Raw genomic sequence first — 144,179 nt, forward strand, 5'->3', positions numbered from 1 at the left:
CTCACTGGATTCAAATTCCACAGTGAATATCAACTCTAGGATGAATGTTCATCCTCTTGACAAGTCCCGAATAAGATGAAATGCATGTTCTAATTTCTTTCGCTAACCACATTCCATCTACAAAGAAGTGTAAATTATTTACTGACAGTAAGTAATGTAATGGCTTTTAAAATAACAGAAAGTACTGGACAGTTAGTTAAAACTAGTTTGGGATTTCTTATCAAATAAAACCATTTGTAGTATCGAACATAGGAACTTCAAGTTTCATGGACAGCACAGACTTCTTAGACTAAATTAACGAAATTCGGTGGTTTGTATCTTTAACATTAGTAAACTAGTGAGTAGTTTCGAGAAGTATTATCCTATTTCCTAGTGGGAAGTCATGAATTCTGAATTCACCAAATCTCAATAAGAGATTGTAGCTCATGGAAGATGTAAGTTAAGGTTAACACTATATAATGGATTCATTGAATTTGATAATATGAGCAGTTTGATGGCTTTACCCACGAATGTTCAGGAACCGTTGAGAAATCTTGTACATCGTGGAAACGACTGTTTAGTACACCTTAGCTTCCAAAATTTCTTAATGTAGTCAGTAAGTAAAGAAATCTATTTTGAAATTATTTGGCAGTTCCCTTAAAACTATCATCAAATTCAAGATATTAGAATCGAAAATCGGACTAGAAAACAATCCCCAAGAGTGGGTCACCCACTTGTCATCTTGCAACTAAATCCCAAGAAAATGACCTGTTTTCAAAAAGGAGAGGTAATAGGCCTGGTAAATCCAGAGATATTACATAATTTTGCACCAAAAGCCAAATGATGGATAAGCGCTATTGATCGATATTTGGCTCATTTATTTGAGGGACATATATTATGCACATAAGCGTGTCTGTTTATCTTTCAGAGTAGCAAGACAGCTTCTTATGTATTCTTGTTCCCTCCGCAATAGTAGCTGGTAAGCCTTATACTCAGGAAGCAGGAATGTCAGTATTCGAGTTGAAAGACTTCCCAAGTTAACTTAAATAGCCATTGTTTTAAATAAATTATTTAGATTTATGTAAATTTTGTCAACTTTTTAATATATTAAATTCTGTATGAATCAACCTTCTAAAAAGGTCGATATTAATTCATTCATGTTTTAAAACCTATTCAATGAAATCCTGTGTCAATAACAACTCGTTGTTTAATAGGAAATAAATTACTTACCATGGTAATTTACTGTTTCTAGCATTATGCAACATTAACTGACAAAAGTAAGTTAATTAGTATAATTAGTCAATTTCCATTTATTACTATTAATGATGTTTCAGTCATCATAGAAAAAAGAATTAAGTGTATCAATTAGAATTTCAGATTAGTTCACTAAGAGTTATTAGATTTTACTTAGTGCCTATACAAACTACAACTCTTCATAGTTTTATTACCGTAAAATTGGGCTTTTTTTCTCTCACAAGTTTTGATTTTCATTCATTAAATACTACATTCACCCTTGTTTTATTTCAGCTTGATATTATTTAGGTTTGCTTTACTGACAATCATGATTATATATTTATTGCTCTATATAAACTTACCTATAATTATGTAATCGATTGACAAAACTTTGCCATTACTTTTCTTATAATCATTCACTATGAGAGCATTTTAGTTAACATACTGATAATTTGTTATTTTAAGTACAATTACGTAATTATAAAATTGAAATTGTGCTTTAGTAGTTCTTGGCTTCATTGATTGGGCTAATCAGGTATGTGCAAGCTGTTATGTATGGTGTAATGTTTAAAAAAACTATTACTAACATTATTGTTTAGGAGATCAACCTTGTTAATTATTTATTGGTCTTATTTTTATCTCGGAATTCTCATTTACGTTAAACTCTTTTTAAAATATTATTTCAAACGAATGAATTTACTAAATTCATCTTGTATTGTTGGTTTGAATCCTTCTATTAATGTTTGGAATTGCATTTGATCAATCTCTTAATGACATGTGTGCATTTCGTTCGGATTGCCTCGATATTACCTTAAGTCACAAGCATGTATGTACATCCAACTGACGAGTTCCAAATGAAACGAAACGCGCGTCCTGGATTCCACTGCTAGCCATCATCCATTTGTGCTTATAATACATTTACTTCCTAAAAATTATAATTCAATCTTTTATTCTATCAAGAAGTTTGATTTTCACTTCGTAGAATAAGAACTTGTTTGGCCATCACACTGAAGTACTGTTCAGTATTATCGCAGTTATTAAAATAACAAAATACATTGATTAAGAATTTAATTACTGAAGCCGAGTTTTTTTCTCATTTTATGCATCAACAAAATGTGTCTGTAACCTGGATCAACTAAGTACTGTATGTGGAATCAACATATTCATTACTATTTTATTTGGAATATGTTTTACTTCATTTCGATCTGTACTTGGTGCTCATATATCAAATACTATAGAGCTAAAATATTAGTAACACAAGGTATATTTAGTTTAGTATCGACAGTGTGTGCAGTGTTTGAATAGGTAACAAAGATGGACTGGCTCACAATTTCAGCTCAACGTATAACTTACACTCACAAGACCGTGCATCAATAAAAGACTCATACTTAAACAGAATAGGTCAATTATCGACTTATAGAGTACATTAGTAAAGGTCAAAACATGAAGTCGTGAAATATACAAAAGATCGTCAATCTCTTCAGAAGATTAATCAAAATGATAGAGTTTTCATTTTATGTGTACGCAGAAGTAACTTTGAACGATATACTCTAAACGTATCAGCAAATTACTTACTTACTTACTTACGCCTGTTACTCCCAATGGAGTATAGGCCACCGACCAGCATCCTCCAACCCACTCCGTCCTGGGCCTTCTTTTCTAGTTCCATCCAATTCTTGTTCATTTTTTTCATGTCTATCTCCATTTCTCGGCGTAATGTGTTCTTTGGTCTTCCTCTTTTCCTTTGACCTTGAGGATTCCCTGTGAGGGCTTGTCTTGTGACGCAGTTGGGTGCTTTCCTCAATGTGTGTCCTATCCACTTCCAGCGCTTCTTCCTGATTTCTTCCTCCACTGGGATCTGGTTTGTTCTCTCCCACAGTACGTTGTTGCTAATAGTGTCCGGCCAATGGATCTGAAGTATTTTGCGTAGACAATTGTTAATAAACACCTGTATTTTCTGGATGATGGCTTTCGTGGTTCTCCAGGTTTCCGCCCCATACAGTAGAACTGTCTTGACATTTGTATTGAAAATCCTGACCTTGGTGTTGGTTGACAGTTGCTTTGAGCTCCAGATGTTCTTCAGTCGTAAATATGCTGCTCTTGCTTTGCCGATCCGCGCCTTCACATCTGCATCAGATCCACCCTGTTCATCAATGATGCTGCCCAAATACGTAAAGTTTTTTACATCTTCCAAATCTTCTCCGTCAATTGTGATTGGATTGGTGCATTCTGTGTTGTATCGGAGAATCCTGCTTTTCCCTTTGTGTATATTGAGACCTATTGCTGCTGAGGCTGCTGCCACACTGTTCGTCTTCTTGCGTCTGTTGTTGCGTTTGGGATAGAAGGGCCAGATCATCTGCGAAGTCTAGATCGTCCAACTGCATCTTAGATGTCCATTGTATCCTGCGCTTCCCTTCAGACGTTGACGTCTTCATGATCCAGTCGATCACCAGGAGAAAGAGAAAGGGTGAGAGTAAGCAACCTTGCCTAACACTGGTCTTCACTTCGAACGACTTTGTCAACTGTCCTCCATGCACAATTTTGCAGTGTAATCCATCATCTGAGCTCTGTATGATATTAACTATCTTTTGAGGCACGCCGTAGTGTCGAAGAAGTTTCCATAGTGTTGTTCTGTCCACGCTATCAAATGCCTTTTCGTAGTCAATGAAGTTGATGTAGAGTGATGAATTCCATTCAATTGACTGTTCCACAATGATCCGTAGAGTTGCGATTTGGTCTGTACACGATCTATCCTTACGGAATCCTGCCTGTTGGTCACGAAGTTGGGCATCTACGGAGTCCTTCATTCTGTTTAACAATACCCTGTTGAAGACTTTTCCCGGTATTGAGAGAAGAGTGATGTCCCTGTAGTTATCGCAGCTGCTGAGATCGCCTTTTTTTGGTATTTTGACCAGAAGTCCTTCTTTCCAGTCTGTTGGTACTTGTTCCTCATCCCAAATCTTATTGAAGAGAATGTGGAGTAACCTTGCAGTTGCCGCTACGTCTGCTTTTAGTGCCTCTGCTGGGATGGTATCAGCAAATACACTACAGAAATCTTCTGAGCACAATTACAACTTGGTTTATGAATAATTTGTAACCAATTTGTCATTCTACTTAAGTAAATTGTTTACACTGTAGTATATATGTTAAACGTTTTGGACTGTGTTATTCATTTATCGCACACAATCATATTTAATTTGAAAGGAAAGTTAGTTATTTGACAGATAAATTAGACAGTCCAAGATGTTTAACAAATATACTGCAGTGTAAACAATATACTTAATTAGAATAACAAATTGGTTACATATCAATTATAAATCTAGTCATTATTATGTTCAGAAAATATCTGTAGTGTGTTTGCTGAATGATGACACCATAATACTAACTGACTGAACTTGTAAATGTGGAAAAATGGATTCATATTTAGTGCCTTAATGAATTCATAACTAGGAGATATCTAAGTACTGTTTAGTTTGCACATGCTACTAAAAAGCTATGAAATCAGGTCGAAACAATTGTTCGACAGTTTTACTGTTAATTTCAGTTCATGATAAAGAGTACTTTCAAAATATGAATATTTACAGCAGGCGTGGTGTGTGCTACTTGTATCGACATAAATAGTATATGATGTTAGTCATGAACAGAATGTCTGGCAGCAAAGCGACAAGAGGATCGAGCAGTCCTGTAATTTTGTGTCAAGTACATTCGATTGTCCCCACCCGTGTTCTGTTCACTACACAAGAAGTCAATAGATTGTTAAAAGATAAAGCTTATTACATGCTGTGTTTCGATATCATTTGCAAAAATTATCTGACGTAAAATAATTAATTTTAATGAATTATCTAAATATAATTAGATTTGTTTAGACTAAATATCAGACACAATCAATTTAATTTTATTTGAATAGACCAACACTTTATCTCCATTTATTCAAGGGACGTAAGGTTTTCAATCTAATATAGATGTCAAAAAATAAGTTCTTTAACCTTTATTCTGTTTGTGTATCCTAATTAATATAAAAATATGTAAACGACTGACTAGTAGAAACAATTTTTCTCAAAAATTATGATAGATTTTTATATCTAGATATATTTTAATTTACAGGCTATTCTAACAAATGGGAAGAAGTTCATTACAAGTTTGAAAGATGAGAAATTTGCTTACATTCTACCAACTTTGAAAAGTAAGAGTAAATAAAATATGATTCTGGATCAACACATTTTATTTAATACATTTAAGAAATACAGGTCAATGTACTGTACTTTAGACGACAAGTACTTTGAGTGAGCGCTAGTGAAACTACTTATTTACCTATAATGATGTAAATAGAGCAGGGTTTGAACCTAAAATTTACTGATTGAAACAGGTATGTCTTGACTATTAAGCCCCAACTTCATTAAATTCATATAGTCAGGAGAAATCAACGTCGAATTTTGCTGTTTCAAACTAGAACTCACGAGTTAAAACATTTGAGGATTAGAGAAATTTATTATTCAACAAATTAAACTCACGAAATGTTTTGTACTTCACAAGTTTTTAAAACACCAATAGTGCTAGTAACAGCGTAAATAATCTATACTTTCGATAGTATAATGAACTCTAGAAAAATATTTTTCTACACAGAAAATTTAAATGTAATCAAATTAACTTTGTATCATAATTAACGCAGACTAAATTTTAAAAACTAAAAAATCATGCAGGACGTAGTAACATTTATGTTGTAGTTTGAATTACCATGATCTGAACCCGATGATGTAGTGGTTCAAAATTAATCTTTAAATTTGTACATTGTAACAGGTCTTTTTTTCAGTAACATTAAAAGAATACTAAAAACAATAAGCTCGAGAGATAGTATTTCATTAGGTTTTGAAATTTTTGTTTAAACAATATCATCTTCATTTTATATTGTTTGTTTGAATCTTGCCATTGATGTTTAGGACTGCAATTGATCAGTCTCTTAGTTATGTGGATAACTTGTTTGGATTTAAAACGGATGGTAATAGGTTTGAGTCTCGGATTGAACATCAACTTTGAGATTCAGGTACGTCTAGCTTACGAGTCCCAAATATGACGAAACATGCGTCCTGGATTCCACTACTAGCCACCATCCATCTTTACTTATAGTATAGTTTTCATTTCTCTTTTAGTGTTCATTTGTATTTTATCCGTCACAACAGATAAAATGCATTTATATCATATAGTACAAGTTATTCTCAAATTTGATATGAATTATTTTATTACATTCAGTTAAATAATCAATTGTCCTCATTTGCTAATGTTTTTAATTTAAATCACGATATAGTGTTTTCATAGACCAATCACATATTAGCAGTGATATCGGATATTTTTAAGTAGTTACTTCTGGTTTGATAGTACGTTCTTTTACAAGGCATGAAGAGTTCTTTATTTATCTCACTTAAAGGAAGCAATAGATATGGAGATTTTTGATAATTCAAGAAACTCTTCAAGCTGCTTATGTTTCAGGATCTATTGTTTTGTAGATTGATACTGAATGACTCAGTTGATGACTTTATTTCATCGTTTTCATTTTAACTGAATAAATTTGCTGAATTGATAGTTTCTATTATATAAAAACGCTCTTGTTCAAAGTATTATTCAGAGTGTATAATGCAAAAAATTTACTTCATTCAAATACTCTGCTTCTTATCAGTAAAGTCCTTAGACTTTTACTATAGTCCAACTCTTAAACTTGTGACATTGACTTAAAACAGAAATTTTCAATCAAAATAAACTTTATTCTCTCTTATTCTTTGCAATCCCATATTGCACATTCAATTATCACAAATTATAAGAGTAATAAGATACCAATATTATAGTGAAGAGGAAACTATTATAAGTTTAACACATTTATAACAAAAGTTTCATTATTCATGAATACTAGTTCCCCCTACTATAAAACTATAATATTTATAATTTAAGCTTCTTGAATACTGATAATAATTTTAAAAGCAAATAATTCTTCAAGCTTATGAAAGATTACATTTATATCTTTTTATTGAATTCCATTGTATCTATCATACATTCTATTTGTTGTAAAAGATTTCTTTTTTTCAGTTAGAAATTTGAAAGAATATTTCAAAATTTAACTTTTAAACAAAATTAATAACAATTTTAGTAACCGATTATTTTTTTTACTAACAGTAGGGTATAATAAAATCGATCATTTTTTTTATTTTTCTTTATCTTCCATTCAATTTTCTATTTTAATATAGAAATTTAGTGGGCATAACAACTATTAGGCACGTGGCATGGTAACTATATATCTAAGTATATTATGGTTAATATTAGTTAATAAAGTATAATTAATATTAATAATAACAAAATAATCATTAAACTAAATTTAAAACAACAACAACTGCGTTTCCATATGTTTTTATTTATTTTTTGGAAAATAAAATTTCTTTTAGAAAAAGGAAAACTACTAGTGTTTTGTATAACTTTAAATAAACAACGATTAATCATGTGTTCACACTTAAATGATAATATTTTCGAAACTTTAAAAAATTATTTCATAGATATATAAGTTAATCTATAATTTAGGAATTTGATAGTTGAATTCATGAGTATATTAAAGCTAGACCATCATGGACGGCCATCTTGTCCTAGTATGAGACCACTCAACAGTTCGTATCTACGATCCCACCCATGGGATTTAAATCCAAGATTTTAGTGGATTGGTTAGAGTTAGACAATAACTCCGCCTGGAGTCCCTACGGGGGCTACTGCCGGTCCCAATCTTGGATGAAGAAGGAGGGTTGAGCATGGGGTTAGTAACCTCATCCCGTAGAAAACTAACTCGCTAAAAAAACGCTAACCGGAAAAAAAATTATTCAGACATTACAAAATACAATACAAAAATGTGTTTCATATTTATCTACAATTTTAAATTATTCATTTGCTCTTATTCATCGTAATTTCTCCATAATAACTAAGTGGATAAAGCGATGGTATTTGACGTGAACGGTAATGGGCTCGAATTCCTAAGTGCACATCAACTCTGGGATGCAGGTACATCTAGCTGACGAGTCCAAAATATGACGAAACGCGCATCCTGTATTCCACCGCTAGCCATCATTATCTCAACTTATAATTGTGAAACGCTTTTAGAAAAATAACACAGTTCAGGTTTAAAATTCTAATCAACCAAATAATGTATAGTAGACGTAGTTTAACATATTAGGATAAGAATGAAAATCATATGTTCACTTTTAAATGTAAATAAATTTTAAGACGAACCTATTATCAGTTAACTCGGAATATAGAATTGACTTCAGCTGGATAGCTTGAATTGATTCCTTGCTTTCATTACCATGTATTTCGTACATTGATATTACTAGGTTTAGAAGATTTTAAATAGCTTTTATTACAATAAAATTTACTACAAATACATAAAATAGAAAGCATGAATATCTAATGATAAGTTTAACTGGGTTTTTTAGTTTATTTATTTACTATTTACCTGTCGAAACCGAATATAATTTTGTTCGTAAACCAAAAGTACATGTTACTTATTATTGAAGGAGTAACATTCTACATTTAATTAGATGATTGACTGTTAACGTTCTAAATAAATAGAAATTCATAACTTAACTATCAAATCTTGAATACCTTAAAAGATATTCACGTTAGTGAATCAGAGATTATTGGTCTAAGTAGTTGACAAAGCAGATCACTATTGGGTGTAGTAACCAATGAATATAAAGAACTAAAAAAGAGATATTTTTCGTCATCATAGGAGAATTTATTAAGATGTATGTATTAATTGAATATAATCCATAATTGTGAACCTATTAACAGTGTATTCCTAGTTCAAGAACGTCTTGCATATTCTAATTTCTAAATATACTTGCAGAAAGTGAGTGCCCTTTTTCTCCTATGATATGCTTTAATATGGATATAACCTTCGAATCGAACCGTATAGGAAATCAAAATAAATAATGAAAATATTTAAAAGTTGAATGGAGGAAAAGCACGTTTTTTTCATTAAACTTTGAATAATCTTCAGCATAGTCAAGAACAACAACTTATTCATAGATTTCAATCATAATTATTTGACTTAAATGATATAATCAGAGTATGATATAATTATCACTCAGTCAATGCGTTCAAATAACATTTTAACCATTAAAATGCTGATTTCATCATTAATTTTGTACATTCCAGTAAACAACTGCAGTGTAGATGTAAAAGTATTGATTCATTAACATTTATCTTTACTATGAATCAGAGTTATTCTTTACCAACGTCTTACTAGTATCTTGACTATTTGTTCACTAGGTTTATGAATCAACTTTATAAACCTTTTACATTAATTCTTTATTAAAACTTACAACTTCGAATTGATATTTTCTCAGGAAACAAAGAAGATTGATGATCAGAATGCCAGAAATACACAAAATGAAAATCAATTTCAATACAGGTGAAAAACGAAACTAACTTCTAGTTGAAAAAATAACTATCACCTTGATCGACTACGAAAAACATTTTCTCTTATACGCCAAAAAAATACACAAATTTATCGATTATTCTTGTAAAATATGTCTGTCCAAAGTATGCATATAATAATACGTCTGTGCATGTTTCTCCTTGTTCAAGCATCTAGTGGAATGGTTAAATGAATCATCTTATCATTTAATTTTCGTATTAAAATATTCCAAACTACTATGTTTACTTGATAGAAGAACTATTTCAAGTATGGGTGGTTATAGAAAGATAGGAAATATTTCGTAAGAATGAGTGAAAATATTTTTCAGAATCTATCAATTTGTTAGAATATTGACATTATAAACCTTGGTTTCTTGTTGGTTAACTGCCATTGTCAAAGCATGTATCTGAAAAATTAAAAGAATCGATACTGTGTTATACCGGTCAAAAGTTTGCATGATTTACTGGACTGGATGGTCACCCTTTTAAGGGGATATTATTGTTTTGGCTGATTGTTTACCGCTCAAAACGACTAAACTATTAACAATGCATTCCATAATGGAATATTAAAAGTCGGCATAAGTCATTAGCTTTTAGTAGTATTTATGCACTGCATTTCTAGTTTTGCATTTATGTCACCCTTATCATTCATAAATAAAAGACATAATTGTCTTATTTATTTATTTGAACACATAAATATTAGTACAAGAGATCGCCAATATATATGCGCCACACAAAACAATGAGAATTCGAGGAGAAAAAAAAGGTAAGGAGCGTAAAAAAAACAATAACGAAGAGGTTGGTGTAAGGTAGTAATAATAATAGTAATAATGAGGGAACGGAAAGGTACGATCAGAAGAAATCTTTCAGTTAAGGGAGACACAACCACTTTTTATGAAGAAAGTAAAAGAAGGTTACAGCAGGATCGCCACTGGCTTCTATTCTGAGCCATATCTGGTAAAGTCTCTAGCCACTGTGTAGCACCATCTCTCGGACCCCAACCAGAGTGTCGTGAAGGACCGACACAAGCCAGTCCTTTGCAGCTTTCTTTCATACCACGACACCATGTCATGCACTGACCACCTCTCCGCTTCTTCCAACCAGTCCCAGAGTCGGCAAATAATGCACGACGTGGAATTCTCTGGGACGACATTCGTAGAACATGTCCAAGCCACCGAAGTCGGTGTTTCAAGATGGTGACATCGATTGCATTATCATCTCTGTGCCCGAACACACGATGCCGAACCTCTGCATTACTGACATAGCGTTGCCACTGGATGTCAGCAATCCTTCGGAGACAGCGATGATCGAACACAGAGAGTCGTCTAACGTCCTCAACTCGGAGAGACCAGGTTACACAAGCGTAGAGCGACGCGTTGTAGATCCGACCTTTTACAGCCAGACTAACATCATGAAGGCGCCAAAGATGGCCCAGATTGGCATAAGCCTCTCTGGCTTTCACTATACGTGCATTGATCTCATCACTCACACCCCCACCAGCACTTATGCAGCTACCTAGATACACGAACTTCTCGACTACTTCTATTTGCTCACCATCCAGGGTGAGTACAGGATTGGAATCCTGCCAGTCTTGTAGAAGTACTTTGCACTTCGAAGGTGCAAAGCACATACCATACCTACGGACACTGATTGCCAACTGATTAAGTGTGGATTGCATGCCTTGGGCAATATCGCACATTAAGACAATATCATCCACATACTCAAGGTTGAGAACTCTTTCTCCAGTAAACAGATCCACATCACCATTACTTACATTCATCAGAGCTGTTTCCAGAATGTCATCGATGGCAAAGTTGAAGAGGAATGGTGAGATTGGGCAACCCTGCCTAACCCCACTACTCGAATGGAACAATGGAGAGAGGTGGTTGTATGCCCTCACTCTGCCTGAGGTGTTTTTATATAGGGCTTTTAGGATGTTAATAAACTTCTCAGGCACACCCTTCTTCAATAGACAATCCCAGAGAACAGTTCTGTCCAACGAATCGAAGGCAGCCCTGATGTCAAGAAACACCACGATTGTTGGCCTTTGAAAAGTATGGCGGTGTTCTAACATTCGGCGGAGGGTGTTGTTACAGGAACGAAGTGAACCCTTTTTAAAGATAAGGACAACTATCGACTCATTCCATGACGTTGGTACACTCTCTAGTTCCCAAACCTTTGTAAACAACGTCGTCAATTCCTTAGTCAAAAAGTCACCACCATCTTTAAAAAGAGCCGGAGGTAAGTCATCTGGGCCAGGTGATTTGTAACGCTTCAAGAGTTGGAGTTCCTTGCGGACTTCCGCCTCATTTGGTGGATCAGTCGTCACCGGTCATGGAGGGCAGGACAGTCTGACCGATGTTGCCGGAGCAGCAGACCCGTTGAACTGCCTTTCGAAAAGCTCTGCCTATCGTCCAAGACGTCGATGGATGTTAATGATTGGCATCCCATCATCCTCGCAGATTGTTTCACTCACACCAGACTTCTTGCTGCCAGTGGCTCGGATGAGTTGGATAAGCTTCCGGTAATCACCAGATGCAGCTGCTGCTTCCAACTCATTAGCACGCTCTGACCACCAGGCTTCTCGGTCCTTACGCAAGCTTTGCCCAATTTCCTTACGTAACATCCTTCGTCTTCGGTCAAACTCACAGTCACCCGGAGTAGACCGACGGGCTTCAATGAGTTGTAAGGAACCTGAAGAAACCCAGTGCTTATAAGCGGGACGTTTCGCGAACCCACAACTGACTGCTCCCGCCATTTTCATGGCGTCATGCAATTGCAACCAATGCTCATCTATGCTTTTCGGTGGAATGGTAGCTAGCCTAAAAACTAGCTTGGTTCGATACTTACTAGCAACAGACGTTGCAACCAGCTTGCTAACATCAATCCGTTGATGGCGGTCACTTCGTTGTCCACTGAAAAGTAAGGTAAGATCGGCGCAGACCAAAGCATGGTCAGAGTCCAGACAGGTACTCCAAAAGGAGCGGCAGTCTTGCACACAGCCACGCCAGTGGTAGCTGATCGCGATGTGATCAATCTGAGTCCACGCTTGGGATGCAGAGGGAGGACGCCAGGTGGCACATCGGCGATGACTGTGCCGAAAGTTAGTGCTAACCAGAAACAGGTTGTGGTCTGTGCACAGTTGCAGTAGACGGTCCTCGTTATCTGACCTGCGACCAACGAGTCCCCATCGGCCACTTAAACGACTCTCTTCTGTGCCTGGACGCCCGACCTGAGCATTCAAGTCTCCGGCTAGTACTACAATATCTGTCGAACGCACTTTCTGGAGAAGAACAGATAACTGGTGGTAAAACTCATCCTTGATTGCATCCGGGCTGCAATCTGTCGGGGCATAGGCGATGACGAAAAGACATCGTTTCTCACGCCGATTTCTTCTCACTTTGATGGAACGTGGTTTCAGAAAAACTGCTTCAGTACTCATATTCAGTGGAAACATACAATTTTCAACCGGACAGTGACTCGAGAACGTTTAGATACAATCTAATTTCCACCAAAGACGAGCCGCTGTATAAGTATAAAAGAGGGTGAATAATGTGGTAAATAATAATACTAATCACTTAATTGCTATTCGAAGCGAGAAAAGTAGTTTCCATAGATATAGGGAGTTCATCATTTGCGTGTGGGCTGTGATACTGCCCGGGTGCCCAGACCGAAGCAGATGGTTATTTTGAGGGGCCACACCCCGGGCCTTTGACCTAAAGGTCTAACCCACAAGGCAATGGAGCATCGTAAGGAGATGCAGTCCCATGGTAGCCGGTGACCAACGATTGGTTCATACGCCATTTGTTCCCTCAGGATACTGGTGCCCATGTGCACCATTGATTCGGGATCCGGTTAAAGCGCCGGACATTCGCTTTTCGTCCCCTCATTTTCGTAAACAACACCCCCGCCACGAGAAGGCAATGAGTAGGACTTCCCTGGCAGAGGCTGTATACGCGTGGCCGTGTGAGAGTATTTCGAGAGGGAGAGCGGACTCTCCCCACTCTCGGCCGTACCAGGGCATTTGGGGGTCATAATTGTCTATAGTGGAGAAGATTTGTAGCTCAGGTGAATGATTTTGATGGACGTCCACGACCAAACCATCCAGCTCAGAGAACAAAAATCCATCAAAATATTTGTCTATCCCTACCACTGAAATGTTTTTGGCGGTTTATCAATAGGTATTGTTTGGTAGATATTGCAGGGTATTTATTTTGGAAAAAAGCGTAGAATTTTGACTTTGTTCTTTACCATTAACATCTTTGGGTGAACTTAGAAACTCTTAAACGTACATAGACCTCTGTAAAACATTGTTTTAAATGTACTTAATATTCCGAGGAGTTGATAAATTCACGTTCTATGTTGTTTTTTACTTAAAAATTAAATTTGAGCTTATTTGAAGACCCTGTAACATTGACTTTCATCTTGTTAGTATTAATTTAAACTATATAGTGAGAGTTATACTGGTTAACCCGATACCTCTAAGTATACACTCGCAACTCATTATTTTCTAAGTTTTAACTAAAATAAGTGGCAGTTCAACTTTAACGTGCTTTCATATCATTTCACAGTCAACTACTGTTTGCATCATCGTTTGTCAATTAACAGCTTGGTTGAAGAAAAAGGAATAGTCGTTAATTACTGATTATTGGAATTGAAGCTGCTTCTCAACTCATTTCATTAAAGACACAAAACTACTGACTTAAACATAAACCTAATATCTTTCAATGTATTATTTTTTCAAAATACCTTCTCATCATTCAGTTTCTTTAACTCTCCATAATTTTATCACATTGTCTTGCATGTTACATATTTAAGCAATCATATTGGACAAGGTATTTACTTGTTTTTATTGAAGAATAGTCATTCATTTTTGTTGAATAGTTCAATTTACTCTAATTAATTCCGTAAATACCAATGGAATAAGGGAAATGTAAACAGCTCACATTCAGTAAATATTAGTATTCATTACATTATGATGAATCATTTACGAAATCATTACAAATATATTTTACCAATATATAGCTTTATCTATATTTTCCCCTACATCTACCACTGTAATTCAGTTTGCCTCTTTGAATAAATGAATGTCAAATATGTGAGTAAATTAGAAACCATTTGAAGTGTGTTTATTATTATCCAAATACTCCTGATCATAGTATTACACGACTTATCTATTAACATGAACACAATATTATAATAAGTTCAAACTATAGAGATAAATGATTTAGTTTGTAATCTTTATGCTCTTTTAACTGCTTTTAAAAAACTGGATACTCTTTTTCGGATTGTAACTGATTTTTGAATCATTAAAGAGGAATAATATATATTATTCCTCTTTAATGACTAACATTAACTCGGCGCCCAAATATTGTGAAACTATTCGTTCAAATTTAGACGAAAGTTCTTATTTATGATTTCTGAATGTTTGTTTTCCAGCATGTTTCAATAATTGATTGTGTTTTGTAACTGAAGGTCTCTAAAATATTAACCTCTAACCATGTGAATCAGTTTAAAGTGTCTAGTAGGTTCAATTAATTATTTCTTATTGGTTAATAATAAAAGTTTCTTGTTTGGTATTATCGTTTACCGACTACTAAATATTGATTAGTAGTATCCATTTACATCAATAAATGTTTTTATTTTCGTGTTGTGAATGATAGCACAAGAAAATCATATATTTGATCTGAGCACTGTAACTTCCAGAAGAAACTGAAATAATCTTATGTAACTGTAAGTTTCTCATTTTAAACAGGGTATATTTTCGTACGCTCGGCTTAAATGAAATGTCTCTTAGTATGTCGTAGGTCTGTTGCTATAAAATCCATACTCATGGAGAAATTGGACAACTGTTTAAATGACAAGATGGATTCAAACATTCCTATTGTTATGTAAAACCATAACCTATTAGATTATACAGTCGATGAGTATGATTCAAAGCTTTTACAAAATATGGTTTGGTGTACAGCTACCTAGATATATCCAATGCAGTGAATACTTAAAATGATTTATGACTGTCCAATATTTTATGGCCTGTTGTTCAAACAGTAAACTAGACCATTCTATTTACTAACCAAATTTATTCCCGTGTGATTTATTTCAGTCCTCAAAAAAAGAATCAATCTTGGTATGATGATTCGGATAAGATATGGAAGCTAAAAAATTCAAGATGATGAGATTGATAAAAGTTCTGAATTCTGAAGACTTCAAACGATGTTTCAAACAATGTAAAAGAATATGAAACAAGTATACTGGCGGATTATTTTAAAGGAAGTAGGGTTGATGTACCATAAATTTTGCAAAATAGGTTAATTTGTGTCAAACATTATAGCTTACCTGTTAATTGTTATCAAACGCGTTATTCTAATACATGCTTGTGAGCAACTTAAAGAATGATACAGACATCACTTATCGAAAAGAAACTGTACACTAATAATTAGATTACTTTTAATGTAAAATAGCACCAAACTGTTTAGGTTTGAAACGCTAAAAGTATTTAGTCTAAGCCTAAATGAATGATTGAATTTTATTGTTAAAATATGAGTATGTAACGGACAAAAGTTTAAAGGATGTGTGTTATTTATATTAAAACCTTCCTGTCAGTCATCTTTTTACATGAAATCAAACTGCGTAGGCATGTGTGCCTAAAAGTAAGATAAACGACATTTAGAAATACTGCATTTACATAACTTCATATTACCAATGTCGAGGTGGGTAGAATAAATGGAGGCGTGTAACATAAACTAGGAAATATTGATTTTCAGAACTATGCAGATGCTTATATATATATATATATATATATATATATATATATATATATATATATATGTTTATGTAACGCTATCAGTAGATGAATGTTGGTATTTATTGTTCGTTGAAAAATAAACGTACAGTAGACGGATCGTAGACATAAACATTGGTCGAGATTTTATTTTACCAATGGTCTAAGCTTCATCCCATTTAAGAAAATGAAATTTCCTATTAATATTCAACGTTAAGTTTTTATACAATCATCTTAATTCTTCATTTAATTTGTGATTGGTTTTTAAAAGTAGATATTTATATACAGTAAATAAATAGTTTTGGTTATTTTTTAGAGATGGACAATAAAGAGCAAATAAAAATGGTGTTATTATCCTGCATTAGTTACTAATTTACTGATATAGTATGACTTTGAAACGTCTTGGGTTTAGACATTACAACGTTTATATACTGTTTGTAGGAACAGTATTGTTCCTCTAGACGTGAATATACCCTGTTAAACAAATTTTGTTCGTATCACTTAGTTTATTTACACACATTGTGCCCTGATAACATTAAGGATGGATCATTTAGAATAAAAATGTACATACAAGATTTGTTTTAAAAATCCTTCACAATTAGCTTATCAAGAAGCTGATAAAAGCCATTACAAATGTTTATTGAAGCTTATATTTTATTTAATAACAACACTAAGATCAGGAATTTAATGGAATTATATAAAACTAATACAAACATTCATGTCAATCAGATATCTCTGTGTAGAATCAAGTGGTCTGAGTCATACAGTTAATTTTTGAGTTCATCCAAATAAGTTAGGCAAAGTAACCAGAAAGCTTTTTTATCCATTTTTGTATATTGTACGTAGAGGATACCGGCACCTCTTTCACTTATCTTTTAACATGAGTTATTTAGAATCAGATAAATGTTCGTTCAACTACAGGATTCACTGATATTCTAATGTGTTAATTTGGTACCCCATAAACGACACGTTTCGATAAAATATGTCCCTTTCTCCTATTATGCATCCAGTGTATTCATTGTCAACAACCAGCCTTGTGTGCGTCATAATGTGCATACGAACTCCGAAATGTCGTAATCTGTTAGAATAGTTCAGCTATTCAAAGATAGATTCATTATTAATTATAATATAGTACATTTTGTGATAAACTGATACCAACTGTGATCTATTGGAAACAAGGCAGCACGAAACAGTTCTTTATGTCAAAATAAACACAAGTGATTTTTCTGTATGGTTTTCTGTACACTTCTGAATAAGTTGCGTGTTATTTTCAGCATGTGTGAGGTCGCGAATGTAGATTGTTAGGAAGTCCCAAACGGAAATTGAGGATTAAGTCAGGGCTTTTTAGCTTTCCAAATTTCTATGGATGATTCCAGTCTGATGTGAAAATTACTCGAGAAGTTTGATACATTTTGACAAAACCAAATAGGTAAATATGTTCCATCTATTGAATCTAAAACTAAACGGAACCAGAATATGATATATCCCTATATTATGAAGGCTCAATCATTTGTCAAAAATTAAGTACTTTTTCATTTTACACTTATTATTATTATTGGCTTTATTCAATTCTATTTTTTGGTATAATATATAGTTCTCAGCACAGAGTATTTCAACAAGTTTTCTTTTCTTATTTCTTGATCGATCCTGATAATAAATATTGAGTGATCACCGATATGCTGTTATCAGTTCTGGCATCGACATCTGAATAATGTTCATTCTTTTCAGTGCATATTTCCAGCCATCACAAAGTCGCTGATTGTACTTTTTTGTAACTTGTACAGCGAAAGATCGTAAACTTTTCATAAACGCACCTGACTAGGTTATGCGATTAAAAGACATAATGATGTGTTAAAACAAACAAACGAAACAGATAACTTGTTGAAATATCTAGAGAGCAGAAACAAGTAGCGCAGATATTCAAGCAGGCCGCCATTCCATCAAAAAGGAGATTCATCACGTAACAATAACACTCTAAATCAATTAACTAATATTCATACGGTTGTATATATACATGTTAGTTTTATTCTTATTATTTAATTAAGATTAGACTTGTATACGAATTTTTTTATTCTTTCTAATTTATAGGTCACACTTGTTTTATGATTCACAATATTTCAACATTTTCATCTGTAGATATATTTATCCGTCAGTTCAATGACTCAATATCATAGTACTCATCTTGATATTTATCAAATCGATATTCAGAATATTGATACAACTTACTTAATAGATGAGTTTATGAGTCAATTGAAGCTACACCACGATGGAAAACCTGGAATCACTGGACGGGCGGGAACCGTGGATGCGCACTGCTGAGTAGTACTATACTAGGACAAAACAACTGTCCAGTGCTCCCAGGTTTTCCATGGTGGTCTAGCTTCAACTGACTCATGAATTCATCCATTAAATTACTACAATATCCACGAAATCCCTCTCTGATTACAATTTATTTCTTTAAATATAAAGTTTGTTACTTTGAGTTGTACTATAATTTAAAACTTGAGTTTTGTCTCAAACTTATCAATTCATTAGTAATTAAACAACAGTTACTCATGATACTCATCTTTTAAAAAGATCATACATTCTTCTTACTGCATTATTGTTTGGATATTTATAGAAATAACCATGATTGGAAGATAATTAAAAAAAATAAATACATTAAATCTACAGTAAATTAATTTCATTTAAATGACATATGCATAGTGTGAAGTTTACCTCATCATTATTGGTGAAATAGTAGTACTGTAAATAATTCAATCAGTTTTGAACTAATTTCAATTTGTCATTTATTGTTTTGTACATCACCTACTAGGTTAACCTTAAAATCTCTTACTAGAACATCAGACAATTTTCAGGGTTAAGAAATAAAACTCCCCAAAATGTTTACACATTACATTTAAGAACAGTACAGAACTAATAAATCAAAAATTGTTATTATATAATGTTATGACTTTAAGTTGTGGTCGATTTTTACCCTGTGCTAATTGTTGTGTCCTTGACTGGAAAATTAGAGAGCAGCGTACTTATCGATCGATTACAGTGACACGTAAACACGAACGGACGGCCTAGAGTCTCGATTGGTCTCGCTTCCCTGTCTAGCCCAGTCAGTTGAGTCCAGAACACAAGTCACAGCCTCGGAGATATGAATCATTATATTTCAAACATACTCTATTTATATACTAACCAAGCATACCACATCGTACCATAAAATAAAAAACAACATTTTGTACAATATTCAACAAGTGAACAGATATCGACCAATAGGAAATGTCCATTTAAAGTCCAAGGACACCATTGGACTTAACATGATAATTATTGGTCTATTCCTCCGCATCCACAACATATAACTACAAAGGTTAGGAGAAATTTTATTAGCAACCTGACAGCAGTTGAAAAGTCATCGAAAACTACTGAGTACTAGATAGTTGTTTTGTCCTAATTAGTCAAAAAAAAATACACAAATAAACAAACAAATGGCGACGCTTTGATCATAAAATATTTGACAAGTCTTTTTTTAAATGATCCACATGTTCTGTGACATTTAGTAACTGTTTTTTTTAATATTTAGTCTACCTTTTCTAAATGTCAAAAGTTGGCAATAACAATCATAATGAACAGAGGAGAAATTTGGAATTCATTATAAGTTATTTGTCCAACCACACTTTTCATCGGAAACCAATTGTATTATTATCATCCCATGTCACTTGTGATATTTTTTACAAAAAGTGAGACGAACAAATAAAGAAAATCCAGCTAGTATTAAGTTTGATATTGTATCCAGGACATATCACAGGGACAAATGTGATGGAAGATTAACTTAAATCAGTATACTGTATACGATGTGATTGGGAAATCATACTAAACTCATCTATTTACTTCCATATTCAATCCTGTAAAAGTGTTTTCTACTAAAATCAATAAATCATAATATAACTTAGTTGTAAGTAAAGTTAATTGTTTGAATATATTAACCACATTTTAAAAATAACTTACAGGGATATTGTTAAAAACGGATATGTGCTTTTATATTGTGATGAGACTGTAGTGGTTGGTCCTATGTCGAGCCCACATAGTTTATTCTGGTTTCTGGATGGGCCAATTTATCCATTCTTCTTGAGTTCATATTTTGACCTTGTTAATTATTCACATATCAACCTTGACTATTTTTATATGAGTGTCTGGGTGTACACTTCTTATCCTATTCATCACATGTCTGTAATTGATTTTTGTGTGGTTATTGATATCGATTAACTCTTGATTAAATGGAGTTGGCTCATTTTCCTTCTCCAGTGAACGTCATTTCGCTTGGCTCTCTTCTCCTCATTTTGTTCCTCTGATTGTCTGTCCAGATCAATGAGTGTACAAAATATATGTATTGAAACATCCATTCTCGTATTTGACTTATTTAATTATGTTATTCCCTAACGCGATTTAAGTCAATCATTCTATACGAGGATAGACGACATGAATATTTCAATAGCAATTAATCATACGATATAACTGGAGTTAGATATGGGGCCACTAAAAGATAGCAGGAATAAGTGAATAATCATTAGTCGTTCTATTAACTTTAGTTTCGTCTTTAATTATTAATTCATTAATTGACAAATAATTCAAAATCATACTATTTTGCCTTGACATCAACTTCTAGTAAAATGTTTATTAATGAAGTTGGATTGTGGCTGGTAATGTAATCCAAGAGGTATGTTTCAGCCCATTTGGGACCCATCAATCAGATGTACCTGAATTCCGATGACGATGTTTATGCTGAGACTCAAACCCAGTATTTATTACTCCTTCGTCAAACATAAGTATGGATTTGACTCCAACATGTGTATACTACTATTTACTTAAAAGTGCTCAACTTCTAAAACAAGTCTGGTTAATCATCCCACCCTAAGTGTAAAGCCGAAACATTCTATTCAATTATAAATGCTAAATTAGCTTTATCAATACTACTTAGCGAAATATAAGCGATTTTTTGGACAATGTAGTACTTCAAATGCTTTATTTACTCGTTTATTAGCTTTTTATCACATAAATTAAGGAAACATCGAAAGTAAGACTTCTGATTGAAATAAGTCAGTTTACAAAAACAAAATTAGGATGAAAAATATATGACATAAACAGTTAATAAACATAAGCTTCGACTAGTAAGTAATCATTTATTAATAGGCAATATTCTAAACTTTAGAAAGTATATAGTCAATTGTTATTGACTATGTTAACAATCGATACACATATGATGATTTTATATTTCTCTAAAACTTAGATATTATCATTATATGACTGTGAGAAAAGCACAATTTGTGACCTATTTGTGTCCGTGTATCCACGTGTTCTGTGTATATGTATCTTGTGTGTCTGTATAACTATGATTATTGTCAACTAATGTGTGCGTTCATCTTTAATGTGAAATAGGATTGTCTAAAACAATTCCGTATATTGATAATTTCGCAAGCACATATATTTGTGTAGGCAAAATAAATGCGTAGGTGGTAGTAATGATGCTTCTATAATTTGTTACTTATTAATATGGTGCTTGTCGTTATTATAAAATGCATCGCAACATCAAGGCTAGGGAAATAAGTGGAAGTAACAGCAGCAGTATTAGTGGTAATAGTAATGGATAGAAAACATGATAGGTTTAAAGCAAAAAAGGGATAGAAGATTCATCTGCCTTCTTATTATCAACTTGTATTTTATTTGATAGAATATTGTTACTAGCATCAGTCAAACAGAGAAATAGTGTTAATTAATAGTGGCATTAAAAAAATTCTATAATTACACTATACTTTCTAACTTACTGTGACTATCAGTTGGACAAATTCTGTTATTTTTTTAATCATTATTCAATCAATATAATTCATCTTACTATAGTTGGATCCATTTATTGTAATTTTCTTCGAAACTAATTAAAATAGTATATACACATATAAACAACAACAAAATCTTTTTTGACATATATTTCCTTTTATTAGTTACTCATTACTTTTCATATTTGTCAAATCTTCACCAGTATTACATCAGATTGTTTTTTATCCATAAATCTCACTAATATTGACTAATCATCTTATCTATTTATTGAAAATACCTTCATCATTGACTGAATAATGCCAACTGTTAAAACGGAAAATAACGTAAGTGTTAATATGAATAGTTTCTTTTTTATATAATGTGAAATTGTATTAAGGAGATATTAAAACTTTATCCATATTCACTCGCTGAATAAGTTTGAAATATGATTTATCAAATGATCAAAACAAAGTTTAAGTGAACGAACAGAGTTTACAGCTTGACAACCATTGTGGTTGAACATTATCAACGCTAACCATTAATACATTTTGTTGTTTAGACTAATAAAAAGTGAACACTAACTTGTTATTTGATTTCTTTTGACCAAAAAAAACCTTTGATACACAAAGTGCATCATAAAGTATAGATTTATGGACATTCTTAGTACTATTTACATATTTTGATGGAGTTTTGTTCTCTGAGCTGGATGGTTTGGTCGTGGAGCTTTCATCGTTCTTCTGAACGACATCATCAGCACAAACTTCTATCTGAAGTTTGTGCTGATGATGTCGTTCAGAAGAACGATGAAAGCTCCACGACCAAACCATCCAGCTCAGAGAACAAAACTCCATCAAAATCATCCACCTGAGCTACAAATCTTCTCCACCATCTCACTATTTACATATATTTCTGAGAGGTATTAAAGTTAGTTGCACCCTTTGAAATAATTCATATCACATAAGTTTAACATATATGTAGTGTCTAGATCATTATCTGTTCTATCAAAATTAGAAGATCGGTGTAGAAATGTTATGACTGATCTGTATTTTAGTATTACAGATTAATAAACATTGTTCCACAGATCCATTTGACAAATGCTTAGTTGTATATGACACAGAATGTACATAACAAACAGAACGTTTTCTATCTCTGTGACATATGAGCCATGATATCTGTATAATATTGTTTTGCTAAAGGATTCATTTATCTGCTTAGAGAGTAATTAATTTCTTCATTCGTTCAAAAAGTTTTTTGGAGACTTCATAATATCAAGAATTTTCATAAAAGTTTTAATCCATTATAATTTTCCTATAATTAAAAAAATATGGTGGGACCATAATTTATGGACGACCTTTAAGCGACACTAGACTGACCTTGAGAGTGTCTACTTAATAACTAAGACTAAATGAGGGTTATAGATTAGTGTAAGGAATTCGAATGATGAGTTACAGTTTATGGTTAAGGTTAGGAATTAGATTTAGGGTTTTTCCACGAACTAACATAGGTTATAATGCCAAGAGTCTATTTAGCCAAATGGATGAGTGAATTTCTCGTCAAATTTCGATACCTGTTGTCTTATATCTTATTGATTCGTCCATAAATTATAGTCTCGCCAAAAATATTTATCTGTTAGCTAAGGTTCATTAAATTTTCTGAAATTTACGCATTTTTCTCGACAGTTAGACCAGTGCTTTGATACAAATAATAGCCGTTGTAATGAAGAAAAATTTTATGGTGAAATTATTAGGAAGTTGTCTAGGTAACAATTTTTTGTCATTAGTTCAGTGTATAATCTATTTCTCATATGATTTAGTAAATGTGATTAGGAAAAAAATGTTTTGGCTTATGCAAAAGATCTTACTAGAACTTGTAGATCAGATTATTACTATGAGTAAGATAGTTGGATAGGTTAGCAGATTAGTTGACAGTTATAAATTTTCATATTTGTCATTTATTTCTTCAATAACATTTCTCCATCAGTCAATCTCATCTTTGAATTAAACTAATCAATTTTAAAATCACTGAGACTAAAATATCCGTAATGTCGAGTGCATAAAAACAAAGCTGCTGCCTGTTTAGATTTTATATGTGCTCATCATTAGGAATAAAGAAGTCTATTCTAGTACTATACATTTTGATTCCTAACATACAATTAGATCTATCAATTAACCATTCATTTTAAACTACCAAGCAATATAAAAGTGAATCCTATTTGATGTTATTTTATTCTGAAGCTTTCAACATGAAGTAGTTCACTGAACAGAATTATTAGAACTGTTGAAAGTGATCAGTTTTGTCTGCTATATTTTATAGCACGAGGTATTTTTTTGTAATTGACTACTACTACATTCTGCTTTAGTTTTGAGAAAATCTGTACTTCACTAGAACAAATTGTGTATTTTATATTCAACTATAGTAATCATTATTGTGAAACCAACTTGCTGTAAGTCACATGATCCTGATATACTTACATAACTTTAGTACTTTTAGACGTATTGACCATAATAAAGTGTACAGTTAGGAATGATTAACTGATTTTCTTTTTATCGGTTCTCTGTGAATCTATAGTTCTTATAATAATGATGTAACTTAGACCGTATCATTATTAAAAGTATTTCCTTTGTTCTCACTGTTAATATCTGTCGAGATTATTAACTTTGAATTTGCTTGAACAGTAGTAGGTCATAGTAACCATTGTTCATGGAAGAAGAATAAAGTATTCAGTTCAAATGCAATGCCTTCAGTATCTATATTTAGTATTTCTTGTTCGTATTTTTAGAAGGTTTTTGTTTCAGATTTTTTTCAAAACAAAATGAAGTATTCAGAAAATATCTCTCTATATGTACTCCACGATTTTATCACAAAAACGGATAAATTCAGTTTACACTATCCTGAAATTTAACTAAGATATCTTAAATAAAACAAGGTACTAAATGGGTTGTTGAGTAAAAATAAAACAATTCAAAGAAGAAAATTTTCTTTCAAAAGATACCATTCTCTAAAGCCCTATAAATATATTTATAGGTATAGTTGAAGGGTAAAGAGTAACGTGTAAAATAAAATAATATGCAGCAAAAAAATGTCCAAGTTACTGGTTTACTTAATGAATATAAGGAATAAGCAGACATATATCAAAACAATTTACAAAGCTACAAAATGAAATAGGGAATTAACACAATGATAAAATAAAGGATTAGATATATCACTTCCAAACACAGAGACCAGATTTGAATCGATGAATTACCGAAGCCTCCTCAATTCAGATATTTATGTCTAGTTTGCCTCGGAACCAGTTAGCATGATTTTATTAAACATTTTGAATAAAGATTTTATCGGAGACAGATGACTGGGTTTGACCGGTTATTTACTAATAAAATTGTTAACTTATTTGTAACCACCTTTAGATAGGTTTGTGCAAAGCTCAGATATACGCTTGGAAAGATCACTCCTTGTGCTGCCAATATAAATTATGGTAGCCCTGTTAATGACGTGGCAGATTTATATTTTATTGTAGACAACTGACTACGCAATAGGTATGATTATGAAGGTTTAGTAAACGATACCTTAGGATGGAAAATTTCTTTTCTTCAACTGTTTTTTTCTGTTTGAAATACTTATTACCATTTTGTTTGCATTTTTTCTGTCAGTTGACCAGGTACAGTTTTTTCATCTTAATTTGCTACATCTCATTTAATGTTGATCTTAAAAATGCCTTTTATTCTCTGATTATATACTGACTGATTAGTGGGTACATAAAATGGACTGATTCTGATACTGATGACTTTTCATAGAATAAAGTTTGTCCTTATGTGGCTACATATATATATCATGTGTTGACTAGATCAATAAAAATAAATCCTATTCAGAATAAAATATATGGAGTTTAGGCGTTTAGTTTTTTATTTAGGTACCCTATAGAATGGAATTTCTGAAATATTTCAAATAAAAATTGAAAAGAAAATTATAGTAGTTATACAATTATTCCATTACTATTTAGGTTCTCTCAGTAATAAATCTATAGCTGAATCTAATATTTAGCATTTTATTGATTAAAATGATTGTATACATTACAAATAATGTCGTTTTCTCATTGGAGGTAATGATCGTTGAAGAGGTCTGAGAATTTACTAGCTCTCATAGTTATTTTGTATGTTTTCACTGTTTATTTCATCTAAATCAATATTTTCAAATCTCCTAGTTTTGAGCACTTATAGAAAGTACTTAGGCTGTACTTTAAACTTATATCACTACTGAGTACATATGTCCTTAAACTACCATAACAATCAGATATATCACTTCATATGTTCGGCTTTTAAAGCCTATCAACTTTCATGAATAATAATTTCAATCATTAATGAATATGCCTTTTATTATTCTGTCAAACAATCTTGAGGTAATCAACACTTTCTGTCCCATAATTCCTTTGTGAAGTAATATTGATTGGTTATTACTATTTGTTTATTGATTTTAACTGTATAATTCTTACTATTATTTTGACTATATAAAAATGAGGGATTATTTAGGCGAATAGTTATACTTCATTAAAATATGAATACATTGAAATGCTCTGTAGTGGATAATATACCACTAAAATAAATGCTTCCAATTAGTACACATTACACAGAACAACATTGCAAAACAGGTAAAAGAGAGGAATTAAACAATGTGAATAATGATAACATTCCTATCACAGACATGCAGACTGAAGATAAGTCCACAAATATTAGCAAAACTGACAAATGTTCAGTTAGTTCAGAAATTCGAAACTCTCGAATGAATAATAGTTATCGAAATATACCTAGAGGTTCATCCTCTACAAGACAATTGCATAAATATTCTGCTCCTCATCCACTGATGTACTACAATATGGCAGGAAATACAACTGTTAAACAAGCAAATAAAAAAACTGTAAAAAGATCCAATTCGCTTGGATCATTGTCTAGCAGACCTCCATTTTATCCTCCTGGTCCGCAATCCTGGGATGATATAAACGCTCATTCGAATACACCACGTATACAAAGAATACGAATGGCTAGAGAATGGTATAAAAGATCAAATTCCCTAAGAGTTGTTGGTCGCGGGACAGAAACAGTTAAAAGAATGAGTATCCCAACAAATACTGAGAGCAGTGCAAAATATGTTTCACCCATACAAAACACAACTAACCAGAGACCAGTAAGCGTTGATCGGACAAACTTGAAACCTTCACTTCGCCCTTGGGAATCTTATAGACTCAGACCATGTTCAGTTAACTCATTATGGTCATTGAACTATGTAAATGAAGACCACAAAATAACACATCCTCCACACAATGGTGTGCATTCACCGTTTTGGTGTACTGACGATAAATGTTCATTTTGTCCTCATAGCCACTCAACCGACTCATTGAACGTTAAAGATTCAAAATGTATCAACCAGTACAATCTAAAGTCATCAGTTTCTCAGCGAAATAAGGACTTCCAAAGGATTGCAGATAAATATGATTTCATCAACGAAGATAGTATGAGAAGTCCATCAGAAGTATGCAATGAAGAGAAAAAACGAGGAAGCTACAATTTACATAAAAATTTATTCACTTATAAACCATATTTTCAATCTTTAAGAAAGCTAAATCTAATCGCACAACCAGCGCTTACGAGTCTTTGTAATACGACAAATCATCCCCATATAAAGCCTTCTTATTCAACATCTAACTTATTAAATTCCAAGCATCAACCCGTGAAAAATAATTCACTTCGTAACGAAACATTAAAGCCATTAATACTGGATAATATTAAGAAAAAGATAGATAAACCTCGTTATCGATCTATCGCATATAAATCAATTTGTCCGAATAATGAAAAGCATATTTCAAGTGTATTTCAATCTTATCCCAAACAGCTTATTATTCACAGTGAGAATTTCATTTCAAGATTTGGCCATAATGCTTTTGTCAAAACAACTGGCAATAAACAGGATATTAATTTGTTAAAAGGTCGCATCATACATGACTTAACATTTGTTCCAGTAGACAATGCAATACCATGGTGGACAAGGTCATCATTAAATCAATCAGTTAGTTATATTTAAAATTACACCCGTGATAAGTATATTACTATGTTTCCTGTTCATTTGTCTTTTTAATATTAGTGGCTTGATTCGTATTTAAAATGTGGTACTAGCGTTATTTTACTCATAGCAAACATCATAGTAATTTATTCATGAGAATGATTTAAACATATAGTGTACAAATCTAGTATCTATGCTTAAAATGCTTAGAATGAGAGAATGCTTTCGGTAATGAAAGCAAGGACAGAACATTAATTATCATCTTGAAATTAAGTTTATTTCAACACTAGTCATTTCAAGGAATAAAGTATGTGAGTAATTATAATGATATTGTCCCAGTTATTTGGGAACTCTTCACCACTTATTGTTCAGGCCAAGATATAATTATCACTGGCTATGATAATAGATACAATTAAATGGTTTAACAAGATTCAATCACTATAGAGTGATTAGAATTATTCAACTTAGATACTCTCACTATGAAGATGTTTAAGAGTTTGAAGTAGTTTACATACCAATCTATTTAATATGAGAATATCATGTTTGCTGAGAATTTTATTCGCGGTGATTTTCCAGAAGTTTTAATATCATCTCGTTTTTCATATGTATGTTGATAGCGTTTTACACTTCTGTTTCATAAATTCTAAATATTCTTAGTCGATTACTTACTCTATGGATTATTTATAATTGTATTAAACTCTGAAAACGTTGAATGTCGTATATTTATGGGGTAACATTCAGTTATTTGTAAGCTTACATGAAGAGGTAGACTTAAACAGACCCACTTGTGGTTTAGTTAACGAAAATTGTACTTAAACACAGAAACTATGTTGTGACTTTGTAATGTGAATCATTTGTTCGTCATGTAAATTATCTTGATTAAATCTTGATTTGAATCTGAGCAAGTACATGATAACAATCAACTTATCTGATCAAGGATTATGCAGTTTTTTAAAATATTATGGAAAATCGTCATGTTACTAAATGACGTGTAACAGGATGTTTTCTTAATGACTGTTATGCGGCCTTATCACAGAGAGATTAACTAATATGACCCTGGCTAGTTCTAGAGATTATGAGTTTATCTCTTTTCCTGTTATCTTGTGACAGGTCATCAGTACTCAGAGTGAGTGGTTCTTCTGTATGATGATAATCAGATATAGGTCTTCTAAACATAATAAACAGAAATATGGGAATATCTAATATAAATATAGCACTTTCAAATTAAAATAATCAGCTTAGAATGGCTTGCAGAAACATCTATTTCCAAAATAGAAATTGAAGTCATTAAGTATGCGAATATTTGATTTGTACTAATCAAACGTCAAGTGCATTTAGAACTACTTGACAATTACTAATACACATGTCATCCATTCCATGATAGGGATTTACAAATCTCAACTGAACTGCTAATATAATACTCAACTCCCGACTGTTCATCTATAGTTGAGAAATGGTTACTTTGAGCATAAAATATTCACTGCGACTAATTATATCTTGTAAAAATCCCCGTAACTTGTATTTATTATTTATAAAATCGGTCACTAACGTAAAGTGCTTTATTTCAAAAATATATGTGACCTTTAAAGGCGATCAGTAAACATACAGTCATTCTGAAGTGGAGATGTTAGGCGTATACAAGTGCATGGCATTTATTTTATGAGCTTTTTAGGGTGAATATTTATTGATTGGATATTAACTAGTGATTAGTAAGAGAGTTTTACCAATAAACATGTAAACCGAAAAGTCTTTTCTTCAAAAAAAGACAACCGAAATACATGTGACTGAATTATTACAAAAGATGAACTGTATCATACAGTAAATAAATAATATATTTGTAATATCCCAATGAGTAGAAAAATTAGATTTTCTGACGTTTCGTGACTTAGTGTAAGGCAGTTCTTCAGAGAATAAATAACCAAATTAAAATTAATCCAAGTTTAAATAGTGCAACGGAACAGCAATATTAATATGGGATCAATCTACTCATTGGGATATCACAGATATATTATTTATTTATAAGTCTACCCAATGCTCAATTTATTCGAAATTATCAAGTTAAACCTTAATAATGATACCTCCTGTATCATACAGTGTTGTTTACTGACTCAAAAGCATATCAGTATATTCAGTAGATTTCTCTGTGGATGAAATTAATTATCAAAAATTCATTGGATCTTTTTTATTTCTTTAAATGACCAACTTTATATGATACTATAATACTTCGGTCAATATCAACTCTTCTCAGGCGTCTCTAACTACAGTCAAGAGGTAGTCACGTCATTTCAATAATCTTCTAAATGACATTGGTTCATCATGAAAATCATTTTCAAATATATTTTATCTTGATAAAACTTCAAAAGAGTATCAGTTTATTACTTTGAACAACTTATATGACTGAAGCAATATCTAAGAAAAAAGGTGACCATTTTTTCAATTGCTGCTTATAATGTTATGTTCCGTAGTGTAATTTTTTCTACTTAGAACAATATATATATGTGCGCTCATTAAAACGTACATAAAAGCTTTTAAAAATTTTATAGATATCAGACAACATAGATTTCTGTAGAGCTAGAAACTGTTTATAGAAATGACAAAATAAAAGAACTCTGATCCGTTAGATTTTCTGTTTATCTCAAAATAACAATTTTCGAGTTGAAACATTGTTATTATCAATGTAGTTCATAATTTATTTGGAAATTGTGAAATTGACCACAGACTAATTTCCTATCATTGGCACTTTATGTGCTTTTACAGAATATATGATAATTAGTGAACTAATAGAATAAGGAATGTAGTTTTCTAATATTTTTGTTTTAATTTTTGTGAAAAACTAAGTAAACTAAGTAAATTTCATTTATGACAGCAACTTTAACTTCACAGCTTGTTATGATATGGCTTTTAATCATAATTTGTAATATTTGATGAGTTTTGTTTGCATTTTGTATTTATAATTGTATATCGGAATTAGATTATTCTCTGTAGACTGAGATATTCAAATACAAATTTTTATTGTTTTCATCTCAAACAGCTTTTATATATCATTCTTGTAATTTGACTAAACAAAACAATTTCTCTAGTTGAAATCATGAATCAATTGAAGCTAGATCACCAAGGAAAATCTGGAAGAACTGGACGGCCGTCCCGTCCTATTTTGGTACCCCTCAGGAGTGCGCATCCGCGATCCCTCACCTCGCGAGATTCGAACCCAGGACCTGTCAGTCTCACGCTCGAGCGCTTAACCATTAGACTACTGAGCCGGCATCCAATGGTGTTAATGCCTAACTTTAACCAATCCACGAAATCGCGCCACCGTATACCATTGTTTTCAGTGAGCTGATATCTGACAACAGACCTGGTTGAACTCCACTGGTAACGGCTTATCACTAGAACTCCAGGAGTGTCTCTTGGAGTCAGTCACTAGTGAGCAGATGATTATTATGAGAAGGGGTTTTGTGGAGGTTTTATTTCACTAGTCGAAAACAATTTCTGTAAACAACTGCATGAATACTTTTTTAAAAGGCACAAAAAGTAAGAAATTATCTTAAAATTCTGAGACTGACTATTCTTTCATAAATCTAGAAATTTCTTAGTTCTAGTCTAAATGATTTAAAACAGAGAAAAAAAATTAAAAAGGATGTTACTAACTCTAAATACTACTGAATAACATGTTAGTTAGAACTTACACTAAACAAGGAACATATTATCGTTTGAATTATCCTTGCAAATTACTTGATTTATTAACTTCATTTACCTAATGCATCATATTTTTCCCTGGAAGGATCTTGTTCATTCAAATGAATTATCATACATAATTATCATTTCTTCTAACTGAGAACAATCTCGAAAGTCAATATTCTTGTGATTAATCAGTGTTATTTATTCATTAGATATACAGAGACGATGAAATATGGGTTATTATTCATTAATATCCATTAACCTAGGAAAGATTAATGTGATAATGGAAGAGATTTGTAGCTGAGGTGACTCCATCAAAAAGATTTATGTATATACGTATTTATATACAGTCAAATATGTCTTGTTGTTTTGTTTCACCTTCAAATAGCGAATGCCAGTAATTCTAGACATAACTCATGTCTGAATCTCTGAATTAAATCAAAAAAGCTATTTATTAATTTATAAAGTAAGCAAAATACTTCAATAGGAACTACACATATTATCATTATACATGTTCCCAAAGCTCCCTTTTGTTTATGTGTCTTTTATTGTTTTGTGTAACTGGATTCATTATTCCGGTGGGAAAAGGAAAAGCTTTGTATTTGAAAACCATCTCTTGAAATAAAAATTGGAATCTTAACTCATTGGGATATGGATTTTACTACCAACTCGTAATGATTTACTAAGTTGTGATAGCAACAATCTAAACGGATAACATATTGAATGAAAAATGTAACCAGCTTTTTGTAATACGTCAATCACATTATTAATTATTTACTTGCCCCATATATAACAAATGTTGACCAGTTTAACGATAAGACATAGTCAAGTATATTTATATATACCGTACCACTGTACAGTTTCATTCAACCCAATAGAAATTAATCGTGAAGCACCAGTCAATATCTAAGTGCTTAATCAACTAAACTTTAGTCTTTAGTCACATAAATAACATAAGGGTAAAGTTTTATATGACACAAATAAAGTTCATGGTTTATTCTGGTTGATAAGACGAATACTTGTACAATGAAATGCTCGACTTTTTAACTAACTTATATCATTATTATTAAGGGTTGAAAGAAACCAATGGCTATCTGTGCTAAGTAGATAACGCGTTGAACATTTGAGGAGAAAGGTACTGCGTTCAAATTCCGGGGTAAACATCAACTCTGGGATGAAAGTGTATCCAGTTGACTAGTGAAGAATGGAACAAGCACATCTAAATTCCACTACTAGTCACAATCCATCTATTCTAAGTTTTAGCTAAATGTTTATAAACCCGAATGAGCTACCACAGATACAGTCGAAAAATAAACAGCAATTGCAAAAATAGTGCGAATTGTTCACATTTTGTCCACTACGTGATAAACAATCCATTACTCTTTGCATAACAAACTATCAAATGATGTTAGCTGAACAATTTTACTTCTCTAGTTTTAATTTTCAAATCTTGCTTGCTGGTGTTTGTCGACCGTTAATGTTTATCATAATGTAGTCTAATATTATTCTTTATATAGATTGAAATCGTACGTTTTGTGAGCTAGGTAAAATATGTCGACCGATCTTATCACAAACTTCCGGCATCCAGTAAACTGCGTCCCAGTTAATAACAATAAAGCATCGGATTACTCTATTGCCGAAATGTTATAGACTAGTTTTTTTTGTATAAAATTGTCTCGCTTAATGCTGGTTTACGGATGTGATTATCGCCCTGTCGTTTTTGAATTTTAACTTCTGAAAATTATTCATTCTAAACAAGTAACCAAATGAAATGTCCAATATTTATAAACTGAATTGAAAGGTTGTTGTTTACTTGAAATAATGCGTTATACCCAAGTTAAAGTTGACTATTTTTTAGATGAATATTAATTATGATTTGTTTATCTGAATTAATTCAGAGAAGGTATTTGATATAATAAGTCTTTGATAAAATCATATGTAGCTAAAATATTTTATAATATTATTACGAGAGCACTCAAAGTTCACTCCATGGAAGTCTAATTATATTTCAGTGATATGTTGGTTATCCATGGATCATATTTATAACTATTATTGATCACTGCAAGTGTAATCTACTTTGACAAGTCAGTTAAATACTTTGTAACTCAGTAGGATAATCATCAGTTATTGATCGTGATCATGTATTGAGTTATTTTATCGTTAATTTGATCAATCCGATGTGACTATTCATAACACTACTATTCATTTTATCGAAATACTCCGAGATAAGTAATACTAAGATATCATAGGCATGATACCTATATAATTTTCATGATAGTTATCTTTGTTAATAATGCGACTTACGCGCGAACACCTAACCTACTGGACCACTGAGGCGGCATCCAATGGTGTTAATGTCTAACCTCAACTAATGCGCGAAGTTGAGCCACCATCTCCCATTGTACTGAGGTAGACATCTGTTTCTACCCAACACGGATTAGCTCCACTGGTCACGGCTTCTCATCAGAACCCCAAGAATTTTCTCACGAAGCTAATCACTAGTGAGCACATATTAACTGTCAGTTTTTCAATGGTGGTCTTACATCGATTGGTTCATGATCTCAATGAATTGTAAGTGTTGTACAGTACTTCAGTATGTAGATGTAAATATAATTTAATTGCGTTCATTGTAAATTGCGTTTTACATATACAACAAATGAGATATGTTGTGAACTCACAGTTTTGATAAATAAAGCAAACTACTTTTAATTACAGACTGTTTAAGGACACAGATTAAAAAAAACTTAAACAAATTAGTAACTGAAATTGTTGAGAGTCAATAATACATCAGCGTTGTGCTCAAACTAACAGTTACATTGAAAATAATCTTTATGAACCGATGATGATGATGCATTCATTCAACTATATTCAAAATTCGCCAGTAACCCATGAAGTGTAAGTATTGTACTTTCATTTTTTTTAAAAACAGAATTAGAAATATTGAGCAAACTTTTATCTTTTTATTCATTTGTACTTACACACATTATAATCACTACATTATTTCTGTACTGAATAAAAACAAGTTTATTTTTTGTTGATGGGATAACTTTTGTGTTGGATTCCATTTTATAAATAATAAGAGGTAAATTTTATCAGAGATCGACGTTACTTTTTGTAGTCATTAAAAAATCAAAAGTATAGATGAATACAAAATTGTCATTACTATTGAGTAAAACCATATTCAAAATAATCGCATTCAACCGTCAACTATAAAATAACATTGATATTCCGATTTGTTTTATTTGGCTAAGGAGACATAATGCATAATTAAAAAACTAAAGGTTGACTAGTAGTTTGGATTAGAAGTCATGATATTTATTAGTTCATGTGATAGTTAAAGATCCTTAGTGTTCTTTTGGGTGGTTCATGTAAGTATACTATTAGATGATGTATTTTTGAGGTTACACAGTAGAAGAGTTTCCTAGAGTTTATATCTATTCCATTCCGTTGAGTTTCAATAACGGTACATGAACACAAACTTTAGATGAATTCCCCAACTTATTAGAGAAACTACAGCCTCGTTACAATAGCTATTACAGTTACTGATTTAATTTCGTTTAATTTTTTATGGATATATCTTTACTAAGAGCTGGTATTTTTAGTGAGTTTTTATTCATTCACGATACAAACGATATTGCAAAATACCCACTGCATTTCTTGTATCTAATGAAGGGCCCATTTCATATTATTTCCATACAAAGATTTGTAGATTGAGTACATTAGTGATAATTCTAAACATTCATCTTTATCTCAGCATTGTTCTTTATGAAAGTATAAAATTTATTGGATTAAACAATTCAAAAAAACTATTATATTTATTGTTTAGCAGAAAATTCTATTGAAGACTCAATTTGGTAATACATATTATTAGAATTATTATTTCTAATCGCTTATTTCCAATGATAGCATCAATACTAGGATGTGATTACATCAAGCTCAGGAGACTTACATAGAATGAAGCATGGATTGTAGATTTCATGACTAGCTGTTGACTAAATTAGAGTGTTCTTCGAATATGCTTCATTTTTAGTCATATAATCTATTATCATACTCAAAACCACATCAGATATACTCCTCATGTGTTGTAAATGGATCTAGATCTTGATGTTACATTATTAAAAAGATAAACTTACAGTTTTTAAATTAGAAGCTCTGTCAACTTGTACCGATTAGGACATTTAGGAAATAAACATCTATAAGAAACATTTGAGATAATGTTGGCTTCTGTACTCTTAAAACTTCTCTCCTGCAAATTCAATCATTGTAAGTCTACATTTTTTGTTCCGCGTATATTCATAGATCAGTTCGGTTATTAAGTCATATTACTAGCAGCTGTTGTGACCTAATGTTTACAGAGAACTCAGTTTTGGTATCATAACCAATGGAGAAATATTGAAGAAATCCAAAATAATCATGTCAATCAGTCTTACGAAGATACAACTATATGATTTTTTAAAGACGTTTCTTAGACAATAGACACCACCCAATGAACCTGGTAAGCACTGGACGGTTATTTTCTAAAATGGGGTTCTTCAGCAGCGTTCACCTATGAGTTCACCAGTGATCAAATCCCAAATGTTAAGGCATCGTGACGAGTGCTTGATTCTAAGGTCACCGAGTTGGACTTTGATGGTTTCTACGAATGGTCAAATATATGTTGATGTGTAATGAATATCACTTACAAATATCCAGTTTGTTTAACTTCATAAATTGAGAATATTACTTAAATATGTCAATATTGAACACTTACCGGTGAATTTACTCAAATTAAGAGTAAAATATTTGTCAAAAAATGACAGTGAATAACCAAAACTGGTTATTAACCACTCTACACTTAATGTTAATGCTTAATAAATAGTTAATTGAAAAGGTTAGAAAAGTTTACAGTTAAAAATTGTATTAAAATATAGTTTTCAATGCAATTTCACATCAGTTGAATAAAAACTGGGTTGATAACTTAGTTAAGAAAAGTTCTCAGACAAGATACTTAATACAGTAAACTAACTTTATAAAATCTTTGTTAAAATGGATAAAAATTGAACTTTAAATAGTACTATCATTTAAATTCAGTTGGTATTGTTTTTGCTTATATCTTCCCATCGAGGTTCAAAACTGCTTATAAAAGCTTGCGAATTAAGGCAATATCGAGGCATACGCACAGTATGCACATATTTCAATAAAAGACTGATCAACTTCAGTTTTAAACCTCAGTGGGAAGATACAAGCAAAAAAATGCCAAGTGAATTTAAATTCACTCCATTGCACAAGCAAGTGGCTATCAGGACTCAGTAGCTTGGTGGATAACGCGATGGCGTTTGAAGTGATTGGTACTGGGTTCGAGACCCAGAGTGAACATGAACTCTAAGATGCGGGCACATCAAGCTGACGAGTCCCAAATAGGACGAAACGCACGTCCTGGATTCCACTACTAGCCACTATTTATCTTTGCTTATAAAAGTACTATCATTTGTTATTTTTCATTTAGTAATATTTACAATTTAATTTATAAAAATAGAGATTTTTATAAGTATTTTTTTAAAGTTAATGTTTTACGCTTTAATCATTAATCACTGACCAACCGTATACTATTTGTTTGCATTTATACTTTTTATTAAAACGTAGGCAACTTCTCTTCATGATATGAAAAATAAAGGTAAGTAATCTAACAAGTCATGTGTATTGTTTCTTGAAAAGCCATTTTTATGATTGTTCTGCATGATTTTTTTTTTTCTCTCTCTCTCTTATGGTTATGTATCCATGTGATTGTGAACGCTTATTATGGTTATTTTAATTATCATAGGAGATAATTATTACCAAATGAGGATAACAACCATTTAATGTTTCACTGTTTTTTTTGCACTCTAGCAGTGATAGAAGGAAAACATATGAATAAAATGTTAGGAGGCAGAAATTGAAGTATTCTTGTGTTTCTCAATTTACTGAATAAGATAAATTGTAGTTATTGTGAATTAATTAACAGTTAGCACTATAGTATTGTGTTTACTAATGTAGGGCTATTAAATGTGATTAATAAAAATCGGTGTTTATCCGCAGAGTGTTCGTGTATCTTTTACCTTCTACACAACTATTCATTAACATTACAATGACATAATATACATCCTAAATGTTCGTATTAAAATCTGTGACTTGGTATTGTAAGAAATATGACATAAATAAAAGTATTATCCATAAGAAGCTCATGATTGATAAGTTTCATGGATATGGTAGAAAATTTTCAAAATCTAGATAATTTATAGGTTTCTAAATTGATAGGACAGTACCACTGGTTAAAAAGACCATTTTTTTAAAAATCCTAAGATAATTACATTTACAATACAGTTCATTGAAAATATCTGCAGAACATTGTATAGATTGGAATGTTATGTGAGAAAAGAGAGAAGAGGAATCAAAGTACTGGACAGACTTATTGCCATCGTTACCTTTATGATTAACATAATTTATCATCTTAGTTAACGAGGTCAAAGTATGTATCATACATTATTTCTGATAAGAATCATTATGGGAAACAGAAATTATAACATATAAATAATGAAATGTAAACTAATTGAATTGGTTAATGTAAACGTAATATATATATGAATATCACTTTTGTATAGTTACAATTACATGAATTAAACTACCTTAATGAGGTGAAGTAAAATGATAGAATTTAAATTATAAATGAATTATTGTTTGATTAAATGAACTTTAAGAATTGATTCTGTTCTACCCTCCAATGTGGGTTTCTAGCAGAATAAACGCTTTTATTTGGATAGCAATAAACCTGATCGAAAATGTAAGAGTTTAATATTATTTTTTCATATTAAAAACTTAGTTGAATCTAAGGGAAGAAAATGTAATACTTCTTAAATAATGTATAACAACTGATTAGTTTCGTAATTTTACATTTTCTTTTGATATTTGGAACAAACTAAATGAAGTACCAGGGTAACAGCTTTTCTGCACATGAGGTTCTTGAAAAAGTTAAAGCGTTTATAAGAAATAAATTCGCAACATAAGTGACTCATGATTATTGATTGTTTAACTTCACACTCAAGAGGATCCTGTTTAAGGATAGATTTGATGGGTTCCTATTATCAGTAATAAATTTTCATGACGTTCTAAAGATTTCAAATGGCCGAAACAGTGATTATGTCATTGTCTTGTGATATGATTTTCATATAGAACTAATAGACCCGAAAGTTGACAACAATGTGAACAAAGTTAATGGAATTCTATTTGTAAATACTAAAGGATATATTTCCCAGTTTAAAAAAAACATCGGTTCAAAAATGTATGTTATTTTGTAATCGGCTATTTAGAAAGCGCTGAATTTCAATTAAAATATGACGATACATAATTATACATTAAAGTACAATCAGAATATATATAACGATCAATTGAATTTCTTTATTATTTTTATTTTTGACTGGTCACTTTGTAATATCTTAATTGTAAATAACATAACCAACTGGAAATAATCTAGTAGAATGAAACCATTTTATTTTCGAATAAAATAGCATTACCTAATAGCTAAACATCATAATACTTCTTTGAAAGTGATTGCACGAGATAATGTAGAATGAATATCATAATAAGCTTTCAGTTATATCATTAATAATATAACAATATTGCATGATTGATGATTGCATTAGAAGTGGTTTATTTTATTCCTCATTCTCATACAACACTGGTAAAATGAAATCATATTTAATTAAATAATAATATGAAAATAAATGTTCGAATTAACATTAATTTTAGAAACTAGATTTTATGAAATGCCTTTACGTTTAGTAATTTCAAATAAGGCGAACAAATGTCGTTTAAAACAAATACGCGACAGTAATAAACGAGAAGTCAATTTAAATTATGAAGATAATGAACGTAAACTTCATTTAAAAAGTACACCTGATCTTCGTGATAATACCAACTATAATAACAATAAATCAAATAACATCAGCGGATTAAAAACTAATGTAAATTTGAAAAAACCTCATCGAATATTCACTTCAGCTGCTTCAAAAATTAACCTACAACGTCCCCGAACAAAATCTGATAAGAAACAACGAAGTCAATCTAATCCACGTCCGGTAATTAGTAGACCTATACCTGCAGAAAGTTCTCAGTTTAATAAACCTACACAAGATTTAACTTCATTACAATTTGCGAACAACATTGGGCCTCATAAAACGAATAGGCAAACACTGTCGCCACTGCTAACATCACAGGTACCACAAATCAAATTGAGTAACTTACGTCCAGTATCCATGACAGGTAATGAAGAGGTTGGAATATGGACTGAAAAGCCAATGGAATCTGTACAGCCTGGAAGCAAAACTGTAAGTCACTTTAAATTTCAGAAATGTAACTGATTTACAAAAAGTTATTGCTGAATTTTATTTAATGTTTAATACGATTCCCAAAACTCACTTTTATTGTAACAATGTCATAATATAAATATACCTAGTTACGGTAAAATTATTTACCTCATTCTCTTAGGAAGGAGATTTTCCACTTTGCCTAATTTAGAAAATAAGCCACATCTCAACAATTTCACTGATAGTGGGGATTTAAATAATCCAGTCATAACATTTGAATGACCTGACATACAAAATTATCTATTCACCGACTGACTTTATTCACCTACATGTTCTACAGTGCACAGTATCCCTACTACAAAAGGCCTTGAGAGGGTGGAAGAACACAGGCACTGATTATTTTACTGATTAGAAGCAAACATGAATATTTCGTAGCATACAAAATTGAATTTACTCCTGTTCATTGTTTTTTCATACTGCATTATATGAAACATAAATTTGACAAACGATTTGTAATTTATTTAATCACTTAACATTACGGTCTATTTTAATAGCGTCAACGTACAAATTTGGTTTAAGAAAAACGATTGCTAAAGTAAGCTCGAAAAAGTGAGATAATTCTAACTAAATTTTCCTATAGATGTAAGTGAAATTAAATATCCATGTTTTCGAGCATCCTCGAAAATGATGCCTTGAAATGAGTTTGTTGAGAACGTTAGTGTTCATTATTACTTTGCAAACTTTATGTCTATTTAAACTAGACATACACAAGATATCTCGAAATTACATGTTAAGAACGATTTATGTATTGAAGAGTCATTTCTTTCTTCTAAGTGGATCATCATCTGCACAGAGTCATCACCTATAGGTGATTATCTGGTCTGTCACTGCACCCCCAAGTATCCATGGTTTTCGGATTTTCTTAATGAATCCTGCTCCATAGACTTTTCTCTCTGTAAAATTAGATTAATAAGGCTTTGAAAGGGTCCTTGTGACTAAACAAGACCACAGACCACAACACTACCATTTTTGTTTACTGATCAAAATTTTCATCGTGTGAATTAAAACAAAACTTGTAAGTGAAAACATTGTTTTCGCATATTATAAAATAACATGCATACGCAGAATTGAAAAATAATCAGCCGATCAAGGCAATTTCTGAGTCGATGATAACAATGAAGAAGATTACACAACTAATCATGTTAAATTAAAAACACAAACCGATAGTAAGAAGACAAATGAGTAGTAAGTATTATGATTATATAGACTTTTTTACAATTATCAATGACTGTAAAATCACTGTGACTGATCTAATATTTTGCATATACGGAGATAAATACTATTGCATATCATAGTGGAGCCTGATGATCTATTTGATCTATCTCCATATGGAGAAATTCGAACGCTTTAATTCGATCTAAAGTTTGTGTTGATGATTTCGTTCAGAAAAACGATGAAAGCTTCACGACCAAACCATCCAGCTCAGAGAAGAAAACTCCATCAATATATATATATATATATATATATATATATATCATGTTTAAAATTTAATATTTGTTTATCTATTGTGATTAGAAATTTTCACTTCCTGTCTTTTTTTCTTTTAGATAATAAACCAACTAATGGAATGTGACTTAAATTCAATAGAAAATTGTTCGATTTGTCATAAAATAATGCCAGTAAATGAACGTTATGATTTAGTTGATCAAGTGATACATCGTAATTGTTTCAAATGTTCAATATGTAATGAAACATTAACGTAAGTTATTTCAATTTTAAACTATGAAAAAGTAATGTACATTTGTACAAACTATCTAATTTATTAGTATATTTTAAAATGGACTTCATCATCACTGTCTTCACTCAATGAAGTGTCATACATATACAATCAAATGTCCGAATTGACTGGATGATTAATTAAATTACTATAACTCGACTATTCATTCAAAGTTCTATAGTAAATTGTTGGCATAAAACGACACATCAAGGTAGAAACACCGTTTATCTTAACTCATCAAAATAGCCTGCATACATGAAAAATGATTGATTAGTATTCAGTGATCATCGAAGATCATTGATCATCTCAAACATGGTTCTATGATCATTTGTACGATAAAATTGAAAAATCATTTAGGTTCCAGTTACGCTATTGACGTTAATAAGATTATTATCTATTTGCTATTATTATCTTACGTCATTGCCCTTATTTAGTTCCATTTAATAAGCTATTAAACATTAACAAGCGTGGAACATCTTTCTTGTTCTGATATCAAACTAGATCGAGGCAATTTTTCAATGCTCTAATATTGGCTATTATTATTTGGTTATAAAAACTTGTTTTTCTTTTTATGGAAAATTTTTATAAAACTACTTAGATCATTAATCGTTACAATATCGATTATTGATTATTTTTTTAATTTCAATATTATTTTGTTTTAAAATTTCAGTGATAAAAGTGCAATATTTCAAAATGGTAACTGGTGTTGTGCACTACACTTTCGATATAATATGGATATTATCAATGTACAATAAAAATAATAATAATAACTGATATAATAATATCTTGATGGCATCAACAATCTCAGCAATAATAACAATGAAGGAATGAAAATTTATATCACATTTCTTGTTTTATTTCAATCAAACGAAATCTAATCCTTACAATACCCATTTCTATCTTCTAGTTGTGATTTCTTTAAATATGTGGTTGGTTTGTTGTTTGCAAATAGTCTATTTTTTTTCTTTCAAATTTACAGTAATTCTAAGATGAATGTTACTACTATAGCAAATGCTACTAATATTAGTACAAAATGTTATCATGCTTCATTATATAATTCTTACTGAATATTTCTTTCTTTTTTCCAAAGAAAAAATTCGTTACATGTTTAGTTAAATTGATTGTGGATATTTAACCATTTCCCTTTTAAAACTGATCAATGAATAAATGTCTAAGCACAGAAATGAAGATGATGATGATGAACAGATAGGGTTATTGTTAGAATTCCATTTTTCATTCACATTTTGGGTTGTTTCTTTTTTCTAATGATTGAATGTGAATGTGTTTTTTTTGTCTAATTTATACTGTACTTTATTATTGTCCGTTTTTTTTCTAAAATAATTTTATTCCTATCTTATTCACAGATCATTCATTGACATCAACAACAATCTTAGCACAAAAACAAGAGATTGGTATGTGTTATGATAAGAAACGAAAAAGAGGGAAATCTTTTTTTGTTGTTGATGTATTCATATATGTATATGTGCATGTGTTTGTTTATGGCAAGAGATGTTTAGACATAGTTAATGTTCGGTTAAATTTTTGTTTATTAAATTGGCATGTGATATGCAATGAACAAAAGTATGTGCATATGAGTATTACTTGAACGCTTACTTTTTTCCTCTTCACTGTGTAGGAAATAAGTAGGTAAAAGGATACAAGGTTACTAATCAATTTTATTATGACGGATATTTTAGAATTGATTTTAAAATATACATAATGGGAAAAATGTGACACAAAACATGTGATTAAATCCATAATTTTCACCACAAAACTATAATGTCGACAAATTTTTTTCTTTAAAATAATCTTCCTTACGGTCTGATGCTGGTTAGAAATTCTTTAGAAACCATGAAGCGATTATTTGAGTCTTAAAAGAAATGTTTACAAACGAGCTGATGCTCGATTTACATCATGACTTTCAGATTCTTTACCAAGGATTGTAAAGTTAATCAACTTAATCATCATTTAATAGCGCATATTGAAATTTCAATGAATTTGTGTTACCAGATACCAAGTGCAGTTCCAAATTTTCAGTGAAATTGATAACTAGTGAGGTTAAGACAGTACTCAATACCAAAACAATTAACATAGAAAATACAGACGACTACGTGGTGACTCAGTGATTTATCGGTATCGTTCTTGGTATAAGACTGTAAGTTCCTGCGTCCTTCCTAAAATTGGCTAATGGATGCACATTACCAGAGGGTCCTAAACAATTGAAAAACATTTCCTAAATACCTACTGGTTTTCAGTAGTGTATTAGTTTATTCGAATTTGTTTGAAGATCTGTCAGGAATTCAAACTGATTTCGATGAGCGATCAGATCAACAATAAATCATTTTTTCAAAAATAAGCTATTCAAAACTTTTTCATATGATGATTTTGAGAAATTTTTGTGAATTTAAACTGGCTGTGTTACTGAGAATTCTAAAGTATTTTGGAAATGTTGTTTAATATATGATGGCGATGGAATGTTTGACTCCAAAATAAATTTTTTAGTATGTTCTATTTAACTATCCTAGATTTTGATAACTAGAAAATATGTATCTCTCACCCAAGGTTACCTAAGATAGAAGGTCAAAATCAACATAAGGGAAGGTCATATATTTATGAAAAACTTATTGACTTTTATAGGTGTTTCTATTATTATTGTCATTATCATTATTAGCTTTATTCAATATTATATATTTGGTACAATGTAGAATTCTCAGTACAAAGTAATTCAAAAAGTTTCCGTTTCTTATTACTTTGTCGATCCTGACGATAAATATTGAGTAGTCGCCAGTTAGAAGTTAGCAGTCCAGTAAATCGACATCTAAATAATGTACATTCTTTTCGTTGCATATTGCCAACAACCACGAGATCTGTGATTAGACCTTTTGTAACTTATACAACGAAAGGTTGTACACTTTTCAGAAACGCACAGAAATAGATAACTTGTTGAAATATCTAGATAACAGGAACAGGTAGTTCAGATGTTCAAGCAGGCCGCCAAAGATGATGACCAAGAAGTGAGTTTTTTCTTCAAGTTCCGACAAAGATGAAAATGTTATTACCGTACATTCATGAGTGATCATAGATTTATTCTTTTATGATTAGCTGGGATTCAGTTTATCTTAGATATCAAGATTGGTAATCCTTCTAAAAAAAACTTGAGTTTCAAGTAAATCTATATGTATATATTCACTCAATCATCTTAAGAGGTATATTAGTATTTAAATTCCCATATAATTACGTAATTTTCTATAATTCACTCCTAATTTCTGTATTCTTATGTGGTGGTATATGTAAAAACTAGAACAAGGGTCAGTTTAAATAATATTTTAAAGAAAATAATTTTCAAGTACAATCTGGTTTAATAGGTTCTTCCCATTTTCTGATCAACTAAATATGATCAATGTTTAGAATGTGTTCTCATTATTAATTATAGTTTGATAACAAACTCATCAGTAGATCTATTTAATAAATTGTTACGCATCATTTTCTCAGTATTCAAAATGAAGAGGATTTTTTATGGTTGAAAGGAAACAATTACTAAGTTTGACTACCAGGAACGTCATATTTCAGTCCATGAATTGTTTCATATCGGAAAGGTGAAGAACTAGACGTAATTTATAATAGTCTGCAATGACTAATATATTTATGGTACATTAACCTCAGGATGTGACTAAATTTTATTATATATTTAATGGTGTTGATTATTTTTTTGAGGTCATTGAGAAAGAATATAAATTTCAAAGATAACAAAGTACTGCAGACTACAGTTCGCTTTTGTTAAAATGGCCTTTTGTAGGGATGAATTTGTTGTGAAAATGGATAAAAATGAAAATATCCAAATATGTCTAGCTAGTAAGTTGTCTTCAGGGTAAAAGCCTTGATACTATATTGTACACACGGACATAAAAGATAAAAAGATTCTTGTGATAACATTAAATTAAAGATTTTTCATTTCAAAATACTTGGTGTTAACCCATAGCTTAATTCCTCTTGACTAAAAATTGTTACTCACATATCGTGAGCAAATGATGTTACAGATTATTCACTATTTACTATATTCCAGCTACATTGAACAGACTAGGGACTAGAGGGATAATCTTTATTGATAAGCATCTAGCTACTCTCTCCACTTTTACAAAGAAACGACTAAAACTCTTGAAAACTCAGTCAAACCTTAAAAGTCAAATGTCATAATAATAAAAAAACTTTTTTAAAAACAAACTATAAAATTCTAATAGATCTTAACTGGAGATCATACCAAAACGGATCAAGTAAAACAGAAAAAGCACTTGTTTTCAATTTATTTAACATTATATTTCTACAATTTGAATTGATCCTCTTGAAAATATTCATTTCCATAATTTGTAATTATTATTATGTTTTAATGAATGGGATTTTTAGGAACTTTCAATGAATCATCTATTTTGTTTTAATTCATTACATGAATTGAATAAATCTATTCATGAATACATAACTATTTCTGCATGTGTATACTGTTAAGCCTATAAACCACTATGGTTTTTCTAACATTTAATCAATATAAATTATTATTATTATTATTGTTTGTTCTTTATTATAAATGATTAAAAATTATTTGTTTACAATATGAACTTGATTTCTTCAGTGTTTATTTACTCGTTTGTAGATTTCTTTTTAAGATAAGACAGTTTACATTGATTACTCACGGTGATATAAACAAATAAACATTTTAAATAGATTAGATTATATTCTTGATATGATAAATTTTCTATACGTTACAACATATAGTTTTAATGTTTTAAAATTATGACTTACGGTACTATCACTGAATGATTATGTATGTAAATGTATAACTATTGACATAACTAATTCTCTTATTCTTTCTTTCTTACTTTCTTTCAAAATTTCTAAGGTTGAATTAAAAATGGTGTATGAAATATGTTCATACAAGCATGTATATATGTGTGTAATCAATTGACATATGTAGATTCAACCTAATATATATATATATATATATATATATATATATATATATATACTTCAATATGATACAAAGTATTATAGTGATTAATTATATGGAAAATTCATAAAAATTTAACAAATAAAACTGGTTTTAAGAGGTATTTCCTGGAATTCTAATGAGAAGCAGTGTCCAATGGAGTTCAACTGGGTCTGCTTTGAGATAGTAACTAATTGAAGACAATGGTGGGTTTGTTGCTTAATTTCGTGGATTAGTTGAAGTTAGACATTAACACCGAAGATTGCCGGTTTAGTGGTCTAGAGGTTAAGCGTTCACGCGCAAGACCGATAAGTCCTGGGCTCGAGTCGCTCGAGGCGGGATCGTGGATACTCACAATAGGACGAAACGGTTATCTAGTGCTTCCAGGTTTTCCATGGTAATCTAGCTTCAATTGACTCATGATCTCAACTATTGAAATATTAATTTCACTGAAATATGATTGTATTTATATAGACATTTTACTAAATAAACTTATAATCTACTATATTGGTATAAGTAATATGTATTGAATTATCATAAATGGAGTTGAAAACCTGATATCTTTTTTAAATGCTTTCAGTAGTACATTTGAACTTATGTTTGTTAAAAGCGATCATTTGAACAGCTGTAACATAAGTCTTTATGTTTTATCTGCTTTGAACACTAGTGAAAGGTAGAAAACAGTGAATGAATTTTCAATAATCGTTTTAGTTTTAAAGAGATCACAATACTCATCTATCAGTAGTTCGGTAAAAACAAGTCTCATACTAGGGTAAATCGAATAAGAGAAGCAACCATTTAAAGTCCAATATGATTACCCGTCTGCTGTATTTCAAACATTTCCAAGAGTATAATAAGTTGAATTGATCACATGTGTTCGTAACTCACATACGTCATTTCGTCCATACAGTTATGCCTTAAAATATCAGTCAAATTTGGGGATTTCAACAAATTAATACAACCGCAAGTCCCCTTTAACTTAGAGTATTTTGTTAGTAGTTTATTCAATTAACATGAAGGTGAATATTACTGTTTTCTGAAACTTGAACCAAACAGCCATTGAATGCATATTTATTTGTAATAGGCACGTAGCATATTTCATGAGCACGTATTCACTTTCGCACGTTTAGCTTAACCAGCAAAACAAAAACTCATTACTTAATTATAAATAATATCCATTTTTAATGTCTTGTCGAAATGTAGATGAAAAAAGTGAAAATGGGAATAAAGATACTAAAAAATCTGACCTTGAACGACGAATATCAAACGCCAGTGGTGGACGAATGGGAAATATTAGAAATAAGTTTGAATCAGGTGAAGTGAATAGTGATAAAAGGAAGAACAAAAAGAAATCTGCACCAAAAATGAAATATGCCGGTGTGGAATCAGTTAAAACAAAATTTATCGAAGAAGCTACAAAGGCTACAATGAGTAAGGTAGAAGATGGGCCTAGGAAACCAAAGGAATTCACTCCACCACCGGATGGTGTTGCTGTTGGTATATTAGAAAGTAATCCAAAGCCAAGAGCACCAGATGTTGTTACATCGGACGATATGTTTGAACCAGTGGATTTAAAAGAGATTAGTGAAAAAACAAAAAATTTGAGGGCGAAATTTCGAAATATGGAAGCAACTGGTGGACAGGTAGGTCTTGAATAAACAGAATAAACTCTATTTACTACTTGCTTATAAATTTATGTAAAGTGATTAAACAACGAAGTATTTTTACTCAGAGTTATAAGCCATAATGTATTACGATCATATGCTTTTCAAGCTACATCTTATAGTTTACAGAAATCTGAATTAAAAGAGTTTGAGTATCTTCATTTGAGAAAGATTAATCTGAATAAACTATTATACTATACTATAGACCGAATGTCCATATAAAACTAAATGAACATTCATACATCATAAAATATGTTATAGGTTGAAACAGTGATGTCCAGTTTCAAAGTGAACGATCAGATGTGGTAGAAAAATAAGTGGAACACAACCAAGTTCTAAAATAAACTGTAATACGAAATGTCTAATTCGCTGAAAATATTTCTGCTATGTGGATGGAAATGTGTCGTTCTACTTAGAAAACATAATAAGCGTGTTAGAATCGCTTCAATTTTCACTATTTCTAGTGTTAATTGATTAGGATACGTTCTGATTTAAAACATGAACAATGTGGATCAATGGAAATGTTTATTTTCCTGAAGTTTGCTTAAAAACATTTGGATTCATGAATAACGACTGAACAAAGTTAAAAATAATAATGAATCTATTTTGTTATATCCCATTGAGTAGAAAATTCGTATTTCTGACGTTTCGTGACTTAATGTAGGCCACTTCTTCGGAGTAAATCAGTAATCAAATTAAATTAACACAAGTTTCCTCTGTACTATATAAACTTGTGTTAATTTACTTCGGTTGTTTATCTACTCTAAAGAAGTGGCCTACATTACGTCACGAAACGTCAGAAATACAAATTTTTACTATTGGTATATTACAAAAGTAGATTTTATTTGAAATTATGAACTGACGAATGTTGAACCACGTGGAATCACTGGACGGCCGTTTCGTCTTACTATGGGACACCTCAGCAGTGCGCATACACGATCCCGCAAGCGGGATTCAAACCCAGGACCTTCGTTCTCGCGCGCATTGATCGGTTCATGATCTTAATTGAAAACCTACAATCTCCGCAACTCTATACTGATAAAAATGTATTAATTATTAACTTGCTACTCAATGCTCAATTTATTTGAAACTATCAATTTCAAACTTGACACTGATACCCACAAAGTTACCAATACTTTATTTGTGTGCATTTTGCAGAACTGGTTATATAGTGTAATTATTAGAATCCAACATTGACAAAATAGGCTTACAAAGGTGGAACCCTGAAGAGTCATAGTAGTAACTCAATGTAATATTGAGGTGATGAGGAATACTTTTAGATCAGGTGGATGTCTTTTTTCGTTTTATGTTTTCTGAGCAAGATAATTTACTGGAAGAGCTTTCATTATTGATCTAGACAACATCGTAAGTGCAACTGAAAATATTTAATTTAATATGAATCTATAAAAAGAAGAGTGAATATATGTAAAATAACCTTTACATAAACATGATCAGACTGTGGAAATAAAATAATACTATTTATTGCATTTAAAATTCCTTATCATTACTGCGATAATGGAAAATAAACAACAAACATTCAACGGTATATCATACTGACTTTAATCTAATATAGGTTTTGTTACAACGGACTTCAATGTATTGACAGTAAATATTTTATGATCACTTATTTCCATTCCTGGTTATTCGTCGGTTAACTTACCAAGTAATCAGTTACATTACTTCATTTGTAGTGTACTACATCAGTAATGTTCTTGATGTTCTAGCATAAAAACGTTTGCATTCGTTTAAATGAGACTTTGTTAATAATTATTCGTAAAATAATGGTTATAGTCATCTTTTTCCATTCTATCATGTGCATTTTAGAGCATTGATGGAGAGAATCGTAAAAAAAGTTCATTCATTGATGAATCAATTACAGTTGCACCGGAAGCTACAAAAAATGCAAGAGCACGATGGAAGGATATTGAAAGTGGTAAAACTGAAAAAGATGCATTATCAGAACGTCCGAAACTTGATATACATGACGTAAGTGAAAATTATTGTGTTTAGTGCTTTTGTAGTTTTACTGAGAACGGATAAATAGATGAATTTTATAATTGAGTAAGATACTTTTTTTACAGACAAAGCATTTTATTACACTGAGTGATGACAAACAAACTGTACTACCAAATTTAAAGTCTCGTTAGCTAATCACAGTTTATTTGATTTGCCGTAAATTATTGTTACTCGAAATAAGATCTTCATATTCTGTTTAGTAATAAGTTCATCATATCACTTGAGAACTTTTGATGAATTACTTTCCAACGGTACCTTATTTTTCTGAACACTTGCCCAGTTATTGAAACTCTATAGAAACTCAAGAAGAATAAAGTATAAGAACTATGAACTGCTTATATGTATCTTTAAATAGGATGTCATGAAATGTAACTGTCAGGTCCCTGACTTAGACGGCAACTACTGAAAATCTCACCTCAAAATATACAATCGATAAAATCATTTGCAGTTCTATTTTTAAATTTCACTTAGTAAAACTTTAGTTATCACGTTGTATATAAGAAATTAGCCATTATTATTATTAAACTGCAATCGAATATTGAAACCACCATTTACAAGTTACATTTCAAATATACGTTGATCGTCAGTAGTGTTTTAATAAATTTAAATCTCTTTTCTTTCGATCTGAACGTTTTCACATTTGTCACTCATTCTTTTGAAGAAATCCATCTTTTCTTCTTAAAAGAGACGTTAGTTTTAATGATATTAGGCAGGGTACCTATTATTTCCCTACAAATACCATCATTAAAATATTTGCTTGACAAAATTACTGCATATGAAAGTGTTACAATACTTAACTGACTCATGTACACTTAATTTCTAGAATTTGCCGTTAATAAAGTCTCCGTCAGTAAATGACATTTATGTATATTTGGTTTTGATTACGGACTGATCAACTAAGGTCAGCGAGTATTGAATCGTTATTTTATTTTAGTTTCACAAACACGATCTTACACGAGATAGTACTAGCACCTTTGAATACAATATAATACCTATATGTCGTTAAGATGGGACATAAAAGTCCACATTTCTAATCTCATTAAATTTTCAATACCATAAAACGTCTGGCATTAGCTAGTTTGTAATGACAACTAACTTTAAATTCCATAATCTCCGCAAATCTTTCCATGGTAATATTTTTTTTGTAATTAATGAGTCAAAATGATTATAAGTGACAGATTTATAATAACAGTTCAGAAACCAATGAGCAAATTGATGAATGATGTTAGACATTTCATACTGATTAGAAACATTTGGTTAGACTGATGAAGTTGGATCCTATATATATTGAAAAATCATTTTTAAAGACAGTAGTCAGAAAATATCCAATTAACCGTTCCTATCAGCGATGAATGTAATTTACACCATCCAACAATGAACTATTATATTAGGTTTCGGTCGGATTTTGTTGACCACTATCACTTAATTTATTTTGAGACAATTCAAGTGTTCCTTCAATAAGAAAATAATAGCTAGAAATATACGACGCTTAGTTCTAATGATCTAATGAAAATAGTTAAAGTAATCTTGTGACATTTTCATGAGATTTTTTTTTATAAATTGAGGTATTTAATCACAAAATATGGAAAACAATAGATTTATTTCTTAAGTTTTGGACAGTATTTCCTGAAAAGAATCTTTATTTTGGAAATTCTAACTGTTGTATTTATATGAAGTTGACGTTATCGATCTCAGATATTAATATACTATGGATAAACGTGATAAACATCGTTTGTATTGGTTGTTTGATTCTTCCCGTTGGTATTTGAGTCTGTGACTGACCAGTCTCATTAGACATAAGTGCACCCTGTGGGATCTCTTCACTATTGCTATTAAGTAATGAACATTTTAAGCAGAGATGGCTGGTGAGTACTAGTAGAATCCAGGACTCACGATTCGTATTATCTGAGACTCGTCATCTAGATGTACCTCTATTACAAAACCTATGTTCACTCTCAAACTCATACCAAGTGCCTTCCTATTCAAACCTCAAGGTGTCATCCACTTAATGACAATAGAGAGGCAATCTGCATAGGATGTATCCAAACAACTATGGGAAGAAACAAACAACAAATATGGATGAATTGAAATTAACTACATTGCACAACTATCTAGAAGTAATAGCCAAGTGGATTACACGTTGGTATTTCAAGTGAAAGATCCCAACCATGCACCTCGGTTTAAAAGTAATAAACACTGTTTCAGTTCTCATAACGATATGTTACAACACAAATGCCAGCGGTCAGTTTCTGTAGTTAATTTTCAAACCTAATTAAGCTAACCCTTTAAAGATATATGCATATATTCATATATTTCTTGAAGCTACTTGCTGTGACGAAAATCTTTACATTCTGATTGTTTGTAGGTCCACTTCAGTTGTAATTTGTCCAAAATATTTAAGTTTATATCTATAAGACAAGAATTTTCAACTCAAATGATAATCCTTATTGTATTATTTCATATCCCTTAGATTCCATTAAATAAGTCTAGATGATGCGTTACCAACATTTATCAAACTTTTGGTCGATATAAATAAGGAGTTTGGATTACATTGTTCATTAGGTTCTCTGTTAGACGATCCAACTCAGAGAACTCAACAAAACCGATAATCATACATAATTATACACTTTCTTACATATTTCAGCCTTAGCTATACATTAAATATCGGTTTACAGGTAAAAACCTATGGTTTTTTTATCGTTTCATAAGTCATATAATTGTCAATGAAGTAAATTTAACTACTTTAGTAAGACTAAAGTAGTTTACCTGAAAAACAAGATCTGATATATAACATCGTTTGAAAAGTTCTAATCAAATCGTTAACAAACTTCATGTTTACATTTATAATCAATAAACGGTATGAAATGAAATTATAGGAAGTCATGAATATGTTTATGAATAAATTGTTTCGATTGGTCAGGAATGATTCAGTCTTTATGCATTGTTTTTGATGGATTCAAGGAAATTTAGAACTGTATTACTAATTTGTCATGTAAGTCAAGCCATATCGATCTGAATTAGTTGTTTGATCGATAAAGTAACTAGCTTGACATCACAAAATCTTGAGAATAATTTTGAGTCAACAATAAGTCCCATAATTTTAGCATTGAAATAACTCTGATCCGGACTTAATAGAGTTTGTTCAGCATATATCACGAATCATTTAGTACAAAAAATTTTTTCTCAGCAGTAGCATTGCTTCATTTTACATTTAGCTTAAATGAGAATAAATGATGTTTGTGTTAGAGCTGTAGAATAAGAATTTTATCCTTGAGAAAATTAACAGAGCACTTTGTTACAAAATTCATTGCAGAATGCTAAGGAATTTTAACAATGACTATTCAGGCAAACTGAATAAGTAGTTACTGTGTCAACATAATTCACTTACCATATAAAATAATACCATAAATCCTACAGTAAAAAACATAGCTCTCTTTAAAAATTTAATGTCATATACTATTTATAGTTTTAGATCATATATCTTGATTCGTAGTGAAAGTAAATAATCATTGAAAATGAAGGAAGACTTATAATAGTTTTATTCCATTAGTTTCATCAATTAATAAATATCAAAGGTAGTTGAAAAGAAAAACAACACTTTATGTGTTCAGAGAAGAGTCAAATGATTGAAAGTTGGAGAAATCTAAATAAACATCTTGAATTAATTTATAACTATTTTGTTTTAGTTATTTGACTAACATATTTACTTTATTAAACAGGTAACTATGTTCATATGAACTTAGAACCATAAACATTATCATATCATTGTAAATTTTTGTTAGAATAATAAGTCTCGATATATTATTGTTTATAAATTTTTATCACCTTATTTATTACATATAATCAAAGGGTTATGGAGGGGTTTATGAGAATGAACCTGAAAAATTCGAAAATATCGCTAGAGCTGGTGAAACAAAAAAAGATCTACCATCTGGTGTAAGTGCTAAAGAAAGACGTGAATTATTTTTGAAGAAAGCTGCTGATACTTCCGTTGTAAAGAGAGATAGTATAAAAGTGAGTAAATGTATCTAAGTGATTATTGAGATGAAAGTAACAAAACAGTTTGTTCTGACTAGTTCAGGATAATCGATTACTTGTTTAAGTTAACTAAAGAGCGTAGTAATTTACAGATAACTTAATTTATTATAAGACTGTAGTTTCATTTTTAATTCATCACCCATAAACTTTATTATATGTTAGAGCAAAGCCTAATGTTCTAGTTCACATTATGAAAATTCTTAAGTCACTTGAGGGATCCGTTTTCAATTAGGGTACTCAATAAGTTCCTAACGTTGAATGACCATCCCACAGAAGCTAAAAACTTTGTTGGAATTGGTTAATGATTAACTATGGAAATAGAATTAATCAACTGGATACCGATGTGCAGTTTGAGAATTTAGTTCCACAAAGAACAGACTTGGTCCCCACCTTACTCTATGAACTTACTAGATTTAAGAGCGTTGGTTGATATCCACCAACAATACAAATATCGTAAATATACCGTGAAATCACTAATTACCGAACAACATCGAGATGCTCTACATAAGCTTAGAAAATATAAAACTCTGACCACAATCAAGCCAGGAAAAGGAGGATGACTAGTTCTAATGAACAAAACTATTTACATCGATAAAACGAACTCAATTTTGAGTGTTCCGACCAAATGTACGCTTCATTGTCCAGTTATCTGAACACTTCTCACTACGCAATCGTATAGTTGTTATAAATGTTATTTCAGTATCTATGTTTTATAAGTCAATGACCTATTTCCTACTATGAAACATGGATTGAAGCCTTTGTTCTTCTTATCACAACTAGTACGTCTATTATCACACCATTAATTTGTACTCCTGACCTATTATGTTATCTATTCCAGTGTTATCACTGACCAATAAACTGCCATCATTGGTTTAATAATTGTGTATATACATATAAATATTAATGTATATAAGAATGCAGCCTGATGAGGATTTAACTGAAGACAATATTTCCCGCTTATACGTATTGTTCTAATTCACAAAACAGGAATTTTCACAATGATATTTAGTTGAAGATAAATAGCTGAGTGTTTTAGTAAAACTTTATGAATTTTGTACCCAAGCTAGCATTTTTCAATGACAGCATACAAAGTTAGTTCGCATTTCTTTGCATGAGTGGTGAAGAATCACACCTATGTAAATCAGACTTACTAATTAGAAGAATAACTGAATTTCAAAAAGTTTCTGAATGCCTTATACATGTGAACTGTTGAAAATTACTCCACAAAATATATCTGATAGTTCCCTCATTTTTTAAATGCTTACTCAAAAATGATATTAATTTGCTTTATTCATCTCTATAGCTTATAGATATTAATGCTGCTGAAAGTGGAATATATGAAAATGAACCAACTCGACTTGATAATGTAGTCCGTTATGATGACGATCAAACAGATGACTATCCAAGTAATTCTGTGAAATGGGCATCTGAAGCGAAAAACAGATTTATACAAGAAGCATCTAAATCACAGATAACAACAGGAAGTAACAAGGTAAGTTATCCCGTAGAAAGGTATGCATCCGGATAAATCAATAACTGTACTGAAGATAAACGAAAAAAGAGTTGAATAACTTCATCTCTACACTTTACAGTCATCAGTCCATAATTTTTGTATTGTAATGAGTAGTATAAAGCATACACATTGTAAGGTATGGTTGAAGCAGACATGTTAAAATTGGTGGACTATTATAATGTTTGTACTTACGAAATGTATCATTTGTAAAGCTGAAAGGTCATATAAGCAGGGTTAAGAATATATCGCTGAAATGCAGTGAGTTGGAATTAGCACACTAAAATCATGTGAATATCGAACGCAATGATAAAAATTTTGTGTTGGATTAATTATGATAATAAAGGTTTGTTTATTCAAACTCCGTGTAACAGTATTAACAAACCTGTCCAGATATTTATTTAATTGGACATACCTATATATCTGCATATATTTATAGATAATTATATCAGATGATCATCTGCATTGTCACTGAGCTATATATGTTGGTAGAATGCATGTGATAAAATCACTAACCTAAATAGCAAGAAATCAACGTGATGAAATTTTCCGGAGACGGTTAACATTTCATTGTAATTTACATCATATAAATAATGGTCAACGGAAGATAGCTCTAACGAGTTATGTAAAGTGCTTAGAACAATGATTTCAAAAATAATGCATCTCTATCAAGTTCAATCGTATTTCAACTTCGTATAAAATGTTCAGGATGAAAATATGTTCATTTCACATAATTTACAGCGACTATATCGAAATAAAATACATTATTTGTTACTTTACTGCACATATTACATCCAATACAAACAGCCGTATTCTGTGTGAAAATATGTTCATGCTAGTTAGAATTGACATTTGAAATAAATGATTTCTAATGACATGTAATAAATTCACCTATTAATTTTTAATTTTGACTGGAACACATTATTACGTGGTACAGCACCTAATGTTGAATTATTTTAAGTATAACTATCGTCACTATTTAATACTAACTAACAACATAATAGTCAGCATTAAAGATCTTTTAAAGATATCCTCATTTGCTCTTATTAAAAATAATAGGCATCCTCTACATTTTTTCTGTTTTCAAAATGATTTCATCTATTTTTTACATATCATTCAGACTATTTTATTGGTTGAAGATGGTCATACAAATGGTAATAGTGATGGTGCACCAAAACAAGCACGATATACTACACAAGCTAAACAAGCCTTCTTAGAACGTCAGAAACAAGCAGAAGAAGCTGCGAAGAACAAAAGTCGACCAGATATTGTAAGTTGATACGTTTCTTTAGCGTGTGTGTGTATCCACCATTGAATAGTGCTGCTTAATTAGTCTGAAGATTAAGTTTTGGAGTTAAAGAACGACTAAACATACTCCAGACCATACTTCTGTTTTGTTGGAAAAGTCAAATCTCCATCAGATAATTATTCTTGATGGAGTTTTGTTCTCTGAGCTGGATGGTTTGGTGGTGGAGTTTTCATCGTTCTTATGAACGACACCATCAGCTCAAACTTCAGACAGAAGTCAAGTGTTCGAATTTCTCCATATGCGTTTCATAACTTGTTCTGTACACCTCGATGTTGATTGGTTCTTATTGACCTTAAATTTGTCATTGTTTTGGTTGTCTCCCATTGATTTGATTTTTGTTCCTATATTTGTGCATAATTTTCCTGATTGGTTGATTGTGCTGACGATGTCATTCAGAAGAACGATGAAAGCTCCACGACCAAAACCATCCAGCTCAGAGAACAAAACTCCATCAATATCATCCACCTGAGCTACAAATCTTCTCCACCATCTCATGATAATTTTTCTCTCTGATAAACACTTTACCTCAGTATCTTTCATGGTGTTTTCTTCCGGATACTACTAGTAATATAAGGGTTTTATTTTCACGAATCAATGACAATACACTATAATTTACAGTATGTGAGTGGTAAATTAAATGTCATTAAAGGGTCATAAGGGGCGTAGAGACGAAATTTAGTTATACTTTCAGTGATCATGCTGATATTTAATTGTTCATACCAATGTAATTAACACGTTAATTGACCCAATAGATACAAGTCTTTAGACTTTCTTATTACCATAGTGTAGACGAAAACAAACCGGATAACTATAACTTCAGAAACACTAGATTTGTGTGAGGGTATTTGTTAACACTTGTTTATCAGGATTATAGACTTAAGTGATATCTACATCTATAACAGTACGTAGATGTAAAGTGTCGTAAATTAGCATGTTAACAGTATCTAGTCTATTAGTAAATGACTATCGTCGTACCAAATCACATACATAAGGTTTATGATAGGATTTAATTCAGTTTAACTCCAACTATACATATACCAAAAACTTACTGTTAACGATAGACAGTAAAAATTAACTGAATACCGTTCACTGTAAAATAAGGTTCCATGTTTTTAATCATTTGAATTCCCTGAAGATTATCGTGATACATATATTTTCACCTACTAAAGCATTCACTAAAATACCCGGATAATGACAAATTAAAATCTGACTTCATTAAGTTACCATTGAAAGTAACGGATTATTCGTGAGTGAGCATGTAGTCAGCCGGTTACAAATTATGGAGATATCATCGGATTGTACTTATTTCTTAAGATTTTTTGGAAGGATTTAGCTATCAGTTAATAACTGTTTACTTTATACTAATATTATGTTTCAGATTGATATATGGCAAGAACAATGCCCACACAGTGGAGTATTTGAAAATGTACCAGCTGCCCATACAGCTGATGTGGTAGTCACTGACGAATCTGAAGAAGACGATGAGGAAGAAGAGGAAGAGCAATAAAACTCTTCTAACCGAAAAAAGTTTTATCTAATTACTATTACTCATACATATACGCTGTCACACATCATGTACACACTCGGAAGTATTATGTAAACGAGATGAATTATTGGTGACACCAAAAATCCAAAGAAATGATTTAACATTTCTAAGGAAGGTGCATGCATGTATAGCTTTCTTTTCAATCCATCTAATTATTTGAGAATTAAGCTTGACTGAACCATGGCTCACTCCCTCTTCTTGGCACATATACAGTCATATAAAACAAATACAAACTATTACTTTGATCTGTCAAATTAAATGACGTATTCTTATATTATCATTATTAAGGAATAACAATTCGAAAGAAATGTACATCCTTGTGAACAATGTCCAAGCTGCAAGCAAATGTTACTTTACAGGTTTGCATTCCACAACCACTTTCCTCTCTTAATTATCAGTTTCTTAATGCAATTTTATTTAAATATTTAATCACAGTGTACCCACACTGAACATGCCCAAATGGCAGTGAAATTATCCCAATTACCCGAATGAAATGAGCAGTTCAGTTGGTAATGAGTATTTTAGTCCATTTTAAGATCAATGTCCCTGTTATTATCATTGTCATTGTTTGTCATTTACATTAACGAAAATTAACCGAAGTTGCACACTACTTGATCATGAGAGTTCTAATCTTATTTCTATGGTTTGTAATATCTTACTATCACCAACCCTTGGTCTGTTTAGTGTATGGCTCCACACTTAGTTTCACTGACTTCTCGATAATGTTCATCTCCAAGATGTTGCTTTGCTTTATTTCGTAGCCTGGTACGTTCATAAGAACGGTGATATATTAAAATAATGACTGTTTAATCTTTACGTAATTATTTCGTTGGCTCATTTCCTCATTAGTGACGTCCGTTTACTGAAGTAATAATGTACAACACGCTTCCTTGTTGATGCGCCGAGAGCGTCCGACATCATACATGGACGTTCAGAATCTAATATACCTCTACATTTAGCTCATCCGTTATACCCACTTTAGATTATTAGGATGATGTAATCTCTTGGGTTGACATTATACATACTTCGAAATCTATACAGATAAACAAGCATTGATATAGGATCTTCAATTTCCCCGATTATTCATAACCTGTTTAAACATTCATTTTATTAATTGAAAGTGTGATAAAAATCGAACATTACCCAACGAACAGGATCACCACTCTGGTCATCTTACTCCATAAAGAAATTAGAAGCCCAAATAAACATAATATTCAGATATAATTCCGAGCAAAAGATAACCTGAACTTTGGATTTGTAAAAGTCAAGGATGACGACATCAAAGGACAGAAAAATGTATCCGTAAAATCAACTGAACCATTTTTAGTATTGTTGAACTTGTAACATGAGGCTAAAAGGAATCAGATGGTGCCTGAAACATTGCTAATTCATTAAATGATTTGAAAATAGGTCAACGATGTCAGTATATTTTACAGACAGGACACAAGATTGCTTGGCGAAAAGCTGAGATTACGTGGATTCACTTAGTGTGAGTTTTACTAACATAATTTCATTAGTAATAGCAAATCAACGTTTAGCAATTTTTTATGTTAGCGATAAGTTAATTGACAATATATCTACTCAGAATGAGATTATAAAAATCATAACAGTAGCAGTAGTATATGATAATTGTCGTTTCAGCTGTTGTGTGAACTAGTAATACAGAGCATAAAATTTTAGTCAAACTTCTACTCTTTTATCTATATTGAAAACCACTTTGATATTAATTTTATCGAAACAGGTACGCTTAAAGATTAACGAGACAACTGGATTAAAACGCTATTATGATATTGAACTCCGGTCGTTCAAACATATGGTAGGGAAGTGAAGACTTAACTTTGAATAACAGAGTAGCAAACTTACTTACCTCCGATTTATTGCTTTCATAAACGTTGAGTACAGTTTCACACAAAAAATTATCTTTGATAGACAAAATTTTTTTTATGTCAGTGGATCAAACACATGGGTTGCGTCGATTGTTATTGGTTAACGTAGTAAGCATGCTTACATATCTAAATATTTTATGTATACAATTAATGGTAAACAAAATCAAAAGCCGATACCATCCACAAATTCAAAAAATGAAGACTCCAATTCAATAAGGTTATATTACATTTAAAAATACAATAAATGGCAGAGGTTTGGAAGAAAGAAGGTGTTTTATTTGCCACATTCACGGAACTACCAACATTTGTGCTAACTCTCCTGAATCGGCTAACTCTCTTACGATATCCACGCCACCCACTAACTCGCCCTTCACGTATAATTGTGGGTAGGTTGGCCAATTGGAATAGGACTTCAAACCTACAACGAAAAAAAAGGAAACTGGAACACATCGTCAAGGTATTTCAGTAAAACGAAACTAAGTTGCAACCCAATGGTGGACTGGAATTTCAATTACTAAATAGTGGGTTTCAACCTTACTTCACTTTCAGTTTAAGTATCTGCTGGATCCTCTAGCTCATAACTGACAGGAAATAATTGAAGACTAATATATGAATTCCTACTTGGCTAAAATCTTATGAGGAAAGCTTAAACAAATAAGAACTTCTGTCAAGTTACCAACGAATTAAACTGTAAATTTTCGCAACCGAAATTTGAATTACAAAAATAAGTTGATACAGTTAGAGAAATAGTGAGGTACTGGTGACTCAAGTATGGTAATATAAGTCCAGGTTTTAGTCGCACTTGATAGGATGGGGTTTAAACTTGTGGCATAACAACCGAAAGTCGAGAGACTGACTATTTAACTAAACTTACATGAGATTTGATCCAAAAGCTTTATCCGTGATTCCAAAAATCACATCTTAATATCTATACATATTTTTCAATTCCGAACTACTATAACTCCCACGCTAGGTACGGTTTACTAACATATCAGACTCCGTAAGGAGCATGAATATTCACAGAATAGGATCAAAAGGTGATGGAATGATCACAATAATTAGTGAATACGATGGAGGGTAGCAGAACGGGCTTTAGAAACTATCAAGCAAAAGAAACTTTACGTCTAGATTTATCAAATGGTACTATTTTGTCTATTCGTCTGCTATAACCAAATAAACGTTATCATAGAGCATTCTATAACTAACAACGTTCTTAGTTATTATATCTTTAAGGATTTCTCTAAAATTTTACAAGTGGATATTAGGGCTGTTAGCTAATCTATATAAGGCATAAAAAAGATTACATGTTACGAATGAAACATGAAAAACAAACGGGTTATATGAACACAAATGCATCATCATTGTAGTCAGTTAAATACCTCTCCCACTAAACATTTATAACTGTTTCGCAAAACGTATATTTACAATCAACTATAGGTAAAGCATTTGATTAATATATTATTCTTGAAATGCTCATTTTAAGCAACTCTAAAAAGATTAGCCCAACTCACGAGCTCCAGCACCGACAAAAATGAAACTTTGTACGTTCAGTAAATATATCACGCACTAGACCCATAGAACTACGACTTAAAATGTTTCAGTGAGCATTCTTTCAGATGATATGATTTTTGTATGCATAAACACTGGTTGAAGTGTTTGTGGTAACAGTTAATCACTGTGTGCTCAGAATGTATGAAGTCAGATAAAATAAACAAATACATTTAGGTACTTGCTACTTATCTGTTAACGACAAAAAAGTGAGATTTATTTGGAAACATAAGTGCTGGTACTGGAAAGACAATTGAAGTTCGAAATACTACAAAACCACTTCACACATTAAACTAATAAAAAAAAACATTTTAAACCCATATTCAATAAAACAGGAAACTTAAATGTTGATTAAAATTCGAACGAACCTTGTCGAACCACTTCATCTTGTAAGATATCAAATGTTTCAAACTTAGCATTATTAGAACGCAAAATACTGACGATCTGGCGGCTAAATCCACATCGGGGTTCTTCGGGGCTACCCTTCATAAAAAGCATGACTGGTGCCTTATTAATTAAAGAGTGAAGATGTGATGAAAGATCATTGGATAAACCATTAGCGGGTGCTGATTGCAAATTCATGACAGATTTTGTAACATCAGGAATAGATGCACCATGAACGCGACTGATTTCCTCACTTGACTTTTTGATTAAGGAAACAATAATATTGGCAGATTAAACAATTAAAGGATTGATATTAAGAATCAGTTAATTGGGTGACTACTAGTATACTCAGACTATCGCAAGTATACTGCAAAAAAATTTCATTAATCCGCTCTACATGAGCGACTTTGGAGATAACTACTACTATGACAATCGCTAATTATGACTTAAAGCTGAATGTAAAAGCAAAGGTAGTCTTATTTCAGTTTCATCTACACGGACTTGACGTAGCGAAGAGATGTGATCAAGCACGAATATCTTACGAATGGCTTATTTTCCTGAACTAGGAGGCATCGGACAATGAGAAAACCAATCTTTCCAGGTTCCATTGCTGAGGAATATACTTTTTCATCTAAATGGAAAGTTCCCTACAACTGGGTTCTTGAGCCATTAAGATACGAACGTTAGCTGCTCATTCTAAGTGCATTTCAATCACGAAATAAATACAATCGTTTACGCTGAATAGAAAGTGTAACCTTGATCTCCTCGTAAACAATATCACTGAATGCAACAACTTCAGAAAATCAAACAAAACATTACGAAAGTCAGCTTTATGAACGAACACCAAAGAATAAGTAGGCTAAAGCAATTACATGCATTTGAGTTATTTCAAATTCATTATGAATAACCAGTAGCAATTAATTCAATTCAACAAGCAAGCATGAATTTGTGCAACCAAAACTAGGTTGAACGACTTGTGAGTGTTTTTATATCGCCAAACTCATGATTAAGCCTAAATGTGCAGAGTATCAATTTGACCCTGAAAACAAACAATAACAAGTCTATTTTTGTTATATCCCAATAGGTAGAAAATTTGTATTTATGACGTTTCGTGACTTAATGTAAGCCACTTCATTAGAGTAAATAAATAACTGAATTAAACAAAGGGAACAATGCAGAATATTTTTGGTACAATCAATTCCGTCGTTCATCCACTCTGAAGAAGTGATTTAGATTAAATCACAGAACGTCAGAAATACAGGTTTTCTACTAATTGAGATTTGGGTAGGACCCCTAAGAAAACCACCTGCTTCGGTTTGGGCACCTAAACGGTATCACGGCTTTCACACAAATCGAATGGTCTACGTGGCGCACATCTATTTGGTGCCTCCTTGTACTAATGTTTGTGTTTAAATAAATAAATACAATGCTCAATTTATTTGAAACTATCTAGTTCAACCTTTGCATTGATACTCGAAAATCAATGGTTGAAAGCCGAGCACTTGGACCACTCGAATAACTCATCAATTCTGAATAAAATGAGAACTGTAGGCAAATACAAAATCGATTCGGTGCAAATGTGATGTTATTAATTTAGATGGGCCCCAATACAATTTGTTACATGTAAATACTCGACAATTTAAACAACTAACAAGATCCCCTTCTACACATGGTCCTCAACGGACTACTAAATAACATGTGACCTAATGCTTGCTTCATGAGTATGAAACATAACGGCGATGTTCTGCAACATGTAAAATGTTGTTTAGGAGTCAATTACAGAATAAATAACCAGTGAACCTTTAAATTGGATGAAACGCCATATGTTTTGCATGAGTTTCTTCCGAATTTTCAATAAAATAACACCAGACGAATAGGCCAATTATTAGTCTGAAAAGTCGATCTCACTTTTATTGCAGTTTTAGATAAACTTTGAACGATCAGCCAGTCAGCAACAACATAGAACCTTGTACGTATGTACATCGATTCAAGTTGCCCCACTTCATTAGCGGCGAGATGAAATTGTCAGGTGAAATCCCAGAACAGGAGTAGTAACAGTATCAGTGGGGATATTCAGTCAGCTACAACATAGGACAAGGCACATATATGCATCGGTCCAAGTTGCATCGAAGGTACGATTCGAAAAGAAAATATAGATTGGTAGAAGAGAAAACGGGTGCACCTGAGGCATTCCAAACGACTTTGAGCCATGTCATTCCAAGTCTCTAACCATTGGTTATGATGATCACGTAGATGCAAACCAGGTAGTCTACACCTATTAGCATGGCTAGGTACTATAGTCAATGACTTTATGGATTTATGAAATGTTTTGGTTTGGTTGCCCCTGGCTTTTTTCCGGCTTACTGCTACACCAGACAACACATATGTCCCAACCACCTCAGTTGATGAAGATATACAATCTCATCAATCAATTTGCCACGTCTGTCTAGTGACCAATGCTTAACCTCAGGACCAGTCACTCAGTGGTCTCAGAATACACGAACAATGCTTCAAATACAGCTCTGATCGAATACTAGTAAAGTATGAATACCCTCTACTCTTAATCACTATGCTTCACATCTACAAAATAGGACGCAACGAACTGCTGAGCAGTAAATCCATAATTTGGTTGGAAGACGGATACCTCACCTAAGCCACTAGTGACGCATGTTCGAAAAAGCCAATCGAGCTTTCTGAAGCCGTGCTGAGATTTTGCCAGACACCAGACCCTCAGGACTGATGGGACTCCAAAGATAAGTGAAGCGGTCGATGAGTACAACTACTTTACTACCTATCATTAATTCAAGTGGTGACGCAAGCCAATTCTGATGCAACATTTCGCATTTGGAGAGAGGAAACCGCATCCCAAACATGCTTGGATTGTTGCGTAAGGTGGTCAGAAAACATTGCAGCATTTGACTCGGTAGACCGCGAGATTCTGTGGTAGTGTCTGTCATTGAAAGGCGTACCTGAGAAGTATATAAACCTTGTGAAGACTCTTTACTCGAACACTACCAGTCGAGTCAGAGCTTATGGCGAACTGTCATCAGCTTTTGCAACCTCAAGTGGTGTCCGTCAAGGCTGTTCACTTTCTCCATTTTTGTTTAACTTCATCATAGACCTACTGATGGAAACAACGCTCTCGTCGACTGGATTCTTGGGCATTGATCTACCAAGAGGTTCACTTATCGACTTAGAATACGCAGATGACATAGTCCTGTTTGGTGAAAACGCTGACAAAATGCAGTCTTTTGGTAGCACTGAGCAACAATGCCAGAATGTTTGGAATGCGCTTCTCTCCCTCTAAATACAAGTTGTTGTTTCGGGACTGGTCTGCATCAACACCTGAACTAAGGATAGGGAGTGAAGTAGTCGAACGCATTGACAACTTCAGTTATCTTGGAAGTCTGATCAGCCCTAATGGGTTGATGTCTGACGAAATCTCATCACGGATTCGAAAAGCTCGCTTGGCTTTTGCTAACTTACGTCACCTATGGAGAAGGCGAGATATCCGTCTATCAATAAAAGGACGAGTATACTGCACAGCAGTTCGTTCTGTTTTAATTTACGGCAACGAAACATGGCCATTAAGAGTAGGAGACACTCGTAAGCTACTAGTATTTGACCAGATAACTTAAAAATATTGCTGGCATCTGCTGGGATCACCGGGTAAGTAATAGTGAGGTTAGACGTAGGATATTAGGGAATGGTGGTAAATCAGTTTATGAGGTTGTAAATCTTCATCGACTGAGATGCTTGGGCCACGTGTTACGTATGCCCGAACACTGATTACCACGACGTGCTCTGCTAACCGTTGTTCGGGATGGTTGGAAGAAAGTTAGGGGCGGCCAAACTAAAACGTGGCATCAGTGCTTGAAGTCACTAACTTCTAATCTGAGCCATGTTGGTAGATACAGACTACTTAGTTGGGGTCCGCGTGACTATCGTAACCAATGGTTGGAGACTCTTGGTGACATGGCTCAGAATCGATCACAATGGTGTAAGTGTATACACTTCCTGTCTTCCCTTAAACTAAGAGATTAAAATCACTTCATATCTTTCTTTCTACGAACTAATTCTTTCTTCCTGTACTATATCCTTATATGTGCAGTCTTTCTTTTATATATTACCACTATTGACTTAACTACTACTATGAATTCGGTGTTCATCTTGCTGTGCTAATGAGGGGTGGCAACTTGGAGCGATGCATATATGTGCCCGGTCCTACTTTGCAGCTGACTGACTGACTGCATTTTGTCAGCATCTTTACTAAACAGAACTATGTTAACAAGTGAATGTCCTGGTAAAAGATTAATCCATGAAATGTGAGACGATGTGTTATCTCTAAAAACATGTCTATGACAAAGTTGAATAAAAATAGGGAGAGCAGATAACCTTGACGAACACCACTTGAAGTAACCAATTGCGATGACAGTTCGCCATAAACTCTGACTCGACCAGTAGTGTTCGAGTAGGGAGCCTGTTCAAGGTTGACGTACTTTTTTGGTACGCCCTCCAGTGACAAACTACCATAGAACCTCACGAACAAGAGCCGAACACTGCCTTAAGGTCAAGGAATACAGCTATGGTCGAACGTCGAAATTGTCTATTTTCCAGAATCTGCTGGAGGGTGAATGTTTGCTCTATACATCCACGTACGGGTTTGAAACCAGCATGGATTTCTCGGTTTTGCTCTTCACGAGCTCTAACTGGACATCCAAGTGTAATCGAGGTCAATATTTTAGACACTACGTTGATGAACCTGATACCTCCGTGATTATCAGAAGGGAATTTTAATCCTTTCTAATAAACTGGGACGGTCAGCGATCAAGACCATTCAGATGGTATTACATTCAGTTCGCAGATCTTAGTTAGTATTTCAGTTCGTCTGACCACTAAGGGTAGTCTTATAAGATCCTACCAAGTGAATAAAGCTCGCATTTCATTTACTGGATGGTTAAGAAAGTCCCGTACGAATGAAATTGTTTGAAAGAATTACAAAATGACTAAAGTACGTTACAATAAAGTAGTTCACCAGAATAACTTCACATGCATTATTAGTTTTGATCGGTCAACGATTACATGTGTGGAATCTTAAGAAAAATAATAGTCGTTGGAATTCAAAAGAACTTTCGTGTTTTGTCTGTGGGCTTCTTCAACAGACGTCTGGTACCGAACGTAGAGGGCAAGCTTAATACCTTTCAGGATCGGTGACACCGTACAAAAACTGCCAATTAATGGGAAGAGCTGGTGAACTTAAGGGTACCTCAAAGTCCTATAATAGGAGTTTTTGTACACGTTTAGGTAGAAATACATCACATCGGTGTAATATCTTTCATACTGGGAGAGCGACAAGGATTGACATAATTTTTGTAAAAAGGCAGAAAATCATACGCTTAGTTGGAGGGTAATTAAGTCACTCTAATTTTCAAAATTGCTATATTTAGGTTTGAGAAACCATATGTCAGTCCAGTCACATAAAATGGCCAAACAGTGAGTACGAGCACCTGTATCTTATTACTGGATTGCATCAGATTATTTTTATAAGGTAAACGTGACCGATTTAATCCAGGAAAACGGAATGAATCCATTACTTACCTGAAAGAATAAAACTGTAGGAACAGAAATTATTTTCAGTTGTTTTGAAACCTCAGAAACGGCCTCCGCATCCACCTAGAAATTGGAAGCGCACAAAGAGTACAACTTCATAGTACCACAGAAACAAGTGCACTGAACTGTTACTTTTACTGGAAATTAATTGTACCAGTAGGTTTTTAGACTAAAATTAGCAGGACTAGTTTTAATTTATAAGTGAATAATTAGTACTGTAGCATTTAAATGAGAGCCTAGCTAATGTATTGAAACAGCTGGCTAGGAGCAAATGCGCTTAGTGTACGGCGAATTGTAAACAACCGACCTTAACTGGTGGTCAGCTGTTCTGCATCCGCCAAAAAAACGGTGGGCAACTTACATGGACGAACAAAATTTCTGAATTCACTGTATCTTCCTTCAGTGTTTTTAGGGCATTATGTACCTGATCGCATTGAGGCACATTAGGGGACGAGAAGAAAACTACTAGTTTTCTGAAACGTAAATATATCACCTCAAACGATCACTACCGCTCATTTTTTATCAACCTTCGGAGTTCGATTTCATCATCGACAACAACGAGAGACATTGTGTAACACGATGCACAGATGTGTTCCTATTGACTGTTTGTAAAGTAAAAACAAGGTCAAAGAATATACAACTACGACTGTAACATTGGTTATGAACAAACCTGCTAAGGCCTTCTGGGAAAAGTATTATTACAAAATCATTATAAAGTCTGCTGTTTAACGCAACCCAACTTCGTAAACGTGACAGTTTGAAATACCCTGGGGGTACAAAAAATCATTTGAAACAAATCTACACAAATATGGGGTTTTCAACTGACAACAAATATATTTCTTTCTTTAGTTTATTCATTCCAGTGAGTTTACTCGACATTTATGAAGAACATAACGACACCTACTAACCGAATTTGTGACCTGATAATACGACTTATTGGTGGAAGTAGTGAAATGTAACAATCGGAATAAAGAAAAAATAGTACTCGATCCTAGGACAACGTCGAAGTGCCGGGCAGGGAACTTCTAGGAACAATACAGCTGCGTTGGAAATCCGTCTTAGGCAAAATAAATGTGGTCAAACCAAATATATTTACGAACTTGAAGTGATAACTTATGGGTTGCTTGGTAGTAAAATAATGGCATTTTCAGCTCTGAAAAAATACCAGCGAAAAAAACAAAACCTAAGGTGCTGATTTAGAGCCAATTGCTTCCCAATGGGCTGCTGGCATTCACAGTCACCAACGAGGGGAACGTAATTTTTATGTTGCATTAACCTATTGGTTAATCAAAAGTGCTCTCGCTACATATGTAGTGAGTATATACCTTACAAACCATAAAAAGAGAAAAATACACCAAACACTTCTAAGTGTTTTTGTCAAGTGTTTGTCCAGCAACCAGGATGTGCAATATTATGACTGAAGGAAGGGAAAGAATACAGACTAATGTGCTAAGCGAGCATTGCAACAATCTAGTGCTATTGTCCATTGTAGGAGGTTGCTGAGTACTTGAAGGTCGAAATGTCGTAAAACGATTAATGCGTCACTTCAGCAATTTGTTTTTCCGGAAGCGATGAAATTAGTACAATTTTAAATTGGGTTTCACTTCAGCCACACTATGTCTGATAGAGTCCATCCTTTATGTAACGAAAGTGATGACATCGTAATCATGCATGCTAGAGGACTAATCGCCATTCATATTATGCTCTCGCAGCAATATACTAGTTGGGATAACTTCGAGACCTGCCTGGAGTAGACAAAGTGATAAAACTTCTGCGATTAATAATTCTTTGTTCAGTATACGCAAATCAAGTATGCCAAATCAGTATGAAGAAGAACGAAAATGACCCAAATTTGAAGTATTTTTCATCATATATGTTTATACATATGAGCATAGACGCTATCCATCAAGATCAGATGCTTGTCTTCAGAACAATTATGGTGATATTGATAAACATTCTTCCGAAGACCATACGCCTTTCAACTCACTACAACAATCCAGACAAAGAAGATGACATAAATCATCTATGTATGCTTCACTTCAAATAAATGTATGCTTTAGGCCAAAATAATGTGGCCGCCAATCTGGATTTTGGGCGTTTCAATGACTATATGCTGCCGTGTGGTAATATTTGGTATGCTCATGCCAAAGATCTAATTGGTGGGGGTGGATGTGCATTTATTTGTCATAGATCAGCACAACAAACGTTGGACAAAAATCTACATAATGAACTTGGTTCACTGTGCGATGGATAACATGTCAACTTCCACAGAGTGAAGGTCTGCTTTGAAGATTTTTCGTGCCTTAAGGTAACCCTCGTGCTATTGATAGAAGAAACCAGACAAGTAGTGAATAGGTCTTTATTTCGATCTTAGCGCAGTCACAGTGGAGCGTGGGATTATCTGTTCAGACAAACAAAGGCTCTCAACATTTAATATAAGATAATAGGAAATATAACGCTTATAAAAAATAAGGAAGTGAATGAATACTTGAACAATACTGTTTTAGCATATGCTTGGTTGTTTGGGGTCAACTCTTAACCAACCAACCTGAGCTGTTAGATTCACTAATAACTACTGTCCTTAGTGAACCTCAGGGCAGTGAGTCTCATCCATTCATGCTTCGAGGTATTTGGAAACGCATGTACACAAGTGATGTGAATATGCCACAAGTATTCAAAGTTTGACGACATCTTTACCTGTAACACCTTTATAATTGTAGTATACCAACCCAGTCAAATCAGAAGACAGAAGTGAAGAGGTTTGATATGCAGGGAAGCGTTCGACCTAGCTGGCTATCGGTTGTAGATGCGTAGCACTGCGTACCCACACGTGATCTGATGCACATGCGTGAATGAGTACCTTCAGCTAGATGTGTCCATTAAAGCTAATTAGGTCAGCATCAAATGTCGAAGAATCGCTGAACTATTTATTTTGGTAACGAAGAATCTAAACTGACGTTCAAGAAAGTAGTGCTCACCAAATTGCAAATCTGAAACAAATGGTGAGAAAGGACGCATATGAACGATCTGTAGATGCAAATAATCCCTCAAAGTAAATAGTTCTGTCAGTCTTCAACACTTATGGTAATCTGATTAGTTTGATTAGGCCCACCCTATCTGGAGGTGCTCAGATACGCAGTTGCATCAGATAACGAGTGGGTATGCCGTGCTTCGCATCCCTTGCAACTACTAGCCGGCTTAGGGCAAATGCTTCTAGATATATCATCGAACCTCATCATTTCTCACTTCCGATATGTCTGAGTTGATATACTCGATCATAAAGGTTTTACGTGTTTAGTCATCACTAAACTTCAAATACTTTAGGCATCTTTAGATTCATGTAGCTTTAGAATTCTAATATGAAGGGTTAAAACGTGGAACGTGATCGAATTTATTCTGATCCTAGATATTCTCCAGCGACTTCATGTTCTCATCGGTCCTAGCAATACGCGTATTCACAACGTGTGTCGTCACCATCAATTTCATGCTTATTAATTAAAATTAACAGCCGATAGAAGATAAGTAGGAGAAATGTAAGTTTGCGAATTTTTCCCACCATAAATGGTTTAACCCAAGACTGAACCGATATAGAATGAGTTGACTTCAGATAAAACTTCAAAATCAAACTAATTAAGACTCACCTGAAATAATGATAACTAAGTTACTATAAAAACCTGGAGAACTACAAAAGCCATCATCCAGAAAATACAGGTGTTTATTAACAATTGTCTACGCAAAATACTTCAGATTCGTTGGCCAGACACTAGTAGCAACAACGTACTGTGGGAGAGGACAAACCAGATCCCAGCGGAGGAAGAAATCAGGAAGAAGCGCTGGAAGTATATAGGACACACATTGAGGAAAGCACCCAACTGCGTCACAAGACAAGCCCTCACATGGAATCCCTAAGGCCAAAGGAAAAGAGGAAGACCAAAGAACACATTACGCCGAGAAATGGAAATAGACATGAAAAAAATGAACAAGAATTGGATGGAACTAGAAAAGAAGGTCCAGGACGGAGTGGGTTGGAGGATGCTCGTCAGCGGCCTATGCTCCATTGGGAGTAACAGGCGTAAGTAAGTTACTATAAATTCACGTTAAATAAGCGTTTTGTTGACCATGTTACACCATTTTCAACTCAATGAAGCATTTGAAAGAAATGTATTGTGAACCGATGTTAGTGAAAAGTTTACTTTCATAGTGCATTTCCACTACCGCATTCTTTAGGCTAATGATACTGCTATTTCTATCACTACTACTATTCAATTTCTTTCCGTTTAATTAATAGTTCAAGGACTTGAACCAATATTCTTCATGTTTGTGCCTAAACATTGCGATAAAAGCTTATTTCACCATATTAGGCGCGAAGATAAGACTATTTTACTTCAAGTTTTACTTTCTAGTCAATTTCTGGTGTTGCCATATTTGGTACTGCCGGTCAAATAAACTTACTTGACAACGCAATATTAAAAGTGTAACTGAAATACCTTAAAATGGACCGGTGTCGGAGATCCTGTTGTCAGTAGACTAAATGTTTTGCTTAGGGAATTTGTTGCATTACGCCAAATGGATTGATTCAGTTACTGGTCTTAGTGTTTGTGTGAGCTAACTTGGCAGTCAGTTGAGTGTGTTTGTATGGTCTAAATATTTGAGCGAAAGTCCGCTTGAATATACGGGCTACCTGTTCCTAACACTTAGATAATTTGTCAAGTAAGCATCATTTCTATTTTTAGCACACCTATTAAGTCTGTTGGTCGCAAAACTTATTCAGGTGCATGTATAGGGTATGATTCCATCCAAAACGCTTGAACAAGTACAATTAAGTTTATATTATCAACATTTGTGTGACCTGAGACAGCACTTGATCCGCACTATCTGTTTTCATCGACAAACTCACCGAATTTTCGGTTACTACCTTCGGTGGCTGACTTTCGCATATGTGTGAGGATATTAATACATGTAAATGTAGCTCCCTTTGATCACTGGGTCACCAAAATGTAGTTGATTTCCTCGCTAGTTGGGATGCTCACTTAGATTTTATTTTTACTAGTGATGTGGGAATATACGTGACTCGCGAACGTGTTGCATTTTTTAGTTCTGATCATTATATTATTCGTGTTCTACCTAAAGTTTATGAGAAATCTTGAAAGTGAACCCTTACGTCAGACAAGGAAAGTTAAACACATTCATTACTCAAGGGAAAATGTCCGAAGTCTGAATAACGTGTTTCGTACGAGAAACTGGGATTCATTTACTAATGACTTAGTTATTATAGCTACTTATAAAATCAGTACGGTTGAAATATTTAAGTTTTCCCATAAATGTTTAAACTACACGGGTAAAACCTTCAGACATCATTTCCTTAATGTTTAGAGTTACATAATTTCCATAACCTTCTATTTCCCTTATAATTTTCTATATCACAAACACCTATGCTGCTCAACCATTGTAGATCATAAAAAACCCAAGTTCTCTTGAATTTTTGTGAGTATTTTGTAGCTCATGTTCTACTAATCTAAAAATAATCTAATATCCCGAACTCACTAGCGTTTAAATATTCTGTATTCTTCACGTTGACCTACTCAGATTTCGCAAGCTCAAATTCTTTTGCTACCATATTATTTGATCAGCTATCTATCTTTACTATTAGTTATCTTCATAGAAGTGTGGCAATGGGTAGATACCTTAACCACAATAAAAAAGCTTTAGCTGTTTGATTAGCTTGTAGCGTGGAAATAGTAAAGACAATAAATAACAAGGTGTGCACTAGAGAGCTTATATTAGAGCAATATTGAAACGTATCACAAATTTTATGCAACTCAATATAACAAAAGTAGGGAGGATCGCTTCCCTGAACAGCAAAGATGATGGAAGGGAGGTAACCTTAATCTACATATACCTGAAAAACGAAACGTTTTGTTTACTTATGGCTTAGAAGGATGTAACTAATTACTCCATTCATGCAGTTGCTAATCCATTCATAATTACTTTTGTCCCGCCTTCTGTTACATACCTGAATACAATTCCATATAAACTGACATCGTAAAAGAAGTAATAGTAGTCACATCATAACTGTTCCATTACAAACGACTCAACTTCCTGACCCAAAAATGTTGTCTTGCATATTGTCCCTTCATTTTTTATCTTTTTTCATGACCGTCGTGGTACACTACCGAATTCATGTGTCAAAAATGTAACTTCGTTTTACTCCTTCACTAATATCTATAATATTTCAGAAGGGTTTGTAGTTGTGTTCAACAAGAGCTTCTTAACTTTTTTATCTCATAGCATTATCAAGAAGCACAAAGCATTTTGTTAAAGTTGACGTTTTAGATTAAGAATTAACCATATAAACAGCTATGGACTTTACTTGCATTAATTCTAAATGTTTGTCTCAGCGCAACCTATATAAAACTTGCCAACTTTTAAACCATGCATTCTGGTTATACTAGCATTGGTCATGTTCTTATGTACGTAAATTAAAGCCCAAACAATTTATCACATTGTCCCCGACTTATTTTTTCCGGTATGTATAAAGGACGACAATACCAGGTATGAACATATAATGGGACGATATGGACTGACTAAGAGAACGGAATAAAAATGTGAAGAGCTTTGCAAATCTAAGTGCACTCAACAAAATGGTTACAGATGACAAAATACTTCCACACAAACGTATATGCAAAGTTACACTGGCATCACTGGATCATACTACAGAGAATCAAATCGACCATATCTGTATCGTTCCACCACCTGGTGGTTGACAAGATGAAATTGAAGCTAAATAAGCACTACAAAACTGGGGGAACGGTGTCACAAAGGTTCAAAACAGCCCTCCTTCTACCCACTGACGAACTCAACGAATTCAGGACACCTCTCACGAACAAGTTTTAAGCCTGACGGGATCTACTCAAAGAAGAAACCACTATGGAGGACAACTGAAAAGGGATCAAAGAAGCACTAGCTTCAACGTATCAAGAGGTTCCGTGTCACAAGGAGCATCATCACAAGAAATGGATCTCTATGGAAATCCTGGACAAGACTTAAAAAGGAACGAAGGAGAAGACAGCAACGAACAACTACCGAACCAGAACTGAGAAAGTCAAGTTACAAGCTGAATACGCAGAAGCAAACAAACAAGTGAAGAAGAGCACTATAACTGACAAATATGTGGAAGAGCTAGCAACGATAGCGGAAGAAGCTGCAAGAGAAGGGAATATGAAACAGCTATATGACACAACGAAAACACCACCAGGGAATTCGGAAGACCCAAGAGTTCGACCGAGGACAAAGAGGGCTAACCAATCACTGAGATTCAAGAATAGAGGAACAAACTGGTAGAATAGTTCTAGGAACTCTTGAATAGACTAGCTCCACTGAAGCTTCCAGACACCAAAGCAGCACCTACAGACCTTCCGATTCGGCAGACATCCAGCTTCTAGATCATCTGGTTGGATTCTCTTTCTTCTCGTAGTCGACTGGATCATGAGGACCTACACATATCAAAAGAAACACGAAATACAATTGACAGGTTGGACGATTTGAACTTCGCACATGACATGAACCTTCTATTCAATACACACGAACAATTACAGATAAAAAACCAATGCAGTGGCAACCTCTGCATCAGTATGCTTCAACATACACAAGAAAAAAAACAAGATCCTCAAATAAAACACAGAGAACACCAACACTATTACATTTGATACAGAAGCTGTGGAATATGTGAGTCTTTCATGAGCGTGTAAAGCATCATCGATGGACAAGAAAGGTCCCATGCAGATGTAAATGCAAGAATTATTATTATTATTATTATTATTATTATTATTCACAAACATCTTATGGGTACATAAGTGTTGTGAAGAAACCATTTCGGGTTTCTTCAGAAAATGCAATAATACACAATTTTCAATAATGTTAGCATTATACCTGCCATATTAAAAAAAAATTTAGAATAATAATAGTAGAATACTAACAATAATAAATGGGGTCTTTGTCATTGAGAAGAATATTGAATTGAGTTTAAAGAAGGAAATGGGGAAAATAAGGGAATAGAAATAAAGGAGACGTGAAATGCGCAAACAGTCTAATAGGCGTGTTTATGAACACAGGACAAGAATAAACGACTATGTGTGTATCGTTAAATTAGTAAGAAAAAATAATTTATCATTGTAGTAAGATATGACACTAGAATAAATGTTTGTGCAGTTCTAATTTAGAGTGATGCTATGAAAGTCACAATTTAGTGAAAAGGATAATAAAATATCACTATGTATGAGTCATATATGCATAGTGAAGATAAAACGAATCTGAGAAGTTAATTAAAATGTAGTACAAGTTATTGTTTTAATTACAAACTTCGTAATCTTAAGAATAATATTTATTTAGAGGGAAAGAAGTGAAGAAAAGAAGTGAACACCTAGTGAAAATATTCACCCATGATAAGAATAATAATTGTGTAATGAATATAAACCTCAGAAGGAAACCAGAAATTTTAAAAAAAAATAAAATAAAAATCCTTTAAAGCACTCGGATGAATACATTTAGATTTATGTAATAGTATACAGAATGAAACCGGATATTAGTATAAATATTTGTGCAATAATAATTAAGATTGATGCTATGAAAGTCAAAATTGATTTCAAAGGACAATCTGGAGTTAAATATGTTTAAAAGGATAAGAAGATATAAAAAGAATATCTAATGTGTCGGGGAACTAGTAATGATATTAATAACGGTAATAATGATAAACACGAACATAATCAGACTTCATATATTAAGATAAAGAGAAATAAAACAAAATAGACGTGAAAAGATTTAAAGTTTTTATTTTGCTTTTCAAGCAATTAAATAAATGACGGACCTTGTTTGTGTAAATCATTATTGAATACATTGATATTCAATAGGTGACATAATCCACTTTCGGAAAGAAAATCATCAAGGAGACTTTTGAACCGGGTTGTAGTTTCACTGCAACGGAGGTTCACTGGCAGTCTGTTCCACATGGTTGGGTAGCGAATAAGGAAAAAATTCTGACGTAAGTTTGTGTGGGTTCTTGGAATCGCTAGAATGTTCTCCTTATTGCGTAGATTGTGGGATGATATTATAAGGTATGAAGGGGTAGAAACCGATGAGTAGGAAATACCGTTAATGAGCCGGTAGATAAAGAAAAGATTTAATTTGATACGTCTGATCCAAAGAGGTTCTAAGTCGAGTTGTTGACATCTTTGGTAATAGTCTTTGTTATCGGAATATCCCAGAACAGCTTTGGTGAACTTTCTTTGAACACCTTCAATTCTAATCGGATCATTATGTCTACAATTACTGTAAACTAAAATACCATATTCAAGAATGGGTAAGATACATTTTCTGTATAGTAACAATCTCGATTCGATATTATTGAAGTTTATCATTATCAATCCGATCAGCTTTCTAGCTTTGGATACTTGAGATATAATGTGTTCAGAAAAGTTCAGACTGTTGCTATATCTTAAACCCAGGTCACGAACAGTGTTGAGAGGTTTGAGTGCATGTGTCTGCACAGTCAGATTTAAGTTAAGACAGCGACCAATGTGAATAAATCCGCTTTTGTCAACATTAAGTGGCATATTCCACGAAATAATCCATTCGTACAACTTGTTTATTTCCTCCTGGATTACCGCTGAAATATAGCTTTCTTTTGTGGGAGAAGAGAATGAATAAACTACTTTCAGGTCATCAGCAAAAAGGAAAGGCTTACCATACTGAAAGAGGGAACACACATCATTGATAAAAAGGAGAAAGAGCAACGGACCAACCACACTTCCTTGTATAACCCCACTGGTTACATTTACAGGTTTAGAGTAGCAAGATCCAAAGCGAACGATTTGGCTACGTTCTTCTAAAAAAGATTTGAGCCAAGATAAAAGGGGATTCTGTATGCCAAATGAAGAGAGTTTTAAAAGAAGAAGTTTGTGTGAGACACTGTCGAAAGCTTTACTAAAATCGAAGTAAAGAATTATCACTGATTGACCAACATCTCTTTGGGTAATTTGATCAAAAAACTCCAGGTGCGATGTGAAACATGAGCGTTTAGTCATGAACCCGTGTTGGGATGGGCTGATCAGACTAGCTGAAAGTAAAAATGATAGTAGCTGTTTGTGGATGATTTTTTCCATGGTTCTTGAGAGCACGGATGTCAAATTAATTGGCCTATAGTTAATAATATCACTACGTGGTCCTGTTTTGAATCTAGGGGTGATAAGGGATGTTTTCCATACAGATGGATAGGTCCCATATTCCATAGATAGATTGAAAAGTTTCAAACAAAATAGTGGAAATTCTTTACTTCCATATTTCACAAATGATGTAGGTATCCCGTCAGGTCCACCATCATAAGACTTTTTCAGGACAGTTATGGCCTGCTTGATGTTGGAGGGTGTGAAATCAATTTTCGACAGATGTCTGGATGTTAGCAGTGGAAATGTAGGGCTTTCAGTTCCAGTTTTGTAGCATTGCGAGAAGTGCTTGCTGAATTGTTCGCATATAGTATTCGGGTCGTTAACAATGCTTCCGTTAACTATGAAGAGTTTGGTCGTGCCAAGGGAATTTGACCTTACACGGGATTTAAAAAGTCGAAGTATTGATAATTCTGGGCTTTTACTACGTAGAGCTTTATTTTCTATATTCATGAAATACTTATGTTTAGATGAAGCATTTCTGTCGATTAATTTAAGTATACTCTGAAGTGCATACACATCATTCTGCTCATAGTAACGGCATTTTAATTTCCTCAGCTTTCTTTTAAAAGTATTTTGGCCCCTATTAGCATTATAAGCCACACGGCCAATAACTGGAGCAGTGCAGTCAAGACAATATATCAGGTTGTGATATAGATTGGGAAGCGCAATGTCAACATTATTTGTGGTAAAATAAGTTTCCCATGGTAAACATCGAATGAGAGTTTCAGTCCGTTTCCATGTTTGTTGATCAAAATATCTGCTCTGGTACGTCATTGAAGCTTTAGAGTTCAATTGTATGGCGTTTAAAGAGTGAATAATGCTCAATACAACTCTATGGTCACTCATAAAAAACTCATGACTGGTATGCACTGAGATAGAGTCTATGTTGATTGTGAACATTAAATCAAGTGTATTATTCCCCCTGGTTGGTTTTCGGACCTGTTGAACCCATCCACAAATTTCTAATGTTTCAACTAGCTTGTTATATCGACCTGGTACCGGAGTCAAGCCCCATGTAATTTTTGGCAGATTAAAATCACCTCCGATGATTTTAAAAGTATGCAGTTGATGCGAAGCAATGGAAAATATGTTTGTTAGTAATTTGTCAAACTTAGTATCCGCATGAGGTGGTCTATATATGCATCCCACCAGTAAATAATTTTGGGATCCACAGTTTACAGTAACCCAAGTGGAGTCTTCTATAGCATCAAGGGATTTATCCTCAAATTTGCACGCTTGAATGTCTGAACGGACATAGATAATTGTACCGCCTCCTATTCCATAACATCTATCGGTTCTAAAGAAAACGTAGTTATCTACATTCAAGGAATGATCGGATATAGATGAATTACACCACGTTTCCGTAATAAGTACAATGGTTGGATTTACAAGGAATAAAAGAGTTTTAAGATGAATAATTTTATTAGACAGAGAGCGGGCACTGAACGAAAGAATAAGAAACTCAGAGTCATCATAGTGAAGCAGGTTGGAGTATAAATCGCAATTGGTAGTTCCATGAATACTCATAGGATTAGCTAAAGTAAGAGTCGTGTTGCGAGGGGAAATAGATTCAACCACTTTGTCATCATGTGAAATATGTTTACCGTTGCCGGAAGGAAAGCCGGCGGAATTACAAAAAAAGTTTTCTCATTGCTATTGGATATAACATCTGATAAGGGCATAGTGTACATATTGGGAGCCGGACCAAGAAGGCTATCAGGTCTATGGTTTTGACCAAGTGGCCAATTACAATTCAGATAACTATTTATACCTGACGTATGGGTAACGTGTTCAAGACGTTTATTTCCAAGGGTTGTGGTTGATTTCGGCTTCTTCATATGTTGGAGGGGATTGTGTACTGTTAAACATACTTGCGATGGTTTGCGAGGTTCGAATATATCAACGTTAAGTGCATGGTCAGTTATATGAATGTTATGATTAGTTTTCCTGTTATCCGTTGCACAGTTACTGTAACTGGGTGTTGCACTAACAGGGGTTTGGATTGTGTTATCCCATTCTTCATCAGCACAACTACTTCGGGTTGAATCTAAGTCAACATTCTCAAGAGGATGGACACCACCTACATCGGGATTACTTTCTTCTGGGTTTTGAACTTTAGGAGATTCAGAAGAGTTTTTCAGTGACGGCAAAATTGTTAAGCTAGACGTCCTCTTAGAATCGGACTTAACTTTACGACCATTAGGATTATGATGCGTGTGAGAGTTTGACGCTGGTGGTCTGTAGTTATTTCTTCCTGCTTTTCGCTGGCATGGTGTTTTATCCGGAAGAGTCTTAATATCCTTGAAAATCTGTTTTTGTCTCAATGAATTGGAGGAATTTAAAAATTCACTGGCGTCTACAGATGAGTTGAATTTGAACAAGATCGGTGAGTGCATACCAGGATGACTTCTTTTTAATCTTGTGCATACACATGGTACGTGTGTCATATTGCTGGCTCTAAGCAGACTAGATTTGATATTTTTAAGGGCATGTGTATCCGGTATATTAAACACAATTGCATTACTAGATCGTCTTATTCTTTCAAATACCTCTGATGCAACACGATCTAGGAAAATATTTATGTCATTCATTTGATCTAGAGTCTCTGTGAGGTTGGGGTTGATGAGATATTTAAGCGGATTGAGAATGTTCATGTCTACTTGCAACTTTTTAATAGCATCCATATGGTTGCAGTTGCGATTATCATCACTGTTTACCATCAGAGTTTTCAACATGTCTGGAATGGAGACAACTGGTAAAAGCTTGTCTGCTTCCAGATGAACGGAGTGGCTCGTCTCGTTGAAACTGTTGGAAATCGTGTCAGTAGTGGTGTTAAATTGTGTCGTTTTCCTACGTTTGGCTGGACGCCTAGAAGCAGGGGTCTTCATTTTCTTTTGTGGCATGATAAGAAAGTGACGTATAGCAAGTGGATTGAACAGAATGTTGGAAATAGAAAGGGGTGAAAAAAATCAATTCCGAAGGCTCAAGTTAGTCTAAAAATCAAAATCTATGTTTTAACCAAGGGTCAATGTATCGTGACGATTAGTGGTGTTAAAAACAGATGACAATGGCAGGAAGATAGTAGTGGAGATGAAGTATTTATGTCAGTATCTGTGTGGAGGCAAAATAGAATATAAAGGAGCAAGTTGTATAAATTTTAACACATATGACATGAAAGATAGCCTTATATAGTAAAGTAATTTAGAAATGTCAATAATTAGTATCAAACAATCAAAAAAGTACGGTACGTGATACATATATAAACTGAAAGTCTGTATTAGTAAAAATTGGGAGGTGCAGAGACAAGTAGTTTAGAAGATTATTACCGTCTAAGATTATTATGTTGCTTCTTGAACAAATATATGAAACAGCTTTTTGGAAAAAAAAATACTGTCAAAAAAACTATGACAGACTTACCGAATTGGACAGGTAGCTTCGGAAATTAAATGATTTATAGTATCCAAATACGATTTAAGTGATAGTTCATAAAATAGTGAATACAGTCCTTTAACATACACGGTTATATATATTTCTTGATATTAGGTAGAGGTTTGAATAGATCCTGTAGATACATAAAGTACGTGGGTTAAAGTATTCAAATACGATATAACCATATATTCCTTAAGGAATAGAATACAGATATGAAATACAAATCTTCGTCAAATATGATTATATATGGTTTCAAAGTGACAGAGTATAGTTTGATCGTATAGTCAAAATGAATATATGTAATTAGATTATTATGAATTATTGTATGAATATGGTCATAAATACCGTAAGTTAAACTCAGAACTTATCATATGGCATGAAATTCACAGTTTATATGTTAATAGTTAAGAATTGAGTTATCTTCCATAAATCCAAGAAAAATAACTCATCCAGCTCTGCGAGAATCCTAGAAAAATAAGACTAAAAACCTCGGCCTGAAAGTAACGTCCAGTCCGTAGCGCGCGCGCACATTAGCAAAACGATAACGGCATTCCGACAACTGAACAACACATGGAAATCGAAACAACTGTCCGCAAACCAACATCGAAGCCAGAATCCTCGATACGAGCAACAAGACAGTTCTACAGTACGGGGCTGAATTTTGGGGAACTTTTATAACCATTGTCGAAAAGGTACAAGTATAAGATACTAAATGTCCATTGACCGAATACCTTCATCACCAGCTTGCTGTGGAAGAGAACAAACCAACTTCGAGATGAAGAAGATAAGATATACGTTACGGAAAACATCAAACTGCATCACGAGGCAAGCGCTAACTTGGAATTCTAAGGAAAAATGGTAGAGAGGAAGACGCAAGAATATATGGCGCCCGGAATTGGGGGCAGACATGAAAAGGATGAATAGTAACTGGAAAGAACTGGAAAGGATCGCCCAGGTTAGATTTGGTTGGAGAATACCTGAGTGCAGCCTATGCTCTTCCATGAGAGGTGACAGGAATAAGAAAGCAATTTAGAGCATAGTCAGAGTCCAGGGAAGTGCTTCAGAGCGAGTTGTACGCAACAAAAACAGGGAGGCTGAACATAACGTGATCACTTTGAGTCCACACTTTGGGTGGAAAGAGATGATGACTGCACCGCTAGTTAGTGATAGCCAGGAACAAGTTGCAGTCTGCGCAGTTTCAGTAGACGGTCGCCACTACTTGATCTACCACCAGCAAGTTCTCGTTTGCTGCCCGTACGACTCCTCCTTGTGCCACGTTGCCCAGTTTGTAGGTTTTTCATGGTGGTAGGTACCCTCTATTCTATTGATAGAATAAAAGAAATTAGTAGTGGATAGGTTCTTATTTTTCTCATGGGTGGCACACAGTCGAGCGCGAGGCTACCTGTTCAAACACACAAAGATTTTGACATTCAACATAAGAAAATAAGAAATATGATCCTACACAAAATAAAAAGTGAATAAATACTCGGGCTCTGTTGTTTTGATATATATTTAGATGTGTGGAGGTATGTTCTGAGTTCGTAATTAGTGCTGCTATGATGATAAACTTAATCCTAAAATTGTGGATTTGTCGTGATATGTCTATATAATCTGTGAGATATTACATGGTAGTCTCATCATTGACAAACCTGACTCATATCGTAGGAATTAGCAGTATGACGTCTGGCGCTCTTGGAGAATACATTTGGGCTAAAGATAGAATAATGTATTCCATATGAATAAAGACAATTTTCACAGAATGATCACGTCTGCGAGGCTGAGCCATGCCATCTAACTAGATGAATGAATAACCCCGAGTTCACCACTGTTGGTCTTCTTTCCGTGTTAAATGTTGAATATCTATATTCCCAGTTACCTCATATTCAGCTTTGTGGATTGTGTGGTTAAGGCTAATACCATTACAGATGTTTAAGGTCAACTCTTATCTAATCAACCCCAAGTTGCTACAGGTTTTCATTATCTGTCGAATTACTGGTGATAAAAATCATCCTTAGTGGCATCTGAACTACAATCTATCAATGGGTAAGCGGAAATAACATCAAGACATCGTTTCTCGCACCCTTTTCCTTCAACCTGGGTGAGCTTTCTAATCTAGCAACAGTCCGTGACAGTTAGCTGGGGCTGAAGTCCCTTAGCGCTCTTGAAGCTCTAACACTTACTGCTACAAGATTTTAATCGCTGAAAAATTCCCATTATATTAAAACACAAATATATGAACGAAGAATATTCTTTTCAATAATTTCTCATCAGGTTCTACAATTATAAATCCAGATTAATAATCCATAAAATTGGCCAGATTTAAGGCAAAATACATCATTTGGAAATTGTAATATGTGAATCAGGAATTGTTGTTTGTTATATAAAATCAATTCAGGTCGTTAATGTTGGGGCTGACTAATATGAAGTGTTAACTTGAATCAGTTTATAAGCGAAAAAAAAGATAAATTACCTAGACTAGCCACCTCCTTCTGTATCTATCAATTCAACTGCTCCTGTGGAGCAAGTTATATTGGCAGATGTTCTAGGAATTTGTACATTCGGGCTCGTGAGCACCTACCCGTGTGGTTAAGCAAGGGTGTTGTCAAAACTGTTAACAGCTCCATCTTAGACCATTTAGTCCAAACAGGATATACAGCAGACATGGAGCAATCTTTTGCAATAATCTATCTTGTCAACAGCAGTCTACCTAATTCCGTCAGACTGCGAATCCTACAGACGGCTGAAGCAATTGCTATTCGAATCAAAAAGCCAGAGCTTTGTATCCAAAAGAAGTGTGTTCAGCCACTCCTTTTACCCTGGCCAACTAGTTAATAATCAATCTTATAATGTGGTGACGTAATCTGGTTAATGTTCATTTCGTGTCCCAAACTTTATTATTATTATCACTGTTATTATTACTATTACTATTATTGTCTTTACACTTGATAACCCCCTTTTTGATGAATTTATTCAATATCCACCCCTGAACTTACTGCTACGCCAACTACAGAGAAACCAGATAAAGATGTCATTACGTACGGGGATAAATGTACGCGAATGAAGCCCTTAGCTGCGGTAGATGGAGAGAAAATATTTGGCACTTCATTAGAGTCTTGAATACGGGTCTTAGATAGACAACAGATATTGATTTTGAGATAGATACTCTTCTCCTTGTTCGATCTACATTGGTGTGCAAACATCGAATTAAGCCCATTGGAATGGAAATATGGTTTCGTTTATACCAGTTCACAGTTTGTATTCGTTCGTAACACGCATTTACTGACCAGTAGGTTACTTGACATCATTTCAATAGGACAGGATTTCCACCATAGGTGACCTGCTACATGAATTGAAAAATAGAGGCATACACAAATGATAGTTAAAGGGAACAGATGAATGATCCTATGTAAAATATAAATTATTGTTACCAAATATTTATAAATACAGTTTGTGACAGTGTGAATTAAAACAAGAGTATATTTTCAGTTCTGGTTAGATGAATTGCTTATCGGCCGAGAGACTACCCGAGTGTCCAAGCAAAAGCAGATGGTTTTGTTAGGAGGCTAATACCGGAGTTTTCGAACAAGAGCCATAATGCAAAACGTAACGGAACAACGTTAAGTGATAAGGTCACCTGGTAGCCGGTGGTGAAGAATAAATTCATATAGATAAATTCATCGACAAGCATTCACCAATGAAGCTCACTAGTTTAGACTGGGGGAAGAAAAATGACTCCAAATTACAAATTTTGTTGTTCACGGAGAGCTAAAATTAGTAATATACACAAGTCCATTATAATAAATTTTCTATTCTCATATCGATGTTTTGAACATATTGATATTATTCTTTGTTAGTTTAACAAGCCACTGCTTACGCGAATGCAAACTGGTTGTTAGAAATCATGAAATAAATTTTTGTCTGTGTACAGAAAAATGTTTACTGTTACTGGACAAAAATGCAACCCTTTATACCAGATCAAAGTGCTGCGATGGACTGGGAAATCCCATCTAGTCTGGGAAGCTATCTTAGAGGTATTTAGGTACGATGGATTTGTTGCTTTTACATTCTTGGCCAGCAAAGTTTGAAAATCTTAATAATGACAAGAGTTGGCATTGGGGTGTGAGGCTTACTAGCCACTCAGTACTAGCATCTCTCCAGTGATAATCGAGGGATCTCTGTGAGAACTGCCGATCACAACTCGGGGCATTCACATGAGACATGTGTCTTGTTCTGGATGATTGGGTTCATAGTCTCACATTCGTCTACTTATGCCTCATACCACGGTCCCTATTTTTCCCAAATCTCAGAAGATGCCGTGTTTAATTGGCTGGTTTAGGGTTTAGTGTAACACAAAGTTTCAAAGAGATGAACTTGGAAACTGTTAATTAGGTTAAAAATAAAAGTATAAGAATGGGCAAGTTTAATATCTATCAAGAGTTTCTCAGTAGACTGACCTAACTCCACACATAAACAGACCCAATCACCTCTGCCCGTTTTATCAAGATAATACGCTGTTAGACAGTCAAGGATTAACAATTTGATACCAAAATGCTAAATAATAAGGGGTTAGTTGGAGTATATGCTTCAAATACAAACTGGCAACAGTGGAAAAACCAGAACACAGTACAGGGTTTGCAGGTTTACAGGGAATCTTCAATAAGTAGTGTGACAAATGAACTATCCTGCAACAGTCATTAACTGAACATTCATTGTCTGGAACTTTAGAACGATCAAACAACACTTAATTTTGAGTGTCACGATTATATTTCACATAACCGTTGTATGAATACTTTCCTCAAATCTGTAGTTTTAGATTAAATTTCTCAGTTCACGAATACGAAAATTTCTAAACTCCAAAAAATCCCTAGCTGTCAGATGAATATTTATACGAGCATACCTAAATATAGAGGCATCTACTGTTTATTTGTTTGAACCTATTGGTGTGCTTTTCAAATGTTTTATACGTCTTCGCGGTATGAGCTCGAAACTGGACGATTGTAATGATTATTTTTTTAAGAACTTGATACACAATTCATAGATGCATCGTTTATGAAAACTTCGGGATTTTCGAAAACGATTCCGCAGCCTGAGAGGTAAAACATGTCTCCCAGTTTGCCATAAACATGATGTTTTCCTTAGGATAAAAAGCGATGTGATTTATTGTCGTATTTGCTTGGGGTCCAGTGACTTTGAGGAACTGATAAGCCCTTGCTATTGTGCAGGTAATAAAATAAATATCTTTTCTTCATTTCACGAAGGTAATAGGAACAATTGGAATTGTTCATCAACAGTGTTTAGAGAAGTGGTTAAACTTGTCTCGATCGAAAGCCTGTGAAATTTGCGGTTTCACTTTTGAAGTTTTAAAACACTATCCCCACTTTTGTGAGGTCTGTTTCTTATTTAACTATGTCAATGAATTTTCACTTACAATGTGTTTATTTCATAGAATACAATATATTTCCACAGTCCAAGTGTACCATATATCCGGCTTACTATCTCTATTTAAAACACTAAAAGGCAATATTTGACGTGCAAGAAGGGTGAAGTCTGGTTGTTAGATGGGTTTCATATGTTTTTACAGTTGAAAAGCGTCGGATATTACTTCACTTACTAGTTCTAATAATTCAATCCATAAACTCTGCTGCTAAAGCAGTCATTACTGTCCGGTTTGTCGGTACTACCCAAAAGTCGGTCTTGTATAATCGACATATTAGCTCGGATGACCTGATATACGTTGTGAACTCCCTTTTAACTCGTGAGAAATATGTTTTATTTAAGTGGAAATTAGTATTGTTTGCTTGCAAAAAGTGTTCCTGGGCACATTTGTATCACCAGTTACGGATAGAAATCATCACATGTAGAGCACTACCCAATTACTCGGTGAATCACAAAATGTTTTTCCATCTTGAAAACAGCTCTTTTTCACGGACCTCGAAAACTGAATCATAATACAGTTTGGTCTTTAGTTTTTAATTGAAGGTGTCCATTTTATTATTTTAGTAAGAATGGTTTTGTTTAAAAATGCAGTCTATCAACTGCACCATTGATGCTATTAATGAACATTCGATAATGCATTTATTAAAATTGACATTCACAGATTGATCCTCAAGGTACTGTAGTGGATACGGATAGACCACTATGCGAAGAATAAAAAAACAGTTAAATGTACTGTATACAAATTATGAACAGAACGAGTATCGATCTAAAAATCATTCACTACTTATATAACCGTTGCATTATTTTATGATAACTAGAACAAGTATTAAGAGAAGGCATTTCAAAGTCATGGAGCCTTATTCTTGCCTGAGGACAGTTGAACAATATCTGTAGATGTTGTATAGTCAAAATACTCACAATGTTGTGACGTTTGAATGAACTTATGATTCCCTTGTACTTGTTGAATGCTTGATTTCGAATTTTAAATACAGTACATTCGTTTGTAGTTATCTAGTACTTCTTGATCCGATTACGTTATTTCTGGGATTCTAAGTCCATACTATAATCCAAATACCCCTAATCATTCTAAATGTACATGACATAAGTCATTTATTGTTATTGGTTTGGAACAATTATGTATTCCTTCACACAATGGTGATACATTTTAAAACAAAATTTGCATAATGTAGATACGAAGCCCAACTTGCTTATTCACTTGATATCAAAACATTAGCTGTTTTTTGTTTAACAACGACGTATTATGGTAATTCTACAAGGTAAAACTATCAAATGAAAATGAAGAACTCATCTATGAAAGTTTTCTTCATTATCATTAGTTCATTTAAAGAACACTAAAAAGATAATTTTCAACTATCTATTTCAACTTTTCGCTTTTTTAAAACCTGGAGAAAGTTGTAAGCATTTATTGCAGCTTTCAATCTATTAAAGGAAAATATTTAGAGTGACTCAAAAGAGTATTCAATAATCGCTACTTGAAATAGTGGATATTAAGAAGAACCTGAATATAAAGAGCAATTTAGTTGTTATTTGGTCTTAAGATCGTCTTATTTTTGATCCTCAAAGTATTAAGTTAAGTTGCGTTATGAAATGCATTCCTACTTATAGAAGAAAGTATTATGGCAAAACTCTATTGTTCGTTTTTACATTCTTATATTGAATATTTAAATAGTGTCTTTTTGGATTCTGTGAGCTTGAAAATTACTAGATATATGATAGTTGTAGTTATAGAAATACAAGAGTAAATGCCGCTACACAGCCAGGTCAACAACAACGTCTGAACTGTCTGTCTAAACAACAAGAGTTAAAGTCTAATGACTGATTTCTGGAATTAAAGATGTGTTGGTTATTCAAGCTTTTATGTTATCTTCTAATTTTCTAAACTTTTCACTCAGGAAACAATATGATCCTTAGAATACTAAATAAATGGGGTCCATTGTTAACGTAATGTACAAAATGGTCTGTTTGTATCGGGTTCATTATGTCTAAGAAATACTTTAGATAGACCGTTATAGTTAACTTTGTGTCTCTCAATTTGTTTGGAAATAAAACTCAGTATTGTCATTAAAAAACTAAGCAATACAGATTTTATTCATCTTTGTTAAATTAGTGGTTATGGATGGGAGGGAAAGGAGATGGGATACATCGTCGCAGATATTTATGGACAGATTTAATTTGCCTGCTAATAATGGTACCTTTGCTCACATTGTGCGCATGGTTGGCGATTTCTTCGAATCAGGATGAAAAAAGTGCTAATTCAAGAAGGTTTCCATGGCAGTCCTTTTTTCTTGGATTATTATGCAGCCTTCTTCTTTTGGTATTTAATATTTGGTTAATGGTGAGTATTGAACTTATCGTGATCAACGAAATTCGAATAACATAAGACAAAGTGATCTAAACTAATTTGTTTGATCAAAAATATGATTAAAATTTAATGTGCGCTTTGATAGTTATACATAATATACAATACCGTAAAACCACTAAATCAATGTCTTTGAAAGTTTCTCATCTTTTTCAAAACCCCTTTGGATTCTGTAGAACGTAAAGTCTGTAAAGTTCTTATTGGTAGTCTCTAAAAGCTAAAGATAAATCTGTAAGATGCACGAAAGTGTTGTGTTGCTTTAAAGCTTTTTGAAGCTTCAAGGTCATTGCTTCAATGTGTTTTTGGGTTCATAAACCCCAAGTAAGTACTGGATTAATTTGTCCTGAAAAGCAATCAACAATCAATTTAAAACAATTTTACTGAAAGTCGCTGACTTTTCATATCAGATTTTTGTTGGTTACTAACAAACATGAATTTTATAGTTCATTAGGATATCAGAAAAGGATGAGTAGATTTTTATTCGGCTTAAAAACTGTCAGAACATGTATAAATTCGTCACAGGTATTAAATACTACTCAAAAATAATTTTAGTGATATTTAGAAATAGCTAGAGAAGTCGATATTCAACTCTTCTGTCTTCATAAATCTATCACGTTTAGAAAATAGTCTCAATGATTTTTAATAACCATTTCTAATGTGACTGACTAAACTGCTGTTGGAAACATTCAACAGAAGTTCAATTTTGTTGAAAGATTTGATCAAAATGAAATAACTTTTAGGTTGGCTGTCATAGAAATTTATTTCAAAACTGTTCTAACTACGGTTCAAGATAAAAAAAACTACTAGCACAAGTTAAGTAACATAAAACAGTTTTTTGCCCCAACTATTTCTCGAATAATGTATTAAAGGGTTCATCGAATGTTATTTTTCGAACTTTGGGGATTCGTTGGGAAGTCTGTATTCCTTTTCGTGTAATCAAGTGAACACTTGTGTTTTCCATTTATAAATCATTTAGGTATAAGTATGTTCCTGTGTTTTTAATGATATTTTTTAATTGAAGTACTTCCTGTTAACTCCATGAATCATTAAGGTACATATGTTAAACAAACTTAAATGTCCTAGAAACATACTTTAAGATTTTTTAAGTAGCATTAGTGACTTCTCTTGTGTTTGCCACACATGCTTTATCAACTTGTGAATATTTGTAATTTATTAGGAAACTAAAAAGTTATTTTTATAAAATACCAAACTTCTAGTTTTCTCTTCGATATCATCATCAATCATGGAAACTTTGGCGTAAAGAACAAACTTATATTGTCTTATCAGAAACTGTTAAAAGAAAAAAGGTGATGAACATAAAAGGTGATTCACAAAATCCAAATTTAATTATCCAGAATAATAAACAAGAACAAAATCAACAATTAAGGAGACTAGATATGCCTGAGTCAAATGAAACAAGTATGAAACCAAACAAGGTAAGTCGTATAAAATCAGTTTATTTGAAAATAGCATAAATGAGTATTTTCGATATTATTTGCTTCTATAAAAACGCTTTTCAGTTTTTACAAGAATCGTTACATTAATTCATACACCTAATTAGGTAATTTACTAGATCTTCGAAACATGTCTGTAAGTTCAGTTTTGAGTACTTTTGTGATTAGCTTGTGATTAATCATAGTACATTAAACACCCACTAACTATCAGGGATATGACTCATTTTTTCATGAACCCACAGTTGGGTGGTTTGACGACAGAAAAAATTATACCAGATTTCTTATATGAATTTGCTAGGCTTGAGGATTTTATTGTGAATAGTTTAGATGTGTTAGTCTATCATTATTCAAGTGAAGCATAAACCATCTAGTTAGACAACTAGTTCTAGTACTACTCTTTTTTTCTGAAACTCCAATAAAGCTTACTGGTAGAGACATGGATTACAAAGTGAATCGCATAATGACGGCCTGTACAAAGCTACTAGTATATAGGTCAGTCAAACTTTTATAAAAGCTTGGTAAGCATAAAGAATGATAAAGTTCATTTAAGCGATCAATTACAGTTACGGGTTAATAACTTTTGTGATCTTGATAAAACTTTTTATCATTTACTTTACTTATAAGTAATGTGTCATGGTGCGTACAATATGTCCTGTTTATTTCATATCAAGAAATCATCAAATATAGTCTGAAATGACTCTCTTGATGGTATTTTTATAAAGTTCCATAAATAAGTATCATAGTAGAATTATTAAAATACTTTTAATGTAACTTAATCATTACATGAAAAATTAAATTAAACAATAATAACTAATCATCGTACACAGAATCTTGATTATAGCTAATTCAATCCGAATGATACTATATTCAATTGAGAGACTGTAGTTAGATCATAATGAAGGGTCGAAAACTAGAACTCAACAATAATCCAAGTGATTTCCTGGTTAATATCAATCGATGATGAATAGTTCAATTTGATTTTCATCAAAAGAATTGTGATCAGATGTAATAAATTCTATTTATTTAAACTGTTATCCTAAAAGCGCATCAAACTGGTAACGTAAAAAACTTATATTTCTAAAGTAACCGGTTCCCTTTCACCATTAAACTATCCAGAGATGATTAAACAGGATAACGAATTCATAATTAACTGAGAAAGAAATCGTAAAATCTATCATAAAAAATTAAATGATTTATAGTTTACAACTAATAGTCTAACTGTTAAATCTTCCTTGAGTGTTTTCTATCCACTGCTTTTTGGGTTTAGCCTAAGGAAAATATAATAAATACAATTTTATGTTAACAATAATAGTAAAAAAATATATGTGTCCAAAATACTCGGTAAACATGAGTCTAAAATAAATACACTAAATTCAGCAAGTGTTAACAGTGTGACCACAAAAGGTATAGGACTCGAATTATTCACTTATTTTACTAAATAAGTGTCATGTAGAGCCGAACATTAAGGCGTAACTAACCATAAATTTAAATTCCTTGACCTTTTACTAATTTCGTTATTTGTTATTACTATTAAGAAAGAAGTTAGTTATTTAGACTTCATTGGATTTGAAACGAAACAGTTATATTTTGCCTAATGTACATCATCATAACACTTTGGACTTTGTATGTTACCACAGCAAACGTCTCTGTATTCCTTTTTTAGTAGGTGCTATTTTACTTCCATCCATTAAATCATGTGATTCTCTATGTCTTTATTTAAATAGATTTAACTACTGAAGATTAGTAGAGAAATAAGTCAGGTAAACCGTATTTAATTATAGAATAATCGTATAATGTCAAGAAATTATAAAAGTAAGCCTATATATAGATTTTCTAGATTAATTTGAAACACTCGGCACTTATTAGAATGAGCTTCAATACCACAAACCTAATATTAACCGGTGCATTCGATTTTATCAGCTTGAATGATTCAACCAAGAAGAAATTTATAGTATCAGATAAATCATCATTCGTTGATAATATTACATGTATAATTAAATATAAATTTGAAAAACATGAACATAGCAAGTGATAAAATTTTGTTTTGCATATTGTGGGTATAGAGAATTATGTGTTTGTTAACACGTCCAATAAAAATGGGGATAATAAAATATTGTAAGCACAATAAAATTATAAATGTTTAACCTACATAGAACTGCGACCGAAGAAATAATTAAATGATAAGTATAATCGAGATATATTTGATCACATTTAATATGAATAAAGATGGTGGATGATGTTATGATATATTTTTACTAAGTTAATTTATGTTAGTCTGACAGTGTCTAATAAGGTGTACATTGTTGCGTAATTAAAAATTGGTTAGATAAGTAGGTTTTTACTAACTTAATTTAGAATGTGTAATAGTGATAGCTTCCGTTATCAATCTATCATTTAGCAATTAACTGGATCGGAGTAATGTTTATTAGGCTCCTCTTTTTTCGCGTAATTGAAAAACTATTTTTCCTACAATATTAACTAGACTCTTAGAGAGGAAAAATGTATTTGTAAAATCTCAGCGAATGAGTTTTGAAGTGAATTCAACGTTTCGTCTGGGAATCTGGTCAAAGCTTTTTTCAAGGAAATATATATATATATATATATTCGATAATTTTGATGTTTGATTATATTTCCTTGAAAAAGCTTGGACGAGATTGCCAAGCGAAACGTTGGATTTACTTCAAATTCTTTCGCTGAGATTTTACAAATACATTTTTCCTCTTTAATGTCTCACATTAACTCGGCGCCCAAATACTGTGAAACTATTCGATCAAATTTAGACGAAAGTTCTTATATAGACTCTTATATAATAAAGTTTTAACAACGTGACCACTGAATGGATGAATTATCAGAAAATTATTTCATATTGATTATCGTTACATCTTTGGTTAGGGGTCAGTTATTATCAATTGTTTAATACATTTAGTCATTTGCTAAAAGTGGTATTGAATGACAAAACACTATGTCACAAAATGATTAATGTTGGAAATCTGAGCAACGTAATTCGAAATCACTTGTTCAAATGCGATGAGCTCACTTTGAAACTTGATAGTCCCAAGTTCAATACATGGTGGGATTGTGAGCATGCATCGGTGAGCGATCACATACTAAAAAATAACAATCCAGCGTTCCCTAATTTTCAGTGATCCTTTAACGTATGTCAATGTATGACAAAAATCAACTTGTTACAAATTAGAGCTAATGTATTTCCTTTAGAAAACTAATAACAATAAATCTTTCTTTCTGAAGAGTGAAATTAGAGTGGTCTCATATGAATTATATATTACTTTGTTCCCATTGTAGGCACATGCTCCTATTTGTCCAAAGAAGTTTATTATATATCTATGATTTTTCAAAATGCAATAAAGAAAACTTTAACTTAATTTGAATACTTGATAAATCATCGTTTTATGAGTTTATCTATTAGCATTTGAAGGTATTGACTACTTTATTCTTTTTTCATACACATAGTTCCCTTTATCATTTTGAAAAGAGCAAGAACAAAGATTCTAGTAGAAAAGTATGAACCTACAAAATAAAATGAATTCATACTTTATTCTTGATATATTCTGAAAGTAAATTTAGAAAATTACTTTTATTCCTATTCACTTTAATTATTTTAACATTTATTTGTAAAGTCTAGTTTACATAATTTATACATGTAAGAGCGGGTTTACAACCAGTTTGAATTAAATGACAACTGAATAACTGGACCTTTGATTCTACTTGAAGTAATGTCTATAAATTTCTAACTTTTGGATAAATATATATGAAAATATTTTTTCAAATTTATTTTTGCAAAGTAAACTTCCATTCCTTCAGCTTTAAGTTTGAAGAGTATAATTATTTTGGAGATAACATTGGTATTAGTTTACCATTGTTTCATGGATGATCTGTCATGGCTACTACATTACGCTTTAAAGTAATCTTAGTGACTTATAAAAGTAATTTATGTGCTTAGTTCTTTATGGACATTGTGTATAAGGCATTTTTAACACTTTCACATAGTCATTTATAAGGCTTCTACCTAATTTCTTCTAGCACTTAAATTAAAGTGGTTAAAACACACCGACTGCAAATATTTCTCAGAATTTCAAAATTAATTTTTTACACTGTCGTTCAACGTCGTGCAGATCGATTCCTCAATTCACTTAATTATGGATTTAGCCAACTTTTGTTCTAATCAAGTCGCTTTATTATTTAAGCCTATAAATGATATTAAATAATTTCGTTATAGATATGCATTTGTACACAGCACAATGTTTTATTATATTTCGTGAACTAATGTTATTACTGTACAGTGTGTTATTAAAGGAAGATTGTAATGATTTTCACCTTTTTATTTCTTGAACAAATAATTTATATTCGTAAATTACGGAACAAACTGGTAGATTAGTGAAAGAACAACTGGTCTTTTATTTTAATTTGATGATCATACAAGTATAAGAAAGTATTTGCATACAAACCATTAAAAGACTCATATGTATAAGACAGACTTAAATACTTTTTATCATTTTCATCAAGTGTTAACATTTATTAAAAAATTATTACTATTTGCAAGGGTTTTAATTGATGGATACTGGTTCCCAGTCTCATCATTAACATCAACATTGGGGTGTGAATATACTTACAGTTGATGAGTTATAAGTAAAATTAAACAGACACGGGTAACTAGTATCAAAATATGTAGTCCAACTGAGATGATTTTAATATTTTAGAGATATGTGTACGTGTTGTTCATTTGCTTAGTTTAAATATCATTCAAAATGATTTCATTTTTCTGTTTCGTTATATGAAAATTTATTGACTTACTGATTCGTTGGTATAACGTTTGGACTATTGGATTTTCCTCTCCAATTTTAACTAGGTATTAAAAAGTACATCAATTTTACGTTGGCAAAAAGAATAAAGGCACTATATTAGTGTGAAGTGAGAATTATTACAGGCAGATGGCATACTATACTGATTATTAGAACGTATGTAAAATAATTCAAGTCCCATATAATCACGACTAAACTTTATTTCTTCTCTTGCGTTTATTATGTACTGGGCTATTTCTTGTCTTATGGTTTCAAAATAGCGCTCCATATAACATACTAATTTAGAGAAATAGTTGTATTTAATGTATGTGTTGTAGTAAACAGTTGATAACGGGTAGTTGTCACAATTGATTGATCACTGGGTGGTGATCAATGTCATGTGTGTCAAGTCTTTATTAGTGCAGATATAATGCAATCGACCAAGTTGCAATGTGGCCACTAGTCTAGGTGACTCGACATTGCGTGCACTATATTGAGATTAGTTGGTGGTTGGAGGTAGTCAACAGGAAACCTTGGGCCCGGGTTTCTTGCTACTTGGCGCTCGTCACTGGAAACCCGGGTCCAGGGTTTCCTGTTGACTACCTCCAACCACCATCTAACGGGTAGTTGTATCAGAATAATCATATAATCTAATAGCGTAGTTTTTCAGTGTCACGATATTTATTAAAAATATCCATTTAAAGTATCCACAAATTTCAGTCACTGTCTAAATACAGTGAAATAGTAAGGAATAAAATGACAAGGTTTCAAAATTGTGTAATGATTGAGATATAACTATGGACAATGGCCTGTGTTGGGAACACCATATGACAAATAGTATTATTTTACTATGAGCTGTATCAAATGCCTAAATTAATGGGCCATTAGAATCAGATACAATGATCGAACGTCACTCTTTTCTCCTATGCAATGGTTTGAAGATTTTTGAACTTTGTATTAAAATCTGGTTGACGATTGAAAGCTAATTAATTATTTTCATACTTTAATATATGTATGTAAATTGTTTTTGTAAAATCTGCAGACCATGGATGATTCTGAACTAGCAATTAATACAATACGGCAACAATGTTTGAACACTGAAAGCTATTCTGGACCTATATGGAATATGAAGTCAGAAATTTGTGATGAAATAACTAATACTGGAGGGAATGATACACCAATGATACATAACAAGTTAAAAACATTATCAACTGAAGAGGTAACGATCAAGGAAGATAATTATACTGAACATGTTGTGCAGACAGAACCAATGTCATTTAGAAGTTCTTTATCTGTTTTTATAGTACCAACAGAATCCTGTGCAAATGATACGCTAAATGAAGCAACAAACTGACAGGAAGTATATACACATTAAAAAAAATTATCTCACAAAAAAGGTGGCATTCCTTATTTTTTATCAACTAGATTGTATAGTAATAACAAACACCAAGAAAGACTTTACACTATGTTCAGTCCTATGATAAAGATTTCTGCTTCATTTTTATAACTGACTTAATTTATATTTATTATTTGTGATTCAGATTTCTGTATAAATCTTCTAGATTGATAGCTGGGAGAAAATTTAGTATTTTCCTAATCATTGTACAACTTCATTCTCAATTTTAACGATTTTGTTCAATTACTGAAAAAGGTAACCACTAATGGATGATTGATTTTGATTATAACTAAGCGACAATAAGGAAAATTGATAGAGATAAAAGTTAACATTGATTGTGTTGTTGCTCGTATTGCTTTCCGATAAACAAAAGCTTATGTAATGACAATCCAAATAAAACGTAACCAGTCTTTCAGCCATAAAAACAATTAATTTTGATAGCCAATGTACAACTGAGTAGATGTTATCATTCGGAGATTTTGCAATATTTTCTTTAAATAAAAAAGATTAACAAGCGTAACCTGATTTCTAAATGGTTAGCTAATATCTTACAACCCTATAAAAATCATATCAATAGATACAACTCTCTTGATTCCTTTACTTTGTCGACTCAATTGAAAATATTAATTTAAATGGTAGGAAAATTATCTTATTGGATGTCACTTCTCTTTTTACAAATGTTTCTCTCACAGGAACTATATGTTTTTTGTGTGACTATATTGAAAATAATAATATCCCAAAACATTATTCAAAAGAGCTACTTCTACGATATACTTTCAACGTGCAATTTAGATTTAATGATGATTTTTATAGACAAACAGATGTAGTTGCAAGGGATTCTCGATTGGGTCCCCTCTCGGCTGATTGTTTCATTGCCAATCTTGAAAATACGGTACTTTGACCAATAAATGAGGAGTTTCATTTATATTAGAGATATATGGACGATACTTTCATTATTTGTGAAGATATGGACCTCAATACAATTTTAAATGGTTTCAATAATTGTCACCCCTCAATTCAGTTCACTTTGGAAACAGTGGAAAACAAGGAATTTCATTTTCTTGGTGTCCGATTAAAAAGGAGGCCAGATGGTTTTCTACAGAGATCTATATATAGAAGACCAATCTGAAATGGGCAGTACATGAATTTTCATAGCTGGGTCCCACTGAGTAAAAAGAGGGACCTTATTCACTCTTTATCCTCAAGGATCAGAAGAATATGTTCTACTGAAACAATGGATGAGGAACTACTCCAACTTCGACAGACTCTCATTAGAAATGGTTATCCACCTAGATTTGGCGATAGTAGCTTAACAACTAAACATCATCCGAAAAAAGTACCAGCAGTACAAATGAAAACTGTTTTTGTGAATATGGAATTCAATGGAGATACGGCTGCTGAAATCATAAATAAACGGATTTCAAAATCCCTTAATAAAACGTTCAACTCAACTAAGCTCCGAATTATTTTCTCAAGCCGGCCTTCCATTCACGGATGTATTAAGGATAAACTCTCGCTTTGGGCCACATCAATGTGCATCTATAAATTTACGTGCTCATGTGGAGCAGCTTACACTGATCAGCTGATAATTATCTGACCCGTAAATTATTTTCATCCTTAGATTCTTTTCTTACCCCTTGATTATTGCGTTACCTCATTTGATAACAAGAGTTTCGAATCACTTTATGATGTAATCTTTTCTATCCTATTATGGACATATATTTTCCATATAACTATAAATACGAATGTACAACTTAAGTAAATTATTTCATCGAAAAGAAAACTTTCTTCGCTGAATTCTCTTTATTTTTACTCAATAACATGTAAAATTTAAAAAATAACAAGTTTTACTCTTTTATTTAAAAAAAAATAAGGAAATTGTTGGATAGATGAAAAGTTTCAATAGAAGTTAATATATAAACTAATCAGAAAGAATTTCTGACACCACAGTTCCCAAATGTTATAAAATCATTTTGGAATTTTCTGTATTTAATTCCATAAAATTCTGCTCTCTTCTTTTCGATTACTTGTTATCGTTGAGTATTTGCAGTGTAACACGTTTATTAATCCAGTGTGCTTTCCTACGAGTACTGCTGAAGTAATAACAATGGACCAATGATGTAAGAGATTTCTATATCATCACTTATTTTAAAACATATGAAGTGGTTTCATTTTAAAAACTATAAAGTGTTATGAAGTATGAGAAAAAGATCTGATTCAATAGAAGATCAGGATTTCTAGAGAGTTGTTAAGCAAGAACCCATACTTATGAAAAGATTTTATATTTGTTTCGTTATACAGTAAATCATTTACAAGATGAATAACTTTGTTAGTTTTTCTAGGGATTAAATACAATCACAAATTAGTTGAAAGGTATCTATGAACGTATAACAGCTTGGATCCATACCTGAAAATCTTATTCATCTAATTTTTGTTTTACTGTAGGTTGAAGAAAAGTATTTCGTACTGACGACCATTTCCAAAATTTCGAAATACATTTTTAGAAGCTATCATTTGATCACCTACATTATTAGTAAAAATGACCCGATGAAAAGACAGGGGATAGTTCCTTGCTTAATGAGAGAAACCTTTTCATCAAAATAAACACTAAACTGAAATATTAGACAGATGAAGTTTCAGTATGACTTGTTTATTTCTCTATCGATGTTGATCTGTAACGACCTTCTGATTCATTCGATTCTCAAAATATATAGTTGGTTTTCAAAACATTTACTCTGACAATCACAAATGAATAATTAATTCTCTTAACTCCTTATGGTTTGAAGTGCGCCGTATACCTTCTAAAAAGTTGTCTTCTATAACATTTAGGGCTCAAAGTGAGAAGTGTGCCTGTTCTATTTGTTAAATTTAGTCTCACACAAATATCACGGTGGCAAAGCATTCAAGATAACCTCTTGTCGACTGCTTACTTTGAGGTCACATTAATTTATGAAAATCAGAATAAATAATTAACAAGGGAGCATTTGAAGTAATTTCTTCATCTGAAACCGGGTTACTAGGATTTTCAGATAACCTAAGGTGACGATTTATATTTTGATATAACAGAAAGAGGCGCAAAATCTTTTGTCTGTTGTAAAAGTAGTTGTTGGTTATTCCAGATAATACTGCTTGTTAGTATACCTTTAGTTAACAACACATAAACAAGCAGATAAAAGTGAACAAATCCATTGCACATATTGGGATTTAAGCTATCGATAAAATTTTATTACTTGATCATTCACTAGAGCTATACAATAATTTAATCTAAGATCATTCAAAGCGATTATGTTTCGCTTCAAACACTTACACTTCAAGCACTTAGTTATTGGGTCCAAATGGCCTCTGGCTTATACAATAGGGTGAGTTTAAATTCATCTGTATTGGTTGTTTAATTCTTCCAATGGAAGTCAACGCCTGTCTTAATTCAGAAGCTAGGTGGATAACACAAAGGCATTTGAAGCTAACAGTATCGGGTTCAAGTCCAAGAGTGAACATAAACACCGGGATGGAGGCACATTCAGGTGACGAGCCCCAAGTGAGACGAAACGCGTGTCTTAGATTTCCCTGGTGGCTACTACTTATCTCTGTTTAAAATGCTTGTAACTTAATGGTAATATTGAGGCAGTCCACACAGTATACACATATTTCTAAAGAAACTGGTCAATCGCAGTCCTGAATATAAATGGGAAGATCTAAACAACCAATACAAATGAATAATCACTTTAGCCGATGATAAGAGGTACTTGGAATACAAGTTATAAAATATTACCTGCACTTATGTTAGTCAGTCATTGGTTAGTTTTATTGATTTTAGGATTACAAAACATTATTAAATTATCATTTTATCAAAATGAAATTATATACAGTGCATTGTTTGTTCAGTACAAAGTATACTAGATCGCCCAATACCACATTCAGGTTCATTTTGTGTAATCGAAACTTATAACAAGAATATTTTGTCTTTCAGACAGCTAGTTTTTTTGATACGTTAAACGTATAGCGCACCAATAATGACCGTCTGTCTTCGCTACACCATGAATTATCCAAAACAGTTCTAATTAATTTAATTTATTGATTGCTTGGTTAACATTTATAATGTCAAGGTAAAAAGTCAGAGTATTTACATTGAAAATTAATAGGGAATAAGATTCATTGCTTATTTAGGTAATATCAGTTTATGAAGAAAGTTGTACTTATCAAAAACAGTTAGTAGAAACTATCGAATAGGTTAGCTTCATCTATAAAAAATAAATAAATATACTGACCTACCTTTTAAGGTCAAATCGTTGTTGTGGACGTAACCAAAATTTTGCTGCCATTCGTTAAGTAAAAAAGGGATATAAATCACTTCGGAAATAAACATACTTTGAGGATAACTTTTTTTTCCTTACTAAGACGAGATGAAGGACTGTTAAAAAAATTAGTAAACGTTAGAAAGTTTCGTTTCATTGTTATGACTCTCCGATCTTGTGTTGCCACGATCACAACAGATATCACATTTGATCTCCAGACAGTGTGCTATGGAAGGCATCTTTAAATCACTTATTTGGAATCCCCATAAAGTCAGGAATATTCTGTGACTCAGTTGTTGTTAACAGTGACACCTATAACGATTCAGATTTGGCTGAAATTTACCTCCTGTGGCTTTTCCTTATGTTTCCCAGAGAAAGCAACCTTAATAATCTACTTAGTTTAACAGGCTGTTTTGAGTTAGAATAATGTATATAAAAAATTAACAATTTCGGATTCTGAGAAAAGACATGTACGTGCCAAAACGAATACATAGGAAGAACCAAGAGAAGAGTACATGTTCACATTTCGAAGTATGTTCCGAAGAAATTGAGACTGCGAGGAACAAGGGCTCTTAAGAATGCAATAGCTCGGCATTTACTTGACACCGGGCATACCATTGACATTCCTCATGTTTTTACAATTATTAGAAAACAAATATTGTTTCTCTCCGTTTCGCTGAAGCGATCGCGATAAAAACTCAAACATGATCTAAGTATTCAAAAAGAGACAGTAATAAACTTATTACTACCCTAGTAATTCAGATTTGCTCATTAGTTTTATTTTGTTAATGTTTAGTTTGTTATATTTCTCTTCCATTACCGAATTTTTAAACAACCACTTCACTCATACATTTTCACTCACTCGATCCTTTTAAATTGTAAACTCTTCAAATCCTATTTAATTGTTACGTAAGCCATCTTGCCAGTTTCTGATTCCATGAATCTTATGTAACCCCTTCATTACCCCTAAAACTATCACATAATTGATCTTATCTGTCACTGAAATTCAATCAACTAATACACCACCCATCCCTAATGTTTCCTTGTTTCTAACATCAAATAACCTCTGACTTGTTCTTGCACACATACATTTATTTATTTATTATTGATAACCTTTGTCATTCCAATTCTTTACATTCACTTATGTCAGTTGTTCCACACTATATCTTACCTTAATGTAAAATTCTAATACATATTTGGTTGTAAGCAGCTGATGAGAAACCACAAAATGTAATGAATTCATATTATTCTGCATCAATGTTCGTTCTGGCTTTATTTAAATAAATAGTTGTTAGGAATCAGGGATTTACACTCTTTCTCCAGTCAGTATATCTAAGTATAATATAGGCTTAACAGGGTGATAATAATGTAATATTTAATTATGTTCTCAGTTTTGAGCCATATTGTTTATCTGAGAGCTTATAATATTTTCTATTATGCCTTACACTGTAATATCTGCTTGGTGTTTAAGTGATTTGTGCTTTGTGATGACAAAAAAAGCCAATTCAAGTACTCTTAGTGCAAATACAAACATTTCTGACATGGATTTATTTGACACCGAAAATAAATTAAAATAATATACGAATGCACTACTTTTTAACTACTTTATTTATAGTCAGATTTATATAAATTGAACTAAGTAGTATTAAACATCAATTGATCAAAATACTTATGTGGATACATTAACAATATTACACAATTAAGCATCAATCACCAACTGATCTAACTAAATGACTGTCATATAATTACTCCTTAAGATGTGATTACATATCACAGATGATTGGGAAAAATCAACTCTATGTATCATTTACGTTTCTGTGGCTTATGTCATTTGTCACCATATTACTAATTACCTGTTTCACTAAGAAAGCTTTCGTTTTAAAGACTTGATGATTCGAATGTCCGCAGATGGAGTTTATTATTTAGTAATTAAAAGTTTATTCATAAATTGTATAGAAATTAATCAATGTGAAACATGTTATCCTTGAGTGAACTAGGTTATCTTTGGTGATCTTTATGGTTTGTAATGTATGTTGGCGAAACAAGATGACCAAGGAAATGTTAAGTAACAAACGTTTCTTATCTAACTTTTATACGTTCCATGAAGATGATGGTCTATAAGTGTTTCAGACAAAGTTTTGGCTTAAAAATTTTAATTAAAAACATTGTTCACTGTGATCAGATTATTATTTCTGATAAGATAAACTTAATTCTATTATTTTTTCTGTTCATCTACATTAGATGAAAAAAAAGTTTCTTTGTTCTTATTACTTTGCAGTTCTTGGTATATACCATACTAGAACGAAACGACCGTTCAGTGCTTCTAGGTTTTCAGTCATGGTCTAGCTTAGATTGACTCGTGAATTCAACTGTTAAAATATCTTTAATTACTAAACGATTGGTAATGATGTAATTCTAACCAATTTAAAATACCAACACTCTAGAATGTAGCTAGCTATATACAAACAAAGAAATAATACTTGTATTCAGTTACGTTAAACTGATTATCTTTTGTATTTTTGCTTATTTCTGTTAGGGGACATTTGATGTTAAATAACTTGTATTTATCCACCATATAGACACTTCTAATGAGTTTTAACGTTTGTCCAGTTTTGTTCCATATGCTTTTTACCCACATACTGCAACACTTTCAACACAACAAAGTGCTAATGGAGATGTATAGTTGAATTGCTGGTTGAAAATGTTGTTTAGAAAAATAATGAAAAAGAATGTAATATCATCAAAAACATTTAGGTTTTTAGTTCAACATCTCAATCAATAAATTAGTTACTGTTAATCACTTGATATCTCATTAAACAAATAATTTAATATCACCTGATCAAAATGGAAATAATAGAAAACATACTCAGAACTGTAAATTCTTATTTAAATTGAGAGAAATCTTTCAAAAAACCTAAAACATTACACTATCCTAAGATTATTATAATAAAAAAGACTAGGCACTTCATCAAGTAGAATATTATGGAAAGTTTGTTGAAGCGTAGGGAAGTATTGAAATGATTATCTGTGAAATGTATGTCATAAAAAACCCAAATCTGAATGATTTATTTATGAATTATTAAGCGGTTAAAAATGTATACGGTGTAGACTAGTTGAATTCTTCCTTTATTTGATAATATGGGAATTGAAGTTATTTGTCATGTGAACTGATATCAAATAAAGAATCAGCTAAAATGAAAAAAGCATTAAATATCTTATTTCTTTTGATGTAAAATGCCTAAATATGCGCTCTCTTTGTTCTGTCTGAGGATGAAACAAAATATTCGGAACTTCAAGACAGAATATTATCATTGTAGTGTCAGTTATTATGTTAAGCCCATATTACCTTATTCTAGCTTTCGGACAGCCCTGTCTATTCATTCTACTTGAGTCACATTCTGACCTTGTTATTTATTTGCTTATCAACCTTGACTGTTTTTATATGAACGCGTAGTTGTGTGTACATTTCTTATCCCATTACTCATCACATGTCTGTAACTTACTTTTGTGTAACTATAATTGTTGATTAAGGCTTGGATAAATGGGAGATGGTCTATCAGCCACCTCCACTCTGAGTCGTTTCTCTTCTCTCTATTCCATTCGCTTTATATACGAAATTATATGTATTCACAAGTTCATTCTCGTTATTCGACTTATTTAATTGCGTTATTTACTAACGCGATTAAAGTCGATTATTATATACGAGGATAGCCGATAACAAACATTCATACGATCTAATTGGAGTCAGATCCACGGGTCACTAAATCATTCAACTACAGAATATTGTGACTTTAATAGGTAATTGATTCAATTACTTTCTATTTCATTCGTTTAAATTCATCACTACCAACGAGTATATCGAAAAGTCTTTTTGGAAAGTGGTGGATAATGAGAACTGCTTGATTACCTAATAGAGAGCTTGTGAATATTTTTTAATTCAAAAATAATTTAAATTATGACTCGATACTGATTATGTCACGATTTGATTAAAATTGGAAAGTATATGCCTCCGATTGAGACTTGTTGACTAAATGGTATGTATCTACATCGTCTAATTATAATGTAGCTATCATGAATGGTATATTATTTGTTTAAGGAATGAACTTTCATCATGTGGTTTAAAAGGAGACCGACTTACACAGATTCTGAAGGAGAAACACAAATAATTTTAACTGTGGGACATTAACTAGTGTTTTATTAATTCTGGTACATTATGAACCAGTTAAATGGATTTCATTATAGTTTCTTAATGTAGTTGTTTGCTGGTAATAATACTGTTGATGATATTTATTCATGATATCGGATATGACACCGATATAAATACTAAAATGTCGTGTACATCGATTTTTAGTGAAAATTTTCTGACAATGGAAATTGAACTGTAAAACTGGATCACTACCTGTGGTATTTAATAACTCATGAATGTTATTTGTTGCACAAGACATAAATGCCGTAAATTTCTTAGCTAATTATCATTTCTCTAATGTTTCCAAAACAAAGTTCATGATTTTCAGTTCTTGGTTAAAACACCAGTTTATAATTTTATAGTGTTCCCAAAGTGGTTCCAAAAGAGCAAAATTAATTTATAGAATATATCAGTATAGAGTTGTGGAGATTGTTGAGTTTAGATTGATATCATGAACGAATCAATGTTACACTATCATTATTATTAACTTGCGCTTACTAGTGACTAGCGTCAAAATGGATTTCTTGGAGTTCTAGTGAGAAGCCGTGACCAGTGAAGTTCTACAGTGTTAGACATTAACACCGTTGGATGCTCGCCGGCTCATTGGTCTAGTGGTTAAGTGTACGAGCACGAGACCGAAAGTCGTAGGCTCAAGTCCTTTTGGTGTGAGATCATGAATGCACACTTTTAAGGAGTTCCATACTAGGATGTAACGGCCGTCCAGTGATTCCAAGCTTCCAATGGTCTAACATTGATCCATTCATGATATAAATCTAAACTTATAGAATATATCTTTGAAATGTTATTTAAAAAATCAACCTTACTCAAACAGTAATGAAAAATGTGATTAAGACATTGTGTTATTCTACACTCATTGATTTAGCCTACAGTGTGTTAAGGTCACTCTATTAGATAAAAGAAAACTATTTGCAATCTGAAAAAGTTTATTGGTTTTAATAAACGCCATAATAATAACTGTCTTATAGTTGATAATGAATTAGTGAAATTCTTATTGTAAATGATAATTACAAATGTTTTACTTATTCATTTATGACTTTATTTAAATCTTACCTTGTATGAACAAATGCTTCAAGATAAAAACTACCAAGTGATAGTGGGATAACCAGATAATAAAATTTAATAAATTGAGGTTCTAAATATTTCAGTCTTAATCAAGATTTTGTCAATTTGGAAATCTTTAGCGATGAAGTTGTGTCTAGAATACATTTTGTGTACACCTAATGTTTGGTTAGTGTTTAAAGGAGAATATTACTCCGTGGTAATTTCAAACAACAGTTCACTTTAAATCAATATATTTCGAAACGTTATATGTATACGATAATCATTATGCTCGTTATTTTTAGAAAGTAGTTTATTGGAAATATTTATTTTCAATCATTTGATTACGGCTAAGCATATGAAAAAACTATTCATTTTTATTTTTGGTGTTATTTCAATTAATTCCTTTTTTGGTGTGGGTTACTTATATCTACATAAGTAGTATATAACGGTGGCCAGGCATAGAATGTATTTCAGTAAAGATCGAGAAGCAAAGAACGGAAATGGAACGCAATTAATATGGAAATGCAGGAACAATGAAGTCTGAGACGATGGACTGATATATGCAAAGGAACAGTAAAATGAGACGATGGATCAATATTTTGCAAATTAACTATTTACTATACGGATCTTAGATTTTATTGAGATGCTCTGTAATTTCATGTCAAGTACATTCGATTGTCCCCACTGATGATCTTGTTCACTCCACCTTATCCTATGCGAAAGCCATGTGGTTGGAAAATAGTAATAAGTTTACCTCATAGGGTTGGCACATATTTAACTATATAATTATCGTTATTTTCTATTCTTGAATATCTATTTATGGCTAATAAAGTTATTTTTCTGAGTATAATGTACTTGAGTTCATTTTGCGGGATATAAATATGCTTAGTAATGATCTGCTTGTAGCCGACTGTTTTATCTGATATTCATGACAAACTAATCGATATATGATGTTAATAACTATCTGTTTAATTCAAAAATGAAATTATCTCGATGGTGAATTACCTTGATCAGTATACAGGAATATACCAGTCGGATAATAAAAAGATACATTTACCTGGACACATCTGTCTAGAGGGCGTCTTTACATAATTACGACTTGGATTTTGTTTCGACTTTTTTTCTGTCTAATATTTAATTAGAACTTCATTATCAAAATTTGTATAAATTTTAAATACCGAAACGTTTTATCGACTATGATTTTTGATGTCATCTCTCATCACTTGTTTAGTATCATAAAAAAGGTTCGAGAAAATACACATGAAGAGTGATGTATACACATATCTACTTATATTAGTCTGTTAAATAACGTTAGCTCGCAAATCTTGAAGCATAAAACGTTAATAACCACAGGAAATCCGAATCCACAACTATTTTAAGTTGGGATTTCTTTAAATTAAAAAAAGGGTAAAGAATTCAGTTAACATTTCTCTATCAAGATAATTGATAGCAAAACGTTTGTGTTGGAATACTATAGTCGTAACTGGCACCATCAAGAAATATTCAATGAAATGTTATTAAATTGTAAACTATGTGGATAGGTAGCAAATCTGAACAGTCAGTAATCAGCAGGAAACAAAAATTAAATACTATGCACTATTCCGAGTAACATCATTTCTAAACCCATAAATCTTTCAATGGAAAAGTGATGATTTATTATTCAGTCATTCCATAGTCAAATAAATGTTTTATCAACTATTCTATTGTGTCATTTCAAAGAAATAACTTGAAATCTTTTGACCTTATTTAAATTCATAAATTTTCAATATCATGTGATGGGTAACAATTTGAGAGACTGATTTTAATTACTGATACCAAAGTCGAATGATATTTATCATGGGAAAAGTTTATGACCGTATCTGATAACTAATCCACCTTCAACACTAAGAATTCTATACATAGGTTGAGAATACTCAGTAAGTTTAGTAAATAATTACATCATTATCTCTGTTTGCTGAGTTCTTTTTTATTCGTCCACTTAATTTATCACACTGCTATTCGTATAGCACTGAGACGTAAACAAACAACGAAGTAAAGAAGAATGTGATATAATCGATTATCAGGTCATTAGCTGAACTATTGAGGGTGATACTGTGTTTCACCATTTAGCATATATTTTAGGAAGTAATTTTTACAAGGAAAATATGTAGGTAGGTTTGGTTATTAATGATTTAAACAAAATCGACAAATTCTGGTGTCGCTGTTTGAGCACAGTTGTTATGAAGAAAAAATGAATTGATTATCTGCCGTCAACTTAAATGTAGACATTCCACAAATAACACAGATATTTTCTAGCACACAAATACAAAGGGTTATATTTGATAATGTAGGCTACTTCTGAGGGGATAACATCAAGTTGAATTAGAATTCCCTGTTTATTGTAATTTGTAACAAAGCAATGAACATGATTCCATTGTTGCTAAATTGATAGAAGTACTCCCCATACATTGGATAACCAGTTCTTTTCAAATTTATGGAAGATAATGCATTTGTTGAGTCATATGAAAAATTGGTTTTTTCAACACTGTTTCTAATTCTTTGTGTTGGTTGTTTGAATCTGCTCACTGGTATTTAGAACTGTAATAGATCAGTCTCTCCTGCTAGTCACCAATCATCACTGCTTATAATATTCGTATTTTCTTACTGTCTAGTAAAGTTGTCAGTTTAGATTACGAGTTTGTGAACCATTTACCTCTTTCAGTAAACATAATATTTTAAAAGCATATGAAATCAGACAATTGTGTAGGTTTTTTATATTTGAGATTATAATTTTCAGTGTATAAAAACAAGGTAAAGTGAATTCAAGTAGTTGAAAAAAAATATAACGGGTGTGGGTTTAATTTTGTCGATTTGCAGAATAAATTTATTAAGGTATGCATTTTGAGTTATTTAAAGACGGAAATTTACTTAGTGGTTTAACGGTATTGTGCTAACTGGGACTTCCTCAAGTTCTTGATCTGATCACATGTGATATTCTATGCAATCTGCAGAATACTAAACTAGGAACGAACAGCTATAACATGTCTCCAAATCTTTAATGATTCCTCAGCTAATGTACATTTGTGTTTAAAATCATCTTCTAATCCTATAAAATACCTCATAACACCAACTCAATGAACAAAGCATCTTGGTGTAATTAAGAATCAGGTATAGTCATTCTAAGATAACTAATTGACTATGAGATGATTAAAACATTTTTTTGAAATCATAAACCGTTCAGTTGTCTAGACGTTAAACGTTCGCGCTCCAGACCGAGTCATGATCTAACGTTGGTTCATGATTTCAACGAAATTCAACAAACTTTACAACTCCAAACTAAAACAATTATGTTTTCAACAGTAACGTCACTGATATAAATAGATTTCTTTTTTTTTTCAAGACAACTCGGCATTGTTTAGTGGAATTAATATTTACCTAATATAGTTCATTTTTCTTAACTAAAAACATGAAATGATGACGAAACCTTATGCAACGAGTACATTTGGGATATAAAATTCGATGTCATATCATTCGTATAGTGGATAACTTACTATCATATTAAAGACCCGATTGGACGTTTACTAGTCTCTCGACACAATATAATAGTTCCTTCAACTTTCTCAAGAAATCTTTTTTTTATCAATTCATTCTATTAAATTGTCTCCATTTCATCTTCAAAGAATTTATTCATTTATTAAACTTATTCCAGTGAATATTATCATTTAAAGTCTTATGACCCGATGATTAATGATTACAGACTAGTGTAAACGATTAAGATATACATGTATCGATTATCAGAGACCCTCATCAACTACGTTTTCTTCCATGAAGAACCACTACATAGTCAATTACTTTATACTGATTTAAAAATAAATAAATAAATAAGTAAAAACATTTAGAGAAGAAGAATTCTCTTCCTTTGTTTAATCGTTTGTCTTTGATAAAAAAAGATTATTCATACATTATAAATACAATGATTGACAATGAAAAATGAACTACAATTTGAACTGCATAGATACACAATATAAAGAGATACAATTATCTATAATAATAAAAAAAAATATTGTAATGTGAAGAAACAATCAATAAATAAAACATTCAATAAAGAAATTTTACTTCCTTTTCTTTTTCTTTTTTTTTCTCTATGATAAGTCAATATGGTTATAATATGGTTAAACACATGATAATTAATTCAGTATTCATAATATGATCAAATCACATTCTTCTTTTGTTTTGTAGGTGAATTGAATAAAATAACCCAATATTTTATGATAAATGATTATTAAATAGCACAGATACAATTTTTTTCAAAGTTTTTTTTTCTTTTCTTTTTTTTTAATTTATAATTTTGAAACTAGTTTTTATCACGAATTTAATAAAGTTGAAGAATAGTATAGAAACAAAAAAACACACAAGAGTAATTGAATAAGATGAGATAACTATTTCAATAGTTTTGACCTAACAAATAATCGAATTCATTATCTACAGTTTGTTTTAGTTCGTTTTTTTTTAAACAAGAAGTATGATATTATTGGATAATGAAGTTGAAATTTGATAGTCGTGTAATTTCATCAGTTGAATAGATTTTATTATACATTAACATTTGAATACATGATTTTTGTTGTTGTTTAAATCACATAAGTGTCATCGAATGTCGCTTACGATTAGAATAGTTTATTGATAACAGTTTTATAAATGTGACAGTGAACGACCCTGGTTTGATTTGAACTTTTGTATTCAAGATTCGAAAAATGTTTTGTTAGGTAAGTGATGACTTTTATACAATCTTCGTTCAGGGCTCTATGCTGTTTTCTTTGTAACCATTTAATGTTGTGACCTTATAGAATTACTTATACAATTTTAAATATAAATCTTAGATTCATTTTGTACCAGACTTTATCAAAAGTATATTCGAAATTATGAACATTATGGGTGTATGTACACCATTTAATTAACAATGACAATATATCCGCAATGTTTCAGGTGTATATAGTTGAAGTACTTATCTGATAACCTAAAATGTTCAGTAGACATTTTACTGTCATACTTTACAAACCAGTAATCTAGGATAATTATATATAATTTCAAAACATGTTCATAAACAAATGGCTCATCAGGAAAAAGATGATCATTGAATCCATTGATACAAATGTCAAAAAAATCTTATGAGCTGTAAACAATTAAACTCTTCTTTTTCTATTTATTCTTGATTATAAAATTAAGGAAGTGATGTGCATTACGCGTATTCATCATAAATGTTAGTTCATGATTCTGAAGCGATGAGAAGAATTGGAAAACCTAGAAAGCTGAAATAATTGACCGAACGAAGTTTTAGGTCAACTAGAAATGTGTGAGATTATTAATTGACTAAATGACTTACAGTGGGCGAATTTATGCAATTTTCATCATTAACTGTTCACACGTTTTCGCTAATTCATATTTTCTTTCATTTATTGGTTTTTTCATCACTTTAATGAGAGATATGACATACTGAAGTTATGCCAATTTATGCAATATTCCCCATGATTGTTTTGCCTTGTATTGCTCTCTGGAAGGTTTAACATTTTGCATAAACTCACTTTTGCATTAGTAACTCTCTTTTTGTAAGCAATGATTGATAGTAGCTAGCAGTAGAATCCAGGAAGCGTTTCGTCTTATTTGGGACTCGTCAACTAGATTTACCTGCATCGCAGAGTTCATGTTCATTCTGGGACTCGCTTCAAAAGCCATCGCGTTATCCACTCAGCTACTAAGTCCTGATAGCCAATTGCTTGTGCAATCTGGTGAATTTAAATTCACTTGGTATTGTTTGGCTTTTATCTTCCCATTGAGGTTTAAGACTACAATTGATCAGTCTGTTATTGGCATATGTGCATACTGTGCGTATGCCTCGATATTGCCTTAATTCACAAGCATTTTGTAAGCAATCATTAATAGTGGCTAGCAGTGGAATCCAGGACGCGCGTTTCGTCCTATATCGAGGCATACGCACAGTATGCACATATGCCAATAACAGACTGATCAATTGCAATCTTAAACCTCAATGGGAAGATAGAAGCCAAACAATACCAAGTGAAGTAATTATCTTGTTTTTAAAGGATTTAAAATTCTTACATTTTCTTAAAATACTATAATACAAAAACTTATTTAGATCTAGATTTTTTTACGTTTTTCCGAATTTATTATTGATCAAGTAAAATGTTCATCTGGGAACAATGTGATCAAATTACTTTCTATCTTATATAATGTTAACTCATCTGAAACAAAATATTTAATAACTTTAATGGTTAATTCACTTTTCTACTGACAAGAACTTATATTTCTGACATGTACATTCTGATTTCACAAAATCTGCTAGCTTCTTAAAATCATGATGTAGATTATGGACTCTGTGGATTATGTTTATGTTAAAGCGGTTTCTGATATATTAAAATAGATTAATACGGTGTCAGTCGATGTCATATGACCAAATAAGAACTAGTTAAAAAACGGAATTGTTACCGACATATGCACCTGAATAAACCAAAGTCAAAAACAAGATCACTATAAAGAAGAATAAGTCTCCAGTCTAATAAGATAACATGATGATATGCAAAACCTTAATTATAAAAATAAACACGAACTTCTTAGATTAATTGAATGTCGATAAAATCAAGATTTATCAATCATGCTTAATTCTTATGAAATGAATACAAGCTTTTAGCTGCTTCGTTTTCATTTTACTAAAATATGAATTCTTACATAACAAGGTCTATGAAGTACATTGTTATTATGGCACTAAGGATGTAGTCAGATCTACTCAGTGTTTATAAATCTGAGTACACTGAACATAAATTATACTTAACCATTGAGACTAACTTTTTAAGACAAATATATTTCATCTTAAAATAATAATCTAAGCATGGAAAAATCTTAGTCAAATAATAATATTTCAATAAAATTCTATCTACCAAACTTTATCGTCTAAAGGTTCTGATCAACGCTTGTGTTTAAAACACACTACCTCATTTTATACATCATACTATTTCAGTTTTTGTAATAAACTAGTCAATTACTGGAAAATGGATCCATTTTCATCGTGTATATACTACACATAAGATATTTTTCTAACTTAAAAAGAACCTATTAAAAATGCGCAAAATTGGCTTATGAAATCTCATCAGTATAATAATATATATAGTTTACATCAATACACTTATTTAGTTTAATAATGTCTAATACACCTTTTACCACAGAAATATAAAAACTCACCATTACTAAAAATAACTGTGTAACAACTAGACACCGGAAATCATTTAACTTTTAAACACGTAAAAAACTGTTACAACTATATCACCATTTAATTAAAAGAATTAATTTAGAATCTGATTTCAAGAATCTTTTATCTATAATTTTGCCTATATTCTATAATATCTATTAATTTAAATGGTTTATAGAGTTAATGGTTGAACAATCTAACTTTAAAAGTATGTTTTCTTTTTGAGTTTGAATTTTAATGCCACTCATTAACATTGTAATCAAGGGATAATCAGCTAGCAAACTTTAAATACGATGAAATGAATTCATTGGCTATTTCATTATACTATTTGTTAGAATAAAATTGTCAATTATAGAAACTTGATACAAGGGGTTTTATAATTTTTAATTAAAAATTCACTAGTTGTTTTACAGTTCATAACTTTTGATGGAGTTTTGTTCTTTGAGCTGGATGATTTGGTCGTGGAGCTTTATTGTTCTTCAGATTCGAAGTGTTCGAAGAATGATGAAAGCTCCATGACCAAACTATCTAGCTCAGAGAAAAAAACCTATTAAAATCATCCATCTGAGCTACAAATCTTCTCCACCGTCTCATAGTCCATAACATTAATTATCTATTTGATAAAGAGCTATCTTAAAATTCACCATATTTTGACTAATTAACTAGTGTATATTATTTTGTTTAAGATATTTTTATAAGAGCACGTAGATGAAACCATCATCACGAGCATACTCTTATTCAATAGTTTCATATTTTGATAATACTTTTCAAATAAGCAAGAAGATTGAACTATCTCATGAATATGTGAAAAAAAATCAAATAAAAATACATTCACTAAATAGATTCAATGAACCTAAGTTCCAGACTATGTGTTTAATTTACTCTTCACGATTTGGAGTAAACTAAATATATTCAAGTTATCAGAAATGGTTTTGTGGAAATTTTAGTAATTTCAATAGTTGAAATCATAAGCCAATTGAAGCTAGATCACGATGGAAAAAATGGAAGCAGTGGACGGCCGTTTGGATTAGTTGAATTTAGACATTAACAAGGTTGGATGCCGTTTCAGTGGTCTAATGGTTAAGCGCTCGCGTGCGAGACTGACAGGTCCTGGGTTCGAATGTCGTGGGGGGCGGGATCGTGGGTAGGCACTGCCGAGGAGCCCCATACTTAGAAGAAAAGGCCGTCATGTTCCTCCACGTTTTCCACAGTGGTCTAGCTCATGATTTCAACTATTGATGTTTAAATTAACCGAATACTTGAATATTAAATGTTATTCAGAATTTTCTAATTCGTATTATATTTAGAAAAATTCATATTCTGATTTTAGATATCATTCACTCATTCAAAATAAAACTTATTTCGGATCTTAACGACGATAATATGATAAATCGTCTTAAATATTGTGTTATATTCATTAAAATCAATATTGAGACTAGGATTTCTGAGTAACTTTTGATTTATTTTAACAGAACACTTTTAATATTGAATAGAAACCATTTTATGTCATTGATAATGCATTGTGCTTAGATTCTGTGAAATATTTTTTTATATTTGAAGTTGAATAAATATAGTCATATGGTCAGTATGAAGTCGGATGTTATTCTAATAATCTACGTGATTTTAATTATCATTCAGTTATTTTAGATGAATGATCTTTAGGTGGATTATCTAAATCAGTTTTTCTGCAACCATACAAGATGATGAAATTATAACTTACGATGTTTTATATATCGATGTATATTTGGCTGAAAATATAATCCCATTTCTCTCTCATTTGAAACCTATACATAGAAAAGTAGTAAACCAGTGATATCTATATATATATATATAACTCCGCCTGCAGATCTTCTAGGACTACTGCCGGTTTCAAACCCGGGTATAGGACGACGGTTGGGCGTGGGGTCGACAACCAAATCCCGTCGAAAACAATGCTAACCAGAATAAACAGTTTAAACCGTTTAAACTCTGACCTCCTAGTGAAAGGAACAGTTATGACGTCTTAGGACGAAAGCAGAAACTCTTCAGAATTTGCGAGGTCGATACTCCTTCAAGCAACCAGAGGAACGATTTATATGGGTACACGGAACGTCCGGCCGTTGTGGAAGACCGAGAAGACCAGTCAAATAGCAACTCAAATGAGAAAATACAACTTGGTAGTGCACGGAATCAGTGAAACCCACTGAAGTCAAGCTGAACAGAAAAATATAGATTCAGGAGATATGCTGTTATACTCTGGTCATGAAGAAGAGAGCATCACTCACCAACGGAGTTGATTCACTGCTGTGCAAAGAAGCACTTACAACACGTATAGGATGGGAATCTCAAAGATTTATACTCATAAAAGCATCCTTCAAAACAAAAAATGAGGGAATAACGATGAATATTATCCAATGTTATGTATCAATCAATGAAAGCAGCGATGACGGTAAAGATCAGCTCTACAAGAGGCTGCAATCGATCACAGCGAAGTGCTCAGGAAAGGACGTGACAGTCGTGATGGGGGAATTTAACGCCAAAGTCGGAATGGCCAACACTAGGTATGAAGGTATCATAGGACGACATGGACTGGCTAGAAGAAATAAACGAAAATGGCGAGAGATTCGCAAATCTATGTGCATTCAACAAAGTTGTTATAGATGACAAAATACTCCCTAACATACGTACATACAAAGCTACACTGGCATCAATGGATCATACTACTGAGAATCAGATCGATCCTATCTGTATCACAAAAAAAGTCAGAAAAACAATGGAAGACGTGGGAACCAGGAGAGGTGCTGTAATAGTTTCAGATCACCATATGGTGGTTGCCAAAATGCAACTGAAGCTAAAGAAGCAATGGACAACTAGAAAAATAGCATCACGAAGGTTCAATACAACCCTCCTTCGACATATTGACAAACTCAACGAATTCACGACAACTCTTAAGAACAGGTTCCAAACCTTACAGGATCTACTAAAAGAGGAAACTACGATAGATGACAACTAGGATGAGGTCAAAAAAGAATTAACTTCAACGTGTCAGGAGGTTCTGGGTCGCAAGAAGCATCATCATAGGGAATGAATCTCGATGGAAACCCTGGACAAGATTCAAAAAGAGAAGGACAAGAAGACAACAATCAAAAACTGCCGACCAAGAACTGAAGAAGTTTAAGCACAAGCTGAATACGTGGAAGCAAACAAACAAGTGAAAAAGAGAAATATAATTGACAATCAGAAATACGTGGAAGAGCTAGCAACGATAACGGAGAAAACTGCAAGAGAAAGAAATATGAAACAACTATATGACACAACGGAATAATCATCAGGGAGACCGGTTAAGGACAAGAAGGTCAGGCAATCGCTGAGATTCAAGAATGGAGGAACAGATGAGTAGAATAATTCAAGGAACTCTTGAATAGACCTGCTCCGCTGAACCCACCAGACATCAAAGCACCACCTTCAGACCTTCCTACAGCTCTCACTCCACCGACGATCGAAGAAATCAGGATGGCCGGTCATCAGACTAATCAAGAGGAAGAAAGCAGCATGACCTGACAATATACCAGCCGAAGCACAAAGTCAGACATAGAAGTAACTGCAAGTATGCTTCACGTTCTGTTCAGGAAGAGTTAGGAGGGAGAACAAGTGCCGACGCACTGGTAAGAAGGATATTTCATCAGGATACCAAAGAAAGGACTTCATACTACGGACTACACTGAAATGTCGTGCATGAAGGACAACTGACAGACGCATTCCAAGTAAAGCTCGGAGTCATACAAGACTGCCTATTCTCCCCCTTTGCAATATATATATATGTAGTATAAGTACGGTGAAAGTATAGAGCTCTCGTAGCGAATAGACTTAATCAGTGACCGAATCTGTCTTTCTATATTTATGCCTTCAAATGAGTATATAAAAATAAGAAAAATGATAATATATATTCTAGAAAAACAAATGTAACCGAAGTTAGTCGTTGATTGAGATCATGAACCGAATAATGTTAGATCACCATTGAAAACCTGGGAGCACTGGACGGCCGTTTCGTCCTATTATGGGACTCCTCAGTAGTGCGCATTCACGATCCCGCTCGTGCACGAACGCTCCACAACCCCAAGCTGAGAAGTTAGTCAATCCGATAACGTGGAATGTCATCAAAAAAATTTCATTTAGTTTGTTAACATAAAATAATATAACATTATTATCTAATTCAAACATTTTTATTTAACGAAATTATAACAAAAGAATAAAGTAAAAAAATCTAAAAATTTCAACAGTCGATTGCTAATGAGTTTTACGGTCACATAAATATCAGTAGATTTACACGATAAATATGAACATTTTATTAAGAAAAAGTTTATGATTTAAACAATGAAAGTTTTACAATCTTCACAAATCTCTCTATACTGATAATAATCACGTTCTTATCAGTGACAAAACTCATTCTTGGAGTTCTAGTGAAAAGCGATGAACAGTGAAATTCAGTCATGTCGGGTGGAAGATAATTAACCATTACAGATTACAGTTGAGGGTTGCGCATTATCGTGAATTGATTGAAGTGTGATATGTACATTTGTGATCTCGGTCCCTCTGTCTAGAGGTTATTCGTTTGCGTGAGAGACCAGTCCTAGATTCGGTCTCCTGATGAGAGGTCGTAAAAGCTCACTGCAGGATAGTCTCACACTAAGACAAAGTTGTCGTTATGTGCTTGTACGTTTTCGATGGTGATCTAGTTAGGATCAGTTTGTAATTTAAACTGTGGTGACATTACAATTTTCACAAATCACCTTATACTAATAATAAATTTTTCGCATGAATTCACTGTTAGTATTGATAAAAAAAAATACTTCTGTATGATATCATACTTCAAAGACGACTAATGACAAAGGCCCTTAAAATATGATTTTTATTTAATTTACAATAAGCACAAGTAACACTTTATAATGTTAGATTTTGAGATTTCTTCCATCGACTGACAGCATCTGTGAAAGCAAAAAAGATTAAAGTACATTGCTTATCTGTTTGGCAATAATTTTGTATAATTCAATAGTGACAACCAAAACCTGGTCAAATTCAAAACTCATGTCTCTCAGTGTAAAAGGTTTTTTATTTAAATGAATTAGAATCGAGTGTTTAACACTACTGACTTCAGTTAATTCACGATATTGTATGACCGTTTCTTCGTGTCATCGGTGATCACTGTTTCACAGGTTTTCATCAAAACTTTGTGAATTTCTCCTCGAATTTATTTACTGATGAGCACATGATTGAATTTTGATGGGAAGTCTGTAGAGATTATTAAATTTGAAGCTTATTTCAATCTGTTACAGTTCAAATATGCATAATGTAAATAATTAAAATGATCTCATTTAGGATTTATTTTGATAATGCTTTTCCATGGTTGTTATTTGATAGTTTATTGCTGGATTTGACGTTGCTTTCTAGTCATAATCAGTAAGTAGAAGAGTCAAAATCTACCTGATGACTATTAAATGAAGAATTCTTTTGTAAGACTGTGGTTATCACACAATCAGTTGGAGTTTCATGACTTTAGCTGAACATTTCAACTATTTAATCAAATGATGCGCATTGACTGTGTTGCCTACGCAAAGCTAACCGTACTAAGTCTATTAAATTTTCAAATCAGTAATAACACTAATAAGCTCGATAACGAAAATTATTATTACTCATAACGTTGTCAAACAAACGATTGATGCTGTCAAAAGAATACTTCATAAATGGGCAAATGAATAGTATATACTTTGTGACATCCCAACAAAAAAATGTAATTAGGCGACATACAACCATAACTATACAGATTTGATCAAAATTTGAAATGAAATTCAAATAGACAGAAAAGATTTTCACGTTTAGGAAATACATCACACTAAGTAAGTTTTCATCAGTGAAATAAAAATCAAATACTTTACCATGAGTGTTAGATGATACAATTAAAGATCTTTCACAGAATACTTTAGTTAACTAGAATAATCTCAATCGAAAAAAAGTATTGAACAAAGGTTTTGAAGTATAAATAACAATACACTGACGTTAGAAAACGATAATTAAAGTCGAAACTTTCTAGCTTTTCCACATTGGACCTAGGAAATATTTTACAGTGGAAAGGAATTACATAATTTCATTGATTGTAAATAAAAAAATTTTTAGTATGAACTACAGGTTATTATACTATTCCCAGAAGAGTATTGACCTGTAATTAAAAATGAAAGATAGTTAATTATTAGGTTCTTTTTGATAAAAGAACCTATGATGAACATATCACTTTTCATGATTTGTTTAGGAATTGGTTTTAGTCGAAAACTCTTAATGTGGAACTTAGTAATTGGAGACTTTTGGAAATATGGTTACATAAGATTTAAGACAATATTGTGAAACAATACTAACAAATACTTCAGTAATCCTTTGATAAACTAGTTACATCAAGTTCCATTTTGAGTTATCTGTTTCTATTTTTAAATGATCAATATGTCTTCTTATTTATAAACCATAATTATTCTTGTTTTATTGTCCAACAATGTATAGATATTATAATTTTTAGTGAGACGTTGTAGCCCCTTTGAATTTCAGTGTTACAGAGAAGTTGAAAAAGGTTGGATATTAATTATTTGTTTCAGACTATCTGATATTGCACACGAAGTAGAAGAATTATTCATTTTCACACTTTGGGAAATTTAGTGAATTCCATTTTATCGAAGGATAAGAAGAAAGAGATGATTATAGCTGAAGGAAAATTTCAACATTATTCTTCTTCATATTAGTTTTGTGTCACGACTTGGTGAAGAATAATCTATCTATCGTACTTTAAAGATATGTCGTTTATTGGAAAATCCGAAGGTACTAGATTCAATCCTTTATTAGTTCTTAAGTGTAGAGTTGATAAATAAAGCAAAATAATTTGTTATTTCTTGTTGGCTGTTAACGATTTTTAACATGTATTAGTTTGTGATAATGTTGTAAAGTGAATTATTCTTATTTCTAACATATTACCGAATGCTTTAAAAAGATCAACAATATAAGGGTAACAACTATTCAAAAGATAATTGTTAGTTTTACAAAATATTTAATTTGTTCCACTGTAATAAAACTTTTCACCAAAAGTTTTCATTTTAATCGAGTCGTTTTTACTGATAAGATATTTAAACAATTTGAAGACAAAGTGTTGTGAAAAGATTCACTGTAGACAGTTTACATTCAAACGATCGATCAAATTAAGTGTCTCATAATGGGATAATTTAAGATGCATATATCAACTGAATTAACAGTAACTTGTTCAACCCCCACATTTATCTCACATTAAGAAAAGTAAATACTCCAAATATTTCATAAGAAATGTAGTTTTTGTTTGGTTACATAAGTTTTCTTTGGATACAGATGTACGAAGAATTCATTAATATTCATCAAGTAATTCATGAATGAATAGAGAAAATTATTGAACAATCCAATCTAAAACATAAAATCGCATTTCTATAACTATTTTGATCGTAATGAACATTGACCACTAGAGGGGGATTTTTCATGATCAAACAAAATTGTTACTTGTAAGCGCATTATACTCTGTTCGAACTTTTAATTAATCTCATTTATGATATTATTGATTCCAGAGAAATTGAAGGAAAAAAATTCAAATGCCTAATCGTGTTGTATGAAAGTCCCAAACACAATTATCTTGATTAGTTGCATAGAAGTAGGTAAATAAAACACTTTAGTTTTTTTTAATTCCGTCACATCATCTTGGGATAATGATGAAGTTTCATAAGTTATACTGTAAATGAAAACCGTATACACATAAGTATGGAAACTAGAGTATAGAACATAAACTTCGGACTACATTGTAACTAGTAACGTAATTTTAAAGAAACGAATTGTTTTTTTCTGCCATCTTTAATATAACCAATTGACTTTCTGAAGAAATGCAACTTCAAAAAATCCTTATTTTACAAATATTTTGTCAGAAATTTTTTTTAAAGCTGAAAGATGTACATCAAACTTATTTCAAACTTTCCAACAAACTTCCACATATTCAGTAGAGGATATTTGAAAAGTTATCAAATAATTGGAATATTTAGAAAAGGATAAATAAAGCGAAATATTTCTTTGGAATTAGTTTATCATAATAGCTCTACACTAATATATAGGTTCATTAATAATAAAATCGATACCAGTTGAGTAGTGGTTTGTTAGATAACAATATTGGTAATCCATAAATATTTATAAAAATAAGTGCAAATGATTAACGATGTAACTAAAAGATGAGAACAGTGAAGTGGTCAATATTCAGAAGTATTCATTAATAAATGAAGGAAATTGAAGTTACAGATTCCGTAGTGCAATTAATAAAGCTGTGATAAGAAATTGCATAGTAACAACGGTAACCTAATCGTAAAGTGAATGTTACAGTTATGCAGTAATAAAAATACTACAAAAGTTTAGATATAAAAACCGGTAAAAGAGGGATCGTAAAATGGAATTGATAACTCACTTTAACCCCAGTTATCATGACAGTCAAAATAAGGATAAGGGTAGTACAAATTTCTTACGATTACAACGATCAGGTCTGTTAAGGTAGATGTCGATGACATCAGCTGTAGGTAAAATGCATTAGCGTAAACCATACAGTTTGCATGGTGGAATTTGAGATAGATTGTTTGCATCCACTTGATATCCAGTTGCAGTTAAATGAGCTAGGATAGAGATGTTGATTGACCTTAACTGTCACTTAATTTACTAGACATTATGGTGCACAAAAATTCGGTGATGGACTTGCGAAACTGTACCAACGATGTAACTGGTTCTGTAAGAATCTTACTTAGCTCTCTTATAACCATTATAAATATATTTTCACATCAATTTGGTTGGAATAGGTTTTTTAAGTGCTTCAGGCTAAATATATTGTTTTTTTTATGTTAGTATAGCTGATTAAAATGGTATGTTTGAATGTATCACGTAGTCTGAAAAGCAAGACTCGTAAACGATGCTTGGGAGTGAATGAAAAGCATACAAGGAATAAATAAGTTTGAAATGAAAAAGAGGATACGAATATGGACCTGCGTTATTGTAGTGATTTAAACGAAATATATGGAATTTATTCTGAATGAAGTTTGAAATAAAGAGTGTAAACCTTAACAGGTTATTTAGTATTAGCTAATGTGTTGTTGCTTATTACTTAGTGCTTATCGAATCCCGTTCAACAGGTTCCAGAGTAACTAATAGAATTAGTGATTTTTGATGTAAGGTTTTTAGTATCAATTTTTTGGAAGCCCCAAGTTGTGTTGGTTACCGTTAATTAGAAATATGTATCAACAGTCTTTAGACAACTGCTGATTCTATGAAGATTCAAATGGTCGTACCCAGTGTCAGAGACAAATGAGGAACTCCGAACCGAGATTACTGCATTAATGTCTAAGAAAGTTAACAACAAATTTCATTTTGCTGTCGTTTGCAATTATCTGTTTCTTTAGATCATAGTCCTTAGTATCAATGATCGTGAAGAGAAAGACCAGAGATTACTCTCTATTTGTTTTCGACTAACCAACACTAACATAATACACATGTATTGTCATTTTAAAAATTTTAATAGAATAAGTTAAACTGTTGTGAGAAATGTAATGATTGATAAATTGTTTATGAGCATCGTTATATGGTTTCTAGCTACTAACTTAAATAATTTGAATGAATTTTTTCTAGTTAGCGTTTTTAGTGAATGAGTTTTCTACGGGATAGGGTCGCTAACCACATGCCCAACCCTCCTCCTTTATGTAGGCTTCGGACCAACAGTAGCCTCAGAAGGGCTCCAGGTGGAGTTATGGTTTCTAGATAATTACCTCATTTTTCCACTTAATAAATCATTAGCTCATTGAAGGCTACAGTTTATATAAATTTGACTTGTGCTTTAACTTTATATCCTTACAGTATTTTACTTATTATAATTACTATTAATGAATTCATTTAAGTGACTGGCATTCATAGATAAACTGATGGCTTATTTATTAGGTCCCGTTGATAAATACAAACTGATGAAAAAAAGTGTTTTCACAATGATATTTGCATAAAATCTAATTTTAGAAAAAGAAAAGCAATAAGTTTTTTTTCAGGATGTTTCGTCTTATAAATCAAACTAATTTTCCAAAAGAAGAACAAAATATTAATGGGCATTCATTGAGTAGAGTAGAACAATAATTTATTGTATTTTGTCTTCTAGTTCAAAGCTCTCATCAGCAATTTTGATATACTTTATTATGGGACATTACACAGCATATCTATTATTTGAACTTCCAATATAATTAATACATAATTCGTTTTTGTATTGGTTGTTTAAATGTTCCCATTGATTTTTAGGACTACAACTGATCACTCTCTTATTGTGTGAATTGCTTTGATATCCATTTTTATTTACAGTTCATACATAATTGTTTAACTATTTTCCATGTGATATTGAATGGGAAGTATGTTACTTATGATATTTATAACTTTTGATTGAATAATTGTGTATTGTGTATTAAAAGTCACTGAATAATGATTTATACAATCAAAAGGTCATGCACAAATTATGATTGTTGGAATGACTGAAATTGATTTCTATTAGATCAATTTTATAAAGTAACATTAATCACAACTTTCAATGTAAACTATTTTTACTTTAACTTGATTTCGAGTTGTATTAAAATATTCTTATTGTATATTAAAACCTTGTAATAGACATACAAGATCATTTATTGTAAACATGATATTTTCCATGAGTCACTTTATAAAAGCCTATCATGTTTTTCTTTAAAAAAAACTTATAATTCAGTCCATTGAATTGTAAATCGACTTATATTTTAATCAAGCAAAATGCTTAATAATATGCATTGAATTAATTATTCAAAATTATTTTAATTTACTTTAAATAATTGACTAACAGAGTTTTTTGTTTCAAATAAATTTGTTCAATGATTAATAAATTAGTTAAGATTAATATCATAAATGGATCAATGTGAGATCACCATTGAAAACCTGGAAGCACTGGACGACCGTCCTGTCCTAGTATGAGACTCCTCGGAAATGCGCATCCATGACCCCGCTCGGGGGATTCGAATCCAGGACCTTGTGTACCACGTGCGAACGTTTAATCTCTAGACCACTGAGCCGGCCGGAATCCAATGGTGTTAATGTCTGACTTCAATCAAAACACACCGTGACCAGTGGAGTTCAACCATGTCCGTTGTGAGGCAGTTACACACTGAAAGCAATGGTGGACGGTCGTGCATTAACGCCGTTGGATGCCAGCCGGTTCAGTAGTCTAGAGTTTAGGCGTTCGCACACGGTACCGTAGGTCCCGGGTTCCAGTCCTTATATAGTGGGATCGTGGATTCGCATTTCTGAGGAGTCCTATACTAGGACGGGACGGCCGTCCAATGCTTCCAGGTTTTCAATGCTGATCTAGCATCGATCCAACCATGGTATCAATCCAAACTCAACAATCTCCACAACCCTATGCTGATGATTAGTAAATTATTTGTCCCAATGAAATTTCACACTTGAATGATCCCTGTAAAAATCGATTCCTTTTATGTTATATTATTTAATATTGTTGACATTAATGGACTTCTTTCACTCTAGACAGTGTCAAAGAGGAAGTGTAATAATAAACGTTTAGTTTTCAGAACGTCGAGATGTAAAAGAGTGAGATTCGAATAGGTTAAAAAAAACAATAACAAATTTGGATTAAACAAAATAACAACGAAAAATTATTTATTTCGGTGTAAGGAACAAGACATATTCTATTTAATAAGATGATTAATGAATATGACAGTTTAAATTATATGTTAAAATAGTACCGTAGAACGGAGACAGCTTACTAACCATTAGCAAAAGAATTGATTACTTTTTTTAGGATTTTTCGTTGTATTTATCCATGTATGAAATAGCTATTTACGGTAAACCCTCATTATTCTTTGATATTTTACCTTATAAAATGTTAATGTAAATTAAATTTATATAAAGTAAACTATTCTTATGTGAAGATTATGAATTCTTTTGATAAAACTATACATCGTAATAGAACAGCTAAGTTCAAAGTGTATGATGTGACTGGTTTTTAACAATCTTATTCAAAAAGTTCATTTTCTACAATTAATATAAAGACTATCTCACAAAATTGTTTTTGGTTACTTCTCATAATTTAATAATGCGAAGATACATTGTAACTAGTACGTGACAATCCAACGTACTACTACTTTGAATTTGCATTTAAAATTATCACTTGATGAAGATAAATTCTACATTGAATTGTTCAAATGACAAAAATCTTAGTAATTTACAATAGTTAGTAAATTTAATTTCAATCTGTACAAACTGAAAAATAAGTCATATTTAGTTATTTATAGTAAGCCCATTCAACTATTGTATTATTTGTCTGATCACTGTAATTTAGATACAACCCACGATGTAATTTTCTGTGTGATTCTGATTGAACACATGTCTGCACATCAATTTTTAACGTATTCTCCCATTTGTTGTAATACACAGAAAATTAATAATCTATCCATACTTGATTAACACTCATAAACATATATGGATTTTCGACACACACACAACACGCTCTTGGTTTTAGATGGTGTTTGGAGGTAGTCGACAGGAAACTCTGGACCCGGGTTTCGTGCTACTTAGCACTCGTCAGCAAGGTGTACCTGTAGTCTTGAGGGAACTGTTGCTCTCTGGCGGAATTGATCCCGTGTCACCCAGCTTCACAGTCAGAGACGTTACCAATGAGCTATCCAGGCCGAGACCGACCTCCTGTAGGACTGAGATGCAATTTGGCCATCAGTCGAGGCACCTAGACCGGTGGCCACATTGCAACATGGTCGATAGCATTTCATCTGCACTAAATAAGGACACACATGACATTGATCACCACCCAGTGATCAATCAATTGTGACACTTCGTTTCCGTGTGTGCTTGCAGATTTTACCAATCTTTAACAATAAACTATCTCTATAACTGGTGTTTAGGCTTTTGAAAAATCTCGAGTACATCTATAATTCTACCAGGAGATTTAGCCTGCATTAAATACTCAGTTAACGGGATCCTATTTATTGGAGTCAGATATAGGGGAAATTAGCCCCTACATATTAATAAATAAAGTACAATAATCAATTTAGTATGTCAGTAGTGTCACAAAAACGCCATATTCATAAGACGAATTAAACTTTAGCACTGTTTCTCAACATTTTAAATTTTTTTGAGCATTACAAGGATAAATATCCCATTGAAAACAAAAACTCACTGAAAGATCAAAACAAGTATGCTGCATAACATATATACCATTTAATGTTTATATATTCACATGTGTATATTAAATGATAAGCATAAAATACTATTTTATGATGTATTATTATCAGTTCCATAGGAAATCCAATAACTAAATCTTTTCCGGTGCTGAATTAAATTAGCATTAAGTCTAAAATTTTATGATACACGAAACCGCGAAAATCATATCGATACGGACATCTAATTCAAAAACCTAAATCTTCAGACATCAGATCTATTTCCGACCTCTAATCAGGAACTTGAATGTTTCAAATCAAACCTAGTTGACTGCTGCTATCAGTTTAAGAATAGTAGATATAACTACAAAAATATGTTAACTAAGAAACACCAAGAGGCTATCAATAAACTCATTAGTAACGAGAATCTAATTATCACAAAACTTGATAAAGTAACAGGAACTATCCTACTTAACAAAAAAGAATATTCTTCGTTCATATAATTATGTTTTAAACAATATCCATTTAATACCTTTAAAGTATTTTAAAATAAATGCATAATTGTAAGTGTGAACTACAAAGTACTTAAAAAAAATCTACCCTTCAACTAAGTAACTCTTTTTACATTCTATTCACTTGTTAACTAAAAATCTTTAAATAGTATAATCATTTTATTAAATGATAAGTGGTTCCATGTGATGAAATTTGTTTCATTAATAAAATTCATTTTTTTCTTTAAAATTTTATAAAATTCATTAGTTTGAAAATCTTTATTATTATTTTGTTTCTTTTACATAACACAATTGAATTTGTGTACACCACTTAGATACAATCGATCATTTCTTGTAATAATGAGTACAAACTAACATATATGTATAACAGTTTTTAGGGGTTGTGGAAATTGCCAAGTTTTTGATTGAGATCATGAACCGATTGATGTTAGACAACCATTGAAAACATGGAAGCACTGGACGGCCGTTTTGTCCTATTGTGGGACTCCTCAGCAGTGCGCATCCATGATCCGGTGGATTGTTTGAGGTTAGACATTAACACCAGTGGTCCAGTAGGTTAAGCGTTTGCGCGCGAGACTGAAGGCCGTGGGTTCGAATCTTGCTAGCGGGACCGGGGATGAGTTCTGCTGAGGAGTCCCACAATAGGACGAAACGGCCACTCAGTGCTTACAGGTTTTCAATGGTGGTCTAACATCAATCGTTTCGTGATCTCAATCAAAAATATGTATAACACATTTGGATAAGTAAAGTATGCAACAATATAGAAAAAAAAACATGAAAATTGTAAATGTTTTTATAATTTTCTTTTTTTTTTAATATTTAGTTAAATGCTTGTAAAGTACTTATTTTAAAAATGTTAAATAATTTGTAATATTCACAAAAAGGAAACATTGTCTAAACAACATATGCTAATTCTGTTTATCTACTTCACACGTTTTATAATACAGGTAATCTTTCAATGAATATTATTCCTAGTTTAGTTTGCATGACTGCTTCTACAAGTGAAATTATTCACAGTACTATTTTTTGAGTAGACGTCTAGAAATTGTTCATATATATATATATATATATATATATATATATATATATATATATAACGTTGTCTAATCAGAAATTATAAAGATAACTTAACACTCTTAATTTTACTCCAAACTGTCCTAAATGAATTTTATTGAAATATGATCTATTCTGCAAAATAGAGAAGTTTAAGGATATGTTTCTATATGTCATCAAACTGTAGTGCTGAAATGATATCTTAAAATGACTGTTTGTATAATTAGATATCCTAGGAGAACGTTAGATGTTTTTTTGGAGGAAATCGGATCCAGTGAGTCTCTGTCGATGAGTATGCGATATGGAACGTTCTGGGTACAAGGTTGAAAACATCTGGCAATCAAGTATTAAGCCTACACCGTGTTTCCGAAATACAGAATCTATTTTCTCTGTTTGATGATTGTCGCAACTTTGAAGCCACATTCTACTACATACTATATACAAGCAACTTTGTCAGTAGCGTCCATTACAGAGGTAAACTACGGATTAGTACGCTTTATTGAGCGTGTATACTTATTTGCTGATTGCAGATAGTTTTGTGTCTTAAAAATGGACTAAAATGTAGTTTTTGGTGTTCATTTTATCGGCTTTCATTCTTGACTATTATAAATGCACATCTGAACACTAATCTAGCATCTGTTTTTAATAAATCTCCAAACAATGATGAATTTGGTTTGTCTCAGAATAACACTCGTGACATCTTATACCTTTTAATCAAGCTGATCATTTGGGAAAATAATGACATTTAAAGTATGGTTCCATACGATTAATAATGAAAAACCATAAATTCAGATATTGAATAAAGATAAAATCACGTACGTTTACTTTTTCGGAATCCGTGCTCATAATGCTAACCATCCTGATGATAGTTTGAACGTAATACTTGGTGAGCAGTTTCCTTAGAATCTCAGTTACATAACAAACAAGATAATATTTTTAATATATGGTGGTTACAACTCCATCTGTACTCCTTTTCTACCGGTTTTAAATCCGAATAAAAGAGGAGATTTGGTCGTAGAAAACGCTTACTAGAAGACTTCATGTAAACCATTTAAACTCTGCACTCCAAAGTGAAGGATCTTCGTTTAAAATTTTCACGTCTTATAGTGCCTTTTCGGAAATCACGAGGCCAATATCCCTTCTAACAAACAGAGCAACAATTAACATAGGTACATGGAATATCTGGACCATATAGAACAACGGGAGGGTCAGTCAAATAGTTGCGGAAGTGAAGAGATACAACTTGGTGGTGCTTGAAATAAATGAAACCCATTGAATGCAAGTTAGACAGAGAAAATTAGACTCCAGAGAGGTGCCATTGTACTCTGATCATGAGGAAGAAAATATTTCTCACACACAATGACTTGCACTGATCCTGTCCAAAGAAGCACGGGAAATGCTTATAGAATGTAAATATCATGGATCCAAGATCATCAAGGCATCCTTCAAAACAAAGGAGGGGATCAAAATGAATTTTATTCAGTGCTATGCAACCACTAGTAACAGCAGCGAAGATGATAAAGATAAAATTTATGAGAGAATTCAGCCGATCGCAAGTAAATACCAAGGAATGGGTCTGACTCCTTCTCGTTCTTCTGGTGGTTGACAGGATTATAAAGACCTCCACATCTGAGGGGAAGCACTGAATGAAAATAGACGATTTGGATTTCTCAGACGACCTAGCTCTTCTATCGCATACACTCGAACAAATGAAGATGAATACAGACAATATAGTAGCAGCAGGCCTTACCACACACAATCCAAAAAGTAAGATCCTGAAATGAAACAGAGAGGGAGCACCACACTAATCAAACATGATGGAGAAACCCTGGGAGAGGTGCAAACGTCCACATACTTAGACAGCATCATTGATAAACAAGGACAATCTGAAGCAGGTGAGTAGGCAGGGATTGGCGAAGAAGAGGAGACATTTATACGTTTGAAGAACATATGGAACTCAAAACAACTGTCATCATAAAATTCAGAATCTTCAGTACAAACATCAAGACGGTTTCACAGTACAGAGCCGAAATTTGGAGATCTACTGCAACCATCATCAAAAAGGTACAAATGTTTATAAATAGTTGTTCATGGAAGATATTCTAGATCCGATGTCAAGAAACTAACAGCATTACCCTTTGTGGCAGAGAAAAAACCAGGTTCGAACTGAAGTGCAAATTAGGAAAAGACGTTGGAAGTTGATTGTACATACACTGAGGAAATCGTTAAACTGAATCACGAGGCAAGCCTTAACTTAAACTACTTAAGGGAAACGGAAAAGCAGTAGACCAGGGAACACATTGCGTTACAAATTGGAAGCAGACATCAAAATAATGAATTACAACTGGAAACAAATGGAAAGGATTTCCCGGGATAGAGTTGGTTGAATAATAATCAGTTGACTATGCTTTACGAGGAGTAAGTAAGTAATGATGCTTGCATAATCACACGTTTTCCATTGTAATTTGGCTAACTCAAAAGTATCCGGTTATGAGCTTGTTTAATGTGAATTGTCAAATAATTGAGTGTTTGGTTAAAAAACTGTGGAACATTGGACGTTTGGTTGCTCATAGTGTGGGACTTTCCGGCAGTATTCATTCACGAACTAGCTACAAAGTCTCATAACTTTTTTTCATCGCAATCTGTTTTCTGTGAGTTACTCAGAGGATGTTAATTTTTGAATGCTATGGAATTTCCGAGATTCTGATTATCTTGTATGTAATAAATACACTTTTAACAAATCCATTGAATATTTGTTTATTCAACACGTCCACATGGAAACAAATAGGATAGAGAAAGCAAATAAAATAACTAATGAAGATGTGAAACCTACTTATGAAGTCACGTAATCGTCAGATTAAATCAAAGTTGGTTTGTCCACAGACAACTAATCAGTCTCCAACTGTTTGTCAACAGTAAGACAGGATTCAAAAAATCGTTTGCAAATGTATCCGAAATAGTCAAATTACGTAATGAACTGTTATACTGAATGTTACTTATAGTCTTTTCTGTAAATACATTTTTTATACCGTTGAATGTAAAATGATCTTACATTTACATTTTTATAACATAGTACACACGAATTTGAATATTTGAAACAAGTACATAAAAAAACAAAATTTTTGAACAGAATTGTTAAAAACTTTATTGATTTACTTTAAGAAAACAATTCAGACACAACTGAACTGAGTTTGTAATTTAACGCTGATTAGATAGATATTTGATAGTAATATAACAAAGAGTGGGAAACTTAGTGAATTTCTGATGTTATTATTAACTTATTGTAGGTCACTTTAGCTTTTTCAAATTAATACAAATTGAAATAGTATAAGCAATAAATTAGATCAGATCCTTAGTTCATACAAACAAATTTAAGCATGATAACGTTATGTCATTCAAGTCAAGAATGATTCTATTGCATGAAAGAAAGCTAATGGTATATATATATATATATATATATATATATATATATATATATATATATATATATATATATATATATATATATATATATAGATTTTAGACAGAATTACGAATGAATTCTATTTATTTGAAGGATAGAATGTTAGTTTGGATAAATAGCAACCAAATGCTATAGAAAATGACGCCGATTTTGTTTTCATTCATTAGAAAGCAACAGGAAAAGATAGCATGATATTTTAGCAAATAACTTAAGTTTTCAAACAGGAATTGTGTAGAGTATACGCAACTGGTTAGTTCACAGACAGGTAAAAACCAAAATGTTTATTTGTAAAGTGTATAATAAAATATGCAGAGGTACATAAAATGAATTTGTTATATCCATGACTTCTGATACTAGTCATTCAGAAATTTCAAAAGTAAAAGCATGTATTCATATTTCATGGGAGAGATCTCAAACTGAAATTTAAAATTTAGATAAGTATATTAAAAGACGTCGTTCTATTAACCTAGTCAGTTCGAAATCATTTATTACTTTCCACATATACACCATGTGTACTAATGAGCCTTAAATTCGGCTGTCTTTCTCCCGTAATTCTTGTTGATCCTTCAGATTTTTCGCTTACGTTTTTATCTTATGTGAAGAGTTGGTCGATTATGATGTTTGACATTGAATGATGAAATAGTTGAATAGAAGAGTTAAACTACTATCTAGAATCAAGTAGCACATAAAGTAAAGGTCAATTTTCTAAAGTACAGAGAAAATCCGAATAATCACCAAATAGACTGTGATAGTTTTAATTGCTATACTTTGATTTACTTCTGACTTGCATCGTAATGCTGTGTAGGCTTTTAGGCTATAGCTATACGACATATTTAAAAAGTTTAATAATCTTACTACGTAGTACAAAAAGCAAAATATGGAGTTATCTGAATGTCACTTGATGATTATTAACTTTTGTTATTTACTGAAAAAAAAAATACTGTTCATGCTCAAATATTGAGTTGGAAGGTGGATGAAAGGGTCAAAAAACATTCCTTTATTTCCAATACAACAATGAATTATTATCTAAATTTTGTGTTAGAAAATAATTGGTATATATACAAATGGACTGACAAGTTTGTAGAAATATAGTCAGTCAGTAACATCGTAGGACTTCGTACGTACGTACATCAGTTCGAGTTGCCACACCACATTAGTACAGAGATGCAGTTATCCACTCAAATTCCGTAGTGGTAGATGTAGTAAGAGTATAAGCAGTAATCAGAAACATTAGGGTTTCAAGATGTTATTTAAAGAGTATAATCCAGTGAAATAAATTTGGAAAGAGAAAAAAGAAAGGGACATGAAGAATTCAAGAGATTAGAATTTGGGAGAACACAAAGAGTGGATGCACTTGCGCCATTGCAAACGATTTTGAGCCATGTCGTTCAGGGTTTCTAACCATCGGTTGCTATCATCTCACGGTCCCCAACCAGGTAGTCTACATCTACCAACATGACTCAGTCCACTTGTCAGTGACTTCATGGACTTGTGCCATGTTTTGGTTTGGCCACCCCTAGCTTTCTTCCAACCTACTCCTATACCATTGAACATCGCTCGTCGAGGCAGTCGGTCGTTGGGCATACGTAACACGTGTCCCAGCCATCTCAACTGAAGAAGTTTCACTACTTCGTCAATTGATTTGCCATCCTTACCTAGTACCCGTTTCCTAACAACTGCATTACTTACTCGATGGTCCCAGGATATACGAGCAATGTTTCGAAGACACCTATGATCGAATACTAGTAACCTATGAATATCCTCTACTCTTACCGGCCATGTTTCACTTCCATAAAGTAGGACGGGACGAACTGCTGCACAGTACACACTTCCTTTGGTTGATAGACGGATATCTCGCCTACGCCATAAATGACTCAAGTTGGTAAAAGCTAGTCGAGCCCTCTGTATCCGTGCTGAGATTTCGTCACACACACCAGACCACAAGGGCTGATGAGACTTCCAAGATAAGCGAAGCGATTGACACACTCAACTACTTCACTCCCTATCATTAGTTCGGGTGTCAATGCAACCCAATCCTGAAGCAACATTTTGCATTTCGAGGGAGAGAATCGCATCCCGAACATGCTTGCATTGTTGCTTAGAGTGGTCAGAAAACTGTATTTTGTCAGCGTCTTCACCAAATAGAACTATGTCATCAGCATATTCTAGGTCAAAAAGTGAACCTCCCGGTAGAAGTTCAACTCCAGGAAATTTAGCCGAGGAAAGCATTAACTCTAAAAGCACGTCAACGACTAATATACAACATATTATTTACGGCATTTAAAGGTTGGGTTCTTATGTATTGTTTTAATTATCATATATGTGTATTTGTTTGAATAAGAAGCAAACTATAGTCATGAAAAACACATTAGTCTATCAATTCAACTAGTTAAGTGATTGAGCTCTATTAACAAACTGATACTCTTCAATGTTAATGATAATTGTAACGCGTTCACCAACATATACAAATAATCTGTATAAATATTGACAAGCTAAGTAGTGCCAGAATATGAATATCTAATATATGGTCATAAATTGGTGATTGCATATTCCATGAAACAGCCTTTATTTGAAGTGTCTTCATCAGTCAAGCAATCATCAGATACTCTGAAGAATTGAACAGATGTTTCGTTCTCATTTGGCACTCAGTACTGTGCATTCTATTAAATCGAACTGACTGAACTCTTTAACTTTTAGTTTCTGTAGTTAAATACATTTATGGTGTACTATTTACAGCTTTACTCCTATCAAATTTCGACGAATCGTAATCATCTATCAATCTTGTTTGTTCAAGATACCATTTTCGACTAAAACAGTTGGACATGGATTATGAGGCAAAATACTAATGAATGATGGGTTAGCACTTAATTGAAAAATTGTTTAATAATATGATTAATATAAAAATTATTTTAATCATTGAATAAGATTAATATACTATGATGGATTACATTTATTGGATTTTATTAATGGTACGCGGTGATACAGGTAAAATTTCACATTTAGGAAATAAATAGAGCTATCAGAATATAGAGAAAACCAAAATCTTTATTTTGTTTTATAATACGCACAGATTCATATGGTCAAACACATGAATAAAACTTATTTAAGTACTATATAGTGCGGGAAAATTATTGGCACATGATGGTAAATCTAGTCGTATGTTTTAAACATTAAAAATTATACATTAAAGCGAAATGATTAGAGAGCAACATGTGAAAATGTTCTCGAACCATTTACAGGTAATGATATGCAAAATTGGAAAGTAAATTAAGTCAGAAAATAACAACAACAAAAGAACAAATTTCTCAAGGTCAAGCTTACTAGTGTATTTTTGAAGAAAGTACAGTACTAAATTTAATTGTAGTTAACAACCAATGTGAAAATGTGCAATTCAGACACCAATAATTAATTCGTGTATTCAACTGTGAACCACATTAAGGGTGAACAATCTATTGGTTCCAACTGACTAACTAAAGCTGGAGTAAACTGAGTAAGGTTCGATTCCAGTAAATCTGTGGAAATCACTTAGTACGTAAAAATTGCCTGACAATCAACCATTATAATAAGTTTTAAAAATAAGTATTATATTAAAATTCTCTTAGTTGTGTAGATTATAAGATCCGTAAATTACCATATTCAATTTTATCATGAATTGATTACTCGTCATTATGCAGGACTGGAATTGATTTCAAACTACTTCCTATTTTACATTAAAATTGAGAATATCGTAGGCAAAAGTGCTGCAAAATGAAATTTCACTATAAGATAGTATAACAATCAGCTTCACAATTAGCATTCGGGACAGCTTCAGATGTCTTAGAATACAGGTTTCTAATCATCGATGATTTATCTGTTGGTTATGTCTTTTCGTATTTTAAGTTACTTCCTACAAATAAAAAAGAACTTATTGTGTCATTGAATAAAAATAGAGAGAATTCAAAGAAAATTTTCTTCTCGACGAAATCATTTACTTAAGGTGTACATCCATAAAGTTATTTGGAAAATATATGTCTATAGAAGGATAGAAAAGATTACATCATAAATTGATTCAAATATCTTATTATTACGCAATAATCAAGGGGTAAGAGAAGAATATAAGGATGGGAATAGTTTACGGGTCGGAATTACGACAGATGATTGTCTGATTGACAGATATGAAGGAAAAACGACATACATAAAAGTCACAAAATAAAAACTGAATAATAATCATGAAAAACTGTTTAAGGATGATAATAACTGACAACGGATTAAAATTACAAAACAGTAATTAAAAATCAAGATAAAAACTAGAACATACTACAAAAGGGAATAAGGGCCAAGGAAGGGTGAGAGGTTGGACAAATCATTTTTACAAGGAAAGTTCAGGCTTGAGTTGGTGGATTGCCAATGCCTCAGTTGTGCATAAGATTTTGATTCGACCTCCTATCGACCTAATTCCTTTGACAGTGTAGATTATTTTAAAAGAAGAATCTTTCGGAGTGATGTGCACATAGTTGATTAAATGCTCCTGTATCGAACTAGTAATTGTTTGGCTATATAAAACGCTTGAAAGACCTTATGTACACCTGGTTAGATTTGCAATCCTATCATGAATTAATATTGACCTTTCTTCCATATACATTTTCTATATATGTATGTTTGTCTATGTGAACTATATTTCATTACTAGCGATATTAAATCAAGGTACGCATACCAAGTTAATTCAGAGGCTACACTTCATCATTGTTATCAAATGGAGTCAACCAACGAGGTTACAACTACTGTATATGGACTCTATCAGAATAATGGGACAGTCTGTTGTTAATTTATAGAAACCAAAGAGAAAAATGGGTCATTTTCGGTATTAGACTTCACGTAATCATATTTCTTTATCTACTCTGGTTAGCGTTTTTTTAACAACGTTGTTTTTTACCGGATGGGGTTACTAACCCCATACCTAACTCTCCTCCTTTACCCGGGCATGAGACCGATAATAACCCTAGAATAGCTACAGGTGGAGTTCGATAGATAATGCTGCTGGGCGGCTTATGCTCCTCCACCAGGAGTAACAAGCGTAAGTAGTTACATTTTTACCCTTCCATTATTGCCTAACCTAAACCACCACTATTCTGTATCCATTAATACGACTTTGTTACTTTACACTGCATAAAAACAAATACTTTTACATCGTAATGTTCAGATCCTTGCGATTGTCAATGTCTTCCGACCTGCTGCTGAGCATTATAGAAGTTTATCTCCTCGGTCATTTTGTACAATAAGATTTTTTCTAATTAATAACCTTTTTATCCAGTTAACATTCTATTATAGGCCATAAAGCCTTATCAACCATAGACACTTTACAATATTACCTTCTTTATCTGATAGACAAAAAATCGTAACAATAATACTACTAGTAATAATAGTAGTAATAAAATAGTGCATAAATTATCTTCCACCAATTAAGATAATTAGGATTCTGGAATAAACTTGATTATAATCATATCTTAAATATTATACTCTAGTTTCTTCTCATTAAACAAATGAATCCGATATTCAATAAGAATAAAACTTACAAGTTCATGAAACCAAATATTTTTATCAATATATTAACAGATTTATATTTGGAAGTGAATATATAAGTGAGACAACCACATTAAAATCATGGCAAGAAATAAGTAACACGTTGTCTATGAGTATTGAGGTTGTCTTGACTGATTTTGAATTGAAGTATTAAATAGTGTAGAAAGATCTATTGTCTAATGTGAAAGCATATAGAAAAGAGTATTTGTATGAATTAACCTAGATTATTCAGAAACTTGATGACTGAATGTTTCAGACAAAGTGAGTATAATCTTTCCAAAAAACAAAAAAAACCATTTATTGATTATAACTATGTTTCGTTAATATATATTCACAGGTACGTGCAAAAAGTGAATGAGTGTAGGTTGACCATTTGGACGCTGATTTAAGATTCAGCTGAATAAATGCTTTCAGTTGGTTTTTATCTCACAAATTGGTTTACAAGTAATAATGACAAGGCATGTAAGTTAATTTTTCTTATATTAAATGAAATCATTATCAACAATGAAAGTCATCCGAGTATTGTTAAAAAATTTAGTTGGATTGTTTATAATTTCAATAAATGATTTTTTGAAAGAATTACTAATAAATTCTCAATATTTGGATGTTTTAGTTTTATTACTAACTCATATAGATTATATCAAACCACTAACAGAAATTAAGGAGGAAGAATATAGTTGTAAAATCTCAGCGAATGAATTTTGAAGTCAATTCAACGTTTCGTCTGACAATCTGGTCCACGCTTTTTCAAGGAAATACTGTGAAACTATTGGATCAAATTTAGACGAAAGTTCTTAACTAACAGAAATTGCTAAATATTTTAAAATTTTTCACATCAATGAACGTATACAATAAATGTAGTTGACAGATTATAAATGCTCTGGTGAATGTTTATTCCATATATTGATTTAAATGATAAAGCTTTGTCATTATGATAAATAAAATAGTTTATGTAAAGAATTCGATATTCTCCAGAATAAGAAGGAAAGTTTTATGAATAAATCAAAAACTTAAAACAATCTAAGCTTACGTCAATATCAGTAATCAAAATCGAAATTTTGGTTCGTCTATATAATGTGTATGTAAATTTTGGTTGAATTTGGATGTCAACTTAGGTGATGACTTACTTTCCTGAACTAGGAAGCATCGGACAATGAGAAAACCAAGCTTTCCATTCTCTACAACTGGATTCTTGAGCCATTAAGATACGAACGTTAGCTGCTCATTCTAAGTGCATTTCAATCACGAAATAAATACAATCGTTTACGCTGAATAGAAAGTGTAACCTTGATCTCCTCGTAAACAATATCACTGAATGCAACAACTTCAGAAAATCAAACAAAACATTACGAAAGTCAGCTTTATGAACGAACACCAAAGAATAAGTAGGCTAAAGCAATTACATGCATTTGAGTTATTTCAAATTCATTATGAATAACCAGTAGCAATTAATTCAATTCAACAAACAAGCATGAATTTGTGCAACCAAATTTAGGTTGAACGACTTGTGAGTGTTTTTATATCGCCAAACTCATGACTAAACCTAAATGTGCAGAGTATCAATTTGACACTGAAAACAAATAATAACATCTATTTTTGTTATATCCCAATAGGTAGAAAAATTGTATTTCTGACGTTTCGTGACTAAATAAAAGCCACTTCTGTTCCCATAGCTTTTTTGATATCATGCCCAGATACCTCGAAGCGCGTATCACTTTTACGGTTAACTAACACTTCCAGTTATAACTAAAATATACTTTTGACTGCAACGTCATTAGGCCGGACGCTAATGTCTTCTTTCTGTGGCTTTCTTACGTCCAGATAGACGTGCTCACACTAGATCAAAATCGGAGTCCAAATATGCGCTCGAGGATGAGTGACAGTCTTTTATTGAGCTTTTCCAACAATGGCTGATGGCAAATTAGTCTTTTTGAATCTATCGTTGGACTGGTGGTGGGGGTCGCCAAGTCTTACTTCTTTCCTTATGCTTAAAATTGATGCTTGCTAAGAATAGGTTATCTGAGCATAGTTGCAACAGACAGTCGCCATTAATTATTCGCTGAGCCACAACATTGTAAGATTTGCCCAAGTTTCTTTCAGTTTGCTTTAGTTTATCTACTTGAGCATTAAAATCACCTAGAATAGTTAATACATCAGTGTTTAGCTTTTTGAAGAAAGTTGGATAGCTTGCCCTATAATTCATCCACAACTCCATCCGGGTTGCAATCAAAGGGAGCGTAGGCAGAAACACCGCAGGAGCAACGGCATGTGTCGAGTTCTCTTTGTCCCGTTTAGTCGAACAGTGCGCAAGCGGCTGTCTGTTGGAATCCAATATATCAGAAATTGTTCTACTGTTGAAATTAATGCTAAACTACACTAGCGAGGCCACGAGAAATTACAGTGGGGTCTCCAAATGCTCGAAGGGGCAAATCGTGCCAATTCTTTATATCGATAAAGTGAGGTCAAATCAATGACCGTACTCGGATACTTTATGCACGTTTTTGAGACGCAGTATATGTTGATGGCATAGGATTATGGAGTTCTGGATAAAGAAGCCTGCTTTCCCATCTGACACAAGGTTCGAACATTAAAAGCTCCAACATGTAGTTTCAGGAGACCATGGTTAACACTTCGTGAACTCAAATCAATAGCATTGGCGGGGTGTAGTGATAAAGATATATGAGAAGAGTTAGGGTTGATCGTCAACAAAACGACCTCGGGTGGTGATAAAGGTATGAGGGCAGTTTTAACTTCCCGGTCACCCAATCTGAGGCACATTTATTCATAAGGGAGTAGAAAAAGTTGAATTAATGGAAGTCTTAGCGACTTGGGAGAGTCATCCAAGTTGCTGCAAAAAATGAAAAGATGCAACCTGGAGGTGCTCGGAGTTAGTGAAACACATTGGACGCAGGTTGGTCAACAAAGACTAGTTTCAGGTGAGATGCTGTTGTACTCCAGTCATGAAGAAGAAAATGCTCAACATACACAAGAAGTTGCATCGATGCTACCCAAACAAGCACAAAAAGCACCTTTAGGATGGGGATCTCACGGCCTCCCTCAAAACAAAGAGGCCATTAAGATGAACGTCATTCAATGCTATGTGCCTACGAACGGTCGCAATGAACACGTTGAAAATCAATTCTACGATAGGCTACAGCCAATCATCGAGAAGTGCCCAACAAAGAACCTGACCATTCTGATGGGAGATTTCAATGCCAAGGTGGGAACGGACAACACTGGATATGAAGACATCATAGGACGACACGGACTGGGAGAAAGGAACGAAAACGGTGAGAGATTTGCAAACCTATGTGCCTTCAATAAACTGGTCATGGGCGGCACCATATTCCCACATAAACGCATACACAAAACCACATGGACTTCACCAGATCACACCACGCAAAACCAAATCGACCATATTTGCATCAACAAAATGTTCATGAGGACTATAGAGGACGTGAGAACCAAGAGAGGAGCTGATATAGCGTCAGATCATCACTTGCTGGTCGCCAAGATGAAATTGAAACTCAAGAAGCACTGGACAATGGGGCGGACAATATCACAAAAGTTCAATACGGCCTTTCTTCAGGATACTAACAAACTCAACAAATTCAAGATAGTCCTCAGCAACAAGTTCCAGGCCTTTCATGATCTACTCGATGGAGAGGGGACTACCATAGAGAGCAACTGGAAAGAGATCAAAGAGGCAATCACTTCAACATGTCATGAGGTTCTGGGCCACAAGAGGCACCATCACAATGAATGGATCACTGCTGATACACTGGATATGATTGAAGAAAGGAGGAACAAGAAGGCAGCAATCAGTATCAGCCGAACAAGAGCAGAGAAAGCCAAGACACAAGCTGAATACACAGAAGTAAACAAGAAAGTGAAGAGAAGCATCAGAACTGACAAACGTAAATATGTGGAAGATTTAGCAATGACGGTGGAAAATGTTTCAAGAGAAGGAAACATGAGAACTGTATGACACAACAAAGAAACTCTCTGGAAATCACCGTAAACCAGAACTACTAGTGAAAAGCAAGGTAATCATCGACATTGAGGAACAACGAAACAGGTGGGTAGAACACTTTAAGGAACTCTTGAATCGACCAGCCCCACTGAATCCACCCAACATCGAAGCAGGACCCACGGACCTCCCAATCAATGTTGTCCCACCAACAATTGAAGAGATCACCATGACCATCAGATAAATCAACAGTGGCAAAGCAGTAAGACCAGACAACATTCCAGCAGAGGCACTGAAAGCAGACGTAGCAGTAGCTGCAAAGATACTCCGTACTCTCGTCAGCAAGATTTAGGATGAAGAACAAGCACCAACAGACTGGAAAGAAGAACACCAGATCAAGATACCAAATAAAGGCGACCTCAGCAAGTGTGAGAATTACAGAAGCATCACTCGCTCAATACCAGGAAAAGTCTTCAACAAGGTGTTGCTAAACAGAATGAAGGACTTCGTAGACGCCCAATTTCTAGATCGACAGGTTTAATTTCATAAGGATAGATCATGTACCGACCCAATCGCAACACTACGGATCGTTTTGGAAAAATCGATTGAATGGGATTCACGTTTTTGTATCAACTTCATTGACTACGAGAAAGCATTTGATAGAGTTGACAGGGCAACACTATGGAAACTTCTTTGACACTACAGCGTGCCTGAGAAGATAGTCAACATTATACGGAATTATTATGATGGATTAAACTGCAAAATCGTGCATGAAGGGCAGCTCGCAGATTCGTTCGACGTAAAGACCGGTGTCAAGCAAGGTTCCTTAACAGTTGTCTACGCAAAATACTTCAGATCTGTTGGCTAGACACTATCAACAACAACCTACTGTGGAGGGAGGGAACAAACCAGACTCCAGTGCGGAAGAAATCGGGAAGTGTATAGGACATACATTGGCGAAAGTACCCTCCTATGTCACAAGGAGAGTCCTCGCTTGGGACCACAATGAGAAGATGAAAACATACGCCGTGAAATGGAGACGGACATGAGAAGGATGAACAACAGTTGGATAGAACTAGAAAAGAAAGCCCAGGACATAGGAGGTTGAAGAATACTGACCGGCGGCTTATGCTCAATTGGTGGTAACAGGCGTAAGTATGTAAGGTTGTGCTTTATTTTATCGATCCCAATTGCCTCTTCGTTTCTGGCCCGTTTACATACTCATAATGACATTACTAATCTAAGTGACGTCTTAACAATAGATCACACTGTTGCTATGATTACAACTCAAACATGAGAAAATGACTGCTAAATAACCTTACTTCTGCATGAAGCCTGATGACGCATAAAATAATAATGATAGATCTGTCAAAATTCTAACCTAGATGTCCCTTCAATGCTTCATATTTCCAACATCCCACCAACAGCTCTTTGAATTCTCATCCTAACATTTCTCGTATATGATTTAATAAACGTTCTTGGCAAACTGTCTAGTAGATAGTAAAGCTTCCTAACTTAATCTAGATCACACACCAAAATAATACATAATACAACAGTTCAACACCAGACATTACTGTCATTGAAGATTTGTGTCAGTTTGTGAGGTTACAGCTTTAATTAGTGGTGTATTAGTTAAAACGACAGGACTAGATAATAGTGCTAAACAGTCATCCTTCTGGATCTTATGATTACAAACAAAATGCAGTCCAACTTTTAGACTCTTCAGGAAACCTGTCTTCAGCTGTCAGTTAACCATAGCCATTATTGTGTATTAGTTCAAACTGCAACAACTTACAAGAAAGGGATTTTAGCAGGATAAAAAGTCACGAAACCCAACGCTGATTAAAATCAAATACAGCAAAGATGAAAAATTATTGTCACTCAACTAGTTTAAAAGGTTTTTGTGAAAATGCCTAACAAGTAATTTGTCAAGCGAA

General features: G+C 32.7%; 4 protein-coding genes across 6 annotated transcripts; 3 read left to right on the forward strand and 1 right to left on the reverse strand.

Annotated features, from left to right (window-relative positions):
• The first annotated feature begins 21,767 nt into the window (after positions 1-21,767).
• On the forward strand, positions 21,768-59,924 carry MS3_00008985 (uncharacterized protein). Its single transcript, XM_051217329.1, has 9 exons — positions 21,768-22,581; positions 37,586-37,616; positions 43,423-43,470; positions 48,240-48,679; positions 50,525-50,686; positions 54,566-54,730; positions 56,058-56,246; positions 57,385-57,534; positions 58,952-59,924. Exons 1-9 carry the CDS (start codon positions 22,555-22,557, stop codon positions 59,078-59,080), a joined length of 1,341 nt encoding a protein of 446 aa, XP_051073907.1. The 5' UTR covers positions 21,768-22,554; the 3' UTR covers positions 59,081-59,924.
• MS3_00008996 (uncharacterized protein) lies at positions 26,834-28,306 on the forward strand (the record flags this gene model as incomplete). Its single annotated transcript, XM_012944431.1, has 1 exon — positions 26,834-28,306. The coding sequence occupies one exon, from the start codon at positions 26,834-26,836 to the stop codon at positions 28,304-28,306; it is 1,473 nt and encodes a 490-aa protein (XP_012799885.1).
• Positions 59,925-61,196: 1,272 nt separating the features above from the next.
• On the reverse strand, positions 61,197-69,479 carry GLRX3_1 (Glutaredoxin 3). Of its 2 annotated transcripts, XM_051217346.1 has the most exons (6): positions 69,218-69,479; positions 69,057-69,187; positions 68,909-69,020; positions 68,536-68,610; positions 62,922-63,195; positions 61,197-61,423 (listed from the first exon to the last, which is right to left on the reverse strand). In XM_051217346.1, the coding sequence occupies exons 2-6, from the start codon at positions 69,113-69,115 to the stop codon at positions 61,293-61,295; spliced, it is 651 nt and encodes a 216-aa protein (XP_051073908.1). In that variant the 5' UTR covers positions 69,116-69,187; positions 69,218-69,479; the 3' UTR covers positions 61,197-61,292. The 2 variants fall into 2 exon arrangements, with proteins under 2 accessions (XP_051073908.1, XP_051073909.1); XM_051217347.1 differs by having other exon boundaries at positions 61,209-61,423; positions 68,536-69,020; positions 69,057-69,479.
• Positions 69,480-87,138: 17,659 nt separating this feature from the next.
• MARCH3_1 (E3 ubiquitin-protein ligase MARCHF3) lies at positions 87,139-99,472 on the forward strand. 2 transcript variants are annotated; one of them, XM_051217356.1, is made up of 7 exons: positions 87,139-87,193; positions 87,235-87,289; positions 87,336-87,418; positions 87,455-87,583; positions 89,761-89,988; positions 91,230-91,448; positions 97,308-99,472. In XM_051217356.1, the coding sequence occupies exons 5-7, from the start codon at positions 89,770-89,772 to the stop codon at positions 97,617-97,619; spliced, it is 750 nt and encodes a 249-aa protein (XP_051073910.1). In that variant the 5' UTR covers positions 87,139-87,193; positions 87,235-87,289; positions 87,336-87,418; positions 87,455-87,583; positions 89,761-89,769; the 3' UTR covers positions 97,620-99,472. The 2 variants fall into 2 exon arrangements, with proteins under 2 accessions (XP_051073910.1, XP_051073911.1); XM_051217357.1 differs by having other exon boundaries at positions 87,462-87,583.
• Positions 99,473-144,179: the final 44,707 nt, after the last annotated feature.

This window comes from Schistosoma haematobium, chromosome 1 (genome assembly GCF_000699445.3).
Source record: "Schistosoma haematobium chromosome 1, whole genome shotgun sequence".
NCBI classification, from domain to species: domain Eukaryota; kingdom Metazoa; phylum Platyhelminthes; class Trematoda; order Strigeidida; family Schistosomatidae; genus Schistosoma; species Schistosoma haematobium.

Coding starts and splice junctions, on each gene's coding strand:
- MS3_00008985 (XM_051217329.1), top strand. CDS start 22,555: ATGCCAACTGTTAAAACGGAAAATAAC. Junction 56,247..57,384: donor TAACAACAGGAAGTAACAAG/GTAAGTTATCCC, acceptor CATATCATTCAG/ACTATTTTATTGGTTGAAGA. Junction 57,535..58,951: donor ACAAAAGTCGACCAGATATT/GTAAGTTGATAC, acceptor ATTATGTTTCAG/ATTGATATATGGCAAGAACA.
- GLRX3_1 (XM_051217346.1), bottom strand. CDS start 69,115: ATGTCTCTCGTTGTTGTCGATGATGAAATCGAACTCCGAAGGTTGATA. Junction 68,611..68,908: donor CAGAAATTTTGTTCGTCCAT/GTAAGTTGCCCA, acceptor TCCAATTTCTAG/GTGGATGCGGAGGCCGTTTC. Junction 63,196..68,535: donor CTACAGTTTTATTCTTTCAG/GTAAGTAATGGA, acceptor TTAATCAAAAAG/TCAAGTGAGGAAATCAGTCG.
- MARCH3_1 (XM_051217357.1), top strand. CDS start 87,246: ATGAAAACTTCGGGATTTTCGAAAACGATTCCGCAGCCTGAGAG. Junction 89,989..91,229: donor TATTTAATATTTGGTTAATG/GTGAGTATTGAA, acceptor CCAAACTTCTAG/TTTTCTCTTCGATATCATCA. Junction 91,449..97,307: donor CAAGTATGAAACCAAACAAG/GTAAGTCGTATA, acceptor TAAAATCTGCAG/ACCATGGATGATTCTGAACT.